The 143,246-nt window shown below is 44.3% G+C and overlaps 4 protein-coding genes across 12 annotated transcripts in view; 3 read left to right on the top strand and 1 right to left on the bottom strand.

The window, feature by feature from the left end:
- Positions 1–2,100: 2,100 nt before the first annotated feature.
- Positions 2,101–22,539, bottom strand: ACAD9 (acyl-CoA dehydrogenase family member 9). Of its 2 annotated transcripts, XM_084769011.1 has the most exons (18): positions 22,318–22,539; positions 18,280–18,373; positions 16,956–17,057; positions 15,968–16,074; positions 15,149–15,249; positions 14,376–14,454; positions 13,333–13,507; positions 12,237–12,310; positions 10,213–10,288; positions 8,645–8,715; positions 8,306–8,425; positions 7,770–7,898; positions 5,715–5,794; positions 4,934–5,060; positions 4,646–4,723; positions 4,092–4,220; positions 3,403–3,475; positions 2,101–2,743 (listed from the first exon to the last, which is right to left on the bottom strand). In XM_084769011.1, the coding sequence occupies exons 1-18, from the start codon at positions 22,462–22,464 to the stop codon at positions 2,643–2,645; spliced, it is 1,863 nt and encodes a 620-aa protein (XP_084625137.1). In that variant the 5' UTR covers positions 22,465–22,539; the 3' UTR covers positions 2,101–2,642. The 2 variants fall into 2 exon arrangements, with proteins under 2 accessions (XP_084625137.1, XP_084625138.1); XM_084769012.1 differs by lacking the exon at positions 18,280–18,373 and having other exon boundaries at positions 22,318–22,461.
- Positions 22,540–38,257: 15,718 nt separating this feature from the next.
- Positions 38,258–66,043, top strand: LOC311590316 (ankyrin repeat domain-containing protein 26-like). 4 transcript variants are annotated; one of them, XM_084769189.1, is made up of 12 exons: positions 38,258–38,346; positions 42,214–42,356; positions 44,727–44,919; positions 49,091–49,274; positions 50,003–50,140; positions 56,142–56,212; positions 56,568–56,661; positions 59,442–59,732; positions 60,539–60,753; positions 62,334–62,559; positions 64,094–64,139; positions 65,850–66,042. In XM_084769189.1, exons 2-12 carry the CDS (start codon positions 42,236–42,238, stop codon positions 65,909–65,911), a joined length of 1,641 nt encoding a protein of 546 aa, XP_084625315.1. In that variant the 5' UTR covers positions 38,258–38,346; positions 42,214–42,235; the 3' UTR covers positions 65,912–66,042. The 4 variants fall into 4 exon arrangements, with proteins under 4 accessions (XP_084625315.1, XP_084625314.1, XP_084625317.1 ...); XM_084769188.1 differs by having other exon boundaries at positions 38,324–38,408; XM_084769190.1 differs by lacking the exon at positions 38,258–38,346 and adding an exon at positions 40,169–40,211.
- A 10,237-nt stretch (positions 66,044–76,280) lies between these two features.
- MCCC1 (methylcrotonyl-CoA carboxylase subunit 1) lies at positions 76,281–115,657 on the top strand. Its single transcript, XM_084769332.1, has 19 exons — positions 76,281–76,468; positions 79,140–79,186; positions 79,953–80,089; positions 83,353–83,448; positions 84,920–85,041; positions 85,560–85,707; positions 85,790–85,911; positions 87,179–87,290; positions 88,475–88,556; positions 96,253–96,380; positions 98,680–98,863; positions 99,517–99,626; positions 101,016–101,232; positions 102,685–102,771; positions 106,073–106,122; positions 110,729–110,866; positions 112,026–112,133; positions 114,495–114,566; positions 115,333–115,657. Exons 1-19 carry the CDS (start codon positions 76,392–76,394, stop codon positions 115,456–115,458), a joined length of 2,163 nt encoding a protein of 720 aa, XP_084625458.1. The 5' UTR covers positions 76,281–76,391; the 3' UTR covers positions 115,459–115,657.
- Positions 115,658–133,591: 17,934 nt separating this feature from the next.
- Positions 133,592–143,246, top strand: part of DCUN1D1 (defective in cullin neddylation 1 domain containing 1) — a 38,034-nt gene continuing 28,379 nt past the window's right edge. Inside the window, exons 1-2 of one of the 5 annotated variants that reach the window (XM_084769333.1) lie at positions 133,662–133,721; positions 133,835–133,902. In XM_084769333.1, the coding sequence (XP_084625459.1) occupies positions 133,858–133,902 (45 nt within the window). In that variant the 5' untranslated portion in view covers positions 133,662–133,721; positions 133,835–133,857. Of the gene's footprint in view, positions 133,722–133,834; positions 133,903–138,258; positions 138,399–138,579; positions 138,990–143,246 lie in introns of those variants that run through there. The other 4 variants (XM_084769336.1, XM_084769334.1, XM_084769335.1 and 1 more) reach the window with 4 other exon arrangements.

The raw sequence follows: 143,246 nt of genomic DNA, 5'->3' as shown, positions 1-143,246 counted from the left end.
ATAATACTAAGCAAGAGAGGAAGAAAATAAAACACTACAAAATCAACAAGATGGCAAGCAATGCTTATTTTAGGTTGAGGGTTTAATATGAGGACCTATGGAGCTCCGGAGGCTAGAAGGAATAAGGACTACTGCATACTCAGTGCTCTCTGACACACACACACACACACACACACAGCTCACAGAGCACTGCTTAAAAGAGGGAGGCAGCCATCTGTGCACAAGAGCAAGCCAACAAATGAACATGCCATGCCGCACTAAGTGGACTGGACGAGGGAGGTGAGCCTGTGAGAGGTGAGCGCGTGGGAGGTGAGCGTGTGGGAGGTGAGCGTGTGGGGGGTGAGCGTGTGGGAGGTGAGCATGTGGGGGGTGAGCATGTGGGAGGTGAGCATGTGGGGGGTGAGTGTGTGGGGGGTGAGCATGTGGGGGGTGAGCATGTGGGAGGTGAGCATGTGGGAGGTGAGCATGTGGGGGGTGAGCATGTGGGAGGTGAGCATGTGGGAGGTGAGCATGTGGGAGGTGAGTGTGTGGGGGGTGAGCATGTGGGAGGTGAGCATGTGGGGGGTGAGTGTGTGGGGGGTGAGCATGTGGGAGGTGAGCATGTGGGAGGTGAGCATGTGGGAGGTGAGTGTGTGGGGGGTGAGCGTGTGGGAGGTGAGCGTGTGGGAGGTGAGCGTGTGGGAGGTGAGCATGTGGGAGGTGAGCGTGTGGGGGGTGAGTGTGTGGGAGGTGAGCATGTGGGAGGTGAACATGTGGGGGGTGAGTGTGTGGGGGGTGAGCATGTGGGAGGTGAGCGTGTGGGAGGTGAGCGTGTGGGGGGTGAGCATGTGGGAGGTGAGCATGTGGGAGGTGAGCGTGTGGGAGGTGAGCGTGTGGGGGGTGAGCATGTGGGAGGTGAGCATGTGGGGGGTGAGCATGTGGGAGGTGAGCATGTGGGAGGTGAGCGTGTGAGAGGTGAGCATGTGGGAGGTGAGCATGTGGGGGGTGAGCATGTGGGAGGTGAGCATGTGGGAGGTGAGCGTGTGGGAGGTGAGCGTGTGGGAGGTGAGCATGTGGGAGGTGAGTGTGTGGGAGGTGAGCATGTGGGAGGTGAGCATGTGGGAGGTGAGCATGTGGGAGGTGAGCATGTGGGAGGTGAGCATGTGGGAGGTGAGCATGTGGGAGGTGAGCATGTGGGAGGTGAGCATGTGGGAGGTGAGCGTGTGGGAGGTGAGCGTGTGAGAGGTGAGCGTGTGGGAGGTGAGCGTGTGGGAGGTGAGCGTGTGGGAGGTGAGCATGTGGGAGGTGAGCGTGTGGGAGGTGAGCGTGTGGGAGGTGAGCATGTGGGAGGTGAGCGTGTGGGAGGTGAGCGTGTGGGGGGTGAGCATGTGGGGGGTGAGCGTGTGGGAGGTGAGCGTGTGGGAGGTGAGCGTGTGGGAGGTGAGCGTGTGGGAGGTGAGCGTGTGGGAGGTGAGCGTGTGGGAGGTGAGCATGTGGGAGGTGAGCGTGTGGGAGGTGAGCGTGTGGGAGGTGAGCGTGTGGGGGGTGAGCGTGTGGGAGGTGAGCGTGTGGGAGGTGAGCGTGTGGGGGGTGAGCATGTGGGGGGTGAGCGTGTGGGGGGTGAGCGTGTGGGAGGTGAGCATGTGGGAGGTGAGCATGTGGGGGGTGAGCATGTGGGGGGTGAGCGTGTGGGAGGTGAGCATGTGGGAGGTGAGCATGTGGGGGGTGAGCATGTGGGGGGTGAGCGTGTGGGAGGTGAGCGTGTGGGAGGTGAGCGTGTGGGAGGTGAGCATGTGGGAGGTGAGCATGTGGGAGGTGAGCGTGTGAGAGGTGAGCATGTGGGAGGTGAGCATGTGGGAGGTGAGCGTGTGGGGGGTGAGCATGTGGGAGGTGAGCGTGTGGGGGGTGAGCATGTAGGAGGTGAGCATGTAGGAGGTGAGCATGTTGGATGGCAGATGGAATAGATGGGAGGAGCTGGAGTAGATATGACCAACATGCACTAGTACATGTATGAACTACCAAAGAATAAACAAATAACATTCTATTAAAAATAAACCAACACCCACCCGACCAAGCCCCTGGAATAATCCTAAAAAAGGAATTGAAAGAGCTCTACAATGCAAGCTTTAAAACACCCAAGAAGGAATTTTATTGCTAAGACCCCTCATGATCGTGGATTAGAAGAACATGAAGTCTAGATGGGACAGCAACTGTGACACTTTATGTTCGTTTTTGTTAGGCAGTTCCTGATATAGATTGTCCACAGTTTCCATCGGTGGTACACTGCCTCCCAGGCTCTTCTTCAGTGCATGGTTTAGTAGGATGGCTGCCCACACCTTAGTTCCCTGTGAGCCTTGTGCCATAGAGTGGGCCCATTTCCACTGAGACACATCATGGTAGTCACACACAGAGCCATCAGCAACTTGGTTCTTTCTTTTTCTTCCTTCAACAGTTTGATCCTTCTATCCTTCCTTGCTGAAGATGTGATCTCTTTAGATGCAGGACCTACAGGTCAAACCTAACTATTGTTCTTTCCCAGAGAAGAAAACCGTTTAGTATATGCGGATGACATGCAGTCCACACAGATGAGCCACAGTGTCTGTCTTCTGAAGAGGCTGCATTCTGTTAACAGGCTAGCTGGGTACAAGGACACGGCTCCAGCCTCAGGATGTCCTGTCTAGAGGGTGGGCACAGATGTAGGCTCGCCTCTCAAGGATCTGCCGAGACACTTTCTTTATCTGCTCATCCAGGTTTTCTGGAGCATCTGTGAGAGGAGAAAAAGGCACAGGCAATCCTTTCACAATAAGGTTGCGCGTTTTCACCTGTCAGCTCCCCACTGGGAAGCAGCATCCAAGGACCCCCAGGTCCTGCATGAGAGGGCTGTACTTGGTAACGAGCTCCTAGAAAGAGCACTTCACTACCTTCCACGGTCTCTCCCAGCCTTGTAGGCCGTGGAGGGCCCTGGCTGGGCCACAGCTGCAGGCTATTACGACATGTGCAGTAAAGGTTTTAATGGCCCTCTACACCATAACTGGAACCAGGGCTAAGGCTCCTCAGACTGCCAAGTCAGAGAACCTGGCTGTATTTCAGAACATGGACAAGCAGTTACGACAGAGGAAACATTTCAGATAGGGAAGCAGGCCGAAAGTCAGCATGTTTTCCGGGGCCAGCGCTCTTGGAGAAGCCGTTTCGTCACCTGTACAGCACACTGCCATTTTGGCTAGTCTGCAGCCAAGGAGACAGGTACAATGACAACTCTGACAGGTCCCCTTCTTTGGGGACCGCACTTGAACAGACACCAGCACCTCCTACATAGGAGGAATGTACCCCATCTGCCAAGCCCTCTCCTGTGAGCCGAACCCTCTTTCCCCGCTGAAGAAGACTGCAGCTGGTGCTCACGCTCCCACACGCCACCTCACTTACACTTGTCCAGCTGAGACAGGCTGAAGAGATTCTGGAAATAGGCTTCTGTACAGAACATGTTGGCCAACAGAACCTGGAGAACCAGAGTCAGAAAGGATGGCAACTGAGAGCTCTGAAGATGACTTCTGAACTCTAAGAAACCCAGCCTACTGCCACAGTGGGCATCACATCTTGGGCAAAAAGCTTTGCTAAGCAGTTACATAGCACTCTGACTGAATGCAGGCTGGCAGGAGCAAGCGACTCAGGAGCAAGCTCTGAGACAGCTCCTTTCTCTGTGAAGTGTGTGCCAAGAGCCCGGTAAGCAGGAGTTGCTACTAACTAACTCTGCTTCCTCCTGCAGGTGAGGAACGTGGAATGCGGGTAATGAAAGGAGGTGCCTGTTACCTCCCCTATCTGTCTCCTATACGAGACTGAGGCAGGAGCTGTATTTAGGAGCAGCACTCACAGGGCCACAACACAGCAAGCTCATCCACCCATCTCTGCACCCACCACTTGGTGCTGGAGACTGTCGCACCATCTCACGTGTACAGGGCTCTCCAACAGGCAACACCACTCACTTTCTCTCTTCCTCTGCTCCAGGCCCCATTAAAGACAGTGGGATGAAGGGCCTGTCCCAGCCGCCACGACCCTGACACCAACTCATTGTGGCTCTGTTCAGTACTTTCTGTGTAGGGCCGTAGAAGGCTTACCTCATGATCATGGTCCCGGAGGCCAATTCGGATGGAGCGGCTAGCCCGTGACAGCACAGCCGTCATGCCGTACAGGTTGATGAGGATGTTGGCTACCCGCTTCAACACCAGCTGTTCTTCTACGATGGTCTGAGGACAGAGGTTCAGGATGGTGACCAATGGCGCCCTCCCTTCTTTATACTTGGCACGTGACAAGCCTAAACAGTCTCAGAAACTTGTTTGATAGCAGAGACTGATGCTCAGTGTGCTGAATGTCCCCTACAGCAAGAGTCTTCTGAGATTAACTCCTGGCATTCAGCCCCAGGTAGGGGCCACTCCAGGTACTGCAGAGAGCCACTCTCTGGTTGGAAGGTGTTGAGAAAACTGGGACTGACCCACCCTGCAGGCCCTCCATGGCTGCGCTGGCTAGCAGTTCCAGCCCCATGCAGATCACGATTTCTGTTCTAGGCCAGGTCTCATAGGTGGGCAATGGGCACTAAGTAGCCCCATGGCTGCTGACCATGTGGGCATGTATGTAGGGGAGGCAGCGTCCCACACTGGCAGGATTCACTTACCTTTCCAAAACGGAGTAGCAGGGTCTCAACAGTCTGGCCAAAGTAATGCACATTCTCCTCAAGCTTGTTGGCACTGTCCTGTGAGAAGACAGACTCAGTGTCTCTTATCTGTGATGTTCCGCTTGACCCACCTAGTCACAGTCTGGAGTTCGATGGAGACAGGGCAGGAATAGAGTGGGGCATCTGAGTGGTCCCAACCTCCTGCAGGAGCCTGCATGCTAGTCACACCCTTCTGGATTGGGAGTACCTTGTGGGGATGTGCATAGTCCAAGCGGTGGGCATACTTACTCCAAGACTGGGGTGTACAGCGCCAGGATTGCCTGATAGTCCCAGGTCCACAGTTCGGCCCAGCGAGTCCCGAAGCTTCCGGCCAATGGTCTCAAGGACTGTGGTCACATTGCCGCTTTTCAGCTCTCTGCAGGAAGTGCAGTTTTATGACTGAAGACCCTACAGCTGGTTCCCACTGGCCAGCAGTACGGCACCATGGAACTCATGCTCGGCTATGGTGAGCATGCGTGCTCCATGCTGGTGGGGTTCTCCTCCTGGCAGGCAGGAGCCAGTTGTCTGGCCAGAGTCTGCACAATCCTGTCAGCAGCCTGCACACGGGCTCCAGCCCAGAGTGAGGTGGCTGCTCTGCCCTGGAGTGAGGGCAGAGGAGAGAAAGAGGGCAAGGAAGAGAAACTAGTCTCAGACTGGCCGCCTGCGGGGGGCACCTCTCTTCCTTAGCTTCTGGATGTCTCAGCAGTCCAGCCAAACTAGTAACATTTCCAAGAAGCAGGTGCCCTCCGGGGTGGGAGATGAGAGTCAGCAGGGGAGGGGGAGGTAGAATAAGTGTGCCCGGAGGACAATGGGACTCTAAAGGCAATGGGGACAACCTGGCAGGTTGCCCTTCCGGCTGCTTCCAGGCGTCAGTACGACATACATGCTACTGTCCTTCCTTGCGGCAGCTTTGCAGTGAGCCTGTGTGCAGACTGCACTCCCCACCCACTGCTCCGAGACTGGGTAGCCTTTTCCTCTGGCCCATCTAGACAGAGAGGGACCAAGGAACAGACGGGAAAATAGCACATACTTGATCCTCGAGGTCAGGATGCGTCCGGCATGCTGCAGGCCTGTCAGGGCAATGAACAACCGAAGAATCTCATTGGTTCCCTGTGGCCAGAAGTGCGAAGGTCAAAAGCAGCCCAACAGTGCAGTCTGCGACTGGTCAGGTACAGCCACTACTCCCTTTCCACCCAGTAGAAGCTGCCACTGACGCAGCCTGGGAGGTAGGCACAGAAGCAGGCTGTGGCCAGGTGTCAGGGAACACACAGAGAAGGGTGGTTAAGACTGCCCAGATGGTTTGGCCTCCCACTGGGGCTTCACCTCTCATAGCCTGTCCTGTATGGCTCATGCCTTTTTCTAGGTCCCAGAATCCTCATTAAAACTGAAACCAGATTTCTCTGGGTGATAAAGGGGTGTGCTGCCCAGGACACAGAAAGTATGGAACAGATAACCCATAGAGCTCTTTTAGACCAGAATCCTCAAGGAAGCTATAGACATCTGAGAAGCTCCTCAGTGGACTTCACACACACACTGCTTCTCCAAGGAAGAACACTACTCAACAGGACTACTAGGCTGCTAATAGCATTGTACTACAGAGCAGGATCTGTAGGCCCCTGAGCCAGGCTTCAGAGCCAGTACCATCCTGCAGCTGGACTGGCATCAAGGGGAGAGAAGCTCCCCTAGGAGGAGAAGCTGGGTATGGAGGCTCTTGTGGTATTGCCTCCAGCTCTGAACAGAGCCTGTTCCATGTAACTTCCCACCCTTCTGAGGACTATGGCCTCAAGAGCAAACCCTGCTTAGCCATGCCACCAAGACAGGAGCTAGAGAAATCCAGGCCTGTCCCTGGAGGAAGAGCCAATAGAGGGTAGCCCAGACAAGATGGCTTAGACATGCCTGGCTCTTGAGGGAGAGAACCCTTCTGCTTTTACATTGTGGGTGACTGATAAGGCGGAGATGTCGGCTGGGACCAAATGACCACAGAGACCTTCCACTGGTTCTGACAAGTCTGCCGACTACACTGCAGCTCGAACTCTCTCCCTGTCTAAGTGTCGGACTCTCATGGCCGCTGTGACATTGTGAAGACCTATCCATCTTGATTGTCCCATCCTCCTGGTGGGAGCATTCCACAACTAATTTAATCCCTGATCAAACTTTCCTATGGCTTCCAAAAATCCCTGTCCTGGTCAAGGTCATCCAAGGCCCAGATCCTTTGCGGTCAACTTCCATGTCCCAACTACTCCCCATCATGTTTCACCACCATATTCACATCGTGAGCAGGTGACTAGTGTGTCCACAAAGACTTCCTTACTCCTCATTTTCCTAGTAGTAACCCTGAAGCCCTGTCTGGGCCCAGTGTATGCCACCTGCCTCCCTGCCACACCCACTGCCCTTCCCCAAGGAGTCCTTCTGCCACGGTCATCAGGTTCATCATCAGCCACCTGCTCCCTTTGGGAGGCAGTCCACCTTTCACGCTGGCCTTGTCTCCGTGTCCTCCAGGCAGTCAGGCCCCACATGTCAACACACCATGGCCTCCCAAGTGTGTCTGGTCCCAGTGCCCTCCTTACGTGGTGCACTTCAACTCAGCTGACCCCCGTAGGTTTATAAATTAATGGAAGGCAACAGCTAGAAAATGAGGAAGGGGTGAGTGAGCCTTCCTTGGACACCATGAAGTGCTTCAGCTTCCTAAGAGTGAAACTCTAACCTGGAGAGTGTGGGATGAAGCAGAGCCGGAGCTGGGACTGGACCTCGTCGGGTTTCCCGTAGGTTTGCCCAATTCTGCCCGGGCAGAAGTAACTTGGCAAAACTTAAGCAGTCACTGGGAAGTCACTGTGGGCTCCTTGAATAGGGCCCTCAGGAGTGTGACTTGAGGGGACTGTCTCCAGCCTAAACGCCCTCTTACAAAGCCAGGGAGGATGGAGGCACTGGTGTATTATTAAGAGGGTCAACCAGAGAACACAGCCGGCTGACATCACTGGAGGCCATTTCTGAACACTTAGCCTCTCTCAGGACTGGGAAGGCTGGGAGGAGCACAGGGCATCACTAAGGAGGTGTACAGGGAAGTAGAATCAGCGGGGACACTCACCTCAAAGATTAGGAGAATGCGGGAATCACGTAGCATACGCTCGTAGGGGTAATCCCTCATGTAGCCTGAGCCCCCAAAGATCTGCAGAGCCTCGCTCACACACTGCCAGGCAGCCTCAGAGCTAAAAACCTGCCACAGACGCAGACAAGGTTAACGTCTGGTGGGAGTGCTTCACAACTGAGTCACTCCCTTGGTTTTCTAAAGGCAAGACCTGAGCTATGGAGAGTGGCTGCCCAGGATGCAGTTGGAGAATGTGGGGGAGACTGTGGAAATGACTGGTTCCAGGAGGAACCTCTGGGTAAGCACAGGGAAGTCCACTTTGCCTTCTAGGACCAGGGACCAACCTGTGTGTTCCATGCCCAACATGACTTGTCATGCCTCTGCACCAGGAAGCAGAGAGCTGTCCTGTGGACACCCACTCAGGTGAGCACCACTCTGGGTCCCTTCCCCCAGCTTCACCCTAGGGTCCTGCTAACCCCGTGGCTCAGATCAGAAAGGCTGATCTCCCTCTAGCTAGCTGCAGTTGCTATGATTACCTTCACCATGGCCGCCTCGATAGAGCAGTCAGGAAATCCTGGTTGGTCTAACATGCCCGCAGTGAGGTAAGCCATACTCTCCATTACATATGCCTTCTGAGCAATCAGCGCAAACTTTTCCTGAAATGTTCAGAAAACCAAAATCAAGAAGTGATCTGCATGTGCATAGACTCAGATCTTCTATCCTGTCTTCTCCTGAGATGCAAATTACATCAGAAGCCTTGCTGTCCCAGAGTCAGTATTGCCTTGTGTGAGTTTCTTCCTATGCCCCTGCCCATAGGCACAGTAGAGACAGCAACTGAAAACCTCTCCCCATCCAGTGAGCAAAGTCTTCAGTACCTGAATCAAACCGAATTCACTGAGATTCCTATTAAATTGTTTCCTCGTACAGGCATATTCAGCAGTCAGCTCTAAAGAAGAACAGAGTTGTCAAAACAAACAAACAAACAAACAAACAACCGGCTTTTGATTACTAGAAAACTCTAAGGCCAACATGTGACCCTTCAACACCCAGAACGAACTATGAAGCTCTGTCTCTGAGGTCTGAGCTCTGAAGCCAGACTTCCCACTTTCTGGCAGGCAGCTGGTTGGAGGTGAATTCTCAGTTCTCACAGGGAGCAGGCAGGAAGGTTAAGAACAGAGAATGCTGAGTCAGTTGTGAGGGTATGGAGGGAAACACTCTACCTCCCTTCTACCGGGCACCCAAGAATGCTGGGGCGATACAAAGAGGTGGAAGGCTGGAGGCATCTGGCACCAAGCCAGGTGCACGGGCATGCATCTAAGAAAGACATGGGAGTGGGCTCAGCACTCAGCCTTGAGGGTGCCTTCATGTCAGAGCTCTGGCTGGGGCCCCAGTGTGCACAGCTCTGGACAGTGCCAGGTTCTAAGAGGCCCAGAGGCACACTCTACCTTCGACCCAGGCACCAGTGCCTCTAACTCTGCCTGAAACTTGTTTTCCAAATAATTCCTCTGCCATGATCCAGTTGCTGCTCGTCTCCAACTGTTTCTACGCCCACACGTTTCCTTGATGAGAGCTATAGAACATGCTGCAAGGAGCCCGAACCTAGCAGGCAGGTTTGCTCTTAGGTCATGGGCCTGTGTAAAGCACCACCCTCCCTGGGCCACGGTTTCTCTACTAGTTACACAGAGGGAAGACCCCAAGCATGTGCCTACAATGTTGTAAACTCCAATGGTCACAAAATACGCAGGGTTGTTTCTGCTTCTGGCACTCCACAGCCAGAGCTGGGCCCAGAGAGCCATGGGCCCTAGTGAGATCGCAGCTAATGTTTCTTAGCTCATGGGCTGGAGTTCAATAAACAGCCATGTTTGCCATGGACAGAGCAGCAGCCCTTTATGCTCGGACAGAATGCCTGACTAGTGTGTAAAGCAGAGGAGCGCTGGCATGTACAGCCTCTGGAGGAGGGGTACCTTTGGTCTAAATCAGTGGCCAGATTCTAAACTTAAGTGTCTGTCCACGTGCCCAGCTGAGACTTGCCCACCAGCAGACACGGTGCAGACATTCCTGCATGCAGCAGGTGCTGCAGAGGGCTCCTCCTGCTCCTGACTCATCTACTGTGGAGATTACTCTCCATGTCAACCTGACTGGCTTTAGCACCTCTGGGCATGTTTATGGGGGAGTTTCCAGACATTTAGTTGAGGAGGGAAGAGCCACCCTGAATAAGGGCAGAATCAGCACATAAGCTGAAAGTCACGGGGGCACCAACATCCACTCTTTCTGCTTCCTGACTTCACACACAATGTGAGCAACTGCCTCACACTCCAGCAGCCAGAGCTAGAGATGCTTTCTAGGCAGCCCCTGCCAGGTGGTCCGTGTATTCAGTGGGAGCCAGAGCACCCTCCCTCCCTCCAGTCCCTTTGTGAGTGGCTGTCACAACACTGACACCTACCAATCAGTTTCTTGAGCATCCCAGCCACAGCACAGCCCATGCTGAATCGCCCACTGTTGAGGATGTTCATGGCGACCTGTGGGGAGAGTGGAAAGTCCAGACGCACTGAAGGAAGCCGAGGGAGCCAGCCATGCCCACTGGTTCTCATGAGTGAAGGCAAACAGCTACAGAATTCCATGCCAACCTCAGGCCAAGTTAACCACCCTGCCTGTCTTCAGGCCAGAGGCAAGCAGGTCTGATCCTCAAACTAGCTGGCTGTTCTACCTTTCCATCAACATCACTGGCTGCGCTCTGACCACACAAAAGTCATTGCTCATAGTCTAAATGAGCCTACACCTGTCAGTACTCCTTTCCATGGGGAGGGGACAGAAACTCAGACTGATCTAAGTATGCGCAAGCAGCAGGAACATTCTAGCTGTGCTTCAGGATCAGCACCCACACTTTACACAGGAGGAGCTGTGCTCCAGGATCAGCACCCACACTTTACACAGGAGGAGCCGTGCTTCAGGATCAGCACCCACACTTTACACAGGAGGAGCCGTGCTCCAGAGCTGTGTCAATACTTCCTCAGGACTACAGGCAGCACACACCAGGCAGACAAGCCTGCATACAGATGACCCTAGTGACTGATGCCAGTGCCTACAATAGTGGCCGATGGCCTTGCCAGCCCTGTGTCTTTCCTTGCCCTTTAGTCTGAGCCAGCACAGTGAGTAGCTGCGAGCCACACAGGTTCACAGCTCTGGTTCCATGCTCTGCTACCCCATCCACAGTCACAGGGGTTTTCTTAACCAACCAGAGAGTTCAAGTGAAGAAACTTAGCGAAGCCACAGGCTTCATTTTTAGAACGCACAGCAAAACCCCTCATGTGGAACCCTCATGCACTATAGCCACTGTGGAAAAGTTCTTCAAATATCCAGCAAATTCTATTACTACATTTACACCCAAAAGGACTGAGAACATGTTATTCAAAGAAAAACTTTAAGACAAAAGATCACGACAGAATTATTGACACTAGCCCCAAAACTGACAACAATTCAACCCATGAACAGATGAGGAAGCCATGGCTTGCCCACAGTAGATGATTACCTACCATTCAAAGGAATGAAACACTGACTCATGCTGTGACATGATTATGGCTTAGAATATTATGTGGAAGCAGCCAGTAACAAAATACACTGCATGTGGTTCCAGTCGTACGAAATGCTTATCATCCACAAACCCAAAGAACAAGAGAAAACAGCAGTCGCCAAAGGCTGGGGTGGGGCTGGAAGCGTAGCATTCCCGCAACCAGAAGCAATGCTGGCACAACAGACTACACATTACAACTGATGGAAATGTGTATAAACTATTTCTTAGTAAAATATAAATCTGGGGTTAGAGAGACGGCTCAGTGCCTAGGACTTGCAGAGGACTGGGGTTCCGCTTCCAGCACCCACACAGTGGCTTACAGGAGCCTGTAATCTAGTTCCATGGCACACATGCAATTTACATACATAAACGCAGACACTCACACATGTACATAGGAAAAGGAATCCAGTTGAACAGGGTGGTACATGCCTCTCATCCCAGAACCAGGGGCAGAGGCAGGTGGGTCTCTGGGCAATGTGGCCTGAGTTCCAGGCCAGTCAGAACTACATAGTGAGACTCTATGTAACTCTTTAATATGTAAACCTGACCACAGGGGAAAGCTTAGGGCAGGGACTTAAGTTGATCGGCTCTTGGAACCCGAGCTTCTCAGCCCACTGACTGGTCTGCCTGTCGCACCTGCTAGAGAGGGGAAGGCCACTCCTCACTCAAGATGGAGTGTGTCTCCAAGGAGATAAAGGCTCCTCATCATCCTCCCCAGACTCCCTCCTCTAGGAGGCCGTTTCTCCAGCCTCTGTGTTGCTGATTTCCTATGCCCAAGAGCTACACGCGGTCACAGGTAAAGCACAGGCTAGCCTGCTAGGAGAAAGGATAGGGCAGGGCATGAGACTCACATGTACAACGGCACAGAACTCACAGGAGGCTGGCCTGCAACTTACCTTAAAGCCACCTCCAACTTCTCCAAGGACATTTTCCACAGGCACTCTGGTATTTTCAAAATGGACTTCACATGCTAAAACACATGGAATGTACAGCTTGTGACTGACAAATGTAAAACACACAGGCCTGTGACTGACTGATTAATCCACGCACTTAGCATGTTAGAGAACAGGGAAGACAGGCAAGCCAAGTTCCTGCCTTCACAGAGCTCATTATTTGGCCAGGAAGAGAAACCACAATGCAAGAGCATGTTAGCACTATCAGCTATGATGAAGCACGCCGCACAGGAGAGAGGCAGAGCTGCAGGGAGGCTAGCAGTCTCTTCTAAGGTAACATTTAACCAAAGCTGAGAGCACTAAAGACAGAAAAGCAAATGAAGAGTAGCAGCATCTCCTCAGACCTTGGCGTCAACAGGATTCTTCTGAGCTAGAGGACCTGACCATTCTTTCAAAAGGCTACTCTGCTGGGTACAAGGAGCACTTGCTTTCCTCTTTGACTTCCTCTTTTATTCCTGGACCATCTTTTGGGGTCCTGCATGCTGCTGTGGCACCAGCTTCTCAGTTGTCAGCAGGTAAATAACACTGCTGAAATGCTCAGCTCCAAAGATATAGGGTACACAGCTGTGGGCCTTGATGTGCCAAGAGTGGAACACAGTCCCTGTAGGATGGCTACTCTAAAACTACACCGAGGCTAGTCTAAGAACTCCATGGCCATACTGGGTGAACTGAAGGCAACAAACAGGACACCAGCTCCACTGCAGCGAGGGTGACCAAGGAATGACAGGTGGGTCTGCACAGTAGGGAGAGGAAGGGGCCTCTAGGAAAGAAAGATGGGGCGCCAGCCACAGGATGTTTACCCAAGACAGCTGTGGCTCTGCAATGTGCATTCCTGCCCCTGCTCAGGCTGGGATTTCAACTGGCCTCACCCACCTGGATTCAACAACACTGAACGTACCCAAGGAACTAGAGTGCTGAACTAAATCCACAAGCAACTAAGTGCCATTTCACCTCCATAGCTGGTCAGAGTGGACAGGGAGCCTGTCTTTCAGTTCTCTCTGTCACACACGTACACACGCATATCTGCCACACTACTTACTGTTGGAGCCTCGGATGCCCAGTTTATCTTCCGGCTTCCCATTGGTGATTCCACCAAAGTCTCTTTCTACTATGAACGCAGTGATTTTGTCTTTTATTGAGCCGTCGGAATCAACCACCTCAGTTTTTGCAAATACAGTAAAAATACTGGCCAGTCCTCCATTGGTGATCCAAACCTGAGGAAAAAAACAAAAGATCCTTGGAGACAGTCCTCAGATTATCCACTTTGAGGCCACCAGACCTGGAGAGTACTCCAGATAAGCCACGCCTGTGTGGAAGAGCACGGGAGCACAGCTTAGTCTCTGCAGTGCAGGGCAGGAATGGAGACAAGCTAATGACACTAGCAAGACCTCCAGGCTGTGTGCACCAGACAGCTCTGCTTGTTAGCAGACCACCGCCGGCAGACTAAAGACGGGACTCAGCATTGCTCCACAAATACAAATGTGCAATTTCATACACTGCATTTTATTTATCATCTAAAAAAGTGAAAATGAGGGGTGAGAGAAGGAAAGAGCACTCAAGGGACTGCAGAGGATGGAAGTTAGCTATTGATTCACGCAAACAAACTAACCAGGGAAAAGTGTAAGCAATAAGCAAGGAAACCTGAATGCTCACTAGGTAAGAAGACATCATGATCCTTTGCCCCACTTGCTAACGGTATTACAGTGTTCTGTCTTTACACAATCCTTGATTTAATCTCAAGGATACCATCCAGAGGTGGGGATGCCGACAGAATAAATACTACCAGCCGTGAGTGTGCAAATGCTCTAGCCGGGTGCCAGGGCCATGGATGTGTACTGCGCTAGACTGCACCTCTTTGGAATTGAAAATAAACCCACAAAAGCAGCTGAAGGAGCAGAATCAAGGAGACTGGAGTTAGACTGCCTTGCTCCAGCCACTCAGCTATGCCTCAGGCTGTTCTGACAAAAGAGTGGCACACACCCTGTGTGATGTGCAGATCCTGCAGCCCCTGGCACACAGAAGGTAGACACAGAGGCAGTGAGCACTGACTAACCCTGGCAGGGCAATGCAGCCATGCTGTACCTTGGAGCCATTGAGGACAAAGTACTTCTTATCTTCACTTAATGTGGCTCTGGTCTGGATGGAGGCAGCATCACTCCCACTGCAACGACAGAAAGATGGATTGAGGAAGAAAAGTACAAGAGTAAGATGAGAATGGTTCTGAGGGCTTGGAAGTAAGACAGCCCTTTAAAATACGGGTCAGACAAAAAACATTGGTTCCACTTCAACTCTGATGCTCAAACAAGGAAAGTGTCCAGAGTCTGGAAGCAGATGGGCACAACCCACTAAAACTTATACTAGTAAGATATGTGTGGGTAACAAGTCAAAAAGTGGTAGTTAAACAGTCGGGCCTGAAGTTTCAACATGAGATGTGAGCTTCACAGGGCTTATCAAGGGCCTGTGTGTGTTCAGGCCATGGCAGGAGGAAGCCTGTTCTAGGATTTCAAACAAAGGGAAGCAAGATTAAACAAGGTGGCATGCCAGCTGGCCTCGCATCAGAACCTGAGTGTTATCCAGGCCTGTCTCGTCCTTGCTGAGCGACCTTGGATTGATTACAACTTCACCAAGCCTCAGCCCCTAATGTGAAAATGGGGACTCAGCGCCCACCCCATGTGCTCTGTAGGACTCAGGGGCATTGGAGTATATCCCTGAGAGCCAAGTGGCTGGTGAACCCAAACACCGACTTAGTAGACACTGCAGGGATAGTTATTGATTTCCTGAAGGCTTCAGAGATGAGGAAACACAGCTCCACATCCAGGGACCTTGGACACAGATGACAGTTTGAGGAGACAGACCTGGCTGGCTCTGTTAGGCAGAAGGCTGCGATGTGTTCCCCGGATGCCAGTCTGGGCAGATACTTGGCCTTCTGTTCCTCATTGCCGACCAAGATAATCCCCTAAATGAAATAGACAGACCACGAGAAGATGAATGAGACGCACTTACGAGGCAGCCCCTCTGTGGCAGTATTTACTTCTCTCAGGAGAAGACAGTCTGACTCAGAGCCAGCGGCCTCAGACATGACATAGGAGGCCAGCCTGCCCAGCTGAGGGAAGGCCCATGACTTATGCACAGGGGCAGACACAAGGGGAGCTTGAGGTCCACATCTAGGACTGCAGGGCACTGGGTGAGTGTGGGAACTTACAAGCTGAGGACCTCTCCCTTATGGACAGGGTGGCCTGGACAACAGAATGTGCACGCATGGGGGTACTGTAGCCAGTATGGGAATGTACATCTTAAAGCTGTGCTCCCCAACCCCAACCCTGTTGAAAATAACTGCAGTCTGAATACTTAATCATGGGCTGCGAAGCGGATGTGGAGCCCACGGAGCTGTCTGTCACTTGTACACAGCTACTGTGAAACCCTGGAGGGCTGTGTGTCTTTGCAGCTGCTCCTTCATGCTCGAAGTTGAGAGGGCAAGTAAGGTATACGTTAGGACAGCACAGCTCAGGAAAGGATTCATGTCCAAAGACAACACTAATCTGTGCCTCAAAGGGCAAGTGCAGCTAGGCTTCTCCTCTGGACCCTGAGCTGTAACAGCCATTTATGTCACAAACAGCCCTCTGTCTGTCTCCTACTGCCTCCAGAAAGCCCAGATACAACCTCGAACAACTGACCTTGAGGCCGATAGCCTGGTGTGCGGCCAGGGTCGTCGTGATGGACGCATCTGTGCCGATGATCTCCCCAAGCCGAGCATACATGGTATTGGAGAGGCCCAGGCCACCTAAGGCAGACAAAAAGGCTGGCAGACTTTTCCAACTGGGGAAAGGGACTCATTTTATTTTTCTAACTTTAAAGTAACATCAGATACTATAAAAAAATTTTTTTAAAAAACACAGAACGACACAATGAAACTATCATGTATAATCTTATCCAGAGCATGTCTGTGTATATCTTCCAGATTTCTTTGGGTCAGGAAATAGATACGAAGCTGAATTGTTAATACGGACATCTATTCAAACAGTAAGTCACGAGTATGCTGCAAATCCCTTCTAGCACAAAGGCATTTCCAGTCCAGAGGCACCAGGGCAAGACTCTACTGCTGTGGCACTGGAACACTTGGGATAGTGTAAGTTTTCTGTGGTGCAAGCCACCCTGTGCACTGCAGTGTGTTTTTCACCTATATCTCAGCTTGAACCAGCTCCACATCTGGTACTGCTATGGATTTATTCTGTGTAGCTGAGAGCCCACCTTCTGATGTCCAAGGGAGGCTAAACTTCAGTATCTGGAGAAGCAAACAGGTGAGGAACTGAAAGACCAAGAAAACCTATATGCTACAGTAATGACATCATTGGTTGTGGTGGGAAAATGCCCCAAATAGCACCTCTGCAAATAAGTAGCTCACAGCCAGTGTTGCCAACTACACTCTCCCTGCATCTCACGGACCTTCAGCTGGTCACACCCAGAGGCTGCCCTGACAATGTCCACAGTCCAGGCAGGTGAAGGCTGTACAAGCACAGCTTTATATGCATCATTTGGCACTTAAGACTACAGAAGACTACCTTTAAAGGCCTCTGGTCCTGAACAAGAAGCCCTTTATGCACACATGGAAAGCGCATGCTAAAGAGATGGACCAGCAAGTGACTGGTCACTGTTGTGACTTACCATATTCTTCTGGGACCTGTATCCCAAAAAGTCCCAGGCTCTTCAATTTCTCTAAGGTGTCAACTGGGATTTTTCCCTCCCGGTCAATTTTTTGAGAGTCCACTGACAAAAACAAATATCTCGATTAGGCAGGGAAAACTAAATAAGATATACTCATATAAGTAAAATTATACAGAATGGTTTTTGTATAGTATACTAATACCAGTGGCAGAAAATGTCTGACACCTGAAGCTGTTTAGTCAGGATCACTCAGCATGTTGTTGGTTTTATGCAACCAGGTGTGTAAGAGCTGTATTTTTTAGTGACTGGTGGCACTAACCTAGGTGCTAGTCAACAGGGTCATGTAGAGAAGCGCTGTATTATGTACGCCTATGACCCAGATTCCTGGAGGCATACTATGATGGTACATCTTACTTAACAATTGAATTTGAAATGATTTAGGAACAAAACCTCTGGGTGTGCCTTTGAGGAGTTCCCAGAGAAGGGAAGAGCCTTCCCAGATTTGGGCAGCACCACTCCATAGGCTGCACTCCTGGGTGACATGAAAAGAGAAGGCAAGCTGAGGACCAGCTCAGAACCATCCATTCTCCTGGTTCTGTCTGGATGTGAGAACCGAGGAGATCTTGTCTCCAAAACCAAATGGCAAAATAATGACATGGAATTTAAGTAAAATCTAATCATAAAAAGACAGCACAGGAATCCTCACAATCTAACTGAATCTGTATCTTCATGACCATACACACCACACGAGACCGCTCACACACCTATGCACCAGTGCACGTGAAGCTTTGTGCAATCGGGGGTGGGGGGGGGTGGGGGGGGGTGGGGGGGTGGGGGGGTGGTCAGCTGGGCAGCTCTGATAGCAATATCCTGTTGTGATGTTAGCTGAGTTATGCAAGAGGCCACCACTGGAAGAAACCAGAAGAGCATACAGTCCCCAGACCACAAGCCATGAATGGTTCCTAAGCAGCCAGCACAAAGACCTAGACCTAACCCTAGCAACACAGGCCACCTTATACAGCCTTTGCCCCAGTGTGCGACCAGTCAGTCTGAACTGCCTGGCCTCAGCTATCTTCATCTTTTCATTTTATCAAGTCTTACACAAGTTTTAGCCTGCTGCAGTGTATACAACAGAGACCTAGAGGGGACCTGCATTAGTGTCTTTTAACTAAGCAGAAATGGGGTGGTCCCTAAAGGCTCCATTATGAGAAACTGTTCGTAACTTAATAAAGACGCTAAGTGCTTCCTCTCTCAGTAGTGCTTCTAATGTAGCAATCAATTCATCTTGGAATGGAAGAGCAATAAAAAAGAAAGCCATACACACCTTCTTCAGTAAAGAATCTTTCCAGCGGTCCCACAAACTGACTGATTTCACTAAGTTCATCTTGACTAACCTCTGGAAACGGGAAAACGCCTTTCTAAAAGTGAAAAACATGCATGACACATTTAATTTTCAGCAACTTTTCAGTGTAATATTTATCAAGAAGGGAAGGGGTAAATAAGTGTGTCCATTCCACATCTGGTCCCAGGAAGGAGGCAGAAAATGGCTTTGGCAGATACTTCAGGATTGGGTCTTATTACGCTGAAGACTCTCTTGTATCTCCTCCCCTCCCCCATGCAGGTGGGCTGAATCCTAATCTTTAACAGTTTCCTTATCAATAACAAGTGGTGGAGAGTGTTCATAAGCAAGGAGCCTGGGGTTACATTTAGATCTGCTGCTTACTAATTTTGAGGCCATCAGATTCCAGCAGTATTCCCGCTTTGTCTCCCACAATGTGCAGGTCACATTCCCTCAAGGTCCCTTTGAACTCGTTGGTATGAGGGCTCAAATGTTCTCTGTAGTCAGAACATATTCTAATCATCATGTGTGTCCCACTTTGGGCAGCTGTTTCTTATGTTGTGAATACTGGCTTCCTGTGCCAAGCATGTGAGGTAGCAGGGTCACAGGACAAGAAGCCAACCTGAGCTCAGCCACTCTTACATATGGGGCTGGATCGAGCAACTTAAATGTCCTCTATTAGTGTGGTTTCCAATCCTGTCCATCAAAGAAAGTAACCTGAGGGTAGGAAAGGACATTCCTAGGTCCTGGAACAGGAAGTAACTATGTGTGAGATTCCAGCTCTTCCCATGTCCACTCTCTTTTCCTGGAGAATGACTTGCCTTCTTATTGCTAGTGGCCAACTAGCCAGGATTCCCTGTTGGCCTCTGATGTCACCCACATGGCTTGCGGATCTGTGACCGTCTGAGCACTGGCTACCACTGTAATCGCTGGAATGAGGCTGAATAGCAGAACCCATCTCTGCTGAACAGGGGCAGATCACACGTTTCCAGGCTCAGCAGTTCCCCTATCTCCTTGGCTCCTCTCATCACAGGGGAGCCCTCAATTTTCCCCATCCTCTGTCCCATTCCTCACTTTCCTGACTCCACATTAGCAAGACTACACAATCTATTTGCTTAGAGACACAAGAGGCTCATGGGTCTCTAAGCAAGAGACAACTGGCTTAAAGGACTACGCTGCTGTCCACTGTGAGGCAGACTGAACAGGAACCATGGCTCCTCTCACCACTGTGAGCCTCTTGAAACACAGCTGCCTGCCCCCTTTGTAGAGAGCAGAGGCTCGAACCACGCCCACCCCATCACCTTCACAGCCTCACTGTTCACCTAGTCTTGGTCAAATGGCCGTGTGAGAGGAAGGTGCTCCTGATCCCAGAGGGCAAACTAGGTAAGAACAGACAACCTGGCAAGTAGCTGGTATTCACACATAATTAAAGGATTAAAAACTTCAGGGAGCCAAGCATGATTATGCACACCTTTAATGCCAGCACTTGGAAGGCAGAGGCAGGTGGACCCTTGTGAGTTCAAGTCCAACTTGGTCTACATAGCAAGTTCCAGGTCAGCTAAGGCTACATACACATCAAGACCCTGTCTCAAAAACAACAACAACAACAACAACAACAACAACAACAAATATAATCTTCTCCAAACAAAACAACACCCCCCAACAAAACCAAAACAGCATAAAACTCCAGGAGGAGATCCTGAGGGCTAGAAGGAAAAACGTCCTCTAGACAACAGAGACAAAAATTGAGTAAGGCACACCATGGGAGAGGAGCTTAACTTCAATTAGTGTCTTTCAAGTTGGTAAAGCAACGGAGCCTGTTATTCAAGAAATCCTACTGCATAAGTCAACTTCAAAAGCCAAGTGGCTGCAACTAACTCTGCTTTGTTACCCAAACCTCATCCAGTCAAGCTCCCACTAGCCCGTGTGGAAGCTTCAGGTCCAACCAAGTGCAGTACGGCAGCCACGGGCATGGACTGCTGGGACACTCTCTCCCTGAGACTCTTAAGCACCACTGCCACTGTCCTAATCAAGGCGCAGGAATGCTTTGAGAGCTGGTGTGTGTCCAATTCTGAAAGTAGTAGTAGCAAAGCTGCTTAAAAGTGGTCAGGTCCTGAATATAACTTGAAGATAGACCAAGATTACTTAGTATAGGATTCAATGTGGCTATGAAAAGAAGAAGAGGAGGAGGAGGAAGAGGAGGAGGAGGAGGAGGAGGAAGAAGAAGAAGAAGAATCAAAAGAGTTACTGCAGAATGTATTGAAAAGGCTAAATCACAGAAGGGTCATCATCTATGGTAAAAAAGCTGCTGGGAGAAGCAGGACTGAATGGGATCCAGAAGGGAAGTTTCATATATGCTTATTAAAATGCTTATTAGCCATCTAAGGGAAGTTTCTGAGCAAAAAGGTGGACATAACTGTGGAGTTAAGGGGAAAACTCTTTAAGTTGGAAAATAAATGTGAGTCATAAAAGAAGAGGTGGCATTTAAAGCTAAGACACTGAGTCAGGTCACCAAGGGGCTGATGGTAATGAAAGTGAAGGTCTGCAGACCTGAGGGAACTTGGGCTTTGCTAGGGGTGGCATACAACTGCAATCTGGCACTCAGGAAGGAAGGCAGAGGTAGAAAGATCCTGAGTTCCAGGGAGACTGGAACTCAAAGCAAACAATCAACACAACCACCACTGCCACATGATGATGATGATGAAGGAGAAGGAGAAGGAGGAGGAGGAGGAGGAGAAGAAGAGGATGAAGAAGAAGAAGAAGAAGAAGAAGAAGAAGAAGAAGAAAACAATACAAACAACAACATCAGCAAAATTCCCTCCAACTTCAACTGGGCTACCAGAGACACTGGCCAATGTCTACAGGTTGGTTGAGAAACCAAGGAACTAACAAAGGAGATGACGAGAGGAGGTTTTTCAGAAGCGCTCAGAAAGTAGTTGTCTGCATTAGACACCAATGATGGGTCTGGTAGGAACAGGAAAGAGAAGGAGTAACTTTGATCTGGCAATGTGGAGAACACTACTGGCTGCTAGACAAAGCCAGGGGGCACAGGTTCAAGATGCAGAACTGTCCTTGAGTAAGTGAGAAAGCTGAGTTCTAATGCCCAGGTCTGCCCCTGCTAGAGGGGGACAGTACACAACAGTAGTAGAACGCAGGTGACATGGGGGGGGGGGAGCGGGGAGACACAGCTGACTGTTAGGACACTAACTACATGAGCAAGCAAAGCTGATGAGTGACGGTGAGGTAGATGTAAAAGTTAAAGGGGGATAAATGCCCACTTCTTTCCTCCTCGTGTCTTTGAAAGGCAGGAGAATCCAAGCTACAGCACCATCATCAGCCCCAGGTTGTGGGAAAACCGGTTCCCATAGTTCAAAGTTCTAGCTTTGAACTTTGCAGCAGGGCAGCCACTCTTAGCCAGAGTCTTGGCTTCGGCTTTAATGAAGTCAGTCAGACAAGATGAGATGACTGTTCTAAACACACCTAAAAAGAATCGAACTCCATTCTACTGAAAAGCTTTTCCATGCCTAACGTGATCGGTGCGTTATGGAGTAGAGGTTGCTCCAGGTTGGGCTGTGGATCTCTGAAAGGGGAAAGGAAACCTGGGGGAAGCCTCGGAGCTGAAGGGAGGCCAGAGAAGGAGCTATTTAGAAATCATATTTCCTTGCTGAAACAGAGAAATGTCATCGTAATCACCTCTTCAAGGATTCCAAGTTTACCTGAGCCTTAAGAAATAGCTGGAAAGGCAGGTGTGATGGCGCACTAGTGTAAACCCATCCTCTGGAGAGTAAGGCAGGAGAATCACGGATTCAAGGCCTGCCTGGTCTACGGAGGGAGTCCAGAGGCAGGTTGGGCTAATAATATCTCATGAGATCCTGTCTCAAAACAAAAACCTCACTGACACTATTTAAGTCACATTCCCCTTGAGCCCAGCCTCTTGGGACTCAGATAAAGTTCCATCCATCTCCGGCCAGGTACCAATGGAAGGTGGAAGCGGAGAACACGGGCAGCCAGGACTTGCCCTACCTGCTCGATGTTGCCCAGGAAGAGCTCCTTGGCGAAAGAGCGGCTCTGCAGACTGGTGTGCAGCGCGCGGCGCCTTGCCGTGAAGACCCTCAGCACTCGGGAAGCCCGCGCCGCAGCGGCCGCCGCCGTCGCCCCACGCGACAACATCCTACAACCAGACGTGCGGCTCAGGGGTCCGGACTTCAAGCCACCGGAAGCCTCGTCGCGCGTACTGATGACGCAATCACCCGGTTCCCAGGCGCCCTCAACCAGCTCCAGTAGCCAAGGTCTTGGCTAACGGAGCTCCGCAACCGGAAGCTAGCCCGCCCCTCCTGGTGATGCACGGTCTTGCGCAGCCTGATGATGCCCAGGCAGCTCTGGAGGGAACCTGGACCGAGGCTGTTGCACAGTTCGTACCTGAATATGTTTAATAAACGCCTCCTACGCAAAGCATTGCTTATGTAATGTAGATGTTGTTAATTTCTTTTAATCATCCGAACAGGCTAGGAATTTTTGTTTGCTTATTATAATTTTGCCAGTAAGAAAACGAAAATACTCCGAAGTCAATTTGCAAAACTACCATCTGGGCTCCCAAAACATGGCCCGTGAGTCTGTGTGCTGTTCTCACTACACCCGTTAAGTAGGAGAATAGATCTCAGCAGAATAAACGTAGAAGCAAACCTTTCTTTGTTCTCATCCCACTTATAAGACTTAGAATATTGTTAAATGAGTATAATAAAACAAGAGCCCCATTTTTACTAACCAACTTCTACCAAATCCTCTGAAATATGTGAGTGAAGTGATACATCATTTTGTAGGCAAGATTACACGAAGCACTGGCGCCGTGCTGTTTTCTTAAAGTCTGCCACTCCCTGTGTTGTGCACCAGCTAATCTGGGCCCTACTGGCCACGATCTTCAGACACCTGCTCTCCCCATCACTCCATGGGCAAGGCACTTCCCTGTGTCAGTGTTCTCCCCTTTGAAACTATAAACACCATGGTTTTCTATGAATGGCGTGTGTTAGAGGAAGATGAAGCAGAGTCTGGTCCAGCTTTGTCCCGCCCTCACATCGGGGTTTATTCCTAGGTCCATATTGTCATTGTTTCGGAACGTCATCACTTCCAGGGAACCAATGTAGCCTCCACTGTTGCAAGATAAACTCCTTCAGAATACACAATGGACTCTTCGCAGTCAGTATAAAGTATTTATTTGCCACCAGGGGGATACATAGGGAACTTGCCCAAATTGTGTAGCACAGAGCCTCACCATTCGTCTCCTTTTATGCACAAAAAGCATGTCATGGTTGACATACCTTGGTTAGCAAGGACAGTTAGCAAGAGTCAAAACTACAGAAGGCAAAAAGCAAGGACAGTGTTTTAAGGGACTTTCCCAGGCCCTGGAGCTATGGACTAAGTCTTTGATGGATTATGTCTTTGTTCCGATTTTGGCAGGGATCCAATGGTGAGTTCTAAGGTCAGAACGGTGCCTCTACCAGGGCGTCAGTTGTGTTAAAGTCTGGGGCCCTGTTACTTCGCCAGGCCACACCCTGTTCATAGGAACCAAGAAGCTACTTGCCTTAACCTAGACAGTAGACTGCCTCCTTAAAAGTGGTGGGCTGGGAGCGCGCATGTGCATGCTAGGCACATGTGTGGATGCCAGAAGACAACTACTTAGGGTTGAACCCTGGTCTCTAAGCTTGGTGGCAAGTGACTTTCCTCACAAGGCCGTCTTGCTAGACTACAGACTGCCTCTTTAAAGGTTGGTATCAGCATGTACCTTCTGCTTCATTGATTCGCTATCTCCTGATGACCCAGGAGTCCCCACCCCAGTGTAATCAGCTAGTGTTGTCCAAACTCATATTCCAGACTAGATTTAACTGGGGGTCCATGGTGGGAGCCATTTGCAAAGTCTCTCTGTGTGCAGGCATTGCTCTTGTGCTCTCTGCTCCAGCGTAAGAATCACATGGATTGCTGAGACTGTGGTAAAACAAGATGTTCTGCCAAGTGTATCTCAAGGTCTCCAGACTTTCACAAAAACACACTATCGCCCCTAGGCTGAGACTTGATTGCTCCAGCACCCAAGACAGCAGAACATGGGCTAGAGAGATGGGTCGAGCGCTCATCCAGCATGCTTGAGGTCATGAGTTCAATTCCAAGGCTGCTGTGGTATTGACTGCTAATCCTCCCAAATCTATCCTTTGTTTCTGACTGTTTCTTCCCTCTATTTCTGTTCTTTTATTATTTCTTAACCCTCTCTCCCTGATCTAGGTGCTGTTTGATATTGCCAGAGCAGGCTTTGGCAAATCCAGCTATGTTTAATACTTAGCTGTGTATTGTGTAGGCAGTTCAAGCTCAGCATGTTTCAGAATACCCAATTAAATCCCAAGTAACCCTTTGCTTTTCAGGCAATGGTATTATTTACTGCCTTGCCTAACTTATTAGGCCTTAAACCTATGTCCTTTTTGATTACTATCTTTCCCTAACACTGTGTATTCAATACTTACGGTTAGAGTAGGCTTGGAGTTAGATGAGGGTTAGAGTTCAGGTGGCCTGTTCTGTAGGAAGTGGGAAGATAATTACTTGCATAGCAAATCCAAGAACACATCAAAAAGATCATCCACCATGATGAAGTAGACCACCCAGAGATGCAAAGATGGTTCAACACATGAAAATCAATGTACCCCACCATATTCGCAAACCCCACAAGATCATTTCATTATATGCTGAAAAGCTTTTGCCAAAATCCAACAGTCCTTCATGACAAAACCCATGGAGAGATACATGTTACATATAATAGGTATATAATTAATACAATAAAAGCAGTTTACAGCAACCCCATAGCCAACATAAAATTAAATGGAAAGAAATTAGAAGCAATTCCATTAAAATCAGGAACAAGACAAAGCTGCCCATTCCATACCTTTTCAACATAGTACTTGAAATTGTAGCTAGAGCAATAAGTCTACTAAAGGAGATCAAGGGGATACAGATTGGAAAGGAAAAAGTCAAAGTATCACTATTTCCAGATGATATGATAGTATACATCAGTGACCCCAAAAATTCCACTATGGAACTCCTATGGCTGATAAACACAGCAAAGTAGCTGGGTACAAAATTAACATAAAAATCAGTAGTCTTCCTATATAAAAACAACGAATGGACATAGGGAAAAAAGTCATAGAAACAACATAATACAAAATTTCTTGGGACAACTCTGCTCAAGCAAGTGAAAGACTTGTATGATAAAACTTCAAATCTTTACCTAATAGGCTGTGGTCATATGGTGGGGGAGGAGGTCCCCTTCTGTCAGAGGTCTATGGGAGGGGAAGGGGGGAGAGAGGGAGGGTAGGAATGGGAATATACAATGGGGGGAATAACAATCAGGATGTAATATGAATACATTATAATAAAATGTAAAAACCTTCAAGTCTTTGAAGAAAAAACTTAAGGAAGATACCAAAAGATGGAAAAATTCCCCATGCTCCTGGATTGGTATGATTAAAATGTCCATCTTACCAAAATCAATCTATACATTCATTGCAATCCCCATCAAAGTTCCAAACACAATTCCACACAGACATTGAAAGGACAATTCTTAGCTTTATGTGGAAAATTAAAAAACTAGGATAGTTAAAACAATCCTAAAGAATAAGAGAACTGCTGGAGGTATCACTATTTTCAATTTTAAGTTGTACTACACAGCTATAGTAATAAAAACAGCATAATATTGGCATAAAAATAGACAAGTTGATTAATGGAATTGAATTGAAGGCCCAGACATAAATGTGCACACCTATGGACACCTGATTTTTTTTATAAGGAAGCCACAAATGCACATTGAGGTGGGGGAGGAAAGGCAGCGTCTTCAACAAATGGTACTGGTCTAACTGGATGGTTGCATGTAAAAGAATGCAAATAGATCCATACTTATCTCACTGTAAAAAACTCAACTCCAAATAGATCAAAAACCTCAACATAACCCCAGATACATCGAATCTAACAGAAGAGGAAAGTGGGAAATAGACTTGAATTCATTGGCACAGGAGACAACTTTCTGGGTAAAACATTATTAGTGCAGGCAGTAGTAAGATCAACAACTTAAACATGGGATCTCATGAAACTGAAAAACTTCTGTAAGGCAAAGGATGCTGTCACTTGGCCAAAGTGGCAGCCTACAGAATGGGAAAAGATTTTTACCAACTACTCATCCAACAGAGGATTAATAGCCAAGGTATATGAAGGGCTCATGAAACTAGATATCAAAAAATCAAATATTTCAATTACAAATGAAACTTAAACAGAAAATTTTCTTTCTTTTGGAGAGATTTGTATCCCAGGCTGTCCTAGAACTCACTCTGTAGCCCAGGCTGGCCTTGAACCATGCTGTCTTGCCTGCAAAATTCGATAGTTTAATGGTCACACAAACTAGTGGGAGCAACAAACCAATGCCTGATTTGACTTATGGCCCACTCTGCAAGATAGAACCTATTCCCAACATGTTCGGTTGACCAAGAATCAAATAGTCCAGAGACTTAGGGTAAAGTCAAATACTACCCATCTTTAAAAAGAGAGAGAGAGAGAGAGAGAGAGAGAGAGAGAGAGAGAGAGAGAGACTAGAGAGATGGCTCAGTGGTTAAGAGTACTGACTGCTTTTCCAGAGGATCTATGTTCAAATAACAGCACCCACATGGCAGCTTGCAACTCCCTGTAACTCCAAGATCTGACACATCCTCAGACAGACATACATACAGGAAAAATATAAATGCTCATAAAATAAAATGTTAAAAATAGTAGAGCTAAAATGACTCCTAATGATGTTCTGCCATACTCATAGATGCCTTATCCAGCTATCATCAAAGAGGCCTCCTCCTGCAGCAAGTGGGAAAAATTACAGAGACCCATAGGCGGATATTATGCAAAGAAAGACAGAGTCATTGGAATACTCAGCTCTAAATGTGATGTCTCCATTAACAGCCCTCCCCAGCATCCCTACTTCAGAGCTCAGGGAACCCTGCAGAAGAGAAAGTGAAAAGAATGTAAGAGCCAGAGGGGACGGAGGACACAGGAAACCAAACCCTCTGAATAAGTTAGACAAAGCTTTATGAACTCAGAGAGACTGAACCAGCAAGCATAGGTCTGCACCAGGTCCTCTGCAGATATATTATGGCTTCCACTTTGGATTTTAGGGGACTCCTGAATGAGTGAATGGGTGGGCCTCTGAATCTTTGCCTTCTCTTGGCTCTTTTCCTTCTGCTGGTTTGCCTTATCCAACTTTGGGGTGACAATTTTTGTTTTCTCTGATACTTTATTTTGTTATGTCTTGTTCATATTGCTTAGAATCTGTTCTTTTCTCATGAAAGACATAAAGGGAGTAGGTTCATGTGGGAGAGGAGGTGGGAAAGAGCTGTGAGTGCAGTGGGGAGAAACTGTGTAGTGCAGTTGACGTAATCAGGCTATTGCAAAGGAGTGTTAATTTAGAACATGGCTGATCTGGCATGCGATCACATCCAAATATCTAGGTGTGTGTGATCTGACTGGAATACAAACACACCTTTAATCCAGGAGACAGAGGCAAACAGATCTGAGTATAGAGCAAGCCTGGTATAGAGCAAGTATCAGGTAAAGAAAAGCCTAGATCTAGGCATGGTGACACATGCCTTTAATCCCAAGCAAAGGTAAAGTTAGTTTGTAGAAGGAAGCTCCCATGTTTGAATGTGATGTCTAATTGAGTGGCAGGAAAGATGACCAATCAGCAAAGATTTGACAGAATAGGACATTCCCAACTCTCACAAGAAGAGTGAAGAGGGAAGCTACTCAAGAGGCAGTTCTTCAGAGAGGAGGCATTTTTTATCAGGAAAGTAATAGAGAGATAGGTTGCAGAGAGAGAACTCAGGTGAAAATGGAGCAGGTCAGAAAATAAGAAACCAGAATATTAGAGCAGATTGCCGAGTTACTTTGAGGCAAAGCAGAGCAATTCTGGACCTGGAGAGAAGCCAGATTAAATAAATCAGCTGGGAGAGGAGTTTGAGCCAGAACAGCAGAGTTGAACCAGCCAGCCCAGAGCTCAGAAAGAACAAGTAAGGGTGAGATTATTAAGCAGTAAGTCTCAGAGGCTGAAACATTCTAGGCTTAGAATGTATGGAGGCTAGAAGCTTCTAGGACTAGGCCTAGGTTAGCAGAAGGAGGCTGTTAACCCCCCAGATAACAACTGAGGCGAGTAAAGTTACTCTCACAGGCTATATTTTATGAGAAAAGAATCTATTTTCTATAAAAGGGAAATATTTTTATTTTCTGTGCATGAGTATATTGTATGTATGTATGTATGTATGTATGTATGTATGTATGTATGTATGTCCACCATGTGTTTCCTGGGCTTGGAGAGGCCAGAAGAGGATGCTGGGTCCCCTGGAACTGATGATACAGATGGTTGTGAGCTTCCATGCATGTTTTGGGAATTGAATCTGGTCCCATACAATAGTGCCGTTTATTTCTCAGTACTGGTGCAACTGAACTTCTGGATGTTCAATAACCGTACTTGGAAGCCTATACCAACATGGTCAGAGGAACTAAAAGAGAGGACCATTGAACTTTTCCATCCAGGATCTTCCAGCTCCCATGGGAATACAGGTTTTTTTTCTCAAAATGTCTTATGTTTCCTATTGTTCGGAGAGCCATCGAGACCCCATTGGGTGGTTTCTAACCAGTCTGCATTTGCAAAGAAAGAGTCAATATAGAGGGAAATGTCCTCAGTGCTTCCAAGTGAAGTCTTAGTCAAGGAAGGCCTTTGGCTCATTCTCATCATATGAACTTAATGATATAAAAATACAAAAGGACTAAAAGATCCAGGGGCTCCTTCCAAGCCCAAGTGACCCGTAAGGACCAGACTGCTAACTGGCCTTAACTGGCCAGGGTTGGGGAGGCTTTCATTTTGGCCACCCGTATGGTCTTAAATAACCCAAATTAAGATGATTGGCATGGGCTAGAGAGATGGCCCAGAGGTTAATAGCCCTGGCTGTTCTTTCAAAAGCCCCGAGTTCAATTCCAAGCTGACAGCTTGGTGGCTCATAACCATCTATCATGAGATCTGATGCCCTCTTCTGGCCTGCAGGCACACATGGAGGCAGAATGCTGTATAAACAATAAAATGGTTGATGTAACACAAAACTAAATAGACTTTAAAGGGGACAAACAAAAATTCAGTCTTAAACATGTCTTTCCATTACTGCCTATGTTTGTGCTACTGACATGCCTGATGAAATGTCAGAGCCACTCCATCTGTAATACAAAAATAAGCCCTACTTGATAGTTTATCTGAATCGATTAGTGACTGTAGCCTTACTTCATGCTCTGGCTTTCTTATAAGATTGTCTTCCTTCTATTATATTTTCCCACCAGATTCCTTTTTTAAATTATTTTTATTAAGCTACGTTATTTTATTTTATGTGTATAAGTGTTTTGTCAGCATATATGTCTGTGTACCTGGTGCCCAGTGAGGTAAAAAACGACCATCAAAGCCTCTGGAACTGGAGTTACAGAGAGTTGTGAGCCACCATGTGGATGCTGGGAATCGAACTTGGGTCCTCAGCAAGAGCAGCCAATTCTCCCAAGTGTTGAGCCATTTCTCCAGCACCCTTAAGGCACCAATATGTGTCACTACCAATATGTTCTTTTAAAAAAGAACACAATCCAAGTGATTGCACCCATAAAGGATGATTCTTCCAAAGTAAGTATAGCCATGACTTTCCTCACTCTCACTGTGGTCACTGGTGGGCACAATAATGCTGCTCTTGTGTTTTAAGCTTATAAGACTTATGTCTTGGAAAGCTAATGGGTTCAAATTCCCAGTGACACAGGAATTCCAGCTAAGTCCTCCGACTGCAAATATGAAGCCTCATCTTTATTCAGTAGGTGAAATTGGGAATTTTGTGCTCCTTCATAAGTGGAGACAATGTCCACCATTGGTATGCAGGTCTTATAGAAGATTAATTGATTGCCATTTTCTTAGTTTAGCTTTCTATTGCTGTGACAAAACATTGGTAAACAGTAACTAAGGGAAGGAAGGGTTTATTTATCATGTGTGTCGAAATCACTGTCCATCACTGAGCAAAGCCAAGGCAGGAACCTAGGCGGGCCATGGTGTCTCCTTCCACAGCGGGCTGGGAATTCTATACTCATCATTAATAAAGTCACCCCCAGACTTGTCTACATGGAGGCATTTTTCTCTACTGATGTGACCTCTTCCCAAATGATCCTGGCTTGTATCAAGTTGACAAGCCAACAAAGATAATTGACTCCTTGTCAACTTGACAGAAGTACATCATTATCAAACCATAACTTCATTTTACTTCCAAGATCTTCTGTTAATATCATCATGCATAGTGCATAATCATAACCCATTAAAGATAACCCAGAGGAGGCTCCAAAACATGTCAGATGTTGTATCAAAGAATACAATGAAGTGACTTCCTCTTGGATTAGTTTGACCAATACTGAGCCCAAATTTAATTTCTCCACTTCTCTCCCTGTGCCTGTCTGCAGTTACTGGCTTGTCTCTAGTCTGTCCGTTGTGTGCTTGTGTGTCTGATCGAATGTATCTCTGTTCTGTGTCTCTGTGTGTGTCTGAATCTGCCTCCCCATCCCCAAAAAGTGCTTTGCTCTGCATTTCTTGAGCAACACATAACACATGGGAAGGGAACGAAGGCTCCTTTACGGGAATCTTCATCAGAGGCTCTGTGTTTGCTTCTAGATAGGTCTTTCTATGTAGCCTTACGTGGCGTGGAACTCACTGTGTAGGCTGAGGTGGGGGGTGGGGTCTCTGACACAGAAATCACCCGCTTTCCTCCTTGCTGGAATCTCTCTGTGATCAGCATGTGACACCGATGAGAATGGAAGAGAAATGTCACTAGTGGGTTGAAGCCAGGCTAGCTCCAAAATGGCTTCATTTCTCAGTCTAGTTTGCATTTTTTTTTAATATACTCTAAAACCACAAGGTGGAGCCTGCAGGCAAGGTAGTTGGATTTTGTAGACAGAGGCATACCTGCCAGTTAGCTTTTTACTTTTTGATTTTTAAAAAAAGATTTATTTATTTCGTGTACATGCCCCGGAGTAGTATAGCTGGGTCTTGAGATAGTACTATTCCCAATTTTCCGAGAAAGCACCAGATTGATTTCCAAAGTGGTTGTACAAGTCTGCACTCCCACCAGCAATGGAGGAGTGTTCCCTTTTCTCCACATCCTCACTAGCATGTGCTGTCATTTGAGTTTTTGATCTTAGCCATTCTGCTAGGTGTAAAATGGAATCTCAAAGTCATTTTGATTTGCATTTCCCTGATGACCTAGGATGTTGAGCATTTCTTTAAGTGCTTCTCAGCCATTTGATACTCCTCTGTTAAGGATTCTCTGGTTTGCTCTATTCTCCATTTTTAATTGGGCTATTTTGATAGGTGATCCATCATACAAGGACATTTGTTCAACTATTTTCATAGCAGCTTTATTTGTAATAGACAGAATCTGGAAACAACCTAGATGTTCCTCAACTGAAGAATGGATAAAGAAATTGTGATACACTTACACAGTGGAATACTACTCAGCTATTAAAAACAAGGAAACTATTAAATTTTCAGGCAAATGGATGGAGCTAGAAAAGATCATCCTGAGTGAGGTAACCCAGACTGAGAAAGACATGCATGGTATATACTTACTTATAAACAGATATTAGCCATATAATAGAAGACAACCATACTACAATCCACACACCTAAAGAAACTAATAACAAGGAGGACCCTAGGGAGGATGCTTAATTCTCATTCAGAAGGGCAGATAGAACAGACACTGGAAGAGGTTGGGGAGGGAATAGGATGGGAGCCTACCATAGAGGTCCTCTGAAAGACTCCACCCAGCAGGGGATTGAAGCAGATGCTGAGACTCACAGCCAAACTTCGGGACAGAGTGCAGGGAGACTTATGGAAAATTTGGGGCATAGAAAGATCCAGAGGGGACAGGAGCTCCAGGAGAAGACCAACAGACTCAACAAATCTGGGCCTGGGGCAGGGTGCTGCAGAGACTGATGCCCCAACTGAGGATCATGCATGGAGAGGACCTAGACCCCCTGCTCAGATGTAATCCATGGGCAGCACAGCCTCCATGTGGGTCCCCTAATATGGGGAGCAGGGACTGTCTCTGACATGGACTCTGTTGCCCACTTGTTGATCACTTCCCCTTGGCAGGGTGGCCTTGCCAGGCTACAGAGGAAGAGGCTGTAGGTAGTCCTGATGAGACTTGGTAGGGTGGGGTCAGATGGTAGGGGAGGAGGGCTCTCCTTTTCTGAAAACTGAGGAAGAGAGGTTAGGGAGGAAGATGGAGGGAGGATGGGACTAGGAAGGGGGCTGCAATTAGGATATAAAGTAGATAAATTTAAAAAATACAGTCAATCTTTAAAATACAAAAAAGTTAGAAAAAACCAGATTTATTTATTTACTTTTATGTGTATGAGTGCTTTATCTGCATGTACACTGGCATGCCAGAATAGGGTATCAGGTCCCAGTGTAAATGATCGTGAGTCACCATTTGGTTGCTGGGAACTGAACTCAGGGCCTTCAGAAGAGCAGCTGGTGTGCTCTTAACCACTGAGCCATCTCTTCAGCTCAGTTTTTACTTTTTAAAGACATAAGTTACATTGACAAGTGTAAGTTTTTGCAGTCAGGCTCGAAAGGTCAGTAACTGCTTTGGGACTGGGACCTTCCTGTTGCCTTGGCCCCTGTCCAAAATAAGGGTTAGTTAGAGGGTTAGGGTTAGGGATCAGGTAGATTAAGGTAAGGGCTAGGTTTAAAGGGTTAGAGGCTTAGTGGGCTACAGTTAGAGGATTAGGGGTTAGGGATCAGGGTTTTAGGGTGTTGTGGTTAGGGTTATATTAGGATTAGGGCTAGGGTTAGGGTTTGGGTTAGACATGGGTTAGGGAGGTCTTAGGGTTAGGGTTAATATAAGGGGTTGAGGGGTTTAGGATCTAGTTTAAGATTTTACTAATGGAAACATCAGCACCCGTATGTATAATGGCTTTCATATGGACCTAGCTGTTGGAAACTGCAATATAAAGTTTATCAATATGCAAATGTAACTTTTATTGCCTGCTTCAGCTGTTGTCTCAGAAGAGTACTGCCTCTGTCTGCTAACCTAGGCCTAGGCCTGGAAGCTTTGAGACTCTGTATAATCTAACCTAGGCCTAGAATTATCTAATCTGGCTTCTCTCTTGGCCCCTGAATTGCTCTGCTTAGCCTCAAACTAACTCCATCTTCTGGCTTTTATCTTCCAGCTTTTTCTTGTTCTCTGGCTCATTCTGCCTTCACCTGTCTCTACCTTGTCCTCTCTCTGCAACCTGTTTCTCTAATAGTGTCCCAGTAAAACTACCTCCCCCCTCTCTCTCAACTGCCTCTTACGTAGCCTCCCTTTCCTCTCCCTTCTCATAAGAATTGGGCATATTCTATTCTGTTAAATCTTTCTCTGATTTGTCACCTTTCCTGCCACTCAATTAGACATCACTTTCAAGCATGGGTGCTTTTATTCTTTGGGATTAAAGGCATGTGCACCATGCCTGGACCTAAGTTTTTCTTTACCTGAAACTTTCTCCGTACCAAGATGGCCTTGAACTCAGATCTATTTGCCTCTGTCTCTTGGATTAGAGATGTATCTGTATTCCAGCTGGAGCACACAGATCTAGAAGGTCTTTGGATGTGATCTCTTTCCAGAACAGCTATGTTCTGAGTTTAAATTTTTCTACATTAACAGACATTGAGTCCATCTCACACCGTGGAATCAAGGGTTTGATTCTAGCAAGCATTACAAAGCTTAAGAAATAATGATCTGGCAGTTGAGTTAGAGCTGGAATTTTGTGCAGTAACATATATTAATACAGAGTAGAAATGGTCTTGTACTGCTTCTTGGGCCTCAAGAATTCTTTTTCATGATGTCAGTGACAAAAACCATTGCACTGCCTGTGTAGTTGTTGCTTTGTGAAGAGGAAAGAGCCACAGCCACTAACATAACAACCAGCAGAGTTGTCTCTTCATAACTATGGAGAAACTCAGATAGCTCCCCCTAGTTCACTGACAAAATCCCCACAGGATAACTCCAAGTCAGAGATGGCTGAGCCGCTGGGGACCCTGGCTTCTGTATTAATGTCTAAGCTCTCTGCAAGCACCTGTGCCCCCTAAAAACACCAAATTTTACTCATCAGGTTTTTACAAATATATGGAACCTTCGGAGGGTGGCAGTGAGAATTTTCTCATTCTACCAGAATATGTTCATGATTTTCTGAATCATATTACGATGAAACCTGACAGTTTTTAAATAGAGATTGAACAGTTTACAGAAACGTTGAATAGGATGGGGTACAACCGATGATGCTTTGCAAGAGCTTCTAGAACTCATTTACCAACAGGCCATGACTACCTCAAATTCCTCTTATATGGGAGCCTGCCTGCATAATTGCCAGTCCAGTCATATTATGGAGAGGCTGCTTCTAATCATAAACAACAAAGAATTCAAGTAGTTTAAAGAAGACACAAACAGGTCAATGAGCTTAAAAAAAGTAGCAATAAATGTCAGAAGAATGGGCACGGGTGGGAGAAGAAACACAAATATCCACCTAAGTTAAGTTTTGAAGGAAATCTTGGATTTGAAAGGTGAATTAAACAGAGAGTAAGAAATATGGGAGAGACCTCAGACTGAAGTGCAGCTGGAATTGAAAAGCACAATTAGGACATTCAGAGGAAAGCTTGATGCATAGAGTGGATCAAGTAGAAGATAGATAGGATATCAGGAGTAAAACATAAAGCACAGAACACATACTACACAAGTGAAGAACATTAAAAAAAAGTTGAAACACGTGAACGGAAGAATGGGAAAATGGTGGCGCTTCATTAAAAGACTAAGTCTTTTAATTTACGTGCATATGTGCATGTACATGCGTACATAAAGGAGAAGGACAATGTCCTAGACCAGATCTGTAACAGACGATTAGAAGAAAACTTCCCTCAAATAAAGGAAAGACAAGACCCACACAGATACAGGAAGCAAATACACTCTCCACATATATCATAGTTAAAACACTAAGCATACTAAACAAAGAATGATTACTGTTTTGTTTTGTTTTGTTTTTCGAGACAGGGTCTCTCTGTGTATCTTTGGCTGTCCTGGACTCGCTTTGTAGACCAGGTTGGCCTCAAAGACAGCAACCCATCTGCCTCTGCCTCCCAAGTGCATGCGCCACTAAAGAATGATTATCGAAAGATGCAACAGAAAAAAAAACCTATGAGACAGATATAAAGGAAAAACCCAGAACAACAGCCAATTTCTCAGTGAAAACTTTAGAAGCCAGCAGAACATGGAGCAACAAACTCCAAACTCAAAAAGACCACAGATGACAAGCTAGGCTACAGTACCCAGCAGACCATATCTCCCACAGTTGAAAAAGAAAGAAAACATTTCCGTGATACAAACAGGATTAAAGAATCCATGTTCACCAAACTAGCACTACAGAGAATACTGGAATATTTAGGACTGAAGAGAGAAATAGTATAGCTAAGATATTGTAGAAGGAATAAAAATGAAACTATAATCACTGAACCATAAACTATGACTAAAAACAAAATAGAAAAAAAAACACCCCACAAATGACTGCAACCAACAAACTCCTTTCAATAACAAGTTAAATATTAGTGGTCTTATCCCTCTAATTAAAAGATACATTCTAGTTGAGTGGGTTAATAAATAAAATTCATTTTCTGTTATCTACAAAAAGCTCATAGGAGAAAACATATAGATGCAACACCCTACATTTAAAAAAAATCAGAAAGAACACGTTGGGTTCGTTCGGAGTGGAAGCGGAGAAAACTCACTTCAGATACAGAAGCTAAAACTGAAAGCTTTATTTTCTGACCTCAGAGACACAGCCAGTTAGGGGTCTGAGCTGCTTCCCAAAGGGGAAGCTGTATTGTGTACTTAAAGGGTGAAAACCGCAAGGCGAGGGGCCATTGGTGAGTGTCTGGGTCATGTAATCAAAGTTTAACACTATGGGTTAAGGAAGGAGGTTTCTGTCGGAGGCTGGGCCTGATGCAGGACATCTGGCCTCAAGGCCTTTAACTGTTTTCCAAGATATTCAGTCTGGAATACAAGGTCCTTAATTATCCTCCTAGACATTTGGTCCTGAGCTCAAGGTGACAAAGTAACAAAGAAATGGGTCATCTATCTGTAGTAAGTGAGGGCTTTGTAGGCAATATATGCTTATATTATTTTTTACAAGTTAACAGACAATTAGGAAAGTGTTTCAAGGGGCTGGATAGGAGATGGCTCTGCAAGCTTGGGAATATGAACCAGTTTGACCTTGCTATCAAAATGGGGGAGTGAAATGTAGGGGTTGCTTTGAGACGGTTTGGCCTCCTTACAAACACAAAAATACTTAATAATGTGACTTAAAAATGTGTGAGAACAGTAACAGACCATCCTCAAGCTAAGGAGACAGAAAGAAATACTAAACCTCCAACCAGAAGTTAATAGAATAGACCAATATTGATGTCAGTTCTTTCTGAGGGTCTGGTAGGATACTGCACTGAATCCACCCAGCCTTGAGCTTATTTTAGTTGGAAGATTTTTAATTACTGCCTTTATCGTTCTTGCTGGTAAGACTACTTAAACTACTTAATACTTGCTTTTAAAAGATTTGTTTGTTTCTTTGTGCATGAGTGTTTTGCCTGAAGGTTTGGATGTGCACTGTGTGTGTGCAGTGCCCCTGAAGGTCAGAAGAGGGCATCAGATCCCCTGGAACTGGAGTTACATGGTTGAGAGAGGTTATGTGGGTCCTGGGAACTGAACCTTGGTCCTCTGTAGGCGTGCACAACTGCTGCCTCAGGCCCCATTTCATCTTGATTTAACTTTGGAAAGTTGTACTTATCTAGAAATGCATCCACTTCTTTTAGATTTTCCAGTTTGGTGGAATACAGATTTTTTTTTACATATATTCTTATGATTCTCTGAATTTCCTTAGTGTAGCCTTAGGAGCAGGAGGAACAGCTGTGGACTGAACCCTACCTGTCTTGCAGAAGCATTTTTATTGATATACAAAAGGTCTTTTAGCAAGTCAATTTCTGCACACCAGAGCTTTTCATTGTTTATTTTGATTTCTGTACTTGTGGATTTCTTTGTGTGTCTGTGTTTCTTGTTTATTTGTTTTAAATAGAAAAAGGAACATAAAGTTGGTTGGGTACGATGAGAATCTGGGAAAAGTTGGTGGAGGAGAAATGATCAAAACATATGAAAAATGTTTTCAATTAAAATTAACTGTAAGAAACAAAATATTTAGGAATTTTGTAAGTTTAGTGAAGGAACGAACTCTGGTGCCCCATATTTGGCCATGTCCCCTTGATGGGGAGGCCTGATGGCACTCAGAGGAAAGATAGCAGACTACCAAGAAGAGACTTGATACCCTAGCATCATATTCAAGGGGAGGAGGGCCCCATCAGTCACAGTCATAGGGAAGGGGAATGGGGTGAAAGCGGGAGGAAGGGAGGAATGGGAGGATGCATGGGATGGGATAGCAATTGAGATGTAATATGAATGATTTTATTTTTCAATAAAAAAAGTTTAGTGAAAGAAAAATTTACTATATAGCACTAATAATTTTTGTATCATAAAAAGATAGGCTTTGGGTTTTTTAAGATGTATTTTTAAAGAGATATTTATCTTTATATGCCTTAAATGCTTCAGGATTTTTTTCTACTGCTGTGATAAAATGCCATGACCAAAAGCAACTTGGGAGAAAAGCGTTTGTTCCAACTTACTCCGCGTAGTCCATCTCCCAGAGAAGTTAGGACAGGAAGTTAAGGCATTGCAGCCTTGGTTGAATCATCTACCAAAGAACCACAGGACACACATTGCCCAAGACTCCCAGAGGCCTCTGCGCCCAGCCGCAGCCCACGGGGCCATCACGGGACGGTTGAACCATCCCGGCAGGAGAACGCAGCTCGAGGCTGCTGTGGGCTCTTGTGTTTTCGGTGAAGAGGTGAGAGATAAGGGTTGCCCTGTGGTTTTGGAAAAACTTACAAAGTGCGCTGAGATGATTTTGTAAGTTACTCTAAAATTCAGTTGTATCAGTTTAACCATTGTTTAGATCCCAGGGAAATGGGGAATTTATTTATGTGTAATAAAAAAGTAAAGTGCAGTCATTCATAAACCCTGAGTTCCAAAGTACCAACGGTGTAGTGACCAACTTGGATTGTATGATGAGAGTTTGTAAGTGACTGAGTAAACAGCCAAATACATACCCATCGAGGAATTTCTTTTGAGAAAAAAAGCGGTGGGGGGGGGGCGGTTTCCACAAATTGCCCATGGTTATTGTTTTTTTTTCTTTTTTCTTTTAAATGTTTTCAAGATTTGGGGGTGAGAACACTACTCGGTCGGTAAAATGCTTGCCTGGCATAAAACCCGAGCTTGGGTCCCCAGCACCCATATAAAACCCTGTGCTCCCGGCACTAGAAAGCATAGGCTGGACCCAGGGATAAGACTAGCCAGACGGTGCACTTCAGGTCAAAAGGAGTTGTTTTAAAAAATAAAGGAGAAGGTGGAGAGAGCTCACAGGCTGGGTGCACTTGGCACTGCTGCTGCAGAGCGCTGGGCTTTGCTTCCTGTACTGTCGCGTCTGCTCACAACTGCCTGTAACTCCAGTTCCAGTGGATTCCGTGCCCTCTTATGATCTCCCGGCCACCGAGCATGCGCGGGGTACACAGACCTACATGCAGGCATTGCATATAGATACATGTAAAATTTTAAAATAATTAAAGGGGCTAGAAGATGGGGTGGTGGTTAACAACACTTGTTTCTCTTCCAGGGCACTCTCATTGGGTTCCAGGCATTGACAAGGTGGGCTAGGCACACATATGATGCCCACATTATATACAGGTGAAACACACACACACACACACACACACACACACACACACACACACACTTTTCAAGATTCAGAAATTACTAATTTTAACAAGATATGGAGTGATCATATGGATTCATCTGTCAATATATAACTAAAAAATGGTTAGACACTATATTCACAGCATATTGTGAAATGCATACTGTGGCGTCAGAGGCCCTGGGCTGGAATTCTCACTTACTCACTTGTCTGATGAATGGCTTGGCTAAGTGATTTGGTCTTTCTCTTTTATTCCTCTCTCTTTTTTAAAAATGACATTGATGGATGGGGACGCATGTGCTTGCTACATGCTTCACGTATGGAGCTCAAAGCATGACATGTGAACTCAGGCCTTCCCTCTCACCCTGCGGGTCCTGGGGGTTAAACTCGGGTCCTCAGGTTTGGTATCAAGTGAGTGAGTGCATTTACCTGCTAAGCTACCTTGCTAGCCCATGGCCCCAGGACGTTTTCTGATTCATTTCTTCATAATGTCAGTAATGTGTAACCTATGTCACAATTCTGAGAGGTGTGGAATGAATTCAAGACATGCCCAGTGCTTAGAATAATACACACTAGTTGTATAGTAGGCGTCTTAGTTTGGGTTTTATTGCTGTGAAGAGACATCATGACCAAAGCAACTCTTAGAAAGGAAAACATTTCATCGGGGCTGGCTTACAGGTCAGAGGATTAGTCCATTATCATCATGTCGGGAAGCATGGTGGTGTGCAGACAGACATGGTGCTAGAGAAGGACAGAGAGTTCTACATCTTGATCCTCAGTCAGCCGAAGAGGATTGTCTGCCATGTTGGGTGTAGCTTGAGCAGATGAGTCCTCAAAGCCCACCCCCACAGTGACGCACTTCCTCCAACAAGGCCACGCCTCCAAATAGTGCCACTCCCTATGAGCTAAGCATGCAAACGCCTGAGGCTATGGGGCCATTCCTATTCAGACCACCACAGGAGGTACTGAGAAAGCTAACTCCTTCCTATCAATTATGAAAGGGTTTCCCCACATAAGGATTTAACCCTTACTTTCCAAATTGATTTTAATTCTCATAAAAGCTTACTTTCTGAAAGAGAACAATAGCCACAAAGTACCTGGTGTGTGTCTATTTCATAGTGGAAGCAACATGTTTTCCTTTTGCTTTCACTGAGAGTTTGATCAGTACTTAATTGTTACAATATTAGTAACACTAGCCTGTGTCCCTTATGCTGCTCTTTCCATTACAGGAATATCACCTCTGCATTGTTTTTCAATAGTTTGTGAGTATTATCAGTGAGACAAATAAAGAAATAACCTTTGACATCCAAGGCTATACAGAGAGACCCTGCCTTGAAACCACCCCTCCCAAAAAAGAAAAAAAAAAAGAAAAAGAAAAAGAAAAAAAAAAGAAATAACTTTTGTATGAAATTACTTTTAAATAGATTTTGAACAACATAAATAACAAATGTAATATTTTATATAAAGTGGTAACAGGTACAGATACTTTTCTGTATTTTACAGATTTAATATTTGTCTTAAAGGGATTTTATGGTTTTGGGGATCCAAAAGGGTAACACTGAAGGCAATGGTGTACGCTGCTATAAAAATAAACAAAATAAGCTGGGCGGTGGTGGCTCATGCCTTTAATCCCAGCACTTAATCACAGAGGTAGGTGGATAGCTGTGAGTTCCAGGCCAGCCTGGTCTACAAAATGAGTTCAGGACAGCCAAGGCTGCACAGAGAAACCCTGTCTCAAAAAACAAAACAAAAACAAAAACAGTAAAAAACAAAATAATATTTCATTAAAATATAAGCTGAGTGTGGTGGCACATGCCTTTAATTCCAGCACTTGGGGGGCAGAGGCAGGGGGATCATTGTGAGTTTGAGGCCTGGTCTACAAACTACAAAGTGAGTCCAGAACAGCCAAGATAACATAGAGAAACCTTGTATCTAAAAAACAAAAACAAAAACAAACAAACAAACAAACAAACAAATATATATAATGATACGTGATGCTTTTTTAAAATAAAGAGAAGCTTCCAGAGATGTGGAAGGGAAAGAGAAAAAGGGAGAGGATAAAAGTATAGAAAGGGAGCTGGAGAGATGTGGCTCTGTGATTAACAGGGCATGACTGCTCTTCCAGAGGTCATGAGTTCAATTTCCAACAACCACATAGTGGCTCACACCATCTGTAATAGGCTTTGATTTCTTCTTTTGTGCATGACAACAGGACACTCATACATAAAATACATGAAAAAATAAATCTTTCTTTAAAAGACTGTAGAAATATGATCTATATCTATCTATATATGCATGTATGAAAATGTCATAATGAACCCCTTCATTCTGTACCACTAATATTACTGTATTAGTATACAGTAATATTAAAAGATACATTATAAAAGATAAGGTTAAAATAGAGAATCTTCTGGGGTTTTGTTTATTCTTTTGTTTGTTTGTGTTTTTTTTTCAAGACAGGGTCTCTCTGTGTTAGCCTTGGCTGTCCTAGACTCGCTTTGTAGACCAGGTTGGCCTCGAACTCACAGTGATCCACCTGCCTCTGCCTCCCAAGTGCTGGGATTAAAGGCGTGCACCGCCACGCCCAGCTCTCAGTTTTGTTTTTTTAAGGCAGGGTTTCTCTGTGTAACTCTGGCTGTCCTGGTCTTGCTCTGTAGACCAGGCTGACCTCGAACCCACAGTGATCCACCTGCCTCTGCCTCCCGAGTGCTAGGATGACAGGAGTGTGCCACCATGCCTGGCCGAGAATCTGTTGCTGTGTGAAGTCATTTAACTTTTAAAATGAGATTGAGAAACATTGGCTCATGGGTAGTTTCCTTCTTATGAAAACATCAGTTCTTTTCAGAAATCCCTGGGCCTCTAATTCTATAAAAGGATAGACATTTATTTATCTCTTCTATATGGATAGCGTGTGGTACAAACAATATTAACATACCCTTTGAATCACTGTGCCTTATTTTAAAGGTCAAAAGAAACCCTGTCAGCTATGGAAGGTTTTGATGACTTAACTGAGTCATCTGAAACAGCCTCGGAGCATGGCAGTTCTCCTTGCCCCAATTATGAAGCTGTGTTGAAGTTAATTGAACATCTTAGCCTGGAATGCAAAGGTAAATCCACTGTGTGTAGAGCAGCAGCTGTAGCCACTGCTTAGGCGCGCACCCTGGGGCCCTGGTGAGTCTTGATGCTGCCATGTCAGAGACACACTCTGCATCCAAGGAGAAAGACAGTCGGACACTCTTAGTTGGAACTTGTATTGTTCCTACTGTATTTTCTTCAGTGTGTGTATTGCAGGGGGGGGGGCACTCTGTCCTTTTTAAAGCCACTGTTTCTGACTTGAGCATTTACTATGATTAAGTCAGGTTCTTTTTGTCTCTGCCTGGAATACCTTGGAATGCCTTAGAGCTGTTTTTTCTGCTAACCTCACGCATCTCTTGAGACCATGGTCTACTTCACAAGCCCAGTCATGTATTGGTAACACTTAAGATACAGTCATGTTAACACCTTGCTTAAGACCTAACTATTGCTCTACTTTCATTTATACTGTGTGTCCGTGTGTCCATCCTCTGCCTTAGAAGTTTGTTCTTGTAATGGAGCCTTATGTTTTCTGTAGCTTTACTGAGGTGTTTTTTATATACAGTAGACTGTACATACACAAAGCGAGCCATTTGAAAAGCTTTGACATACATGTTAAACACATGTTTAGTCAGCCTATCAGGATCGTGACACCTCTACCACTTACCACACTCTTTCCATGCCACCTTTAGAGTCACTTAAGATGTCACAAAACTGGTCCCGTGTTTGTGCCATCCTCCAGTCCCTTTCCTCACGAGCATGGATGTTGTCAGCTGTTTTTAATTTCCCTGTGGACCATAATACATATAGCATACATCAATAACAAAGCTCAACATTTCTCCAAGTGCTTATTTTCATTTGTTTGTTTTGGTTTTTGAGACGAGGTCTCTCTGTGTAGCCTCAGCTGTCATGGACTCACTTTGTAGACCAGGCTGGCCTCAAACTCACAGCGATCCACCTGCCTCTGCCTCCCGAGTGCTGAAGTCACAGGCGTGAGCCACCGTGCCTGACCATCAGCTGTACATTTTGATAGGACTTTCCCCGCTGCACTGTTTGGGTTGTTTGTGCATTTTTTAGAGACTACCTCTTAAAGCACTGTCTTTTGTGCTGGAGTTCAGGCCCACACATTCTAGGCAAGCAATTCTACCCTAAACTACATCCTTCCCTTTAGTGATGTATTTTGAAGAGCAAGAGTTTACGTTTTTATAAAACTCAGTTTCTTTTGTTCAGTTATGGACGGTGATTTGGGATCCTACCTAACAAATATGTGTCCTGCCCAGTCTTCGTCTAGGAGTCTTACAGTTTCAGGTCCATTTGAGTTTATTTTTGTGTGCAGTATAATGTGTGTACTAAGTTCGTCTTGTGGCTGTGGGTCTGATCTCCAGTTGTTCTTGGTGCACATGTTGGAAAGTCTATCCTTTCTTCCCAGTGCTCTTACCGTGCCCTCCAACATAGCTTGGTTTTTTTTTTTTTAATGTTCATTTTGTTCCTGTAGATTCTATTGTTCTTCATTGATTTATTTGGCTCTCTTTATGTTAGTGTCACACTGTTTTAATTATTATGTATTTGTTATATTTAAAGCAACCTCTGTTCTTGCTATTTTTCAGGTTAATTTTTATAGTTTAGATCTTTTGCATTTCCATATGATTGGTCTTGTGTTTGCTTTTGCATTGTGGTAAAGAGTCAAAACATAAGCCTTTGAATATACTTCTTAAATCCCTAGCCAATGAGGTAGATGTGAATTTTAGAATCAGCTTGTTTATTAAAAATAAAGTTTGTGGTCTTGCTAATCATTAGACTGTCAAGCATTAACATCTTAGTGAATCTTCAAACTATTAAGCAATAGGTTGCATTTACTTTCATGAGCAACATTTTATATTTTCAGGGTATTAATATTTCCATGTCTTTGTACATTATATATGTAACAGATATGCATATATATAGTCATGTGCATGAGTCTATAATTCAGAAGTTTTATTTGTATTTTAGATATTTTAATAAAATAATGTCACTTTGTAAAATAAAATTTTATTTAACTAACACATAGGAAAGTATGTTTACTTATATTTCTGGTGCTCAGCATAGCATTTCAGTACATATGCACAATGTATAATTACCAAAACATAATTTTTATATATTTACAATCTCAAGTATTTGTCATTTCTTTCTATCAGAACATTGAAAATTGTCTCTACTAACTATTTTGAAATAGTTAATGTTAAGCATAGGTATCTTACTGTGCTATGTAGTTGTAAAAGTGATTTTCCTCATCCAGCTGCCTCATGCCCCTTTATATACCTTATATTTGTTCAGTATAAGAAAGAAGGAATGTGACAACATGCAGTCATTTATATACAAAGAGCACTCACAAATTTTATTTCCATATTGATTTCCCTCTCATTCAGATTCTAGTAGCCTATTAAAAATCCAAGATACAGTCCATTCATATAAAAGAGTAATAAAGTTTAAAACCAGTCAGTGCAAAGTACTTAGAGAGAAGCTGCGTGCAACTGAAAGTGAAGCCAGCGGACTGCAGAAGGCGCTATCGGAAGCAGGGCGGCAAAGACTGGAACAGGGACAAGAGCTGTGCAATCTAAGGTGCGATGTCTCGATTGAAGATGTCCGACGGTTACGGGATACGGCTTCACGGTAGAGCCCCTGCCTCGCGTATGTAAGGCCCTGGTTTTACCCATGACTACCCGAGGCGGGTGTAGGACTGGGTGTAATCCCAGCCCTCGGGAAGCAGAGGAAAATGAATCTCAGATTCAAGGCTGATGGCAGTCTGAACGACACAGGGAACCGTTGCCAAAGATGGGGAAGAGGGGGAAGGGGCGGCAAGAAGGAGACGAGGAGGGAGAGGAGGCAGCAGCTTTTGTAGTCTTGTTGGATCTGACATTTTGACATTGACACAAAAAGCCAGCAATCACCTCAAAGAGAATAATCGTTTCTTCTGGAGCCAAATATAAGTAGTTATGGCCCCAAAATACCAATGAGATCTCAATTTTGTGACTTTTTACAGGAAAGAAAAGAGAAAGCCATAAACTAAGGTGTTTTAAAACTATGCTGGATGACACTGAGTAGCCAGCTTACGTAAAAACAGAGGCGGATCTGTGATAGGCCACAGCCGCTGTCCGATGACATTCTTAGCCTTTGGGTTGAAGGCTACTGGTTCCCGTTTGAAAAGGATCTTACCCAATATGCACAGGGATGTTGGCTCAAACACACAGATGGGCAACCTGTGGCTGATAAGGAAGCAGAAGATAGAAGAGAGCACATGATTATTGGGTTCTGCAACCTTCCAGCTTTCCACAATCACAGACTTTTTGGAAGCCAGTCAGATGTGGCCTTTGTGGGGGGAGGGGGCTTTGAGTCAGAGGTCATCTTTGGGCAAGAAGCACATTTTGCGCTAAACAGGCAAATATTGTTTTATGTTGCACTGTACTAGGAAGGCTCAACCCTAGGATCTGTTATAGATGAAGGTGAAAGCAGAGGGAGGGAGGGAGGGAAGGTGGGAGAGAGAGAGAGAGAGAGAGAGAGAGAGAGAGAGAGAGAGAGAGAAACCATTAAGGAAGAAATCCCTGGGTTATACCACATCATTTAGCCATGGTGATTCACTTTGTTTTGTTTCCCGAGAGGGGATTTCTCTGTGTAACCTTGGCTGTCCTGGACTCACTTTGTAGACCAGGCTGGCCTCAAATTCACAGGAATTCACCTGCCTCTGCCTCCCTGAGTACTGGGATTACAGGTGTATACCACTGCTCTTGGCTGATTCTGATTATTTTTATAATATTACTCTTCATCTTCTGTATCTAACCTAACATGTATATGTGATATACAAGAAAAGTATCATACTTAAAGTAAAAATAAAGATCATAGTATGTCCCCAAGAAGTAAAGGCAGATGAGAGAAACAGGAATTTAAACTCACCAAAAATTTATATTTTATTTGGATTAATTATGTTTTCTTATATCTGTAGTTATTAATATTCTACGAAATATTTTATTTTATGTTTAGCATATTTGAAATGATTTTTGATCATTTAAATTTTGTTTGAATTTGTATTTATAATTTTATAAGGAGTGGCTACTTTAGAAAAGATTGATCTTTGATATCTACATTATTATAATTTGATCTTCACAGTTCTTTAGTTGTAGTAGATTTCAATTTGGGCAAGTAAGTGGAGATTTTAACCCCTGAAACTGGAACTCACATGGGGAAGAAAAGAACTGAGTAACGTGACTTGTCCTCTGAAGTCCACACTCGGGCTACAGCACATGAGCCCACACATACACAAAAGGAATCAAATTAAAATAAGGACTGGAATCCTGAAGAAGTGGGCTCTGGAGCCAGTGCAGGAATGGACTCACTAGCTAGGCGAGAGCTTCCCTCTTCCGTGCCCTCAGATAGGCTTCCAGCAGCACGTGTGGCCCAGATTAGATCTGGATTAGCGATGTGTCTTTCTACCTCAAAGATACAGATTAGAAGTAGATCCTAAGCAGAAATCCCCCACAAGTGTGCCCTTTATTTTGGGCTTTAGTGGATTCCACATGTAGTCTCTTGTGCCACAGCAGGTTTTGGTGCTCATTTCACGATTGTAGAATATCCTGGGATCTCTACTGAAACCTAAGCCTCTCCCTCACACATTTACAAAGTGGCTCTCTTGCGAGGCCTTCGAGTTGGCCATGGGTTGTGGTCTAATTAACCCAACAATGACTGGCTGTGATCATTCTACAAGGCTGGATGTCTCAGCTGGTCTTCAGCTCATGGTGGAAACCCAAGTAAGTGGGCTCTGATGCCAGGGAAGGGAAGGAGTCGCAAGCAAGGCTAGAGCAAGCAGGCGAAGAGTAGAACTTCCTTCTTCCATATCCTGATATAGGCTAGAACATACACAGAGTAAAGTCAAAATACCATACTAATGGCTCCTGGCCCAGTTTCTGAGGGAGCGCTTATTTAACTCTGAAACTTCAATAGCCAAGACCCCACCATCAGCATTCTTGTCTGGCTCCCATTGAGATGGCCTCAGCTGCTCCTTAGGCTTGATGAAGCCCCCACAATTCTGTCTTTCATGTTTGGAAAAACAGTACCACAGGGATGCTTGCTGCCCCTGCTTGGAGTGTGAGGTTCCTTCCATAGGACCACAGGTTTTGTGTGCTAACTTTTCGAAGCAGTTGTTTTTAAGGATCAGGGAATCTTTTCTGGCTTAGGGATATAGAAAAGCTCATTTGTGAAAATTGATTCTGAATTCTGAAGATGGATACAGAGTTTATTCATCACTTCTAGAACTTTTCTGGTAGAATCTTGGGATGTCTACCATATAGTGTCCTATCATCTGGAAACAGAGATAGTTTGACTTACTCTTCTTTCCCTGTATGGATGCCTTTGACTTCCTTCTCTTGCCACATTGCTCCAGCTAGTGCTTTAAGGACAATGTTGGAAAAGAGTGGGACAGTACCCATCCCTGTCTCTTTCCGGTTGCAGTTGGGCTGCTTCAGCCTTTCCTCCATTCAGGATGATGTTGAGTGTGGGCTTCCCATATGTAGCTGTTATTATGTGGGACTAGGTCAGACCATGGGGTTGGGGACTTTGTGGAAGCCTAGCGGTCACTACTACCAGGCATGGGCTATCAGACGTGACTATGGCACTGGCTGTGGGACCTGGCCTGTATCCGGCAGGATGTGGAAAGCAAGTTGTGGGGGAGGTACTCACCAGGCTAGACCCTGGAGTAGGATGTAGGAAGTTTATAGGATAGGATGGTATAGGTGGCACAAAGGGACCTGTGACTTAATCTCAATAGCCTTTTCCCCTTTCAACTATGCTGTTGGTTTACTTATTAAGCAGTTAAATAAATGTTGTTTCTTACTATATACTTGTATTCATCTGTATCAGTTACTTTTTTGTTGCTATGACAAAATAAAGCATTCCATAATGAATTTCTACTATTTCTAATAGGACATTAGTTTCCACTATAGACATCCATTTGAGGTAATAACAGTCATTTCTGTTGGGAATGTTTGCTTTTTAATTGCTCTTAAGGACACAAGGCCTTTATTCTTGGGCTGTTTTGTTCTTCTCCTTTTCTTTGTCATAGAGTCAGCCTGACCCAGGATAGGGATTTAGGAGAACAGAAGAGACAAACATGCTTGTGTCTGAAGTAAGAAGGCCAAATTTATCTTCAGAGCCAGGTTCTTGGTGAGCTTTAACTCACTGATGGCGATTTATTGGTGTAATGTATATGTAGAAGACATTTGCTTCTGTGTAAGACAAAGCTCAGTGGTTTACATTAGACAGGAAGTTCACTGAGGAGTCCAGTGATGCCGGCTGTGCTCAGCGTGCCCATCCTCCTTATGACCCACATAAAGTTAGTTGTTCAGAGGAGCCCTGTGCATTGGGGAAAGACTGACAAGAAACAGAAAGCATTTCCCCCTTTTAGTGTGCTGTAAGAAACAGAACACTTGGTTTAGGTTCTTCTCTGATGTCTTTAAACTTAATAAGGTTGTGAGGCATGACAGTGTGTACTAAGGTAGGCTCAAGGCGACAGAGGGATCACCTTTGCTTGTTTCTCACTTGATATTGTCCCTGCCTAGTCTTGTGGTGATGTCTGAAAGTGGAAGAGTAACATCCAAAGGGGCAACAGTGAGCAAGACCGCGTCAGAGGATGGTGAGGAAATACTCCAGAACATAGAAACTTTAGAATAGCAACATGATGAACTAGGCAAAACAAACATTTTCTAGCAAAATACGTCCCTAACATAAGCATTTTAAACTGTAGATTTGCTTTAAAACAAGAAGAGGAGAAGAGGAAAAATGCCGACTGGGTTTCTGCAAAAATTAAAGAGCAGTTAAGAGAAAAAGAAGAGCAACATAATAAAGAAGTTAAGATGAAACAAAAACTTGAACTCCGTGTTAGGGAACTGGATGTGGAGTTGAAGACTGTGAGAAATAATCTTGACAAAGTGAGTTAACATACATTTAAATGTATATTTTGCTTTTATTTTGTCAATGTTGCTTGTCTTCTTTGAATATATATTGAACATAGACATTTATAATTGTATGTCACTCACCTATGGGGACATGATCTGAGAAATATGCTTGGCATATTGACCCTGCAATCATCAACAGTGTTCACTCACACTCATCTCAACAGTGTTCACTCACATTCATCTAACGCATCACTCAGGCAACAGGATCTTATTCTTATGGCCTCTTTGAGTGGACTGGAGACTTTCTTGGTTCTCTCCCTAGGCTTACTAAGGAGGCTTGGGTCATGCAAAGTCACTTGTGTCCAAGGCCACCCTGAGCCAGTGGCTTCCAAGTTCACTGTTTCATGTTCACTTGGTCAGTGGTCCTGCAATGAGAGTGGTCCTCTGGTAGCGAGAGCTCCACAGGGATTAGTCTTTTTGTAGACATCATGGGTCCAGCTACTGAGAAGTCTATACAGCCTATGTATGCTGCCATGGCTCTACCAAAGAGCTATTCATCTAATGAGGAGAGAGATCACACACAGTATATGACTCTGTTGATCCACCACATGGGAGGCATGCTATTATGTGGTTGATATACTCTTTGAACATTTTTTTCAGTTTGTCTCTTAATATAATTTTTTAGACTCCTTTTCCCCCACTTATCCTACCACGTGGTATAAGAGTGAAAAAAAAAAAAACCTCTCTAAATGTGTCTGTAGGCTTTCGAGGAACGAAATGGCATTGAGAGGCGACTTTTGCAAGAGAAGAATGCCAGAATCTTACAGGATGAGATTCTGGCAAATCACCTTCACAAACAAAGGGAACTAGAAATGGCACAAGAAAAAATTAGCTCCCAGGTATTTTCTTTAGTCACTTTCAAATCTCTGTATATGTGTTTGTATGTATACATGGTTTTTAAAAATAACAAAGGGCTCATGAAAAGTACAGAGCATTTTCAAAATCCTGTGTGGATATACTTAATATACATACTTGGATGTGGGAATAGCTTTTTTAAAGCGACTTGGATAAAGTAGTGTTAATTCAAGTCCAGTTGTCTAAAGTGTAGTGATGATATTCACAGTGGCCCTGTCCAAGTGGCCTGTTCCTAAGAGAGGTTTTTAGCATTTCCCATAAGAATTCATTTTTCTGTGATCACATAAGCCTTGCTTGTAACCGAGTATTTTCTGCTTTGGGACTGTGTAATGGAGAGATTTGCTCACTTATTCCAACATTTGGTACAGAGGAAAAGCACAGCAAGCAGAGAGCATTTTTTTTTACATGTCACTGCCTTCCTTTCCAGGAGAATAGCAGTTTGTCCCAATTCTTTTTCAGTACAAAGAGCTTTTGACAATGATGAGCTCTGAACTAGACAGAGAGCTGCGCCTCTCCCAGAACCAGGGCTCTCGTTCCTGCACTGTGGTTTCTATAGTGCTGTGGCTGGAGTCCAGGTCTTCACACACGCTGTACAAGTGCTCTCTCGGTGACCTCAGAACCGGACATATTTATTTCATGTACATATTTCAAGATGACTCTGTAGAAAGCCCATTCCATTTTCCTAAAAAAAAAAAAAAGTTAAAGTCTTTGAAAGATGAGGCATTTCCTTTTTGTTTTAGACATATTTTTGTAGAGAGATTTAAATCCAGCAACATGGCATCTCTGGCTGGAACACAGACACACCCTTAATCCCTCTGTCTGGAACACAGACATACCCTTGGCACCCACCTTTAATGCCTCTGGATGGAACAGAGGCACACCCTTAGCACACACCTCTAATCCCAAACAGTGAAGGTAAAGTTATTTTGTAGAAGGAGGCACCCATGTTTGAAAGTGATGTCTGATTGAGAGGCAGACAAAGCAACAAATCAGAGAAAGACGTGACAGGATAAGATGCGCCCAACTCTCAGGAGATGGACAGGAAAGAGAAGCAATTTAAGAGCAGCACAGAGAGAAGGAGAGAGAAGGCACTTTTACCAGGACAGTTTTATAGACACAGGTTGCAGGTGAAGGCAGAATAAGTCAGAAAATGAGAAGGAGCCAGAAGATTAGAACAAATTGCTAGAGTTAGTTTGAGGCTAACCAGAGCAGTTCAGTCAGAAGGTGAGAGAAGCCAGTTTGAATTAGTCATCTTGGAAAGGAGTTTGAGGCAGAACAGGTGAGTTGAACCAGCCAGCTGGAGTTCAGAAAGAACTAGAAAGAGTGAGCTTATTCAGCAGTAAGTCTCAGAAGCTGAAAACATTCTAGACTTAGATTAGATTGTACAAAGGCTAGAAGCTTCCAGGGCTAGGCCTAGGTTAGCAGCAGGAAGCAGGAAGCCTCGGAGACAGCAATCACACCAGGAGAATAAAAGGTACTTTTAAATATTTTAAAGCACAGAAATAGTAGCAACAAGTATAATACTTATATCCAAAGTAAATTAATAAGAAAATTATCTAGATTCCGTCACTTGAGTGTCTCATATTATTAAATAAACCTTAAGTATGTGTGCTTAACAGTTGTTAGGATAATATTAACTCTTCAAATCTAAGTTGGGATCCTACACATATACTTGTACATATTTATTCTGGTATTATTTAACCGTTCAGTGGATAAAGAAAAAATGGTATGTATACACAGTGGAATTTTATTATGCTATAAAGAAGAACAAAATTATACATATTCATGTGGTGTCTATGAATGCTGTGAAAGTGACAGGAAGATTATTTGGGATAGAAAGGGATTTGCCTAGCCTAAAGAGTAAAGAGAAAGACAGAAAAGGACAGTGTTGACTAGGGTTACATATGGTCATCACACATAATGTATGCAGATGAAACATATTTTTGAAACTTACTGCTACATACGGTGAAAATACGCTAATAAAGAAACGAAGCTGGACACGGTGGAACACGCCTGTAATCCCAGCACTGCCCCAGGGAGGCAGAGGCAAGCAGATCTCTGTGAGTTCGAGGCCAGCCTGCTCTGTAAATCAAGTCCAGAACAGCCAGGGCTACAGAGAGAAACCCTGTCATAAAAGAAAAAAGAAAAAAAAGAACAAAATGACATTCTCCACGTTGTAGCAGTACAAGAGTTGCCACACAAACCACTCAAGCACCAGTCTCAGGGAGATGTTATTGATGGTTTATTGAGTAAACACACACCCCAAGGCAAGGCTGATTGCAATCAGTGCCACAGAAAGGACTCAGGAGCCTAACTGTGACACCACCTGTTCCTAGGCAGGCCTTTTATAAGAAAAACCATAACCAGGTAACATAAGCAGGTGGGAAGCAAGGGGAGGCAGCATTACGTCATTTTGACTAGCTAACCACGAGAAGAATTGCTTTTGTTCTGAGTCCATTGTATCCAGGCACCTAGACAAAGCGTTTTAAGGTGACTGGCTAGGATATAGTCCTGGAGACTTTCCAGCTCTACACTGTTCCAGGAGAAAGGGAACATGGCAGGGTATTGTGACTTTGCTTAAGTAGAACATATACCATTAATTCAAGCAGAACATTCAACAAGTACTGAATTGTAAGTAAAAGGCCGTTCAAGCTCCTGGGCAGCCCAAGAACCTGAACTTACCCGCACCTCATGATCAAAATGGAGACTTAAAGGTGATGCTCTGCTACAGATGAAAGCTGGTGTTAAGAGAGGAGCTATAGTTTTAAGCAGGTTACAACATTCATACCATGGCGTTAATTTACTAACATAATACCCTCATTCTAAACATATTAAGAAATTAGAAATAAAATAAATAGCACCCACTTTAGCAGTGAAGAATTGTTTTGCATTCTTCTCACATGCCATCACTCTTTGTTATGCAATTGGACCTGGGATTTATAGCTGCATAGAAATGTACCAACAAAAATGCTCTGGGTGCAGCCTTTTCTGATATGCCATCATCCCATGTAACCGTCAATATTCATCGTAGTGCATGCTAAGGCATCCCGGCATGATCAGGAAATCTTGATTCCACATTACAATCCAATGTTTTCAGGCCATTGGCTGGAACCTGTTTCTGGTGTTCATGCGCCTGCATACCGCCTAACCCAAGAGGAAGCATCGCTGCCCTCCAAGGAGCCCTGAGAACAAATGGGCTATAAATAATGATGAGTGGACAAAAATACTATTGGTTAGTTATCTTCACAGGGAATTAAGAATATATTCTGCCTCGGCAGTGATGGCGCCACGCCTTTAATCGCAGCACTTGGGAGGCAGAGGCAAGTGGATCTCTGTGAGTTCGAGACCAGCTTGGTCTACAAAGTGAGTCTAGGACAGCCAGAGCTACACAGAGAAACCCTGTCTCAGGGGGGAAAAATAATGTGTTGTGGGCCTCGTGGTCACCGTTTGTTGCACTCTCTAGGAGGAAAGAATGCCTCAGGACACTTCACAAAGATTATTTCCTCCATCAGCATGCCACTTACCTAGAAGATCAATTATTATTAATTTATGTATTTACTCACTTCACATCTCAGTCATAGGCCCCTCCCTCTTGTCCCAGTTCCACCCTCCCACCCCATCCCCTATTTCTCGAAAAAAGGGAGTCCCCCACCCCCACCCCAGCTCATCCACTTGCATCAGGACTGAGCACATCCCCCTCCTCTGTGGCCTGGCAAGGCAGCCCTGCCAGGGAGAAGTGATCAAAAAAGCAGACAACAAGAGTCCATGTCAGAAACAGCACCCACTCCCTTACTCGAGGACCCACATGAAGCCTGAGCTGCCCATTGGCTACATCTGTCCAGTACCTAGGTCCAGTCCATGCATGGCTCTTGTGCTTCAGACTCCACAGGTCCCTCTTGGCCCTGGTTAGTTGGCTCCATTGGTCTTCTTATGGAGCTCTTGTCACCTCCACTGTAATGAACCTATTTAAGTTCTTTATGTATACACTATAATTAAACTTTCTAATAATCCAATGAAGCATATAGTATTACTGTCTCCATTTTACAGAAAAGACACAGACACGGAAAAAGTAACTTAACTTGGGACCTTGTAGCGAGTAACTGTTGAGTCTGGATTTCAGATTCAGCGGTTAGACTTGTGTGCAGGTACTGAATGTGTCAATCAAACTACTGTCACTGGGGTAGCAGGAGATCACACTTGAGGTAGTCTTTGGAGTACAATAGTTTAAATTTTCTTGTTTCTCCACGTTGTATCTGTTTTGTTGTTTTTAGTATGATTATAGTCTTGAATGCAAACTGTCCCCACCAGGCTCAGGTGTATGACTACCTGGCCTGCTGTAGAACCCGGAGGAAGCAAGGCCTAGATGAAGGAAGCAGGCTCCTGGGAGGGAGGTCTTGAGGCATATAGACTAGGCTGGCTTCATTTCTTGGCTCTGCCTCTTGATTTTTAGAAACAAAGCAAAGGAGCAGGGCGTGGTGGCACACACCTCTAATCCCAGCACTCAGGGAGGCAGAGGCAGGTGGATTGTTGTGAATGTAAGGCCAGCCTGGTCTACAAAGTGAGTCCAGAATAGTCAGTGAGGGCTACACAGAGAAACCCTGTCTCAAAAAACAAAACACCCAAACAAATAAAAAAAAAAAAAACAAAACAAAACCAGTAACACAGCAAGGGGTACAGCAAATTTTTGCCACCATATATTGAACCCCAGATGCCATTCCTTCTCTACCATAAGACTGAGATAAAATAAACTTTCCTTCTCTGCAGTCACTTCTTGGCAGGTTTTGTATCACGGTAAAGAAGAGAGAAACTAACACTGAAAATTGGTACCAAAATGTGGAGCTATTGCGTAATAAACCCAGTCATGTAGTTCCTGGCCTTTGGTAGTGGTTTTCTTGAAGACTATGGGAGATTTTGTAGCTTGGGGCCACAGATACCTTAGAAGGTTTATGTGGAATTTCTTTTTTTCAGTAGCTGATGGCAGTTAATACCAAAATACACAACCAGTCACTCTGCAGAGTGTAAGGGATTGTGGCATGCTCAGCTCCAAATGGGACATCTGTTTCACACTCCCTTCTATAAAGGTTCAGAATTCATTGCAGAAAGGGGGACAGAAAGATTGTAAGAGCCAAGGTATAGGCACCTACAGCAAAGCAGTATTTGCCAGAAACCACAGGACCATTGCAAGCATGAAGTCACAGAGGTGGTGACTGCAAGCACAAGGCCTGCACAAGGCCAGCCCCACCACCAAGTCCTAGTATTTGCCAGACATGACAGGACCATTGCAAGCATGAAGTCACAGAGGTGGTGACAGCAAGCACAAGGCCAGCCCCTACCAAGTCCTAGTATGGAAAGATGAAGTGTGAGCATTTCCCTCTGCTGCATGGTCTGCAGGGGTGTGAGCCAGCTGCCTCAGCCCCTCCCCAACAGCCCTCACTAACACCCCCCTGCCTTACACATCAAGATGGAACACTCAGCCCCTCCTCAACAGCCCCCTCCCCCCGCCTTACACATCAAGACGGAATGTATCTTTCAAACCGCGGGCAAGCCAAAATGAATCCCCCTCATTATTTGCATAGTGTAGTCAGTTTGAGTGGCACAGAAAGTAATGAATATGAAAATATATAAATTTAAAACCAGTATCCTATAGAAGGAGTTCCAGGGCAGCCCGGACTATACAGAAGATAGAAACTCTTATCTCATAACAATGACAACAAACTTTTTAGAGGACTACTGTGTTATTTAGGCTCTGTGAATCATAAAACCTCTGTTTTGCTGTGAGCCAATACTTTCGGATGTGTCCGTAACAATTCAGTTAATTTTGTGGTTGCAACAACAACAACAACAACAACAACAACAACAGCAAAAAAGGTAGCAATCATAGTCTTTAGGTCAAGAGTGACTGTGTACAATGAAATTTTAGCACAAACCCCAGAATGGCCATATTTATAGCAGATTATTAGTAAAGGATTTTTTTCTTTGTTTTAGTTGCAAGAAGCACTGGACCAGCACATAAAGCCTGCACAGTGTGCTCAGGAGATGCAGGACTGCATACAGAAGTACAAGGCAGCACTCAAAATGACTTGAGTATTTACAAAACAAATAAATAGTGTGGTATGAGAATTATACCAGTCATGATAACTTACGAGATTTATTTTTAATTTACTTGAAAGACACAATTTAGGCTTGGGGTATAGTTTAGTAGTATAATATTTATGATGCTTTTTTATAATTTATAATGATAGTATAATAATTTTTGTACATTTTATAAATGTGCATTATTATCCACAAATTATAGCTATAAAAATGATAGATTAGTTATTTTACTTTTTAAATTTCTAAGAATTCAAATATTATTTAAGATATTTGTTGATAAATTATGTGATATTTTTTTAATTGGTGTGTACGTTATAGACTTAGACTTGAAAATTGCAAGTTAAAAGCTACAGCAAGAAAGCAAGCAGAGAAAATTGAACAGTTAAAGAAAAATCTACTAAATGAAATGTTGGTAAGTTATTCTCTTATTTCTTGAGATAATAAAAAGAAAGTTTTATTTCTTTAATATTAGGAATATTTTAGGTAATAGGACATTTTCATTGTTAAACATGCTCATGTTCATACGAATACATACAATTATATTAGTAACACAAGCAATCCTCTTTGTGGATGTTTACTGACTTCATGAAATTAATGATCTGGGCAGCACCTTCTATATGAAGAGGTAAGAGCCCAAAACCAATTTGTAGGTCCTACGTTTCTACCTACTCCCCTACTGAAGAACACGGAGGTGTCTTCTGTGCTTTGATTACTGTAACTAATGTTGCTCTTACTGGAATATTTTATAAATAACGTGTGAAATTTAGGTACAATGTACAAAAGGAATACATTTTTTCATGAATGTAGCTGTTATTGCAATTACTATTATGATTTTTGTGGCACTGGGATTGAACTCGGCTCCTGACAGGTGCAAAGCAAGCTTCTCAGCACTGAGCCAGTCACAGCTAGTAGCTGTACAGGGGCAGCGAAACCTGACCATAGAAAATCAGTGCCAAGAGTCGGAGTAATTGCTGGATAAAATAACCTAACCATGTGGTTCTTAGGTCCTTGTGAAGAATTTGGAAATGATTTTTAGAAGCGGCTTATATGATGCTTTAAGAGAGCTCTTGTCCGGGAGCTCAGAAGACCGTGGTGTGGAACGCGTAGGCCATGTTCATGAGGTTTCCACTGCGGAATAGACTAGAGGCCATTTGTGCTTTATTCTTGTTTATTTGTGTTTTATTCTTGCAAAGAACGTGTTCTCATTTTGTCCGCGCTCTGCGACTATAGAGAACCAAGGTTAAAGTGAGAAAACAATTCAACTGGCAGAAAAAGAAACGTCTAGGCGGCCTGTCAGTCAGGCTGCTGCGTCACCATTGCTAGGTGGCTCTACGCATCTATTTACTAAGAAGTACAAGCAAAAAGATGACTGGACAATTTTTTTTAAAGTTATAGTTTGTTTAGTTGTGTGTTATAAAAGCCAGCAGAGATAAATGCCATTTCAGAAGAAGCCAAGGAGCAGGGCACAGTGGCCCACATGTTTAATTCTAGCACCCAGGAGGCAGAGGGAGACATATATACACACGTATATGGGTTAAAGCTATAAAAGGGTAAATTCGTTTAGAAGAGACTGGAAAAGTGAGAAAGACTGGACCCTCTTCTCACACAAGACTGTCCAAGAGGTTGTTTTCCCAGCATTCCTTGCATAACATTCAGCTCTTTGGTAAGAGTGTGTTTGCATCTCAGAATCAAGCTACTCAGCAAAGGGCTGTTGGAACTCTGAAAGGTGCACAAAATGCATTTCGCATTGTGACAAGGACATGAACCTTTAGGGGCAAGAGGGAGAATATTATGGTTTAGATAGATGATATAGGGATATAGGGATAGGATGGAGGTGCTAAATTCAACAATAGGGTAATGCATTCATGAATTCATAGCTGAATATGGCATAAGGGTGTGGGATCTACATGGAGGAAATAAATCACTGGGAATGCACTTTTTAAAAATGAATCTGTCCTTGAAAAGAAAACCCACTAAAAATTGTATTGGTTGGTCTATCTTATGGGTGAAAATATTTTTGAGACTTTAGTATAAGTTAGTCAGATCTTCTTACTATATTTTTACTACACATAATTTTACAATTTCTTGATCATGAGTTAGCTGAGATTAAGGGCCATAAGACATCCTCTTACATCAGCACCGTACAGAAATGTACTTACTCATGGAGCAGAAAATGAAAGGCCAGTAATAGTACCCCAAACCTATTACATTTATTAAAAATAATTCAGGTTTTTCTTAAATTTAGGAATATTGACTAAAATCATTAAATATTTTACACTCCTACCTGAAGGTCTAAGGCATTCTAAATGTTCCAGTTGTTGTCAACAACACCTCCCATTCAGTGACATCTCACGTCACACGTATGCGCCACTTTGTATTGTAAATCACCTCAAATTTCAATGTCCCAAAGCTAACATCTTAAAAATAATCTGTTTTAATGATCTATAAGGCTTAGTGTGGCCAGCTCACTTAGCATCAACTTCAGTGACTTGAAACTAGGCACGAAAGTCATGTAAAGGTGTGTTCATGCACATGTTTAGCAGTAGAATGTGAGTTTTGTTTCATTGTATGGATTGAGCTGCCTCACAATTATAATATCATGCTCCTGAATGAAGTCATCCCTGTTCAAAATTATATGGATCATATCTCTCAACCTGCATACTGGGAGATATGACTGATTTCTGAGAGTCATTACATCTTAGAATTCAGTTCAAATATTATCAAATATTTGCAGTTCAGAAGAAGAGTTATTGGCATTAAGAAACCTTAGTTATAAGATCCATTAATTAGGGTATTATTTTATGTCTTATTTTCCTTCTTCGGGAAGCCAATTATTAGTAGGGCCTATGAAACACCACGTGATATGAAATGCCACATGATATCCTTACGTCTTCTCTAAGAGTGAAGAGAGATGCTTAAGAGGCTTTCTTCAAGGGCAACTTCACGCTAAGACAAAACTATAGAAACCTAACTTGTTTGTAACAAAGACAATGAGTGTACAGACTGTGCTCTGTGGCTCTTGGTAAATTTTTCCTTGTTGACTTTCTGAGTAATTAACCACATCATAAGAATCAATTAGACACAATACTTTTTAGCAACTAAAATGGTCAGGTTGTGTCACTTGCGTTCAGTTAGACTCCTCTCAACCCACTTTCCTCGGCACCAAAGTGTACTACTATTTTATGTCCACAGACTGATGATCTTATTGCAAAACTGGAAAGTGCATCTTCCAAGTGTCTACGTCTCCATAAGGAAAACCAGCTGCTGCAGCGGGAGTTACTGTCCATGAAAGCTATAGAGAAGAAATGTGAAAAGCTGAGGAAGCACAAGAAGAAGCTGGAGCTGGAAGTAGTTCATCTCAAGCATCACATGGAGAAGGCCATGATAGAGCGCGGCCAACTAGAGCACTATAAATGGGAAATCCAAGAGACAACAAAGCAGGACTTAGTAGAAAAATTAAAACAAGTCAACCTGTTTCTGGAGGTTAATTATATGCAATATGTCCTAATTCTTTCCACGGCAAATAATATTTTGGGCGTGCACGCTGTATGTGTTCCTTCTGCTTTTCCTGTAGCAATCTGTTTTGTATGTTTTTAAAGAAATTGCGGGAAGGGCCTGAGGTTAGGGAGGACCAAACTGAAACAGTGTCTTCTGGACACACAACCAATAAAAACATGATCTTAGGAATTTTGGAAGGAAGGCAATGCATGTTTTCCCTGAACAGTTCCATCTGTATAAACAAACTGATCACACATGACTTTTTTTTAAATTGCAGAATCATTTAATATTTAAGACTAGCTAGTATAAAGTATAACTTAGGAAGAAAAGGAAAAAAATATAGCATAAAATTGCACCTTTAATTGTACTTAAGATTCCTTGTTTAATTTTTTAAAAATTTGAGTTGATACTATTTTGTGACTTGCCAGATTGTGTGAGTATGAACATGGAGTAATATTGATCTAAGGCCATAGTCCTTGGTAGGGCATGTGCTAAGTGCATGTATGCAACCCTCAGGATCAAGTGCATACACACAGGCACACACGTGCACACACACACACACACACACACACACGTGCACACACACAAATTAGAATAACAAATAAATTAATGATTCCATTTTTAAGTGCAAGTTTAATATAATTCACATTAATGAAATGTTTAGAATTTAGTATCATTTTACATATTTAAAATGCATCTGTGAAATAACTGGTCCAAATTAAGGGAACAGGTACTTAATAACCATTTGAGCTGCAGTTATTTTTAAACCGTTTGCTTTCAATTTGCTGTAGACACAAGCAGCATATGAAGACAAGCTAGAGAAGTTAAGACACAAACAGAACGCTTCCGTGCGATCCCAGATGGAGCTTAAAATAAGGGACCTGGAATCGGAATTCTCTAAAATGAGAAGTCAAGTAGACTGCAACCAAATGGAAATGGAAAACTATAAGCAGCTCTACCTAGAAGAAGTCAAAATTAGAAAGTCACTGTCAAATAAACTACGCAAGTAAGTCAGAACATCACCGAAGATGAAGTAAACCGATTATTTTTGTCCCTGGAACACAGCTTTCAGTAAACCAGGTTATAGCAATTGCTGGGATGTTAACAGTAACTGTAGGATGTAAATTTGGAGGCTGGCGCTGCTGCCCAGGCAGAGGGGTGGTCTAGCATGTGCAGTGCCCCACCTCAAGTTACAAAAAAAAAAATGAGTGTAATTGAAAAAAAATAAAATCAACGAAAAGCTTTTCCAAAGGGGCTGGAGAGGTGGCTCCAATGTCTTAAAAGTACGTACTGTTGCACCCACATTCGGTTCCCAGCACTGTGTAACGAGGCGGCTCACAACACATGTAATTCCTGCCCCAGGGGATCCAACACTTCAGATCCTGCAGTCATGTGTGCACCCTCATAGTCCCCTTTTTAAAAAATTACTTTTAATAGCTCAGTCCATGTTAATTTATACCTCCTCCTCTTCTTTCCATATGGCCTTTTATCCTTCTTCATGCAGTCCTATAGTTAACCTGGCATAATTCTAAAGTTCTGTACTTCATATACTCTTGTTACCAAATTCCCAGTCAGCGTCCTCTTTTTAAAAAGAACATTAACAAGGTTGGAACATTACACTTAGGCTGTAACGGGATGCCACTCCTGCCGCATGGGGCACGGTGTAGCCACTGACAAACTAGCTTTCGTTGATTGCTTTTGTTGTTATTCCCAGTTGAGACTCCCTGGACACAGACCACCATCCTTTCAAGTTTTCTATTGTACCTAAAAGCACAGTTTTGCCACAAGAAAACACCAGCATAAGACTTAAGGAAAGTAAAGCTTAGAAAATGGTAAGACACAATTTCGGATTCAGTGCGGGGCTGAGTCAAAGACAAAGGATGGAGCTCGCCTTTAAAGTCTTGGCAAGTGTGTAATGACTACCACTTCCTGAGGGATGCTTCACGTGTTTGTGACCACTGTCGTCTCAGCCGCCTCGTTCTCGTCTAGAAGTTACTCCTCTGAGTTATTTTTCAGGGCCACATGCTTAATTTCTTCCAGGAAATGGGTGGAATGTGCATATGGTAAAAGAAAAAAAAATGCCTTTAAGGAATTATTCTTTAAATCCTTGCATTGATTTACTAAATACATATATTCCTAACCTTCTCTCTCTTACTTTCCACATTCTCACAAAGTAAAATGGAGATTAAAGCCAGGCAAACTAACGGATACATCATTTCGCAGTTACCTTTTTCAAGTGTTTCTAATGACGTCAGGAATCCTATGCAGAGGGCTTTCCCAGAAGTCTGCAGTGTTGGTGTGGAGCCATACATCATCCACAGCCATGTCTCTCATCTACGTTGTCTGAGTTGCTCACTAGTTAGAAATTCCCCTGTTGCATACACTGCTGTAGAACAGTTTTAATCCTATACTTAGATACACTGTATCTACTCTGACACAATTTGAGTACTGAGATATTGCTCAGTGGAGGAATTTCTTTATTTTTTTAATTCTCAGTGGAGACTTTCATTAACTGATTTGAAATGTAGACTATTTAGGACCCACTCCTAATAAGGTATGAATAATTTGTCATCGTCCTGTTCATAGAACCGATGAAAGGCTAGCAGAGGTGAAGACCAAACTTCTCCTGGAGAGAAAACAGAACAGAGCTTCACAACACAGCACCGTCGGCACGAGATCTATTGTGGAGTCTACGCATCGTAGAGATATTAGTAATAATTTTTTTATTCCAAGAAGTGTCTCTGTAGACAACATGGCTCCAACCTCAAGCTTCTGGAACTCCATCGAGACCATGGAAAGTTGCAAGACCAAGGTCGGTTTTATCTTCCTTTCTTTACCCTTGGGCTCCATTTCTGGTACTGTTCTAATTAATTCCCGGCAATACCAAGTTACTTGGATGATTTATGCATATTGAGTGAACATTACAACAATGTATGCTCGTGAAGAAAGAAAGGAGAAATTCTATAGTTTACAAAAGTTCCAAAATTCTTATTTGCAAGCAACACGCAGTTGCTGACTTGATTTTTCAGATGTAGCTAGCTACTAGACCTTTAGCTTTTTAGAAGCTTACTAGCTTGCTACCTTAGGAAACAATGTGACTGCTGAAAACTAAAGGTTTTGAAATGCTTTGGCTTTCCCTGTGAGTGCTTTTAGTTTGTGATTCTATATCAGTTTTAGAATTTTTTCCTAGTTAAGTTAAAAATGTCATTAGAATTTTAATGTAATTGATTTGACTCGATGTTTGCTTTTCAAAACATGGCCAAACTCACAACATAATTCTGGTGTCCTGGTCACATTGTGACATCTTTCCATCCTTTATTTTCTTTGTTGGTTGCTTCCTTTGCTGGTTTAAGCTTCACTGTAAAGTGCCCACTGTCCTCTTCCTTACTCACTCAGCTCTGTGGAATCCTCCCCTTTAATTCATCAAGTCTGATTTTAGTGCCCATGTGTTCCTGAGTGTGGAATGAGGGGAATCCGTCAGTGGCAACAGCTATCAGCTGCAATGGTTTCTCCGACTGTGGTGGAACTTCATGTCCATGTCCTGTTTCCACATTGGTATTTCTTCTGGCTTGAGCTTGCAGCAGGCTTGCATATGCTGTCACACTCACTGTCATTTCATGTGTGTGGCTGGCTGGTTTGTATGGAAAACTCACTCTCCTCCTCTTGCTTTACGGCATTTATACCCCTTCTGCAGTGATCCCTTAGCCTTTAGGGCCCACTAAATGAAAGGGAATTTGTGCATGGGAGTGGACCTGGCCCACTACCCCATGGTTGGTAAAGCCAAGCATGCTAAAGGACAGCCTGTCCCTGCCACTCTGCTACACCAGTATAATTGCTAACTGCCTTCTCAGCGCTCATCCCTACAGATGAATGTAGCTCTCACCCTCTCATCAAGAAACCTGTCTCAGACAGAGACCATTACAGAACCCCATAACTGTCTTTCTGCCCTCTCTTCTGTGATGTTCCCTAAGGCTTTGGCGGTAGAGACTGTGTTGTAGATCAGCTGTTTTCTACGTTTTACTGGTTGCGTGTCTTAATTAAGGGTAATGTCTTTTGTTTTTATAAACATTTTAAATGTTTATGAATGGATGGGTGGACGCCTACTGTAATTAAAATATTTTAAAGGCAAAGTCTCACTATGTGATCCAGTTGACTTTTGTGTTACAGTATAGCCCAGGATGGCCTGGATTCATGGCTTCCTCTTACATCAGCCTCTTTTAAGCAGGGATTTGAGGCATGTACTACCACAGTGCTTAAAGGCCATATTTTAATGACATACAATGCTCATCCATCATAATATCTGTTATTTAACTTAAATGTTATAAATAATGTTTGGATGATTTCAGGTGCTTCAGGAATGGGAACAAAGTATAACTAGAGAATTAAGAGAAGGTAGGTGTCAAATTTTACTCATTAAATTTGGCTTAATTAACTGATTCCTGAAATGAAATATAGCCTTCTAATTGTATCACCTTCATTGGTGGTTTCTACATTACCATTTATTTGTTCTTATGAAATCAAGTGAAAGGTGTGAAAACACAAGCATCCTTAATGAAAAGAATATTTACACATTCTTCTTTCCTGTCACTGTAAAAACTTCAAAGCCTCTATACTTAAGCACTTAGTAGTGTGTGTGTGTGTGTGTGTGTGTGTGTGTGTGTGTGTGTGTGTGTGTGTGTAACATCAATTAATGAAAAAAAAGAGGCCATGAATTTGAAAACAGGTTAAGGAAGGTATATAGGAGAATTTGGGGAAAAGTACAATTATAATCTAAAAAATAAAAATAATCAAAATACAAAAATGCAATGACATGGTGATCTCAGCTCATGATCAAGAAACACAAGGTTTATTTGCTAAAATTTAACAGCAAAAAGCAAACAAAACAAGAACACACACTTCATGAATTGTCACTTGAAAAGTGCCATTTCAAATCTCGCAGGATTTACTTCCTTATTTGCTTACCATTTATCCTCAGGGAAAGCTTAAACTTCCTTAACATGAACCGAAATTGCCCAAATCAACTTTATTCTTAACAGTAATTCAGGTTTTTCTCTGCACAAGAAGCCTGTTCTGCCTTTGCTCTCACTTCTATCCAAGCTGGACTACCCGCAACTCGATGTACTGATATTTAATCACACTGGCAATTAATTTAGTAACTACTACTAAATGTTATTTTATAGTATATACTGTAATATTTTTAATTTTTTTCTTTATTCTTGAGAATTTCACACAGGCATATAAAAATGTAATATATGCATCCCATTTCTCCCTCCAGCTTCCCTCCGTCTCCTCCAGTGTGCCCCTCCTTCCTTGATGCTTCCTTTCGTAGTTCACTTACTGCAGTTGGTGCTGCCCTATGCACATGGGCCTGGAGCCAACGCCCCCCCCCCATTTCACCACCCCCCCCTCCCCGGAGCATGACAATTCTACTAGTGGCTACATTCCCCAAAACAATGATTCCTTTTCCTTCAGCAGCTCACAACTGTCAATAGTTCCTCAGTAAGCAATTAGCCTATCTATGCCAGAAGTTGATCTTGTGTAGGTCTTTTGCGGTGACCACATTTGCTGCAGTCTTAGTGACTGACCGGGGAGGGCCCAGCCAGTTGTGAGTGGTACCATCCATGGGCAGGTGGTCCTGGGTTCTATTTAAAAAAAAAAAGTAGGCTGAGCAAGCCATGAAGTGCTAGCCGGTAAGCAGCACCCCTCCATGGCCTCTGCGTGAGCTCCTGCCTCCAGGTTCCTGCCCTGTTTGGGTTCCTGTCCTGACTTCCTGCAATGCTGAACAGTGATATAAAAGTCTAATCTAAACAAGCCTTTTCCTCCACAAGCTGCTTTGGTCGTGGTGTTTCATCACAGCAATAGTAATCCTAACTAAATGCATACCACAGGTGTTTGATGAGGATTACAGTACCAGGAACTGGATTCCTTTCTATAGACAGGCCTCCAATCCAAAGAGAAAGCAGTCACACCACTGTTAGACCAATGGGATAAATTCGGCTCATCTTCATTAACATTGATGATTTTTTAAAAACTTTTAAAAACTAACTCACTGTCAATTCACTGTAATGTCTTTGACACAGAGAACTTTTTTTTTTTTTACAGCTACTGCTGAATTTGAATCTGGATGCCATAGAACATCTCCTCCAGAATTTACTCATATGTGAAGATAGAGTTTTCCTAAAGGACCTATCAGAAGAATGTGTAGAGATTTTAATATAAATATATATGCATATATAATATATAATTTGAAATATAACGTTACCTTTATGTTGCTTGGCTGTTCATAAAACATTTTGATTATTTTCCAATATATGTTAAACATTAAAGAATAGTTTTATATCAGATTAGTAGTAAAAATTAACTATTTTGGGGTCTGTAGATTTTCAGTAAATATTGCATATGAACACATGTATCACGGAGTTCTACGCACATGAATTTCTACAATGTTAGCTGTTAAAGTAGCAAAAACATTGTTAATATTTTGGTGGCATTAAAGGTCACCTTAGTGATGGGTTATTTACCAATTATTATCAATCTGTGGATATACTAAAGTATAAATATCATCTTGGTATACTGGCAAAATAGCCATTTCAACACATTTTAATCTAACAAAATTAGCTATTAAAAGGGAGACATTGTAACAGACACTGTGAAAATTCAGACAGTCATAATGACATACCTTTAAAATCTTTATTCCACCAAACCAGAACATCTAAAAGAACTGGATTGATTTTTATATATTGAGTAAAACAAAGCTAAATTAAGATGAAAAAGTAATAATTTAAATAAGCACATACTAGCACCTACTGGGTTACAAATGGTAATTTAAAATCTCCCAGCTGGTGGGAGTGCAAAATTACACAACCACTTTGGAAATCAATCTGAATCTTTCTCAGAAAAATTGGAAATAGATCTACTTCAAGACCCAGCTATACCACTCCTGGGCATATACCCAAAATATGCTCCACCAAACTACAAGGACGTTTGCTCAACTATATTCACAGTGGCTTTATTCGTAATAGCCAGAATCTGGAAACAACCCAGATGTCCCTCAACTGAAGACTGGGTAAAGAAAGTGTGGTACACTTACACAATGGAATACTACTCTGCAGGGAGTCCTTAGCTATAGTTAGGCTGCCTGTACTCTCTTTCCCCAGCCTCCTTTTTTCTAGAAAGAAAGGCAATCCAATACATGAAAGTAAAGTTTGAATGTTTAAGGGGAACACAAACTGAAACACTTCTGGAAATGAAATACTCAATAAACCAATTTCAGACCTCAGTGGGAAACCTTACCAAGAGAATTGCTCACATCAAAAACAGAGTCGGGGATGGAAGACAAAATCAAATTGGCTCATTCCAAAAGTGTAAAGGAGAAACTTGAAAACCATATGAATGGAATGTGGGAGAGTTTGGAGACACCATGAAAACCCTAGACACTATTAGCCCTGCCAGCTGCCTAGGTTACTGGCATAGACAACTGAGAAGAAAACTGTCACGAAGGCATAGAGACTATCTTCAGGAAAATCATGAAAGACAATCTCTCAAACTAGAGACAGAAATGCCCATGCCAGTATAAGAGGCCTGCACAAAACAGAATAGACAAGGCCAGAGAAGAAACTCCCATGGCTTGCAGTAGTTAAAACATTAAAAACACAGGAGAAAGAAAGATAATTGGAGCCTACAAGGTAGACCGGTCAAGTCACTTATAAAGGCTGGGCTATTTAGAATAACACCTGACTATTTGAGAACGACCTTTAAAACTGGGCCTTGGGGTAGAGGTGGTAAGGAAGGATTCATCCCAAGTTGTAAAAGAACACACTGTCAGCTGGGCGGTGGTGGCGCACGCCTGTAATCCCAGCACTCAGGGAGGCAGAGGCAGGTGGATCTCTGTGAGTTCGAGACCAGCCTGGTCTACAAAGTACATCTAGAACATCCAAGGCTACACAGAGAAACTCTGTCTTGAAGAAAAAACAAAACAAAGCCCACTGTCAGCCCAGGCTATTGTACTCAGCTAACTATCTCTGAAAATTAGAGGAGAAATAAAAACTTTCCCATGCAAAGAATGGATAAAAGGAATATGCTCCTACTAAGCCAGCTCTACAGAGGTGGGCAGAGGGATGCTTCAAGCTGAAGAGAAGACACACACACACCCAAGAGGTCACAGAAGTAAAGTAAACAATACCACAGCAGAGAATCAAAAGAGATGTGAGCAAACACCCCAAAAGTAGCAAAAATGACAGGAACTCACCTGTATATTACCTGTAATAATTGCGAATGTTTTTTTTTAAAGATTTATTTATTATTATGTATACAGTGCTCTGCCTACATGTACATCTGCAGGCCAGAGGAGGGCACAGATCACATTATAGATGGCTGTGAGCCACCATGTGGTTGCTGGGAATTGAACTCAAGACCTCTGGAAGAGCAGTCAGTGCTCTTAACCGCTGAGCCATCTCTCCAGCCCATAATTGCGAATGTTAATGGTCTCAATTCCCTAAGAAAAAGTCAGACTAAAAGACTGAGTTAGAAGACAGCATCTATTTTTTTTTTTTTCTGTCTCTAAGAAATACACCTCACATCAAATTGACAACCACCTTAGGGTAAAGATATTTTTAAAAAGTATGCAAGCCAAAAGAAGCAAAACAAACATATTCTAATATCTGAGAAAATAGTTTTCAAACTAAAACTACCCAAAGGAGATAAGAAAAGGGAATCATCACTCTCATTAAAGAAAAAAGATAAAAAATAAAAATAAAAACAAATGAAAACTTTCCAACAGGATACTGCATCCTAAACACACATACACCAAACACAGGGGCACTGCATAAGAAACACTGGTAGATGTAAAACCACAGAGTGATCCCATGGCACGGTTTGTGGGAGGTTTAACAGGGGTCAAGGGTTCCTTGTCTCTCCCGCACTTGTATTCGTATGCAGGATTTTCTCAGGCATACCAATGCAAAAAAGCTTTTAGGATCTATTGGCTTAGCAGATGCACTGGCTCCCACCAACCCCAAAGCTAAGAATGTCATCAGAGCGCATCTTACGCCTAAAACAAAGTCCCTTCTCGCTGCAGCAGATCTTCAATGTACCCACCAAATTCACTTAGAACTTGTCTTGGTTTATGACTTTGTTGTTCTATAAAACTGCAAATTTTCATGAAACTACTTCCGCGTTAGAACATGGAATTTAGGGTAATCTAAATAATGGCTCAAGAATAAACTCTTATTCCCTTCAAGAATAAGAGAGCTGTGTCTTTTTTGTTGACTGTACTCTATAGAGATCATGTCTAGTTTTACTCACATTAGTAAAGTGTAGTCGTCGCGCGCCTCTTGGTAATTATACTGAGCTAAACCCTTTTCCCATATTGATACAAGAGCTGCTATCTAGTTGCCCAAAGTGTGAGCTAAGCTTCACTGCTCTCGGTTGGTGTGAGACTGACTGCTTTTCGTATTTATTTACTGTGAAGTCAGTGAAAAGACAGACAAGGAGTGAGTGGCTGTAACAGCAGGGGTTTAATTTGGGGGCGGGAGACACCTGTGAGGGAACATTTTTATTTTTAAAAAAAAACGGAGCTTGCTGTCAGCTCACAGGCGAGGGCACTTTAGAGGGAAAGTGGACGGGAATGGAAAGGTCTCTTCTTTTATCTCTAGGTTGGACAGTGCTAGAGATAAGAATGTGATGGCCAGTTCAAGAATGTCAGGTGATCCATAAACATTTCTAATCCATATTCTTCAGATTTGACCATTTTCTCCTGCACTATAGATTTTTTTTTCCTTAGTTCATCTGAGGCTCTTTGTAGAGTAAGAAAAGTATATAACTTTATTGGCTGTTTTTCTATTGCTGTGGTAAAGTGCCATGACCAAGGCAGCTTACAGAAGAAGGCGCCGATTTGGGGCTTATGGCTCAAATTCTGGAGCAAGAGCCCATCATGGTAGAGAAAGAACCAGGCAGCAGGTGGCGGATACAGGGACAGCTGAGAGCTGACATCTGAAATCTCAAAGGCCACCCCAGTGACACACCTCCTCCAGCAGGCTCACACCTTCTAAGCCTCCCCAAGTGACACCAGCAACTGGGAACCGAGCACCCGAAAGACAGACTCACGGGCGCTATCTCACTCAAACCATCACAGTAATCATACATTTGTGATAAAACTTTTTAAAAAAATCTATTCAGACTTTGCTTTAAAATTTTCTCTATATATTTTTGGATGCATGAATTTTAAAAGCGTTTGAAACAACATTCTCACTGTTTGTTGCTAAAGCTGATTGATCCCCCTGAACCATTACAGACTTCCTGAATAGCCAAAGAACACAGTACAAGCTCTAAGCCTCTTTATATAGTTAAAGCTAGCTCTCTTTTTTTCTGTTCTGTGTAGACTTTGAACTTTTGCAAACCCATTTTATTAGGAGTTCCCTTATACCCTATACCTCCCTTCCAACCCCTGCCCTAGATAAGACAGAAAAGAGGCTAATGGGCACAGGAGAAGCAGACCTTTATAGACTCAGTTCCCTGGGGCGATCCCACTCTTCATCGTCAGGATTCCAGCAGACCCGTTAAACAGCAAAGCAGTAATTCAGCAAAAGTGACTGCAACCGCAGCAGCCGGAACCTGGATCATCAGCTGGAACCCAGAACCTCGAAGCGTTCTCTGGAGCATTTCTAGGAGTGTCTGGAAGCAGAACAAGGAACAGGCAAACAATGCAACAACCGAAAAGCCACACCTCTGATTTAGGGTTCATATATATATATATATATATATATATATATATATATATATATATATATATATATATATATATATATATATCCTCTCAGAGTCTGAACTAGGATGTTTATCAGTTGACAAAGACAACTGATGCCCCCACAACAGGCAGTTCCTCTTCTAACGGACAAATACCACACACCCTCATGCAAGTCTGTCTCACCTCCCACACTTGGTATCAAACCAAAAACATGTTTATATCCACAACAGTTATGGTGTAATAGTCCACACAAGAAAGATACAGATGACCGTGCTGAATAAGCCAATGGAAAGTACAACTGTCGTCCTTTAGTGCTGAAGCATAAGGGTACAATGGTTTTTGCCTTTTAAGACCATAATTTATGTCAGTGTTAGATGATGGTCAGATGACTTTGGAATGTTCGTTCCCGGCAGAAAATAGTATTTATTTCAGAAATGACATGGAAATTATTTTAGACCAATAACCTCTTTGGTTGTTTTACTTTACATTAATTACTTAACCCAAAACGTGTTACCAAGGCAATCATGATTGTTGGGAGGGAGAGCGTTGAGACGTGAACCCAAAAATGGAGTCAGGACAAGATGGCGTCACCATAGTCAATACTTTGAGTGTTGTGATGTGTTTACAAAATCCTTCCCTGTTCTATTTCCCACAGTAGTATCTTACAGAACTTTTAAAATGTTATACATGGGAGGAACTGAGAGGAATAAAGGGAGGGGAAACTATATCCATTTATATCCATTGTATGTTTAATAAAAGGGGTAAAGTTAAAAAACAAAAGACAAATAAAAAAAGCAAAGGCCTTCTAAGTCAACCTGGTCAAAGCGCATTTGAAGCAGCATGCACAGCTCGCGGGTGTCTGCACCAGTCCTTTGCGTATATAGTATGAATTTGGTGCTTTCATGGGATCCCTGAGTGTGCAAATGAGTGGGTGTCTGTTTCTCCTGCCTTCTCTCAGGCTCTTTTCCTTCGGTTGTTTGTTTTATGCAATACCATCTTGTTAGGTTTTGTTTCCTCTTACTTTATTTTACTACTTTCCCTTAGAAGTCTGTTTACTTTCTGCTGTGAGACAGAAAGAGAGTGGATCTGCATGGGAGGGGAGCGGGGGAGGAGCCGGGAGGAGTAAAATCAGGGAAACAGTAATCAGATATAGTAAGTGTGGGGGAAAAAAACCTATGTTCAATAAAAGGGGGGAAAAGGAGCTTCCAATACTGTGTAGTTTTATTTTGTTGTAAAGACATATATCCAAGGAAAAAGATGAAGGAGAGATAAACCTCTTTTTTAGGATTCCAAGTGCGGGATCAGAACGGTCTCGTGAGAGAACCAGTGAGGTTAATTCACTAGAAGAGCAACCACCTCGTGCAGGAGCTTAATTGTTGCCAGCTGAAAGGATCCCTCCAACTCACTCTGGGAGGAGATAAATGAGCCCAGGACAGGAGGCAGCGGTTTTTTTGGAGACCTGGGATAGATTTGGCTGTTCATCGCTCCTAGAGAAAACCGCTCAAGGGAAGGCTTTGGGGCTCTGGCTCCTGCTGAGGTTTGGGGTTCTGGTTACCCCAGGTTCCAGCAGAAAAAATCCTGCGGCTTATACACAGAGAATTGTTCCTTGGAACTGATATCCTTAAGGTTTTGTTATTGTGTCCATTAATCCTCATTTCCTATTGTTTTGGTTAGTCGGGTTATAAGTGACATATGCTCGGTCACTAAGTTGTTAAATAAAATATATTGGCTAAGAAAATTGAGCCTACAAAAAGAGCTGTAGAAATAATTGAAAGAATTTACATAACAATTTTCCCTTGATTTCTGTAGTGCTCTTGGAATCAAGTACAATTTTTCTAATCTCTCCAGTAGAAATTGGTGTTAAGTCCGTGAGCGTATATGACACTGATCTGTGTCTTCTCAACTGTGGCACACACGTCTCATGCAACCAGAACAATCTCCCTGCAAGGGGGAAAATATAGTAAAAGAGCGCTGCTGTTGTTTTAGAAGTCACCCAAGCTGAGGAAAAAATAGCTTTAGCATATAAGAATCATAAGTAAAAATTTAGACAAGTAATTGTTAACTCCACTACCATAATTTTTGAGCCAAGTTTGAAGCAAGTTTTAATAAACACTAAGAGGATGAAGGACACTGGCCAGGTCATGCCTCAGATTCCCAGAGAATAGCCCCAAATAATGGTAATCAGTGCTTACAAAGAAAGGCAAAAACCCACAAGGCTGCATCACCTTCATCCAATCGGGGGCAAGCACACATCCTGATATACTTCCTACCTATGTACTTCCTGCCTATGTGCACATCCTGTGCAGTTGGGGAAGCCAATCCTGTTTACAGAAGTGAAAACACATGGCTTGTTATCTCACATGAACAAACAGCCCCAGCATTCCAGGAAGTTATCTGTCCTTTGGCTAATGGGGCTTATGGGTTACAGGCATTTTTGTTTTTTAGATCTCTTAAGCACGGTAATTAAGACTTCAAACATAACTTGGGCCCTCACATAGTAACAGAAAAAGAAAATCTATCTCATTTTTTGAGACAGAGTCTCATGTAGCCCAGGCTGGCCACAAACCCCCCTTTGTAGCCTTTGCACTAACCTTTTGGCTTTCATCTGCCTGGGCTTCTCTGCTGTATGTGACCCTCTCTAGCACCATCCTTTTAAGATAAGATCCACTCATTTGCCTTCTGGGATGCATCTGGCTGCCTTTGCATAGCCCAAGTGGTCCCTTCACCCTGGTCTCTGTAATTTTATCTATCAGTGCCAATGTGTTGCTGTTTCTCCAGGGATACTGCTTTTTTGTTTGTTTGTTTGTTTGTTTGTTTTAGAAGAGTGCACAGGGCCAGGCAGTGGTGGCACACGCCTTTGATCCCAGCACTAGGGAGGAAGAGACAGATGGATCGCTGAGTTCAAGGCCAGCCTGGTCTACAGAATGAGTTCTGGGACAGCAAGGCTACACAGAGAAACCTTGTCTAGAAAAACAAACAAAAAATGCACGTTTATCCAAAATATCTAAGAATCTGACACTTTCAACCAAAACTTCAATTTTTTACTGTCAGTTTTATTTGTTGTAATATATTAAATTTTGAGGTAGTTTGAGACTCAAAAGCTAAGATTTATAAGTCAGCATGTGTGCTTTGCATAATAAGCTGCTAATGGTGAGCTAAGTGTTATAAACTAACTAGAATTTCCACATCTGTAAGTCTTCTGTGGGATTAAGGTTACAGACAGTGTAGGGCGCCAAACATGGGCTTGATGTGTATTTTAATTAAATTTATGGCAATTAAAATATTTGGAGGCAAGGGTAAAAAAAATTATGCTTGCACATTTTGTCCACTAAAGCTTATTTGGCATTGAGTGTCAAAGGTGAATAAGGATCCTGCATTTCTTTTCCAGAGAGTCTAACCCCATCTGAATTGTTGAACAGTGGCTGGGTTTTGTCAAACACTGTTCAAGAACGTATGAACATAATAGTTTCTTTTCTTTCAAATATGAACATGATCAACTGTATTAGTGACTTCTTGGTAGTAAATCAACTTTACAGTTCTATAATAAAATGTACCTTTAAAAAAAAGATTTATTATGTATACAGTGTTCTGCCTGCATGTAAACCTGCATACCACAGGAAGGCACCAGATCTCATTATAGATGGTTGTGAGTCACCATGCGGTTGCTGGGAACTGAACTCAGAACCTTTGGAAGAGCAGTCAGTGCTCTTAACCTCTGAGCCATCTCTCCAGCCCCTAAAATGATCTTTTTATAAGTCACTGAATGTTTTAGTTAATATTTGCATAAGATTTTTCCATTAATACCCATAAGTGGCATTGGACTATCAATATGTGTGTGACTTACATGTTATTTTTATTGATTTTGGCACCGGTATTATCTTTACTTCATAAAAAGAACTACAAATTTTTCTATCTTTTTGTGTTCTAGAACAAGTTAATAGCTGTGCAATGATGCATTGTTTACTCTATATATGGAATTTCTTTACAAGAGAAGGTGAGCTTTCTCATTAGCTGGATTAGAGGTAGGGTTTGGCATGGTAGGAAGGATTGATCACACAGTCTAGTTCCCTTATACTTAAGGTTTGTTTGTTTGGTTGGTTTTGTTTTGTTTTGTTTTGTTTTTTTTTTTGTTTTTTTTTTTTTTGGTTTGTTTGGATCTTATCTCTCTTCCAGCATCTATTTATCTATTTTAGTAAACAATATTTTCTTGTAACACCCATTTCAGTTCTGGCTTGTTTAAAGTTGCGCAGAAATAGCTTTTTGGTAATTTATTGTTTTCTTACCTTTTAAATAGTACACAAAATTACACACTCCTCTAACTAGGAGTTAGAGGCAGACAGATCTCTGTGAGTTTGAGGCCAGCCTGTTCTACAGTGTGAGTTCCAGGACAGCCTGAGCTACATAGCGAGGACCCTGTCCACTTTCCCTACTCCCCCAAAAAAGCCAAGTGAGAAATCTTTTTCTCTTTATTTCTTGATTATTTGGGATCCATGTTCACTTTTTTTGTTTGTTTTTTAAATATATCTTACACAAATTTTAAGTACAAGATAGAAACAATTTCTCCAAGCCCCCAGAAAGCAGTGTGTGATTTATTTTAAAAATTATGGGACTCTTCACACCCAAAATAGCACAAAGGTAAACGAGTGAATTAAAACCTGTGGAAACATTAGCCACAAGTAATACTGAGACAATATTAGCCTCAATAAATAGAGTTCTTATAACGCTGTATTTAAAAACAAACAATCAAAAAAAGGTATATAGCCACACAAAGAAGGCCAATGGCACTGTTCTCCCAGTGAGGTTTCGGAGCTATTTGATGACTCTATTGATACAAGTTTAAACTTATGTAACATAAGATATCTTCCACCCATAGTCATCTTTCTGAAGGAAGGAATTCATTATTGGTGGCTTACGATGGGATGGGGTCTCTTGCGCTGGCCTTGAAAACACACAAGCCAGTTTGTGTCCAAAGCTTTTAAAAGTTCAAACCTTTCAGGTTGGGGGTTTAGCTCAGTGGCAGCTGAGTGCCTAGCGCTCTGTTCTCAGCTCTGAAAACAAAACAAAAGTTCAAAACCTTCAAGACAACCTCTTAGGTTTTAAAGAGGTTCTGGCATAGCTCAGGCTGCCCTCAAACTCGCCATGTGGGTGAGGATGATCTTGAATCCCTGATCCTCCTGCCTCCACGGGTCCTCCCCTTATTTCTCATCCTTTTCTTAGGTGTTTTTTTTTTTTTTCAGTTCGTGAATTTATTGGTCCTTTGGTTTTTCTGAATCCACTACTTTTATTTATGTTAGTTTGAGGGAGTACTTTGGAAGAATTGCCCAGGCTCGCTTGGAACGCGCTGTCTAGTCAGAGGTCGGCCCTCTAACCGCCACAATCTCTCTGCACCTGCTTCTTTAGTTCTGGGATTGTAATCCGTGCCACTATGCCCGACTTACATTTGTATGCGTTGTAACCCTTCAATTGGCTGTTCCTCTTGCTACGCTTTTTACCCATAGAACCCTGCCCCAGCTGTATCAAATAAACATCTCCAGATAGTTCTCACTGTGTCTTTATTTTTTAGACATTCTGCCACCCCGTCTCGACTTCCCCCTTTTCCTGGTGTTCAGTAAGAAAGCTTGCTTTTTGAGCGCTGGTGTCTTCCTCTCACACCGGGAGGTAGAAATGCAGACCTGGCTCCGCCCCTCCCGATGGAGCCCAGCCCCTCACAGTCCACGCCCCAAGTCCAACCTGCCAATCCGTGCCTTTGAGACACCCAGGTCTGTGATTGGCTCTTGCGGAGACGCCCACCTGCTCTTTGGGGGCTACGGTGGCCGCCCGGGGACAAGAGGCTTGCGCAGGGAGGGACGCTTTCACCGGTAAACCAAGCAGCTTTCGCCGTCAGACAAGGCGGTACGGAGATGGCGGCGGCGGCGCTTCTGGCGGTGGTGGACAGGAACCAGCTGCGGCGGGTCCCGATCCTTCTGCTGCAGCCGAGGTGACTGCTGGGGGGCAGTGGATCAGTGCACGGGGTGCGGGGCGCTGGGTCACGTGATCGGCCCTTTAAGCGTCTGCGGGTAGTTTAGATTGGACAGTCCTTCGTGGCTCTTCCCACCGTCCCCACGGCTTTGAGGACGGGAAGTTTCTACTGTGAGCTTGTGAGGCTGGGCACCCTGCAAGCTGCTGCATCCAAAGATCGCACAGCTGGAGGCCTGGGCTAGGATCCCTCTTCCCAAAGTCCTTTTCAGCTCAGCTCCCTCATCTTGAGTGCAGTTCAGAGAAGGATTCCTAGAGACCTTTCCTACTGCTGGAATCAAATCAGTGAGAGCTGAGGAGTTTTGTCGAACGCTCTTGTTCACAAGTTTGAGCTGACAGATGACTAACTCCTTTCCGGGATCCTTTGGAAGATGAGGCTCCGCGCTTTGGGGACAGTAATTTCTGCAGTGAAAACACCTCTAGGTAGATTTACCACCACCTCCCGGCATTCTGAAAGACGTGCCCGCCCAAAGGCAAGGAAAGACTGGGTCCCCAGCTTAGCTGCTCACTACACCTGTGACCTTGGTTGAGTTACCTAACATCTGTGCTTCAGTTTCTTCTAGAAGAAGGTGATGTTGCTTGTCCTCTCATTTGTCCAAATCAACACGTGGATAGAGATTTAACCAGATTATGGCCCCTTCAACAAACAATGGCAGATGCCCAGATTTTCAGTGAATACTAAGACTCACCCCTATATTTTAAATAAGAAAGACAGTGAAAGTAGTGTTAATGCTGTTTACTGTGAATTTCCTTAAATTTCCAAGTACTACCACAGACTCATTCTCTTCTCTGTAAAGCTTACTTATAGCTGTCATCTGCAAATGATTTTTAGAATCAAAATCTTACCAGCATGAGATTTTTACTTTTTTTTTTTTTTTTTTTTTTTTGCCAGCCATGATTCCTCTAATATCTTAGAAAAAAAGGATCCTTAGTAGTAAGATCCTAGGTATAAGAAAAGAAGCTGTCAGCTGGGTGCAGATGTAATCCAGCGCTCAGAGAGGCAGAGACAGGCGGATCTCTGTGACTTCGAGGCCAGCCTGGTCTACAGAATGAGTTCCAGGTTAGCCAAGGCTACACAGAGAAACCCTGTCTCCCTAAACAAAAACAAAAACAAAACAAAAGAATAGAAGCTGTCTTAATTGGTGTGGTTATCTCATGGCAGCAACGTACTCGTTTAAATGTTTTAAGGTGTAGCAAAAATAACTGGAAAAAGGGGATAGAGCAATCAGCGTTGTCAGGATAGAGGGTTGCAGCTAAGGGGTGTGTCTGTCTGTCTGTCTGTCTGTCTGTCTGCCTATCTCAGTCTTTACCCTCATTGGTCCCAGGCTAGACACCATGAAGTTGCCCTCTCATAGGCACAGCTCCCTGCGAAGGCCTTAAACCTTAACTTACCTGAAGAAGTCAAAGGAAAGACAGTGCTCCAAGCTGGAGAACTCCTTTAAAAAGATCAGGAAACATAAGCCTTCCTTCTTGAAGAGCAAGAGTGTGAGGTGGGCTGACTTGGAAAGATTTGAGAGGGCACTGGTCAGTCTCCTGGGGAAGCAGGCCGTCTCTGAGCTCTCATGCAAAGATGTATGTCTTCCCTGAAGGCCTCAGGACGACGGCGGCGTCTGATGAAGTGTGCTCCTGGGATACTGAGCAAATGGGACAGTGAATGGGTGGTTCTCACGTGACCTTTGGGAGATGCTGGTCCTGCTGGTTGCATAGTTACATGCACAGGGAGTGTGTAGACTGTTGCGGTGTTCTAATATCGCATGCACACTGTGATCTTTGTACTGTGTGAAGGAACTAGGCTCATCAGTCTATATATAACCATGTTTTTGCTTGGGAAAGTTGTATGCTTTAAAGCCGAGAAGTATCTTCAGAGTTGCCTCTTACAGACTGGGAGCTACAGGTTGAGCACTTGGATAGTATGTTTGTGGCCCCCTAAAACTGAAATTCGTTTATTCCTTACTATATAAGTTTTCGCTTTGGGAGGGTATTAATGAAAAAAAAAAAAAAAGGTTGAGCAACCCCAATGTAGAGTAATCTGACTGTGGGCATACTGAAGAGTAATCGGTGGGAACTGAGCCATAGCCAACATTTCTTATTTCTATTATCCTCTTTAAGTCTTTCTTCCTTTAATTTCTTTGGTTTTAATGTCAAAATGGTCTCATTGTAGGGTTGCATTCTATTGTAATTTCAAACTGTAGTTTAATTAGCGTATTTGCTTTAAAAAATAGAACAGAAAACCATCAAGATGCAGAGTTTGTCATCCTCCATGACAACTCTAATTGTGTGTAGGCTGCGTAGCTTTTACTATTACTTAGAGTCCAACACAGAGTTTTTAAAAAGCTGAGGTAGACGGCTTTAAAGTGCCTCAGCTTTTTAGTTCTCTTTCTCACCAAATGGCAACTTTGAATATTGAACAGGATGGGCGACTCGAAGCCACGAGCCCACAGGGAAACGGGCCAGAACTCGGTCTCCCAGGCTCTGGATAGGGTTTCTTTCCACAGAGTCTTACTCAGTCACGTTGCCAACGGGCTCAAGGTCGGCCTTCCACCACATCTGGACTTGTTTATAAGTCTTGAGAGAGCAGCAGCTGACCTCCAGTAGACTGATGAATTGTAATTCCATTTGGGTTTGTTTTCCAGGGAATGGGCCTGGAAGCAGAGGACCATGAAGTATGCCACGGCCTCAGGTACCCGCAGACTTAAAGCTTTGCTTCAGAGTGTGAGCCAAGAAAAGGAACGTTCAGGCTCTAGTTTGTGCACAATAGAATTAGCTCTCACAAACCTTCATACTTTTGTATTTTCACAATAACTTTTTTTTAAATTGATGCTAAGTTACCCAAGTTTGCTTTTTATGTCAAATCCTTTATGCTGTTGGGTGTGAATTTTGGTGTGCAACGATGGAAAACATCTTAATCTTACATTTTTGGTGTGTTGGTTGGTTGGTTGGTTGGTTGGTTGGTTTTGAGACTCACTATGTCTTGGAACTCACTATGTAGGCCAGGCTGTCCTTGAACACCTGCCTCTGCCTCCCGGGTGCTTGAACCCTTATCCTCTGGAAGCACAGCCAGTGCTCTTAACCACTGAGCCAGATCTAGCCAATGGACAGGACATTCTCCACAGTTGAGTGGAGACTGGGGTCTGACTTTCACACGAACTCTGGTGCCCCATATTTGACCATGTCTCCTTGATGAGGAGGCCTAGTGGCACTCAGAGGAAGGATAGCAGGCTACCAAGAAGAGACTTGATACCTTATGAGCATATACAGGGGGAGGAGGTCCCCCTCTGTCACAGTCATAGGGGAGGAGGAATGGGAGGATACAAGGGATGGGATAACAATTGAGATGTAATATGAATGAATTAATAAAAAGAAAAAAAGGGAAAAAGCTGTTTAATAACATTTTAATTTCTTATTTCCCAGTAACATTCGTGTCTTATCTTCACGGGTTTTAACAGGAAGAAACATTACCAAGGTCCTCATTGCAAACAGAGGAGAAATTGCCTGCAGGGTGATACGAACAGCTAAAAAGATGGGTGTACGGTCTGTGGCAGTTTACAGTGAGGCGGACAGGAGTTCCATGCATGTAGACATGGTATGTCGTTACAGGCTGAAACAAACCTTGGTAGTGACTGCATGTATTTGCTTTTGTGTCCAGGTTAGCTCTTCAAATTGTATTTATTTTTATTTCACGTACGTTGGTGTTTTGCCTGTGTGTACGTCCATATGAGGGTGTCGGATTCTGTAGAGCTGGAGATACAGACAGCTGTGAGCTGCTGTCCGAGTGCGGGGAATTGAACCCCTGTCCTCTGGAAGCGCAGCCCGTGCTCTTAACCACTGAGCCATCTCTCCAGCCATTATAATGATTGAGTTTAGTTGTAATCATTGCATTTTTAGTTTTAAAATTATTTGTGTATTTATTTATTTGGGCTTTTAAAAAAATAATTTATTTAATTTTATTTTATGTGCATTGGTGTGAGGGTGCCAGAGTCATTGGAACTGGATTGCAGACAGTTGTGAGCTTCCAAGTGGGTGCTAGGAATCGAACCCTGGTCCATTTGGAAGAGCAGGCAGTGCACTTAACCACTGCACCATCTCTCCAGCCCCTTATTTATCTGGTTTTTTGAGATAGGGTTTCCCTGTATAGCCCTGGCTGTCCTGGAACAGCCAGGCTGGCCTCAGACTCACAGAGATCCGCCTCCCTCTGTATCCGAGTACTGCCTGGCTCAGTTTTGTTCTTCATGATGACAACAGTTGACTGAACACACCAGTTTCAGTTCTTGGTCCAGCTTCAGCTGGCTTTTTTTTTTTTTTCTTTTTAACTTTGGCAACTACTTCATCTTGGGAGAGATAAATTTTCCTGATGCCTTTCAGGCCTCTGAAGCTTCTCTTTTCTCCTGTGTCTTTTTCTGAACCTCACCCATCTGTATAAATTAATGTCCAAGTTCTGATGTCAAGACTTGATCCTCCAACTTTCTCACTGCATTCTTTCGTTCTGGGTCATCCTACCTGTCCCATTGACTTCATGGAAAACTTTCAAATTTCTGTTTGTAGCCCAGACTTCCTTTTGGACATGGGTGTCCATGGATACCCAGCCGCCCACTTACCAGATACCAAACCACTATGTCCTGACATTGAACTCGAGATATTTTATCTACACTCAACTTGATTTTCATACAAGCTTCCCTTGTTGATGACAACACCACCTTTGCTTATAAAAATAATGATTTAAAAAAGAGAGAAAGATGATTATTTTTTTTAAATGATGCAAAGATCTGGGTATCTTTAAATAAATGCATGAAATTTAAAGTTGGCAGTTTTTCTCTAACCCAGCTAGCCCCCAAATAAACAAGACAGAAAATAAAAGGAGAGCAATGTTTACACAAACCCGAGACAGGAGATTCTTACAATTAGCATCACAATGCCATGTCCAGGTTGCAACCAGATATGGGGGCAGAGAAATCAGCACTTGAATAATACAAGGATAATCTTTACACAGTTCACAATAACATTGTGGCAAAATTAAGTGTCTCCCCTCCTCTTCCCACTTCGTATACTCCATCCCTTCCTCATTTAGAAAGCACTAAGAGCTACTCCTGCTGCTGCCCAGATGCCCCTGCCCTCCTCCTCCTGCCCCTCTTATCATCTGCTTCTTGTATTTCATCCTGAGCTCTGAACCAAAGTTGGTTTATATAGATTAATTGCTTTAAACCTTTTATCTGACCCATTGTTGGTGAAGATGCGTAGAATTGATGTGTTGATGGAGATGCTTGTTAGTGAAACCCAAGTGTTGATGTACCAGGAACTATTAAAATGTATACCTTTTGTGGCCCCAACATGGGCTCACATATAAATGGACATGGCATATAATGACATTTTCAGCCTTGCTTGTGTTTAGCACTATGCCACTACAACCCAGATGCAAGCGAAGAGGCTTCTGATTAAATGAGCCGTGACCACCATTCTGTGTAACTATTCTGCACAGTGTTCTGTACATGTGTGTGCTGGCAAAGAAGCACCCCAAAGCGTAATGCTAACAAAAACAATTCTAGAAGATTGGCAAACAGTATGATTCTATTTGCATAAAACTAAGACTGCATGTGCTTATGTTTATATGAACAAATAAAAAATGTGGATATGAAAAAAAAAGTTTCAAGCTGATTATAGTGGAAAATATGTCTGGAGAGGACTGTAATAAAGAAAGGGTGGTACCCAGCATCAGTTTGTCATTGTATTATTGTCCGTGTTTTTCAGAATGAGAATGGGCCTGTGTTTTGTGGTTAAAAGTCAAAATATATTTTTTGATTTTTTTTTTTTTTTGCCTTTTGTAGTTTTCTCCCAAATTTCATTATAAGTTCAGTTAAGAAAAAAAAAAATCCAAATATTTGTACCTCTTGGGTGCCTCATGAAATCTGTGTTATCACTGTTCCTTGACCCCTTACTTACTCTGACCCAGAAGCTATCCTTGGTCACTTACACAGACCAGGGTCCTTTCTCCCTCTGGACCTTCACATACATGTGTTTTCTGCATGCAAGGTTTCCACTCCCTTTCCTAAGTCACTTTCTCCATCTATCCCCAGGCCAAGTCCCTACCAATCCCGAGGAGGCTGACCTGACGGCCCTGCTAGCTCACCCTGGCCACCTTCAGACCAGAGCCAGTCCCCCTGTGACTATCGTACCCCTGCCTTCATTAGGGCCTTTGCCACAATTTCCATTTGTGTGTGGATGCTTAATGGGTGCCTCAAAGCCCGGCGGCACACAGTAGGCAGTCAGCACATGTATGCAAATGAATAAATGCTTTCTACTTGGTCTACTTCAGGGGATGCTTTGATCTTATGAAAAATTTAAAGGATGGTGTAGAATAATTCACAAATTATGAGAGATTGTATAAGCTTTGTAACAGCTACATATTTCTTTATTTTTTAAAGATTTATTTATTACGTATACAGTATGATCAGATCACATTATAGATGGTTGTGAGCCACCATATGGTTGCTGGGAATTGAACTCAGGACCCCTGGAAGAACAGTCAGTGCTCTTAATCACTGAGCCATCTCTCCAGCCCCTGTTTCTGTTAATGTATTTTATATCTGTTTTCAAATTACAATGTTTGACGTTAAAATACATTTAAGATCATTACAGTGCTATAATTGGACCTAGAGTGTGGTCTCTTTGGGACAGGGGAGCTTTGACTCTCCTTACATACAAGACTGAGTCCCAAACTGGCCGCTTCTGCTTCTTACACTTTTATGTCACTGTCATTGCCCGTTGTTCCTAGCATTGTATGCTTAACAGTGAACGAGGTTGATTTGGTTCTGTAGACAGTAACAAACAAGCTAGCCGTGCTGTCTCTAACAGGCAGATGAAGCGTACTCCATCGGCCCCGCCCCGTCCCAGCAGAGCTACCTCGCCATGGAGAAAATCATCCAAGTGGCCAAGAGCTCTGCAGCGCAGGTAAGAGCCGAAACACTTTAAAATGCGAGGCAAACAGATATCGTATAATTTATGCAGAATTACTTCTTTGAAGACGTGTTCTCTTTTCAGCTAGCCTTCTCCCTGGGTCCTCTGCCCCTGAAATCTTTGGGAAGGTGGTGGAGGGAGAATCTGAACTATACATTAGAATTAAGAGAATGGAGTTCTTCTTGGGACCTCAAATGTTTGAGGTTAGTCCAGTTTTGCACAGAAGCAAAAAAAGAGATCCCTCGCCCCAGGCTGCAGCCTTTTGCTTTCCCTAATAGCGATGCTGTTGTAAGTTAATGTGTGGATTTTTCCTGGGTAAGTGAGATGGCTGCCAAGCCTGTTAACCCGAGTTCAGTTCCTGAACCCGCAAAGTGGAAGAAGGGAACTGACCCCTCCAAATTGTCCTCTGACCTTCACATGCACACCCTACAACACACTTACACACTTACACACTTACACACACACACACACACACACACACACACACACACAGAGTAACCACTGTTTAATGTTAACTGTTATTCTTATTATTTAACCTAAAACATGTCTTAAAATAAAAAAGGAAAGTATGCTTCAATTATGTTTTTAAATGTAATTTATAGTGAACAGTTCAATTATTAAAAAGTTATAAAAATTTGTGTAAAGGTAAAAAAAATTAATGTGTACGTAAAGATAAGTTGTTCTAGAGATAACCATACAATTCATTAATTCCACTTTAAAGTGTGTGTGTGTGTGTGTGTGTGTGTGTGTGTGTGTGTGTGTGTGTGTTTGATGTAGGGGTTGGGAGCTTGTGCATGTGGAGATCAGTTTACAGTCCCACTACTTATAGAAGATTAAAAAACAGAAACAATTCGCACGTCAGTGAACAGATTAGCGGGTGAACAGATGTGGAATGTACATACAGTGAAATATTAGCCTGAAAATGAATGACTTCTGCCACAAACTGCCACATGCATGAACTTTGAAAACATGCTAAGTTAAATAAGCCAGCCATGGACAGACAAATAGTATACAATTCCATCAATAGGGGACATCTAGACTTGGAAATTCGTAGGGATAAAGAGATCGTGGCCGCCTGGTCATGGGAATTGTGTCTGGGATGGTGATGACATTTGACAGGTGGGGATGACAGTAGGAGAGTGACATCAGTGGGAACCATATGCTTAACACTGCTTAAACTGGTACCTTGTAGATTTGCAGACATCGCTACAGTAGGAGATACCAGGCTGAGGGTATAACACCACAGACAACTTGCCTAGCACATGTGAGGGCCTGGGTTGGATGGGAAAAAAGAAACAAAAGAAACAGGTTTTCCTGGGCTTCAAAATTTCAACTTGAATGTTCTAGACATTGCTTTGGGAGCAGGGTATGAGAGAGACTTCTCAGGAGGACAGTAGTGTCAGAGCCAAAGCGTTGCCAGCTGAGAGCTAGCTAGTAAGTCAGTTGTGCTTTCTCTCCGTTGTAGGCCATCCATCCAGGATATGGTTTTCTTTCAGAAAACATGGAATTTGCTGAACTTTGTAAAAAAGAAGGACTTATTTTTATAGGGCCCCCTGCATCTGCAATTAGAGACATGGGTATAAAGAGGTAAGCATTAGAAAGCAAGTTGAAGTAGTTTATTTTATTACAATTAATTATCACTTGTGTGTGTTCGTGTGTGCACACGAGTGCATGCGTACAGCCATTCCACCTTTACACGGATTCTGAGGACCAGACTCAAGTGGTCAGGCTTACAGGGCAAGCGCTCTACCCACTGATCCATCCTGCCTGCTCTACTGAGGTGTTTTAAATTGCATTCTTTTATTGTCATTCTTCTCCCATGCAGGAAAATTCCACTGAATTTTGGGAAATATACAAGTAATTATATTGTAAATTCTAAGATGTATATTAGTTGTCTGGGGTTAAAAGGTGGTAGGATTGGCTAGCATGAAATAAAGGCAAGCATGAAACAAGCAATCTTAGTGTGTGTGTTAATAGTGGTTCCAGGCTGAAGTCCTTTCTTTATCTGTGGGATAGGTTTGTTTTTGTTTTTGTTTTTGTTTTTCTAAGAGATATAATTTATAGACATCATAACATTGGGTCATCTTCGTGTTTCTATTCGAAAGCACTTCCAAGTCCATCATGGCTGCTGCCGGAGTGCCTGTTGTGGAAGGCTACCACGGCGAGGACCAGTCCGATCAGTGCCTGAAAGAGCATGCTGGGAAAATCGGGTATCCTGTTATGGTCAAAGCTGTCCGTGGCGGAGGAGGAAAAGTAAGGCTGTGGGTACATGCCCTTGCCATGTCTGGCTAGAGGTCTGTGTCTGTGTTGTGGTCTCACACTCTTTCTTTCTTAGGGCATGAGGATCATTAGATCAGACAAAGAATTCCAGGAGCAGTTAGAATCGGCCCGGAGGGAGGCAAGGAAGTCTTTCAGCGACGACGCCATGCTGGTCGAGAAGTTCGTGGACACACCAAGGTCGACCACCGGCTTGTTTTGGCTTTGTTGTGGATTTTGTTGTTGTTGTTTTGTTTTGTTTTGTTTTGTTTTAAGCAGTGCATGTACATTCCGTAAACTATGTTATAACACTATACAAGTTCTTGTCTATAGTCATGGGTTACATACATGTAGTCAAGTATGCTTGCTTCTAAATATTTTTCTCCATGTTAATAGAAAAACTCATGCATAAACACATAAGAAACAAAATCTGTCCAAAAGAGCAGTGGGTAGAATAATTTCTAACATTATGATGTTATACAGTGATATACCATAGGCATCTTTCCTGGTAAATAATAACTCTGTCTTAGTACCTTTGTTCAAGACGGAATGACCCTGTGACATTGATGTCCCAGAGTTACGTTTGCTGCTGGTGAAACAGGATTTTGTTCCAGCATAGATGTGTTCTTCTAAGAATCACCTGTACTTATAGAGCTCTAGGCATTAGTTGAGGGACTCTGTAACTCCAGTTACAGAGGCTCCATTAACCTCTTCTGGCTTCTGTAGGCCAGGTACCAGGCACACATCTGGTACATAGACATACACACAGGCAAAACACCAATACACACAAAACAGAAATAAGCATATCTTTTTGAAAAAGAATAGTAGAACTATACCTGAGCATGACACAATAAATGAAATTTCGTTGCAGTTTGATAGTTTTTTTTAAAAAATCAGTTCAAAACAGATCAATAATTAGGAGAGCACAGCATATGCTTCCTGCTAGTGGGAAGTAAGACAGAAATGAAGAAGGTTCTATATGTTTCCTTCTGTGATACCTTTCAAAAGAAAACAGATAGTCATCCAGATCAGTGTCCCCTTACGAGAGAGCTATAGGAACACTTGCTGGATATCCCAGTGAGTATGCGTCAATACAGGAAATGGTGATTATTAGAGATAGGGCCACACTGCACCGTGTAGCCCTGGCCACCATGGTGACCTGGAAGGCTCTATGCAGAGCCCTTGAACTCATGATGATCCTCGTGCCTTTGCCTCCCAGGACCAGCAGGCACTACCATAGCCGACCTCATCAAGTGAGTATTGGTGTTTCTGTCCTGTAGTTTCTAGTGAAAATACTTGAATATGATAATCACCAGTGTGTTTTTATAAGCTGCTGAGTGGTTCCCTACTGGAATAGACTTCCAGAGAATTCATGGTAGTGCTTACAAATCTGATCAGAAGGATTGTTTACCTAAGAGACTAGAGTAGGAAACCATCTCCAAAGTGTATTATTTTCCTTTTGAAATAGGCATGTGGAAGTCCAGGTGTTTGGTGATCACCATGGCAACGCAGTGTACTTGTTTGAGAGAGACTGTAGTGTGCAGAGGCGACATCAGAAGATCATTGAGGAGGCCCCAGCGGTAAGGAAGCCGAAAGGACACTCCTGAGGTTCTCTTCAACATAAACCTTGCTCAGTTGCATTTTTCACATCTGATCCGTAAAGCTAACATCTTCCATCCCGAGCATCTGAATAGTAATGAAATGATAAGACTGACGCAGAGCTGAGCATCAGGAGTGGGGGGGGATGGGAGGGAAGGTCGTGGTTGAGGGGGAGGTTCTGGGGCCAGATACAGGTAAGCCATGTTCCTTTTGGACATAGTCCAGAAAGGTCGGCCTTGGTGCTAGTACCTGACTAAGAGCTACAGCTGGACAGGGAGGCGGCTAGCGCACGCAGTGTAAACTGTAAGTAACTAGAGTTACTTACATGGCTGAGAGGGAACTTTCCGGCTAGTTTTCTGCATAGAGAAGAAGACTCTTAACCACAGTTTCAGCATGCTGCCTGATAGTTACGTCGTGGAGGAAGCATAGTCACTGTTGACAGCTTTCCCATCCCTTAGTTGATTCAGGTTGCAGGGAGGGTCCAAGCCAGGGCTACCTACTTGGGGAGGTTATGTTCCTTTGGGGCTTACAACTGCCATTGGTGAGGTATGTGTTGTCTCTGTTTCTGAAGCATCAGGGGTCTGTGGTTTCTAGGTAACCAGTTTGCTCTTACACTATCCAAAACAGATGTTGTTGTTGTTGAACATATTTGATATTTGAAGTCGATGTCAACAACTTCAGTAAATTGTAATTTTTAAGCAGTGATTTTTTTGTTTGTTTGTTTAATGTCTATGTGTAGAGATTTATAAACAGCGCCTGTAGAAGCAGGCAGAACATCGGCTGCCCTTAGGTTCCCTTACAAGTTGAGCTGCCTGATATGGGTGCTGGGAATCAAACTCTAACCCTTCCCAAGAGCAGTGCGCACTCTTCTGACCCATCTCTCCAGCTCAGTACCTGCCCTCTTTTATGTACTTAGGGCGGTTGCTATGAAAATACAAGGGATAAAGATATGTAATTATACTGAGTAATGTCCATAGTTCATAGCCGTTACTAGCAGAAGCTTTCAACCTTGGTACACTGACAGACAAATTGGGATGTTATCTTTTTAATGCAGTTATTTAGTACACACTATTGTCTGATGTCCATTTTAATTGCTTTTCATTCTGGTGGAAACGTATAGTGAGACCAAGTACTAATGGAAATTATCTTCAATGTCATCTCGTAGCCTGGTATTAATCCTGAAGTAAGGAGAAGGCTGGGCGAGGCTGCGGTCAGAGCTGCACAGGCTGTCAAGTATGTGGGAGCAGGTATGTTAAACGCTGTATTTGTTTCAGGAGGTAAGAGGGAGGTAAGCCAGGCTCCCTAGATGACTTTACCATAGCTACAGTAAGAGATGGACTTTTACGACGCCAGCACTTGCCAAAGCAGTGCTCAGCCTGATATGCGGAAGTTCGATACTCCCTGTTCTCTTTCAGGATAAGATGAATCAATTGTTTTCCTCTTTTAAAATGATTAACCTTTATTTTTGGAGCATACTTTTGTTTTTATTTGTTTACAGAGCTAAGAGTTGAAGTGAGGGCCTCACATATTGCTAGGCGAGAGCTTTACCATGGAGGTACACCCAGCAGTCTGTAAGTGCAGTTTGCAGATCACTTTAGCAAAGCTGAACAGAAAGCCAGGGTTGTACCCAAACATCCCCTGCCCAACCCGAGCCCCTGGCTGTGTTAGCATCCCCGGCCCAGAGTCACACCTTATGTGAGCCTGCACTGTTCACACCCTACCCTAGTCCAGCTGTGTTAGCATCCCTGGCCCAGATTGCACTTTGTGTGAGCCTGCACTGTTCACACCCTACCCTAGTCCAGCTGTGTTAGCATCCCTGGCCCAGATTGCACTTTGTGTGAGCCTGCACTGTTCACACCCTACCCTAGTCCAGCTGTGTTAGCATCCCTGGCCCAGATCGCACTTTGTGTGAGCCTGCACTGTTCACACCCTACCCTAGTCCAGCTGTGTTAGCATCCCTGGCCCAGATCGCACTTTGTGTGAGCCTGTACTGTTCACACCCTACCCTAGTCCGTGTCATCCAATCTAGCCCATAGTTAGGGCTAGCCCTTAGTGTTGACACACGCGTAATGATATGCACCTACTCTTGCACTAACAATATCATACAGAATAGTTTCACGGCATAAATATCTTCTCTGCTCTTCCTGTGTGCTTCTTCCTCGGCATCACACACTGGCAGCCATCGATCTTTATAACTGTCTCTGTTTTCTATACTTGAAGTCATACAATGTGAAGTCTTTTCATATCAGACCCTTTCCCCTTGGCACTACATATTTAATTTTCCTCTATCTACAGTTTGATATTCATTTCTTGTTTGTTTGTTTTGTTGTTTTTTTTTTTTCAAGACAGGGTCTCTCTGTGTAGCCTTGGGTGTCCTAGACTCTCTTTGTAGGCCAGGCTGACCTCGAACTCACAAAGATCCACCAGCCTCTGCCTCCCAAGTGCTGGGATTAAAGGCATGTGCCACCACACCTGGCCCTGATATTAATTTCTTATTGTGCTAAATAATACTCCATGTCTGGATAACTTCCATTGATAGTCTTCATTCCTTCCAGCTTTCAGCAATTATAGATAAAGTTATAAACATATACACAGAAGTTTGTGTGGACATAAATTTTCATTTGATTTCTATAAATACAATGGATTATAATTGTTACATCACATGGTACCATATGTTTATTTTGAGAGAAACTGCCAAACTGTTTTGTTGTTGGTTTGTTTTTGTTTTTTGTTTTGGTTGTTGTTATTGTTTTGTTTTTGCTTGCTTGCTTGCTTGTACTTGCTTTTGAGAAAGAATCTCATGATGTAGCTCAGGCTTAATGTGGTCTTGATCTCTCTTGCTCAGCCTCTCTGATGCTGAAATTACAAGTGAGCACCACTGTGCCTGGTTCCATTATAGCTTTTTAAAAAATTATTTATTTATTTTAGATACTTAGGTGTTTTGTCTACATGTATGTCTATGTACCACATGTATTCCTGGTGCCCTCAGAGGGTATCGGATCCCCTGGGACTGGAATTACAGATAGTTGTGAGTGATGTGAGTGCTGGGTCTTCTGGAACAACAGCCAGTACTCTTACCTCTTACCCCTGAGCCATTTCTCCAGCCCCACGCTGTAGCTTTTTTTTTTCTTCATTTACTGAGCTTTCATTTCCAAGATTCTATTTGGTTCTTTTTAAGAATCTCTGTCTCTCTGTCTCTGTCTCTCTCTGTCTCTCTGTCTCTGTCTCTCTGTCTCTGTCTCTGTCTCTGTCTCTGTCTCTGTCTCTGTCTCTCTCTCTCTCTCTCTCTCTCTCTCTCTGTGTGTGTGTGTGTGTGTGTGTGTGTGTGTGTGTGTGTGTGTGTCTCTATGTCTCTGCCTCTGTCTCTCTCTTAATTATTCTTTCATGGTCCCTAATGTGTTTTTTAATTTTCCCAGCTACTCGTGTGAATTTGGTGATAATTTTAGGATCAATCACTTGAGTTTTTTAGGCGCTCCATCCTCTTCAGCGCCTTGGAGTCCTCATCTAGGGTGGTATTAACTTTGGAGGAGCCCTGTGGGTTTGCCCGCTCCTATCTGATGTTTCTGTGTTGAGATTTTCACATCTGGGAAGGTAGAACTTCTTTACATGTTTACTTGGAGATAGTCCTTGCCTGACAATGTGCCCAGATTGTTTTGTGTAGTGTTGCCTTTAATTACAAGAGGCAGGTGGATCGCTGTGAGTTCGAGGCCAGCCTGGTCTACAAAGTTAGTCCAGGACAGCCAAGGCTACACAGAGAGACCCTGTCTCGAGAAAACAAAAAACAAAATAAACAAACAAAAAACAAAAACAAAACAAAATGCCTTCTTACTGTCATATGGATTCTTTGAGTATTGGCTAGTAGAGTTTGATACAGTGTATTTTGTGATGTCACCCCAGCCATGTGCTTTCTCTGTAGATCCACCAAGAGTGGAAATACTGTGGAGGCTGAGGTGGGTATCCATCCTTCCTTGGTGTGCTGCTGTGGGGTGAGTGGCTAGGACCAGGGCCTCAGCCTTCCCCACTTGTGCTCACTGCGGCTCAGCCATCAGCCGGAGGCTTGGGGTATGATCAGTCCCTCATTAAGTTAAAGAAGTATTGTCAAGCATGATGGGTGGCTGACATGGTTGTCAACTTGGCAGGATCTAGAATCCCCAAAGAGACTAGCCGATGGCCCGTGAAGGCATCTAGGGTGGGTTAGTTGAGACTAAGTTAGTCAAGGCGGGAGGTCCCACCTCAGCGCCCCAGCGTCCATTACTCTCTTGATAGTCTTGCCCTCATATCTTATTACCAAGGCCGACTATCCCCCTGAACTCTGACCCCAAATAAACCTTCTTTCCTTACATTGCTTTGATTGTCACAGCAACAAGGAAAGGAGTGAGTGCATGAGGATTCAGGGAGGAGCGTGTCATGCTTGGATTGAGGCACAGTTTCTTAAATCTGGGCTGGAGAAGCTCTGTGCCGTAACACCCATTCGGCATGACTAAGGCACCAGGCACTAGCTCTATCACCACCGAGAAAGAAGACAACAGCAGTGACGCAACAACATATTAGCAACCAGGTAGGGGAATGCTGCAACAAGTAATTAAGAGCTTTTTCTAGCATAATACAAGTAATAGAAGAGGAGAGAGGCACAGAGATAATATGAAAGGAACTAAAGGAATATCAGTCAATAAAGATAGGAATAATCAAACAAACATATTAAAAAGGGAGTGAAAATGTAGGGGAAAAATTTGTTTTTGAGACAGGGTCTCAGTACGTAAGCCAGGCTGGGTTGGAACTTTATATGTAGACCAGGCTAACCACCACCCCCAACTCACAGAGATCTACCTGCCTCCGCCTCCCACGTGCTGGGGTTAAAGGTGTACAAGGCTAGAAAATAAAAATTTTAGAGGTGCTAAATAAAAACAGAGAGAAAAAGAAGATAAAGAAATTAAATATAAAAATGGGGCTGCAGAGGTGTGTTGGCCTTGGCCTGATCCTTAGCATCTTAGCCTCCCAGGGATGAGGATGGAGAAGGCAAGGCAAGCAATTTCAAAAGGGAGATCAGGAGAAAAGACCCAATTAAAAGATGTTAGAGGGAAAAATCTCATGTTAAAAAGAGAAAAAAGTAAGCAGAATTTAGACCTGTGCAGACTGCATCCTGTCTGTGGCTTGAGGTTGCTGTTGGCGTAAAAGAAGCACTAGAGTTTTTGTCACCCGGAAGACAGTCATCTTCCTGAAAGGTTTTCCTCTCCCGCAGTGGTGGCCTTGGCATTTCCCAGGAATAGCAGTGCAGGGCTAGAGGCCTCCTGAGCTGGAGTTTCAGTGGGGGCAGGGCTATGACAGTAGCTGATGAGAAAATCCAGAACTGGATTTCACCAGTTACAGAGTTTGGTTCCTTAATAGTGATACAAAATAATAACTCCAGCAAAGGATTTTTAAAAATGTGAGTTCATATATATAAGCCTGTATTTGTTTATATTTAATGTAATTTATATGTTATAATAAATGCTATAAAGTAGGTACCCATGGGCACCTTCTTTTGTGGTGTGGTGGTTTCAGTGAGACTGTCCCCGTTGGCTCAGATGTCCTATTACTAGGTCCCCAGTCCCCAGTTATTGGTACTGTTTGGCTAGGTTTAGGCCTTGCTGGAGGAAGTACGTCAGAGAGGGCAGGCTCCCAGGTTTCAAAGCGTCAGGCCATTCCAAGTGTTCTGTTTTGCACTTGTGGTTCCAGATGTGAGCAGCCTTCAGCCTCCTGCTCCAGATGCCACATTTTCCACCCGACACCCTGCAGAAGTGTAAGCTCAGATAAGATCTTTTCTCTGTAAGTCACTTTGGTTGTAGTGTTCTCTCATAGCAACCGAAAAGTCATCAGTACAGAGCGGGGGCAGGGCATGCCATGGGTCAGTCGCCCACCCCTGATGGAGATTCAGGGCTGTGCTGGATTTCACTAGAGCTCTAGCCTCTCTCTGGTATTTCAAAATGTATCTCCCAAATTTTATCATGCAACCATGTGCCCTCTTTCCTTTACAGTCCTGGACCTTAGCAGAACTCTTAACAGTTTTGCTTCAGAATCCCCTGTTCTCAAAGTAGCTCTGAAGGCCAATGCCCAGTGCACGTGTGTAACCTTTGCTGTGAGCTCATAATACAAAAAAACACGTTAGAACCTCTGGCTCACAAATCAGTAAGCTCAGACAAGATTGTCTCAAGACAGCCCTAGAGACGCTGCACCACAGAACTGCCCTGTCCTGTGAGATGCAGCATTCTAGGTCTTAAGTGTCTGCAGACTGCCCTTTCTTCCCAGGGCTGCGGCCTGTGCTAACTGTGCTTTCTTGGTCTGTCCTTCAGTTTTCACATTTATGCTACCCTCAGATGCACTGTGGCGTGTTTGCCTAAAGCTCTTTTCTCATCCTTTGCTCTCCAAAGCATCTGGTTTTTTTTGTCAAGTATCCGTTGGCCACTAAATTAATCATTATTCAGTAGTCACATCTTCAAGAATATCTGCTTCCTGGTTGTTTTGATTCTATCTCCTAAGGTGGCTGATTATATATTTCTTTCTTTCTTTCTTTCTTTCTTTCTTTTTTTTTTTTTTTTTTGTTTTTTTGAGACAGGGTTTCTCTATGTAGCCTTAGCTGTCCTGTACTCCTTTTGTAGACCAGGTTGGCCTCAAACTCACAGCGATCCACCTGCCTCTGCCTCCCGAATGCTGGGATTAAAGGCATGCGCCACCACACCTGGCTATATTTCTTATCTCATTTCTGTTTCTTACTGTTAAGGAGTCATCTATAACCCAGAATACAATCATTCTAGGTGATCTAGATCATTCTAGGTGACTAGTCATTGAAAGTTTGAGAATATACTCCACTGTTATAGTCCATAGGTAAAAATTTATCTAGTGGATTGATGGTGCAGTTGAGTTGAAATATATCGTTGCTAATTATGTGCCTGCAGGATCTGCCTAATCTGATAGAACATTATGTTTGTTCAGTTACTGTGATGAATTCACCTGTTTCTCCTTGCTCTCAGTTTTTGCCACGTGTAATTTGATACTGTTAGGTATTTTTGCAGTATTGATCCTTTCCCATCTTATATTACCATCTTTATACTGTTGTTCATCCATGACAACATCCCTTGCTCGGGAATGTGATCTGTCTGAAATAGCTACTCCTACTTGCTTGTTGTTTGTAGGAAGTATCTTTTTTCTGCACTCTTATTTTAAATCCGTTAATTTTTTTTTTTTTAAATTAAAGATGAGTTTCTTGCAGACAATATACTGTTGGGTCCTTTTTAAACTCTCTTACGCAGTTTCTGTCTCTTATTTGGTATGGAACTATTGAAATTTAAAGTGATGGCTGCTATAGTTCAAATAATGTCCACCATGATTGTAGCTGTTTTCCATTTGTTCCCTTCATTCTTCATTCTTATTTTTGTCTTTTACTCATTTTCTTCCTTTCATGTTATCCCCCTGCCCAGCTCTGTGACTTTCAAGGTTTTTAGTTGAGAGTTTTATATGATTCCCCCTTTTCCTCTCAACATAATCAGTTAGTAGCCCAAGGCTCACAGTGTGCATTCAAATTAATCCTAGTCCACTTTCAAGTGACAGTGAGATGCATTTGTCATTCAAGCCTGACCATCAGAGGTGAAGCCCCAGAATCCACAGCAGAAGAAAAGAACCGACTCCCAAAATTGCCCTCTGACCTCTACTTGTGTGCCATGTCCTATATGTGTCTCCACTCATAGACACACAATAAATAAATAAATAAATAAATAAATAAATATTTTTTTAAAAACTAAAATTCTTGTCCTATGTCATTCAGACAGGTACTTTATAATAATAATTAGGTATCACTAATATCTCCTCATGTCCCTTCTGTTATTACTGTCATGCCCTTTATTTCTACATAGCATATATACAGAGACAGACCTAATCATATTAACTGTTTCTGTTATTTTAAACTCTTAAATCAACCAGCAATTAAACCAAATGAAGTAAGAGTTCATTCTGCATTCACCTGTTCTTTTTCTGGTGCTCTTCCTTTGTATAGGCACACATTTCTTAAACAGACTGGTATAATGATTATAGTCATTTGACAAAATCAGCTCACCTATACTTCAAATAATTAAAGTATTGTGTAAAATTAAGTCTAATAAAACTAAAGGCCATTTGCCTACACTAGGGTCTGGGATTCTCCCCACCCCCACCCCTGGCACTATTAGAAAAGTATTGCCCCCTCTTCCCAGACCACTGCTAGACCTGGTGTCAGCTTGGCTTAGACACTGAACAGCTCAAGTCTTTTAGTGTGTTCCTAACCAAAGGACTTTTCTTGTTGGGGTGGGGAGCAATACTGAAGTCCTCAAAAGGATTTCAAGAAGGAATTTACGGGGCCCACAGTGATCAGGGGAAGGAAATTATATCTTTGTCCAGAGTCCCAGGGAGATGCAGCACCATGGCATGAGGCTTCTGGGGAAGGTAGACTGGGACAGTAGTTCACAAATCAGTGCAGCAGATACCACTGCTGTATAATTTGGGTTTAGCATTTGCTCAAGATTCCAAAGATATTTTCCATTGCTACATTTCATACAGTTCTCTTTTCTAAACTGAGACTCATTTGCTGCGAGAAATATGGCATTTCTTCATGAAATGCAAATTATATACCATATATGAAGTCCTCAGCAGTAAAACTCAATGGGCTGCATCATAGAATGTATTTTTAAACAAAAATGTTAAATCATACTTTTATTTTTCTATGTGCATGGGGGTTTTGCCTGCATGTGTACCAATGTGCCATTCCTGTGGCGGCCAGAAGAGGGCACCAGAAGTCAGTTAGTCATCATGTAGGTGCTGGGACCTGAACCGCTCTTTCTAGCTTCTGACCTCTTCCCAGCTCCCATCATAGAAAATCTTGACTTGTCGCTGGTTATATAAGCCACCAACGTGTGACCGCTCTGTTTTGTCTTCTAGGAACTGTGGAGTTCATTATGGACTCAGAGCACAATTTTTATTTCATGGAGATGAACACCCGGCTACAAGTGGAGCATCCTGTCACTGAGATGGTCACTGGAACTGACCTGGTGGAGTGGCAGTTCAGGGTGAGAGGACGCCTTCCTAGAAAACAGCAGTCGTGGGCTGCGGATGGAGCTCAGTGTTAGAGAGCTTGCCCGCCTGAGTGGTACCCAGAGTCAGCCCCCAGCATTACCAGAAACAAGATCAGGGTTGAGAGTCCATTACATCCCGGACGCCTTTTATGCTGCTTCTGGTGTGACTCACTTCTGGGTTGTGCTGAGGACAGGAAAATGGAAGGTTAAAATAAAAAAATAGAAGAACAACAACAAACGCATCTGAGGCTGCCACATTCCTGGCACTTTAGGAACACAGATGCCAATTACCGCCGCTTTCCCCTTGGCCCCGGGCTGCAGGCAGGTGAGCTGAATCACTGATCTTGTCCTCATCTCACTGCTGCCGTGGACCAGGCTGGCCTCGAACTCACAGCGAGCTGCCTGCCTCTGCCTCCCGGGTGCTGGGATTAAAGGGGTGCCACACCATGTCTTGGCTGCTCAAAGACTTCTTTAAAATGAGGTTCTGTGCTTCAAAGAGCTGAGCTCAGGCTGCAGTACAGGCGGCAGTTCAGGGGCACCAGGGAAACAAACCTCAAGGCTTTCCGATACTTAGTGTCTCTCTGAGAATGAGAGTGGCACGGAATTCCTAACCTGCAGCTGCAGTTAGCACTGGTCTCCTCTCTTAGACTTGGATGGAAGCCACTCTCGGGGTGGGGGTGGGGACGGGATGCCAGTAAAGATAAGCCAGTTTGAAAACCGTCTGTGCAATAAAAAATAAGCTTGTGCCCTAGAACATGGGATGGATGGCCAACACTTTTTTTCTTTTGCATAAGAAGGCAATAAGAATTCTGTTGGTTTATCAAAAAGTTTCATTCTGAAACATAGGAATGAAAAGGACACGAGGGGACACTTCCACGGTGCTAGTGTAGCCGCACCCTGACTGCAAACGCTTGAGAAATGTCCCTCCCTGCTCAGGGTGAGTGCAGAGAGGAACTGAGCCCAGTCAGTATGGGTACAGAGACTGTTGTTGTTAATTTACCAGTAGGGGCTAATAGTTGTTTATTATCAGGCCTATAATTATTATTATTGTAATATAACCCACTATCAATCAATCAAGACACAGACACCTATTATATTTTAAAATAGCCTTAGTTAACCTGGGGCAGGGAAAATATTAATCCTGTAAACTACTTTCCATAGTGAAGCAGGTGTCCCAAACCTGCCCCAATCCCATGGCGTCTAGTTCTTAATAATTTCTATCAAGACACCTCCCATGCTCTTCATCTGGGCCAAGTCCTCCATCCATGTCGGCCATGTGCTTCTCCTCCACCTAACCCATGATGGCACGACCTCCTTCTCCTCCTCTCTTCCTCAGGTCTTTCTCCCTCCCAAGATTCTCCCTGTCCAAGCCCAGGAACCTTAGCCACACCTATCTCATTCGCCCTGCCCAGGCAATGGCCTTTTATTAGTTAGCATTAAAATACATCAGACCAAGCCCCAATAAGAGACTGTGGGTTGAAACCACAAACACTTAATTTACTTATTTCTACTCTGGGTTTGTTCTATGGTTCCTGATCCTTCCCTTTCAGTTTATAGTCATATTAAATTATCTATAGTCTTTCCTCCTGTCTCTAGATTTCTTTCTTGTCTCCTCCTTCTCCTCCTCCTCCTTCTTCCTCATCTTGGGGGAGAAAGTTAAAGAGAAGGAGGAAGTGGCCACAAATTCTTCATTAGCCTTTTCCAAGTCATATTAATTGAAGAGTGAAATATTGAATTGGCATATAAGAGCCAAAATGACAAGTATTTAGTAACAATAAACAATCATGGCTTATGATCTGGGGGTCACACAAATATCTGGTTCTCCTTTCGACCTTACTGTCACTCACTTGGTGGTAAAAAATAACAGTATAGCTAGGCTGGTCACAGCCCCCTTTTGTGGGTGTAAATGTAATTTTCAACACAGAAGTGAGCATATGAAGATGATTGGGGAACTGAGTATTGTATTGTAAATGAAAACAGTATCTTACCAGTAAGAAAGTTTGGCTTTCATGGTAGTAAACACCAAGTTTTTGAAATGAGCTGTCAGATCGTCTTTCTGGACTTAAAACTCTATAGCCCCTGATAATTAATAGATTATCCAAGCTGACCCTGCTTTTTGGTCTGTGTCAACTTTACCTACATTCAAGGGGATGGACAATCACCATTTTTATTTCACTGCTTTACAGAATCCAGATGTCCATCTTCCACAGGGCATAAGCAAGACCGTCGACCCATAGGTCTGTTAGCAGCTGTTAGCATGCATTTTTCACAACAAGCACTATTTTGTTACCAGATTGCAGCCGGAGAGAAGATTCCTTTGAGGCAGGAGGAAATCCCTCTGCAGGGCCATGCCTTTGAGGCTAGAATCTATGCGGAAGATCCCGACAATAACTTCATGCCAGGGGCCGGACCACTGGTCCATCTCTCTACCCCTCAGGCAGACACATCTACGAGGATTGAAACTGGAGTCCGGCAAGGTAACATGAAACAAGGTCAAAGCTATCGCTCCGACTAAACTCTTCACTGGTTTCTTTTCTCTAAGATGAGGCCAGGCTGGACTTAAACTCCAGGGCTCGAGTGAGTCTCCTGCTGTCACCTGCCAGTGACCTAGGACTGTGGCTCTCAGCACCATACCCGGTTTTAACTGCATTATCACTGTGCGTGGTCTTGTTTTACAGTTTACGTTTTCAGTCACTTTGTGGGGCTGGGTGGGTCGGGGTGTGTGTGCACGGTGTGCTTGGGTGGACCCCACAGGAATGGTTTCTCTCCGATTTGGTGGGCCCAAGGGATCGAAGGCTTGGAAGCTCCGAGTGTAACTAAGGTTGCTGTGAGAGGGTAGGACTTTGCCTTGACCTCCAAAGAGAGAAAAAGAAAGAAGACAGGATGGAGAAAGCCAGCCTGTGTGTCCCTGAATCGCTCGGTAAAGCCCGGGTCTCTCAATCCTTGTTAGATCTTGAACAAGTTTTCAAATGCCTCGGAGCCTTGTTTTCCTTGAAAATGAGCTGTGCCAAGTGCACCTGCCGCGCAGGAGTCCGTGAGGGGCAAGCATGGGTGACAGGACGAATGTCTTGCGCGGCCCTGCTTCAGCCCGCAGAGTCCTGGCGTTAAAGCAGTTGTTTCCTCACTCCAGGAGATGAGGTCTCGGTGCATTACGACCCCATGATAGCAAAGCTCGTCGTGTGGGCCTCGGATCGCCAGTCAGCCCTGTCGAAACTGAGGTACAGCCTCCATCAGTACAACGTGAGTGAGCTGAGGCCAGAGGCCTGCTGTGAGCCCCTCGTGCCTACATTCCTGTTTGTCAGACATGAGACAGGTCTTCACAGAGCAAGTCCCCCAAGCATCAGCAAATGCAGGCTTTGAGCACTTCTTTCTTTCAGTTGGAAAACAAAGGACTGCAGAAATACAACCATTTCAGTGCATTTCAGTGAAATCTAGTCTTCTATAAATAAAGCCAACTCTTGGAGTGAGTCTAATCAGTTTTCTTCAACAACAACAACAACAAAAATATAACAATCTTCATTTTCATGCATTTGACAGAATTTGTTTTTCTGTATCATATTAATTTTCTTGGTGCAAAAGTTCCAACCACCTTAATTTCACTTCACAGAAGGATTTATAAGAGGACTTTAAATTATTGTGCTATTAATCTGTGTAAAATCTATGATTTCTATGGCTCTCAACACCATTGTTCAGTGCACCAGCACAGAGACGGGCCCTTGTCCCCCTTAGGGGAGGTTCCCTGGGGTCCATGCCCACTTGTTCCCTTTAGAGCAGGATACTTCGATGCTCTCCGTCACCTTGGCCAGCCTCAGTCTCTTTCAGGGCCTGTTGAAGGCAGGCGCTGTATCTGTTCTGTCTCTCACTGTCCCCAGAGCCTGTGTCGGAGCCTGCCGCCTAAAACTGCTCAGTAAATGAAATAATGAATGGACAAGTGAGAATGAATGCATGAGCCCAAGCCACAGTTACCTTTATCTTTAACCTTTTTTTTAAAAAGGGGAGGTGAATTAGGGATAGTGTTATTCCCTTTTTAATTTTTATATCCATGAATCAACTGGAGTTTAGAGTTGGAAGGCAGTTCCTTCAGGCGCTTTACTCTCGCGCCCTCTCCAGTAGCAGAGTCCTGCCTGCTTTGGCAGTCATCTTATTTTGTGCAATGTTCTAACAAACAATCATTGGTTTCCGGCAAATAGACTTCATGTCTTTTTTTTTTTTAATTTTTAAATTTTATTTTATTAATTTATTCTTATTACATCTCAATGGTTATCCCCTCCCTTGTATCCTCCCATTCCTCCCTCCCTCCCATTTTCCCCTTACTCCCCTCCCCTATGTCTGTGACTGGGGGGACCTCCTCCCCCTTGTACATGCTCATAGGGTACCAAGTCTCTTCTTGGCCATGTCTTTTTTTTTTTTTTAAACATCCATCATTTTCCTAACGTGAGCCAATTAAACCCCGCTGCTGTAGCACCTCCTACATCCGGTTTCTCTTGTTAAGCTTCATTTTGAAGTTCAGATATGCGGTGATAAGTCCAGTGACAGGGAGTGTGACCTTCTGGCACGTGACACCTTACTCGGTCATCAAGCAGTCGCTTTCCCGTATCCGCAGGACCCTGGGTTTGCTTCCTTTCCTAGGTTGTCGGCCTGCGCACCAACGTGGACTTCCTGCTCCGGCTCGCTGGCCACCCGGAGTTTGAAGCTGGGAATGTGCACACTGACTTCATCCCTCAACACCACAAGGCACTGCTGCCCACTGACAGCGTCATAGACAACGAGTGTGTGTGCCAGGCAGCTCTGGGGCTCATCCTCAAAGAGAGAGACGTGACCAGCGCTTTCAGACTGCACACACAAGGTACAGAGTGCTCCTCACTTCCCTTGCTGGGCTGTCCGAACCAGCAAGAACCGTACTTCTCTTTCTGTGTGTTGTTCTTGCCTTAGCGCTCCTAGTGGCCGATCCTATCTTCTGCAGATGGTTTTGTGTGGATGAGGACTCTTCATATATCATAAGTGCTTAAGCACACATGCGTATATCACAAGCGCACACTTTTATAAGCGCAAATATCATAAGTGTGCACGCAGGCACTGTTGAACTCATTCAATGTAGCTCGACTAATGCCCTAACATAGAGAGGTGTCTCTTCCTAAGCAAATGCTGTTCCTTCTGTATGCTGTCCTAGCTTTGTGCGTCCACCACTCCTCTGGGCTGGCTTCACTGTTCCCACTGCGCCGACAGCAGTGCCCTTGGCCTCCCAGAATCTCCCTCTCCTTTTCTGTCCTGTGATTAAATTTCTGTCTGCAGAGGTTTAGACCCTGCAGGGATGTCAGAGGGTGCACTGTGGAGGGACCTGCTGTGGTTGTCACGTGTATGCTGTTCCTCTAGCATGCTCTGGATGGTTGCCCAACCTCCTTTACATCATAGGATGGCTTACAGCTTCAGTCAGCCCTACATTGAAAGCTCTCACCATCTAACTAATACAAGATCTTTCAAACTTGCCCCACAGTATTTACTCAGGATAATGCTGAACATTGGAATAAAAATAATTTTTATATCTATTTATATTTTATTACTAGAATTATTATGTTTTTTGTTTTGGTTTTATTTTATGTGTATGGGTGTTCTGCCTGCATCTGGGTCTGTGCTTCATATGCATGCAGTGCCCTTGGAGGCCAGAAGAGGGCATCAGATACCCTGGGACTGGACCTATGGATGGTTGTAAGCCTCCATCTACCTGGGAATTGAACCTGGCCCTTTGGAACAGCGGCTACGGCTGTTGTCTACTATGCTGTCTCTTTAGCCTCCTGTGGGATTCTGCTGTCAGCATCTTTGACTTTGAGATTTGTTCAAGATCATTCTACTGAAGCTTAAAGGATGCAACTGTGTCTGTATGTTTGTCTGCTCTCTTCTCACTTTGTTCCTTTACTCTGTAAATATATAAGTACCACAGTTATAGGCTGCATGCTAGATGGCTTCAGTTTAGTTATACCACAGCCTGCGGGCCGGATCCGGCAGAGTGTGTGCACCTCAGCACATAGAGCTAGGCCAGTGACACAGAGACGCAGTGGACGGTAGAGCCTGGGGCTCATGGGGACCTCTGTGCCACCAGAGGACAAGAGCTGACTTACAGATACTCAGATTCTTCCAGAGAAGCTTCCAGATATAAGCAAGAGTATCCACCTTAAAGCTAAAGCAGCAATTGCAGGGGACACACACTGAGGACCGTGGTTTATGCTCACGTTTGTAGCATATACATTTCTGGAGGGCTTGATACTTGTAATTTTGTTGTTGTGTTCTAAATTTTTTCTAGATCAATTCTCTCCATTTTCATTCAGCAGCGGGAGGAGACTAAATATCTCCTATACTAGAAACATGACTCTGAGGAGCGGGGAAAAAGGTGAGTGACGGTTCATTACGAGAGACGTATGGAGTGTAGGAATATACACACTAAACCGAAACACTTCCAGCCTGGCCATGCCCAGGCAGCTATGAGTTTTCAAATGGCCAAGGTGGAGTTGATGGGCTCAGGGTCATGGGGTTAATGGGCCACATTTTCTCCCTACTTCTGAAAATAGGCCATAAGATGTAGCTTGCAAACAACAAAGGAAATATGGCAAAGAATTAGCGAGTGGCCAGGGTATAGTTTTCGGCAAGGTCTCTCCTCGGTTGTTTGTACTTTTTATTGCTTGCCGCTTTCCGGCTCAGAGACTATTGCTTTTAGGTAAGAAAATGGTGTTCAGAACTGTCAGGCAGAGGGTCGGCCACTGTTCAGTCAGGCTTTGAGATCCGGGTGGAATGGGTCACGGAAGAGCTGCCATTTAGTGTTCGTCACGTGAGTGTCTATCTTCACAACAACTTACTAAGGGGAACAAGGGAGTCACTGCTCATGTGCAGATGCTGAAGCACAGAAAGAGGGTGACCCCCTGAAGGCCACTCAGCACAGAGCATTCTGGATCCCCAAGCCTTTTGATACTGGCTCCATGCTTGCTCTAACACTTCCAGCTGGGTGGTTCTGGTTTTGGCTTTGGTTTTCAACTGTACCAGTTTGAGAAGCTTCAACGTAAAGTTAGAAGACACTGACACCTAAGCCAGAAGATGGCTAAGGAGTCCTGACCAGGCAGGATACAGAGGGTCAGAGTGCCATGGGAGCTAGTGACTGTTCCTTCTGACAGAGGACAGTCTGCATGAGAAGCCAGTGTAGGCTAAGTGTTCTGGGGACGACGGTGTGACATATCCTTGAGCTATGGTAGCTTCCTGCCAGCAGCTCTGTCACCCCCTTCTCTGGGGAGAGCAGGAGCTCCTTGTCTCTAGAGACCATAGATTCCACGTAGCAAATACGTCCTTCGCAAGCTGATTGCACTGTGACTGTTACGTCATCATTACTAGAGGACATTACTAGATTTACACTGGGTGGTCTCCTAGGAAGTTTGCAGATCCCACCTCCACTCCAAAGCATAGTGGTCACCCCCTGCATCTTGGGCTGGAGCATTTATTGCTATCATCCTGCAAAGCAACCTCCAGAGTCTGAGAATGTCTTGTTAGCAGCTCTGCTAACTCTGCTGAGTGCATGTATCAGAGTCAGGGAAACTGCAGTGGCCTTTGCAGCCTACACAGAAAAGCCACACCTTCTGCAGTCATTCTGATGAACCAACCGTGCTGTTTGGCATGGGTCTTCATTGAGCCACTGAGTACTATTTTGAATTATACTGAATTAAGAAGTTTCAATTTAAAAACAAATAAACCAACATGACTAGTGTGCACTATACATTTTTTAAAGGTCTATTCCACAAAGGTAATTGATTCTGAGTACAACTCACTGCAAATATTCAGGGAGTCTTTGAAAACTGCTCAAGAGCAGAGACGAGGAGAGCATCCCAGGCTGGAAGCCCATGGCATTTATGAGTTTTTTTTTTTTTAATGAAAATGACCAAATGTTCCAGTGCTATTTTTATAATTTGAATATTTTATATTATTTTGTTACTGGTAGCTTTGTTTCAGAGAACCCTTATTGGCCCTCAATAATAATAATAATAGCTCAAATTTACTGAATGTTTTCAGATACGATGTTGAACATTTTCCAGAGGTAATCTCATTTGCACTTTTCAGAGAAGGCCAATAAAATTCATGCTATTATTAGTACCACCTTTACTGTGAACAGCTAACCCTTCTTAGCCAGGAACAAAGCTGAGATATTAGTAATTTTCCAAAGGTCATACAAAAATAATTCAAGCCCGGGTTCCACACTGTGCTCCAACTGATGCATGCTTACATAACACTACACCACTAAATGTCCATGCCTTATTAAATGTGTAGCGAGCTGTTCAAGATTCTTTGGTGGGAAACAAAAATATCTGGGGGAAGGAATAACAATTTCACTCTGAAATTATAATCAAATCTTTGCTATAATTCTGTTTGCATTATTGTCACTTAAACACTTTCACTATTTTATAGTTGAAAAAATATGATCTGGTATAATTGAAGGCATTTTCTGCTAAAAATTTTAAAGCAAATTTATAATACATATGGTGGAGAATTTTACCCAACCGGTGTCAGACTTTTTAAAACAGCTATGCTAATACATTTTGAGAAGAATTAAATCAATTTTTGTGCCTGTGTGTGTGTGTGTGTGTGTGTGTGTGTGTGTGTGTGTGTGTGTGTGTACATGCTGTGGGCCCTTATTACCAGGAAAGTAATTTGACTGTGAACTGCAAGGGTTGAAATGGGAAGGAGAGAGGACGCAGAAGATGTCTTCAGAGCATGGGGAAGGGAAGGAAGAGACTCATAAGACAGGTTTTGGAAGGAAAGGGCTTGGCAGCTGGGTGCTGCCCGCTGGATGTAGAAAGCATAAGGCCAGGGTAAAAGGCTGCAGACTGGATAGCAGGAGAATAGCCATGCCAGCGTGGCGCTTGTGAGGCAGGAGGGGACAATACTGGGCCTGAAAGGTTCATCCCAAGGTGTCAGCATCATGCAGCACATAACTAATCAGCTTCCGGAGAAGTTCAAGATTAAACACATTCAAGTCAGAAGCACCCAGATGATGCCGAGACTTTAGGAGTTCAAATGGCGTTAACTTGCATTACTCCAGTCACAAAAATGTTTGTTGCTGGGGATTGAACCCAGGGCCTTGGAGACACTACGTGGAAACATCTATACAAAACATCTGATTTTCAACTTGGAGAATAGTCTTCACCCAATTCCATATTCGTGTGCAGCAGGAATAATTTCTTCTATTCTTATGATCTATTACAGTTTTAGGCGTGTTCACATTTACTTAGTTAGCACATTCCCACACCCATGTAATGGCTGGCCAGCGGAGGCACACGGGAAGGATGAGTTAGCCAAGACCACCGACGTAACCGGATGCCAGACCTGGGTCTCAAGTCAGACTTTCTCTTTGCTGTTTGATTGTATTTTCTGCACTATCAACTGTAGCTTTTGTGTGCCGGTGAAAAGATGTGAAATATTAAAAGTCCGTCTTCAAAACAGAAAGCTTTGCCAATCTAGCTACTGAACCTAGTCAGGGACTTTGCCAAGAAAAGCATTGTATCCCTGGGAGTTAAGATGCTGCCTTTTCTTTGAATAGCTGACTAACTTCAAGTTGAGAGGCACAACTTTGCCATCTCCTTACATAATGTTTTCTCTCTCTCTCTCTCTCTCTCTCTCTTTTTTCTTCTTCAATTTTTTCTTTGTCCATAAAGATGTGGTCATAGCTGTGACGTACAACCGTGACGGGTCATATGACATGCAGGTAAGCCTTGTTGGTTCTGGTCTGTAGCTCAGAGCCAAAGCCTGTCTCCCTCACACTGTGTAGGGTCAATTTTCCTTCTTAGGTTTCCCTTGAGCCTTTGCCTATTGTAACTGTAATGAGAAAGCCATGTGCTTTTTTATTTCAGAACAGTTTGAGGGAATCGCCCCTATATTGTTTCTGACTTGTTTACTCAGTTTGGCTGTGATTATTTTAAAGCATAAAAACTTAGCTAAAAGAGTAGCCTTGAATTAAACAGGCAATAAGCCTCTCTGGTATGTGCGCACACTCACCAAAAGAGCAGCCCTTGAAATTTCAGGCTTAGGAACCCTATAAAAGTTATAGAGAGGTCAGAAGTGCAAAGAGCTAGTAGAAAATTTGGAAAATTAGGTATATAGCTTAGTGGCACAATTACATTCACATTGTTGTGTCACCAGCACCAGCACTGTTCAACAGAGCTGTTTAAAAATAAGAACAGATACTTTACTTTTTTCTCTATTTTTCTCGTTATAAATACAATGTATTGTGAACACATTCTCTCTTCCGTTGCCCTCTTATCCTTACCCTGCCCCCCAGCCCACACTTTTTCCCCCCAACTAGTCCTCTCCAACTCTCATGACTTTGTTTTTGTCCACGGAGCTAGTTAGGGTTGCTTCTGTACCCATGGGTAGGGAGCTATTTGCTGGAGCATTGGCAACTCACTGCTGGTTACACCACTTAAAAAAATAATGTCCCTTCTCCAGCAACCATTGGCTTCCAAGGCCCCTCCTCCTCCTTGCCTTCCCCCTTTCCCTCCTCCCTACTCCTCCACCCACCCCCTTCAGGCAGGAGGCCTTATGGGCCCCGCTGCATCCATAATAGAATATTGCAGAGCCCAGTCTCCAGCAGGCCTTGTGTAGGTACATATAGTTCCTGTGTGTCCATGGTTACAGACTTCTTTGTCTGGGTGTTCAGTGTTTTATAGTTCATCTCCTCATTCTCTGGCTTTTGTTTTTTTGGGTATTATTATCATCATCATCATCATCATCATCGTCACTATTATTATTATTATTATTATTATTATTATTATTATTATTATTATCATTTCCACTCCTCTTCCATGGTGCTGGGCTCTGCAGAGGGGCTATAGATGCCCATCTGTGTGTGATCAGTCAGTACTCCCTTGTTCTCAGCACACTGGCCACACGTAAGTTTCTACGTCAGCCATTAGCCTTGCAAAAAGGAGCACCTCTGCCAAAGGTTTAGGGTAGCAGGGATCCACTGGCCTACACACAAATATGTAGAATGTAGTTAGTGTGAGAACATAAGGTATTTTTGTCATCTCTTGAAACTAAAATTCTGTCACCTGTTAAGCAGCTACAGTAGTGGTTCTAGGCCAGGGAAATCAGAGGACTCCTAAGACCACCTGAAAACACAGATACTTACATTACGATTTGTAACAGTAGCAAAAATACTGTTAAGAAGTAGCAACCAAACATGGTGGCGCACACATTTATTTCCTCCTAGCACTCAGGGAGGCAGAGGCAAGTGGATCACTGTGAGTTCCAGGCCAGCGTGCTCTACAAAGTGAGTCCAGGACAGCCAAGGCTACACAAAGAAACACTGTCTTGAAAAACAGAAAGAAAAAAAATGTAGTAAAAATATAATTCTATGGCTGGGGGGAATCTCCACAACAGAAGGAACAGTATTAAAGGGTCTCAGTGTTAGGCAGGCTGAGAGAGAGCCGCTGAGCTAGAGTCTCGCCCTCTCTGTTCCTGAGAACCACTGTTCTGTTCCCTTACTCGGTGAGCTCGCTGCTGTAGGGACCTGATATAAATGGGGTAATTGAATATTTGTCCTTTGTGCCGGGCAGGTTTCACTTAGTGCAATGTCTTCAGGTGTCGCATCTTCCTTTTGGAGGGAGATGATTTGCATCAGCTGCCTTTCCTTATCCCTCCATCTCCGGATGCAAAGGGGTCATTTCTAACTGTTGCCTATTGTAGAAATGCTCTAGCCATGGCTGTGTGCAGACAGTTCTTCTAAAGTGCTTTTGACTTTTTGTGTGTATATCTAAAAGTAGAATTGCTGCATCGTGCAATAATTCTGTTTTTCATGTTGGAGGAACTACCATAGTTTCCTGTAGCAGCTGCAGCATTTTGCATTCTCACCATGAGTGCACAGGACTTTGTTGCACCCTGGCTGTGGTACTTGTGATGCCCCTCCCCTCTTTCCCCTCTTTCTTGTTATTTAATAACAGACGTCTTAAATGGGTACAAAGTGGTAAGGCGTTGATGCTTTGATTTATGAAATTTATTACTGTTGACTTAAGGGTGATGGCTTTTTCTTTTCTTTTGGTGTGTCTTCTTGGGGGATTTTTCTCTCTGTTACATTTGCCTATCTATATTTTAATCCAGCTACTTGTTTCTGTTGAGTTGTGGGAACACTAGAGAAAACAAAAATCCAAGCTTACACAAATACCCATTGTAGTAGTCATTGTTAAGGGCAACATTCTCAGAGGGCCAGTGGCTTCTAGAGACTTCTGCTCCATACTCATCAGGGGGAATATGTTTAAAGAGCCATACAGCATCTCAGTCCTATGTAAAAAACAGTTTGGTTTTATAGTCTTTCTAAATGGCTGTTGGAAAACCCAAGGAATTAAGTCATTGTCTTAGCGTATGCCAAATCCTTAATTGAAAGAAGTCTGTTGGCAAGAGGAATACTAAGAGGGCTCTTATTATGTATTCATTTGGGGGAGGGGGGCATGCATGTGTCATAAAGCCCAAGTGGACGTCAGAGCACCAGTCATGGGACTTGGTTCTGTTTCTACCATATGGGTCCTGGGAATCAAACATGAAACTCAGGTCCCAAGGCTTGGTGGCAGGCACCATTCACTGGGCCAGCTTGCCTGGCTCTTTAAAAAGGTGTTGAAATGTGATTCAGTTACAAGTTCAGTAAACATATCATTTTTAATATGAACCGAAAGATTTCAAATTTTACAGAATGGATTATCAGCAATATCCAGTGCTTTCAGACACAACGGTTTTCTCTCAGCTTCAGAAGAGCCATGGGAAGTCTGCCCACTTTAGATAAGTGTGCTGTGCTTCATCTTGGTGCCTCTGGTGTGGGCACCCTTCCTTGTTCTGCGCTGACTAGTAAATTAGCAATTTGTCCTGGTTGGCTCATGACAGCAAATGTGCTTTTGGGAATTTTTAGACAAAACTTTTGTTTTTCAAGACATGGTTGTTCTGTGTAGCCCTGTCTGTCCTGAAACTTGCCCTGTAGACCAGGCTGGCGTTGTTGAATTCACAGCCTCTGCCTCCCAAGTGTTGGGATTAAAGGCATGAACTACCACCACCTGGCTAGACAAAACTTTTATACCCTAAGATTTCACAGATATTCAAATAGTTGTTTTGGTATCTTACAAGGTAGAGTAAATGTCATGCTTAACTTTGGGGAGATGAAAATCAATATACAAATACTGCCATGTAACCTATTTAAATTTAGCCCAAACAGCATGTTTACAAAGAACAGACACAGACTTTTAAAATAGTATGTTGGGAATTGAAAAGAAAAACAAAGATTTAAATAGATTTTCTGTGTGTGAGGGAAAGTTTCTCTTGTATGTATACTGGAGAAAATACTTTTTTTTTTCTGTAGTGTTTCAAGACAGGGTTTTTCTGTGTAGCCCTGGCTGTCCTGGACTCACTTTGTAGACCAGGCTGGCCTCGAACTCACAGCACTCTGCCTGCCTCTGCCTCCTAGTGCTGGGATTAAAGGCATGTGCCACCATGCCCAGCTCTAGAAAACACTCTTTAAAACAGTAAACCATGTCCTTTTTCCAACTCCCTTGAGACTTATGTTGTCCTCTGGCCCAGCCTCTGAGAGCAGGACAAGTGTGATCAGTCCCCAGCTCCTCGGTCTCTACAAATCATAACCACAGATGTGGGTCAGACCTGCGTGTTGGTGAGATGGAAGACGTGCTCTCCAGCTCTGGTGTCCTAGCTTTGCTCTGCGTCATAGCTGACCCTGGCACAGGAAAGCTGCATTTAGCTTAAGAACTCAGAAACGAGTACCAGCATGCAATATAGCCGGCTGAACTGAATACATTTGTTTGGTTTCTGTTTATTTATTTATTTGTGTTGAATGTATGTGTGTGTAAAGGGTAGGTATGTACCACTGAAGGGCATTGTGTGAAGAGGATGGAAGGGGCCATCAGATTCCCTGGAGCCAGAGCTGACGGCGATTAGGAGCTATTATTAGTCACGGGTACAGGAACCCAAACTCAGGTCCTGCCAGACGCCCATCGCTGCTGAGCCATCTCTCCAGCCCTTTGATTTGTACATTTATTTGACAGTTTTTACTGCTACTCTTCCCATTCTCAAGTGACCTTTCATCTGTGGCATTATACTGATATGGATAACATATTAGAGTTTTTTCTTTTAATTATCTTACTGTCATTTGTATCTAAATTGTTCTGATTAGGAACCTTTGGGGAGGGGGAGTTCTGACTGGTTCCTTAAAAAACATCACTTTTAAAGTGCTAATGATAAAGATGTTCTGATTTTATTAACTCTACATTCATTTTAAAGACTTTCTCCCCCCCCATCCCCTGCCACAACCCCCTCCATAGATTGAAAATCAAACCTTCCGAGTCCTTGGCGATCTTTCCAGCGAGGGAGGCTGTACCTACCTGAAGTCCTCTGTTGATGGAGTAACCAGGAAGTCCAAGTTCGTCATCCTGGACAACACTATCTACCTGTTTTCCACGGTGATGTCTCCCATTCTCGCCTTGTTTCAATGAGGTCTCAGTCTATAGCCCAAGCTGGGCTAGAACTCATGGCCATGCCCCTGCCTTAGTTTCCCGAGTGCTAGGATTGGGTGTAGGCTGCCATGTCTGGGTTTGATGATATCGCTCTTGGGGTTGGGATGGAATTGCCTGACCAGAAGCATTTCACTGAAAAGCCCCACCGCCTCACCTCCTGCCGCCACTGACGTCACGCCTCCCTGTTTCCCTTGCCATATATATATATTTGCCACATACCTACCTTCTCTAGTTCTGTTTATCTGTTTTGTTCCCACTGACTCTCAGTGTTAGACATGACAGTTTTCTTCTCTGCATGCAGAAATGAAGCTTACACTGTCTGTGTCAGAGGCTTTGCTCTCAGTGCTAGTGTCCTCTCATACTTTACCCAGGCTTGGAACCCTGGGGCTAGGGGAGGAGGTGACCACTGGGAAAGCAGTCCGGACTGGGGACTCCTGGCAACAGGAAAGTGAATGGGCCACACGCGTGGCTTTGCTTAGATTTAAAACCTGATGACCAGTGAGTCCTCAGTCAAAGGAGGGTAGACTGTCCATCAGAAAGATGGGACCCTGTGAAGGCCATGGTGTTGCTGGTGAAATGGCTTTAGTGACTGAAGTGGGCTGCTCCTTTCTGTAGCCACCAACACTGTATGAGTGCCAGGCTGGGAGGCAGGGCAGAGAGCTCTGAAAGGTAAGGTTGTCCTGGACCAAATCCTAGCCCGGCCACTCAGCAGCTGTGTGACCTTGTACAGTTAGAGTCCCCAGGCTTTGGGTCTGCCATCTATAACCTTGACTTGTAAGCATACCAACCTTATCAAATCGTGACAGTCAATGGCATAGTGTGTATGTAAGTGTAAAGTTCTCACTGTAGATTGTATTCTCCATGCTGCTAAAAATCTATCCAGAAAGGGACCACTAAGTCACCCACAGTCCTGTCCTTTGCTTCTTCATCCCTGGTGAGGCATCTATACTTCTACCTCCATGTCATGGGAGATGAGGCTGAGAAAGGCTTGGTAACCTGTCATCGATGACAGCGGATAGTTAGTGATAACTTGAAAACTACCAGTGCCTCGGGTGGAGCAGTGAAGCAGACGAGATCTTGACTCTGTGTTCACTGTTTGGTGTAGGAAGGCAGCATTGAAATCAGCATTCCTGTACCGAAGTACTTGGCTCCGGTGGGTCCGGAAGGAACTCAGGGAGGTGCCATTGCACCTATGACCGGAACCATTGAAAAGGTAATCAGGGGACAACTGTGAAATGACGCCAGCAGTGGCTCGGGGACGTCTTTGTGGAGTCTGGTGCATCCTTTCTTTGTATATTCCTTCCCCCTCCTATCTTTTATTCGTTGGAAAGCACTCCAAGAAAACAGTAAGATTATAGTATAGTGGCTCAATTGTCAATGTAAATAACTACTTACCTATTTTTGATAAAGATTACTGGATTTGAGATGTGCGTGCGTGCACATCTGAATTCAAACCCAGAGCCTCAGACATACATACAAACTCCACATCTGAACTCCACCCGAAAACTTCTGAGGGAATTGTTTTGCTTTTGATGTGTGTGGGGTGTTTTGCCTTCATGGATGTCTCCGTGCCATGTGTACAGTGCCCACAGAGGCCAGAACCCCCTGAGACTGGAGTTAGAGATGCTGAGCTTCCACAAGGATGCGGGGAAGCAAACTGAGTCCTCTAGAAGAGCGGCCAGTGCTCTTACCCCTGAGCCACCTCTGCAGCCCTGAGACTGCTAGTCTGAAGGGAAGAGTTTACATCACAATACAGTGTGTCCTGCCCGGTGCCTTGAGCCTGTGATCTCGGCAACTTGGCACACTGAGCCCAGGAGGGTCACCTGAGTTTGAGGCTGGTCTTGAATCCCTCCCTCGGCTTTTCAGGTGCATGCCACCACACCCAGTCAGGATGTATTTTTAAGAATGACCATAGAACACTCACCAACCATCATGTAAAAATTCAGCATTTTAATGTGAAATTTGATGACAAACAATTTTGTCATGAAATAGTGACATAATGACATACGCATTAAAATTAGTTTAGAAGGCTGATACTGGGGAGACCCATATGGCTCAGGGTGGGTGGGGGTAGGAGAGGAAGTTGTTTGTTTTTGTGGGTTTGAGACAGAGTTTCAGTATGTAGCCCAGGCTGACCTCAGACTTAGAACACTTGTTTTGGCCTGCCCTCCAAGGGCTAACATTACATGCACATACCTCCACAGCCAGCCAGCCACATGCTCTGATGTCGTCTAAGGGCACAATCAGGTGACAGCCTTCTTCTCTTAGTCCCACATGGACTTGAAACTACATAAGTTTATTCTTCATGGTTCTGGACATCTCCTGACAGAGTATATGGCTGTTGAGAAGTCGCCTTCTTGGTCTCACAGCGGGCAGGCCGTCTCTTCCCACGTGACCAAAGGGCACAAGACCTCTCTTGGTCTTTCTGTTTGACGGAGCAGATCCCTGGTGACCTAGTCACCTCCGAGAAACCTTAGCTCCACACTGTCACCTTGGCTTTAATCTTTCAACATGAACTGCAGCAGGATGCAGACATTCATATGGGAGAGTGAGCTGATCTAACTTCTGGGGAGCTAGCTATCTGGTCTCCCCAGTACAGTAAGTCATAACAGTTCCGTCATGACTAGCGATGTGGCTCTGCAATAGGAAACCTGCCTCACATAGAGTGAAGGCCTTGGTTCATGCACTAGCACTGCAACAACAACAACAACAACAACAACAACAACAAAACACATTGAATCCAGCTGTATATTCTTTGATCCCACACTCACAGAAGATGAAAATAATCATTTGATCTCCCACTGTTTTCCACTGTGTGAGCTGACCAACTCAGATCTGCCTTTCGGTTGCTCACTCTCACTCAGTTCACAGCAGCCTCCCAAGGCAAGGGCTGCGGGCACAGAACATACATCTTACATCTAAGGGCGGGCACACACCGGCCTCAGGAGGCTGTACTGAAGAAGCATCATTGAGGATCGGGGGGTCTTTGGAGCATCTAAAGATGCTTGTTGCTCATGACTAAGATCCAATTCTCCCGATGATGTCATTATGGACTGTTTCGCAACAGGCCAAAAGACATGTGGCCTGTATCGGCTCATTAGGACTTGTAGAACTGAAGAGAGGAGTGTTCTTTTGGTGGCGGTGTTCAGTTCTCACGTGAGAACTATTTACACACTTATAACACAGGCGCTACAGATTTGAAAGGCTGTCGTAAGCAACTCCTAACTAGAAAACTAGTCAGGACCTTCATCCTCCACCCTGTATGAGACATTTACAGGTATCTGTCCTTCTGTGTCATTTATATGTCCCAGATGTCCATGTCTGTCCTAATTACACACTCATTGAAAAAAAAACCAAGTTACGTAAATCCATTCATCTGAATCAAGCTAAGAATACACACACCCAACGGTGGCAGCAATTCTGGGTGGACCTAGCAGCTTCCAGTTACCTGGTACATCTGCCTGTCCTTGGCCAATAGCACGGACATGTAGGCGTGCGCTTCTGTTCTCCTTGTTCATGTACCAGCTCTGGAGAGCGAGAAGGACCACGTTTTAACGCATCCCTCGATCTGTAGGTGTTCGTGAAAGCTGGAGACAGAGTGAAAGCTGGAGACTCTCTGATGGTCATGATCGCCATGAAAATGGAGGTACGTGAAGTCCAGGTCAGGTGCCGAGTCGCCTTGGGAACGGCCCGGCCTAGCTGTAGTCTATGGTGTTGATGGGTTAAGTGACACTTTAAATACTAAAGGTCATGAAGCGGCTAGGTTTTAGTTGAAAGAAGTTAAGCAGCCATCCTTTTGGTAAATACATATTCATTCTGTCATTCTGAGCAGAGTGAAATCAGCAGCAGCAGTATGCCGGCCCAACACCCCCTGCCGCTGTTTCCTGAAGCTGAATTCAGGATGACAAGCAGCAGACTGTAGGCCAGTGGCTCCTAGCCCCAGGCAAACACTCCATCCATTTCACTCTGGAAGCTTTGTAGACCTGCTTTCACAGACCAGTTGAAGGGAGCGTCCCCAGTAAAGCTCTGGGGTCAGGACTGTGGTATAATTCTGGGATTGATCCCAGGGTCTTGTGCAACTAAGTAGATGCACTGAGCTGCACCCCGAGTCCTAGTACTTCCTGTAAGCATTCCACATGAGAGGCTGATGTAAAACCAGGTTGCAACTACTCGTTAGACCAGAGCTCCCCAGTCATGTCCTTTAATGTGTTACTGCTCAGTAGTGACTCTTCTCAACTGTAAAAGTGTTCCCATTTTCTCGGTGGATGGAGATGTGTGTAAACAAATGGACTACAGAAAAACTACAAAGCGTCGGAGGTGTTAGCTGTTTTTCATGTGCGTCTGCCTCTCCTGGCTTGGTGTGTGCCTCGCCCTCACTGGCAGGACTGCCATTGTTGTCTCTGTCCCTGCAGCATACCATAAAAGCTCCCAAGAACGGCAGGATTAAAAAGGTGTTCTTCAAAGAAGGCGCCCAGGCCAACAGACATGCGCCGTTGGTGGAGTTTGAAGAGGAGGACGCTGACAAGTGCAAATCATAATGAACTGCATCCGTGCAGCAATGGCCGACTGCGCAGCATCTTACCTGTCTGTGAACAGCAAGTGCCTCTTGCCCCTCTAGGTCTCAGAAAGAGGAGCTTTATTAAGTAAATGATGATGTGATTGTACTGAAAAGCCTTTATACTTACAAATTATCTCACAAGATTTCATAGAAATAAAGCTGAGCTCTTTTTTTTTTAAGTTGGAAACTAATGTCTTCTTTGGATCCTGTGTGTTGTACTCTTCCAGGAATAAGGTGGGGGGCAGCTGGATCAAAGGAGAAGCTAAGAGGAAAGTTGAAGGAGTGGATGGCTTTCCAGTCGCCCCTGATGGAAATACGGATCATGCTTCAGAGGCAGGTGTCACCGGGCTAAACGCATCCAAGAGGAACTTCACGGAGTAGCTTGGGACATGAGTGCTATTTGTTTTCAGCCCTTGTGTTTGGAAAGTTTCACCCCTAGACACTTCTGCCTTTATTGTACGTGTGGGGAGCCCAGGATCCCCGAGTGAGTGGGGTTAACTGAGTGTGTGCTGTAGATGTGGGCCCAGCCATATCAAGGACTTTAGACCTAGACCCAAGGAAAATGTCAAGCCCTACCCCACCCCAACCCCACCCCCCTGCAGGGGAAATGAACCTCAGAGGATTTTTTTTGGGCAAAGCTTTCCTCTGTTTCATGTGTAGATAGTGATGTGGTATACAAAAATATGTAGGCTTTTCACCCCAGCCAGGGATGTTTCCAACCTGCTCTCCTGCAGAGACGGCTCCTGTGGAGATTCGCTGACCCTGTGGCCTTGGCTCAGCTGTTTACCGCGACCCCTGCCTCCTTGTTGAGCGGTGTGCAGTAGTCCTGCCTTGTTCTAGTCTGTGTAATAAACACTCCAGGCATCCAGGGTGCTGCGCTTTCTCCACTGGAGAGCCCACCTCATCCAGGCCAATCTTCTGCTGCGTATACTAGTCCTTGCCATCTCTTCATTCCCTTCCTGCTGCAGTCAGGAGTATGTCTGGCCCTGGGATGGCCAGGGCAGTATTGTGCTGAGTGTGTATTTGAAAAAGCGTTATCATAGTAGGCCATCAATTATCTTTAGTTTGGATACATTTAAAAATAACAGTTTTACACAAGAGTGGATAAAAAGGCTGAGGAGACAGCTGAGTGATTAATGTGCCTACACAAAAGCAAGGACTTGAGTTTTGATTCCTAGAGCCTACGAAAATGCCAGGTAAGCAGGCCAACATGCCGATAACCTCACCCCCAGAAGGTGGAGGCTCTGTCCTAGCTAGCAAGACGGGCTGTGTCAGTGAGCTCTGGCTTTGGTTGAGGGACCCTGCCTCACAGTAAGGTGGGGTGCAACAGAGGAGCGCCCCTGGCGCCAACCCCAGGCTTCTACACACATGGCTGCCACAAAGGAATGGAATTGGGCTTGAAAGGAGGGTCCACAGGAGGAGGAAAGCTGGGAGCGCAGCAAGCTTCTGCGGCCGTGCATTGTAGAGCAGACAGTCCTCGCCCTCCTGCCCGCAGCACCATCTCCAGACCAGCGTCCAGCCCTACAGCAGCCTGCTCACAGGCGCGTCTTCTCCCAGCCTACTTCCCCAGGGACTCCACAGACCCCTGCCGTCAAGGAAGCCACTCCAAAAGCAGTAGTGATGCCCGTGCCAGCGAGAGTCAGGAGTGTGGGCCTCCCACAGTCTAATCAGCTGCCCGAGTTGGCATGTCCATGTGTTCAGCCAGGTAGCTCGAAGCAGTCTCTCCACGATGTCAGGGAAGGGGCAGGCTGCGCTCTCTGCTGTGGGAATGGCTGTTTCGGTGAAAGTTTGGTGGGCAGATGTGATCAGGGTTAAGATTCATGAAGGAGAGCCTGGGGCACGAGGTGATGTGGGAGATTTCGATTAAAATGAGGCGACAGCAGAGCCCAGCTGGATGATGGGCCAGTGTTGTCCTGTGCAGAACTGGAGAGACATGCCAAGCTGGCCCAGCTATGTGAAAAAGATGCAGAGGAGGTAAGAAAAAAAAATCATGCCATGAAGTAAAAATGGGGAGGACCAAGAAGTGATTATATAGAATGACTGCCTAGCATTTAGAGCCCCTTTGAGAAACATGGGCAGTGTTTACATGATTACATATTTTCATGCCCTAATGCTGTAATCTAACATTCCACTTCTAGAAAGTTCCAGATACACTTGTGCACTAGGCATGTTCATAGCAATCTGAAATTTACTGATTGAACATTTGTTTAGCATGAGCAAGGCCAAGCCACACATGCATACACACACACACACACACACACACACACACACACACACACACACACACACAGCCTCATCAGAAATAGTTGGCAAGAAAAGGAAGAATGTGTTTAGGCACACACTGGAAATAAGCACCTGGAGTCAGTTCTTAATGAAATTAAGCCTGTCCTTGGTAACTACAGCGCAGTGCTCATTCAGACCTCCAAGGTGACTGACCTGACAGCAGTGTTCAGCTTGGCTAGAGAAGTAATAAAGTTGCATTCTTTCAGACAGAATAGGAATGCTGCACAGGTCACAGCTGCAGACAGTGGTCAGCACAGCCTGGGCTGGCTGAAGGTCATACAGATAGTAAATGGTCCATTTTGGCTGGGTGGTCCTTTTGTTATTTTTGTTACAAAATTATGCTTTGTAAGGAGTCACAGTTAAACCTTTTATAACTCAAATGTTACATTAAGATATACTTCAAGAAAATGTGTTTTACAGCAGCATCCAAGCTGGGAGGAAAGACTGAGTAGAGGCTAGGGAACCAGTTCAAAAGTTAGTCTTACAGATCACAAGTACGCAGTGATAACCTCCCAGACCGTCTAAACTATGAAACCTCATATCTCATCACAGATACTTTCCCACTCCAAACAAAACTTTAATCCCAGCACTTGGGAGGCTGAGGCAGGTGGATTGATGTTAGTTCAAGGCCAGCCTGGTCTACAAAGTGAGTCCAGGACATCCAAGGCTACACAGAGAAACCTTGTCTTAAAAAAAAAATCAAAAATCAAAAACAAAAACAAAACAAAAAACCAACGTTCTTATTGATGTGTTTCTTTTTAGTGCTGGTGAGCAGACCAGGGACCTCGCTCCTCAGGCAGCTGCTCTGACACTGGGCTGCGCCTCCAGCCCCCAAACTTTCCTTCTCTGGAAGAAGGAACTGTAAGGTTCCTCTGATGGAAATTTCTAGGTGCTACTTGCCCCCTTTCAAATAGATCTTCCAGTGGAGTAAAGCGAGCTCTCTAAGTGACTGTACTTGGCATATGAGGATATGTGCCTAGAGATAACGTGAAGCCAGAAGTCCCGGTACCAGCTGTTGGGCTGTGGATAAGAACGGCACCTATAGGCTCATGTATTTAAGTGCTTGGTCATCAGGGAGTGGCACTACTTGAGAGGGATGAGGAGGTGTGGCCTCGTTGGGGTACCTGTGGCCTTGTTAGAGGAAGTGTGTCAGTGGGGGTGAGTTTTGAGGTTTCAAAAACGCAAGCCAGTCCCTGTGTCTCTCTCTTCCTGATGACTTGTGGATCCAGATGTAGAACTCTCAGCTCCTTCTCCAGCACCATGCCTGCCTGTGTGCCACAATAGACTAAACCTCTGAAACTGCAAGCAAGTTCTAATGACATGCTTTCATTTTATTTTTATCACCACAAGTTTTCCAACCAGCAAAAGGGACATGAAGCAGATCACTTCTCAAGATATATATACATATATGTATATATATATATATATGTGTGTGTGTGTGTGTGTGTGTGTATGTATGTATGTTATGTATGAGGACTTGCATAGGTGTGGTGCTTCATGCCTGTAATCCCAGTACTTGAACAGGAGGATGGTTAGTTGCAGGCCCACCTGGGCTACAGAGGGTTTCTCTGTATAGCCTTGGCTGTCCTGGAACTCACTCTGTAGACTAGGTTTGCCTTGAACTCACAGAGATTCACTTGCCCCTGCCTCCTGAGTGCTGGGATTAAGGGTGAGTGCCACACTGCCTGACTGAGACTCTTTTTTTTTTTTTTTTAAGCAAAAAGCCCAAGGATATAATGTTTGTTAGGCAATTAAGATCAGGTATCCATCACCTGAGCTGCTATAAGACAATGTGGAAACACCCTCTGGCCATCTAAACCCTTTCCAAATCAGCCTTCCAGCAAGATATGCTTGTGACAAGAGTCACCTGTCCTCTCCTTAAGCCAACTTAATAATGTTGCCTTTCTTGTTCTGTGTCAGTTGAATGGCCCTGTGTACAGTGAGAAGCCAGACTTGATCTGCTAGCTTTCCTTTATGCACACATGCCTGTCTGTTCTACAGACATTTGATATTTGCTTTTGTCCCTGGGAACAAAGATGGGAGGAATGGCTTCCCTGGCTTTATCTAATGGGAAGTGATGCATCTATATAAGAAAAGGCAATAAACCGGTAGTAAGAAGTACCTGGGTACCAAGTGCTAAGGGGACCACGCGAGTAGAAAGCATACTGGAGATCAAGATAGAGAGGGGGAGGGACATTTTAGCTGAGCTAGAGGACAGCCGTTTGCTATGTGGAGAAGAGAGAAGGTAATATTGGGACACTTAAGGCATCGGGACTAGCAAAGGCTAATGGGGAGGCAGGAAAGCCACCGTGTACTGGGGCAGAGTGCTCCAGCATGGACTGGACAGCAGACTCAGCAGACACAGGAAGCAGCTGGCCACAAGGGCAGGGACTTTTTGTGTTTAGTTTGTACTGGAGCCTGGGAGCTGCTGAAGACTTTCTAATAATTTACGTTTTGCAAGTTGTATAAAATGCACAATTGTGAGTGTACTTTAGAGAATGTGGGGTTGGAGACAGTTCAGAGACCATCAAATGTGGGTCTCTTCTCTTCTTCTTCTTCTTCTTCTTCTTGTTCTTCTTCTTCTTGTTCTTCTTCTTCTTCTTCTTCTTCTTCTTCTTCTTCTTCTTCTTCTTCTTCTTCTTCTTCTTCTTCTTCTTTTCTCTCTCTCTCTCTCTCTCTGAGACAGGACCTTGCTGTGTAGCACTAGCTGGCTTGGAACTCACTGTGTAAACTGTTGTGTGACATGACATTTCCTGGGGGATGCAACACACACATCTACTCACTCTAGAGAGGATCCCATAACAGACCAAAGTAGAAACCACCAAAGTCCAACTTGGTCAACCAATGAGCTTTACTGGAGTTACTTACAGGAGTATGGGTGAGAAGTTACTTAAAGGAGCAGAAATAACTCAAAGACAGCTGTATCCCCAAGGCCCATCCCAGCATGGGTGACAGCTCACAAAAGCTGGGAACCTGGAGTCCACTGCACAGCCTGCAGGTAGCTCAGCAGGTTGGAGGGTGTCCTTCCCAGTGACTCTGCCCCAAACCTCTTCCAGGGAGCTCAGCTGGTTTCTGTTTTTTTCCAGGAAGCTGGTCTGGTCTCAGAGTATTCTTTGCAGCTTGGCTTGTATGAGGGCCATCTTTGCATTTCAGATTAGAATATTTAGCCTGAGAGTAACTCTGGCTTGTGTTGCTTACTCTGGTGGGGAGGGGCCTAGTGAATTTGGTCAGTTTTGGGAACTTCCGGAAGCATTTTGAGTTATTTAACCTTCCTATTGAGAAAGCTGCCCTTCAGCTGGAATGTTTCAATCTGGAAGGAAACCATTAACTCAACACAGACCAAGTGGTCTTGAAATCGTAGCAGCCCTGCTGCCTCTGCCACACAAGTCCTGGTATTACAGGCATACCGTACTCGTGTTTGTTTTGTGACAGGGTTTCTGTAGCCCAGGCTGGCCTTGACATCATAGCAGTTCTCCTGTCCATTTCCCAAATGCTAGGATTGTAGGCTTGAGATACTATACCAGCTGCATGCCCTTAAGTTAAAAGCAGTTCTTCCAGGCTAGAGGTGTTGTTCAAGGGTAGAGTGCTTGCCGGGCACGCACAAGACGCTGGATCCCATGTGGAGAGAAGGAGTGTGGAAGGTAGAAAGTGGGGCTAAGTTCCTCCTCACTGCTTATGCCTGCAAACCCAGGGCCTTGGATGATGATGATGAGCTTGGCTAGACATGCATTGGGCAGCTCTTCCTCTTCGCTCCTTTGTCGCTGGTCTATTCCAGTGACACCATGACACCTCTCAATCACAAGCAGATCGTATGACTCTCTAAGAAAGCCTCCAGTGTTTGCCAGGCTGTCATGCCACTGGAGTCTGAGCTGAAGGGGTACCTGCACGCCTAAGAGGGCAACTCACCTCTGGCACGAAGGCTGGGAAGTGGGTGGATATGATCAAAATACATTGCATACATGTACGAATTCTCAAAGAATGAAAATATCATTTAAAATGAACTAAATGCGGAGAATAATCTACGTCCTCCAGCAGCTAAGCACCGTCGCTTCCTATGCGTCCTGGCACTTCATTACACTCACGAAACAAGTGGCGATGGGGTGTTACTCCCCCCATTGACAGTAAAAGTAACCCTTTATGCAGCTCTTCTGGTGAGTATGCAACGGAGTCTTACTGGAATTCTACCCTGCATTTCCCTAGTGATGGGCACTTTTTCATATGCCTATTAAGCATTCAGACCCCTTTCATGGTGAAATGTCTATCCAACCCTTGACCATTTTAAAGCGGAGCCTCTTGTCTTTCTCAGGCAAGAATTCTTTCCATTCTGGGCACCGTTTATCTGACAGGATTCACAGGTACTTCCTGTGGTCTGTGACTCATCTTTTCATTGTATTACTACTGACTTTGGAAGTGTAAATTTGTTTTTAATTTTGGTAAGTCGCTTTCTTTGATAAATTTGTGCTTTGGGGTCATTTCTAAGAATGCACCAAACCATGAGCATGTTCTTCTGCTTTCTCCCAGTGTTTTATAGATGTAGCTCTGACCTTCAGTATGTGAGCCATATTAGGTTACTTAACTATTTAGCAGAGTACAAAGAAAAACCAAATCCATTCTTTGAGTTTCCAGTTGTCCCAGCAGCATTTGTTGAAGTATCATTTTCCCCACCAAGTTGCCTGGATCCTTTTGTTGAAGATCAATTAAACATGAATGTCAGTGTTCACCTGGGACTTCTCAGTTATGGGCAACTGACTCATGTCTCTCTTTTTGCTATTGCTATAATGTTTGGCTACTACAATTCTATCAGTAAGATCCACAGTGAGGAAGCACAAGGCATCGAACTTTGCTATAGCTTTACCAAGTTGTGTTGAGAGTCTAAGCACTTTGAATTTTCATATAAATCTTTCATAGACTCAGCTTACCTACTAGGATCATGGTAGGGACTGCACTGAGTCAGAAAATTAATTTGGGGAGGAAGTGCTCTGCCAAGCAACACTGCATGTTCATGAACATGGGATAACATTGGCTTATATCACCCCTAAGTTCTCCTAGCAATGTTTTATACTTGTCATATTTATAAATCTTGCACTTTATTTTTTAAATTTATTCCTAAGGGCTTTAAGGGGTTGTTCGATCAGGTCTTTTTCTTTAGAGAACCCTAATACACTAGCCTTAATTACATTGGTACAATACTGGGAAAGAGACTAATACAAACGGTGACACTAGACATACCTGTCTTTCTGTTTTAGGGAGAAATATTCAGGGTTTTCATTTTGTTTTCTATTATTCTCCAATAAGTATGATGGTGGTGCTAGGGTCTTTCCTCAGGCCTTTTGTGAGGTATGGAATTTCCTTTTATTACTATTTTATTGAGAGAAGGAACTGGGGTGGCTAATCTTGCTTACCAACCTAAATAAATTTGGAGTCAATCAAAACAGAAGCACCTGTGCACACTGTGAAGGACTTTTTTTTAAATCGAATTATTTGAGATGAGAAGACCCACATCACTTCTGGTTACCGCAATCAACATTAGCCAGGGTTCTCTGGAGGAACAGAACTAATTGGAGGTGGGGAGGAAAAGAGAGAGACAGTCAGACAAAGACAGACAGACAGACACAGAGAGAGAGGGAGAGCATTTATGAGAATGGCTTACAGGCTGTAGTTCAGCTAGTCCAACAATAGCTGGCTCCCAAAGGGAAGGCTAATAAATCCGGTAGGTGTTCAGTTTATGGGGCTGGATGTCTCAGCTGGTCTTCAGTCTATGTTGAAATCCCAAGTAGGTTCTAATGTCCCCACGTAACACCTCAGCAGAAAGACAAATAAACTTGCTAATGAGAGAGAGAGGACAAGCAGACAAAAAGCAAAGGCTCTCTTCTTCCATGTCCTCCCATTGCCACTAGCAGGTGTGGCCCAGAGTTAGGGTGGTTCTTCTTACTTCAAATGATCCAATAAAGAAAATGCCTTCAAATGGATGCCCAACCATTTGTGTTTCAGTTTATTTTAGATGAAGTCAAGTTGACAACCAAGATTAGTCATCCCACATCACAGCAGTTCCAGAGCCATCTCAGCTCTACTGAGTGGAGGTTCAACATCGGCACTTGAACAGTTTCTTTTTTTTCCCCTTTTGTTTTGTTTTGGTTTTTGGTTTTTGTTTGTTTGTTTGTTTTTTGGTTTGGTTTTTTCAAGACAGGGTTTCTCCGCCTTAGCTGTCCTGGACTTGCTTTGTAGACCAGCTGGCCTCGAACTCACAGAGATCCCCACCTGCGCCTGCCTCCTCAAGTGCTAGAATTTACAAGTGTACGGTTTCTTTTTAAGGTGTCAAAAGTTCGTTTTATTGGTTGGCTGAAGCATTTGTCAATAGATGGCCCGCTGAGAAGGAGCTGGTATCCCGTGGTTCAGTGTTGACGAAGGGGTTTCAAGGCTCAGGGAAACTACAGTGCTAGAGTGGGTGTGCTGTGGAAACCTAGTGTCCCATGACGGGCAGGCCCGGAAGACAGAGCCTTCACCAATCCTAAAAGACCCAAAATGGGGAGGGGCACTAGTGTATTTGAACAGCTTTGTGGTGGCCGTTTTCCTTCTGCCATCACAAGGTGTAGAGATGCAATGCAGAGTTATACAAATTAAATATGATGGGTTGACTGGGCCCCAGAGTACCAGGGACCAGGAGGCCTCACTGAATTGTCAGAGACGAGATAACTGCAGTTACTGTGATAGGCAGCACAGGCAAAGTTGTATTTATGGTGGCATACCTCGTACAGGCCTGGGCTGTTGGCTAATCAGTCATGGTGTTTTCAGGAATGCAACAGATCTGTCATCTACATTTTTATTGAATTTGTATAAGCAGAACAATGCTGGAACAAATGAAGAAAGCTACAGTGGATCATAGTAAGAGGGAACTTGGCCTATAAATCAATTTCCAGACGAGCCAGTCTGCAGGCCCCAAACCCAGTAAGTGAAGGGATAGCCTGGTCTACCTGAGGAAGACTTGCTAAAATGCCTGAGAGTTTTACTGCTAGGCTTTCACCCATCCTCACTGCATATGTGGGGAAAGGGAACAGACACTCTCCAACGTCTATTGGATACTGGTTTAAAATTGACACTGATTCTGGGAAACCCCAAGAAACACTGTGGTCCTCTGGCTGAAGTGGGGCTTCCAGCGGTCAGGTGCCTAATGGGGTTTGATTGAGTCCAACTAACAGTGGGTCCAGCGGGTCTCCCAACAAATCCTGTGTTATTTCCCAGTTCCAGAATGTATAATTGGGATGGATATAATTAGAATTTGGCAGAATTCCCAATTTGGTTCCCTGGCCTGTAGAGTGCAGTGAGGGCTATTACGGTTGGAAAGGCCAATGGAAACCACTTAAGTTGTCTCTACCAGAGAAAATAGTGAACCAGAGATTATATTGAACCTGGAGGAATTGTAGAAATTAGTGGCACTTGAAAGATTTAGGGATGGTGGCTCTCACATCTCCCTTTAACTCTTACCTGTCCTGTGCAGGGTGCAGATGGACCATGGAGAACGACAGGAGATTATCACACACTCACTCATGTAGTGACTCTAACTGTAGCTGTTGTGGCAGATGTGGTGTCCTTACCTGAGTAGATTGGCATACCTCCAGGTACATGACACGAACTATCGGATCTAGCAAATGCCTTTTTCTCAATACCTGTTTATAAGAATCGCCAGAAACAATTTGCTTTATAGCTTTCTAGTGTTTACCTCAAAGGATATACCTCTCCAGCCTTGTATCATGACAAAACTTGAAGGGATATTCCAAAAAATATCATCGTCCATTATGCTGATTGGACCAATTGAGCGGGAAGGAGGTAGCAACCACTTTGGGCTTGTTGGTAACACATATGTGAGTCAGAGGATGGATAATAAATGCAACCAAAATTCACCTTCAATCTCAGTGATGTTCTTCGGAGTCTAGTGGTGTGGGGCATGCAGAGATACTCTTTCTGAGGGGACGGATAAGTTATTGCACTTGCCCTCTCCCACTATCAAGAAAGGCACACAACATTTAGGACTATTTGGATTTCGGAGACAGCACATTCCTCACTTGGGTGTGTTACTCGGGCCCATAAACCAAGCTTCTTGGAAACCATTAGCTTTGAGTAAAGCCTGGAACAGGAGAAGGCTCTTCAACAGGTTGAGGTTGATGTGCAGAACCATCTACCACTTGGACTATGTGACTTAGCAGATCCAATGGTACGAGAGGTGTCGGTGACACATAGGGATGCTGTTTAGAGCCTTTCGAAGGCTCCTATAGAGGATCATAGAGGAGACCTTTGGGATTTGGGAATAAAGCTTTACCATCATCTGAAGACAACTATTCTCCCTTTGAGAGAGAGTTCTTGGTTTGCTATTGGGCCTTAGTGGAAACTGAATGCTTGCCAGTGGCCATGACATTATTATGAAACCTGAGCTGCGTATTATCTGACCCAGCAAGCCATTAAGTAGGATATACACAGCAGCAATCCATTATTAAATTGAAGTGGTATATATGTGATCCTGAGGACATAAGAATGTTACACGGCTCTATTGCTCAAATGCCTATTGTTTACCACTGCAGAGGTGGTGGGCCCTGGGAGAATATGAGGCAGACTAAAGTTTTATGCAATAGCCATCTCATTCAGAACATAAGACAATGTATACTCTGAGGATTCAAAGGAGGCACCGGAGTAAAATGTACAGTCACAAAGGCAAGCCACACATGCTGGACAAGCTCACAAAGGCAAGCCACACATGCTGGACAAGCTTTATGCAGCAAAACGTTTTTCCATAGAGGCATCATATAAACAGGTAAGAATAGCCAGCTGGAGTGAATAATTTGAAGTAAACTCACTCCTACCCACTACACCTGGGAGGAGCCCAAAAGCCTGATCCAAGAACAATTCCATGGGTTTGAAGAAACTGAGGTCACAAGACTCCGTCTTGTCTGTCGTCTTGGAGTTTTCTCACAAGCACACAGAAATGCCACATGATTCCATTCTTGGACTGGGTTCTGACACCTACGGGTTCTACTCCTGTTAAAATGCCTTCCGCTCCTCGGTCTGCAGCTAGAGCTTCAGGGTGTGTGCCCTATGATCAGCTGCCTGAGGAACAAAAGGCTAGGGGCCACTTCCCTGGCGGTTCTGCTTGCTATGCAGGCACCTTTCAGAAGTGGGCAGCTGCAGTATTACAACGCACTTCTGGGACAACCCTGAAAGACACCAGTGAGGGGAAAGCTTCACACTGGGCAGAACTGCAGGCAGTACACATGCCATGTATTTTTCTCAGAAGGAGAAATGGCCAGATGTGTGATTGTTCCCTGATTCATGGGCTGTAGTGAATGGACCGGCTGGCTGGCCACACCCTGGGAGTAAGCATGACTGGGAAATTGGGGGGAAAGACGTCTACGGAAGAAGTATGTGTCCCATGTGAAGGATCATCGAGAGGTGACTTTGGTGGCAGAGGAGTTCAATAATGAAATAGACAGCATGCCCCATTCTGTGGACAGCCTGCCTTGGACATCCCGATCATTGCCCAATTGGCCCATGGATAGAGTGGCCACGGTGGCAGAGATGAAGGTTGTGCATGGACTCAACAACATGGATTGTCACTGAGCAAGGCTGACCTGGACAGACTGCGACTGAGTGCCTGAGCCAGCTGCAGAGACCAACACTGAGACCACAACATGGCACCACTTCGCAGTGACCAGCCAGCGCCCTGGTGGCAGGTTGACTACAATTGACCACTTCCTTTGAGGAAATGCAAACACTTTGTCCTTATTAGAGTAGGGAGTTACTTTAGCTAAGGGTTTGCCTTTCCTGCATGTAATGCTTCTGTCAAAACCACCATCTTTGGACTTACTGAATGCCATATCCACCGTCATGATATTCCACACAGTATTGCTTCTAACCAAGAAACTCACGTCACAGCTAGAGAAGAGTGACAGTGGGCCCACAATCATGTACTCTCCACTGGCCTTACTGTGTTCCCCCCACCCATCCATAAGCAGCTGGCTTTATACAAGAGTGGAATGGCCTTTTGAAGGCACACTTACAGTACCAATGAGGTGGCATTAGCTGGGAGGGCTGTGGCAGGGTTCTCAAGAAGGCAGGAGATGCTTTGGATCAACACACAATATGCGGTACAGTTTCCCTTCTAGTCAGGATTCACAGGGTATAGGAATCTGGGGGTGGAAATGATTATCATCCCACTCACTGGAATGTCACCTCTAGAGACCTATTAGGAAATTTTCCGCTTCCTTATTCCCATGACTGTGAGTTGTGTCGGCCTAGAAGTTTTGGTTCCAGGTGGGTGAGCACACCTGCCGGGAGCCACAGAAAACATTCCATTGGACTGGAAGCTCAGGCTTCCCCTGGCCACTTTGGGCTTCTGATGCCCTCAAGCTAGCAAGCTAAGAAAGGAATACTGGTGTTAGGAGGGGTGACTGATCTGGATTCCCCAGGGGAAATCCGGTTGTTTCTCCTCAAAGGAGGTAAGGAAGATTATGTCCAGAGTGAAGGATGCCCACGAGGGAGTCTCTCCTGGTGTTACAATATCCTGTGATTACAGTTAATGGGAAACTACACCACCACAATCCAAGCTGGATGACAAAGAACTCAGACCCTAATGGAATGAAGGTATGGGTCACTCCTCTAAGATCCAAAACCTGCTAAGGTAGTACACACCAACTGGGTGTGTGTAATACTCACACCCACACACACTAAGAAAATATTTGTGTTTTCTTTCCTCTATCATGTAATGTACTATCAATTGATATAATATCAATGGTTGTCATATTGAAGTTATGAGACACTTAAAGAATGTCCCTCAAGGGACATTCTAAAATGTGTCATTCATTTGCAAGTATACTTGGGATACTTTGTGGGCTCTTCCTGGGAGAGTTACATCATGTTGACAGTAATTATAACATGGTTATTGTTTCCATTTGTAAATTAAGCATGGCATAAGCAGATGCAGTTGTGTGTCAAGTTGATAAGGGGTAACTTGTGATGGCTAATTTTGGTCGTCAACTTGACTTCATCTGATTCAACAAAAGCACAAGCAGAAGGGCATGCTTCTGAAGACATTTTGTTTGGCTCATTTGAGGTGAGAAGACCCATGCTGAATCTGGGCCACACCTTCTGGCGGCAGCCTAGACAGGACATGGGAGAAGGGAGCTCTTGCTTTTTGCCTGCTTGTCCTCACTCTCACTGTTCACCTTTGTTGCTGTGAATCCATTATTTTGCTTCCATTAGAACCCACTTGGTCAGCATTTCAGCATAGACTGAGCCAAGACATCCAACCTCATGAGCTGACCAACCACTGGGTTCTTGGCCTTTCTGACAAGAGACAGCCAGACTAGCTGGAGCACACCCCGCAAGTCCCTCTAATGAACCCCTTTTAAATATGTTCACATATATTTATAAATATTCTTCTCATCGGTTCTAGCCCACTAGAGAACTCTGACAAATGCATACACCATGAACAGGTATTGGATTTTATTAAACACTATTTCTGCATGATTATGAGATATATCTTTGATTCTGTTAAAAATCGTGAGACTTTAGTTGATCTCCAATGATAAGTCAACTTAGAATCTCTGGGACTTGGGTATACTATGATATGTATTTTTGCATAGTATTTGATTTAATATGCCAAGTTTTTGTGTGTGCTAGGCATTTAGTCCAGGGCCTCAATAAAGACTGATGTGTACTACCAAAGCTACTTCAAGCGGCTTGCTAATATTTTAAAGACAGGCTCTTACTATATAGCTTGGCTGTTCTGGAACTTGTGATCTTTCTGTCTCAGTCTTCTAAGAGCTATGATTTCAAGAATGTTTCAAAATGCCCAGCCTTCTAATGTCTTTCAATTATTTTTGTGTCTATATTGAAGGCAGACATTAGTCTTTAGTTTTCTTTCCTGATTTGTCATTCTTTTGTGTTTTCCTGATTTGTCATTCTCTTGACTCATAGAATGGCAGCATGCTTCTACTGACCTGTAAGTAGAATTTCCTTTGTTATAACCACTTGGCGCTTAGCTTGAACCTAGTATGCTAGTGTGTCCTCTGTGACTGAACGAGTCTCAGCCAACCTAAATTAAGGACTAAGTCAGACCTCACTCAGCAGTTTGACCACCATCTCATTGGTGACTCATGTGAGAACACGCCCAGAGTCTTGTACTGTGTCCTGCTGCAGACAAGAACAGGTGATATGCCAGGACCTAGGTACCTCAGCATCAGCGCCACTGACTAGGAAGGAGAGGAGTACGCTGCCCCCTTCTACTTTTTTTTTTTCTGCATCACTGGCCACCACCATTCCATCTTCTTCTCACATTCTTTTGAGATCTGGGGGAGATGTGTGACGTTGATACACAGACACTTACAAGCAAATAGACTCTGCTGTTTAGTGTCTCCAGATGCCAACAGCCAATCGGCTGTCAGAAGAAGCAGTGAGCCATCAGCCTGGTGTTTCAAGAGATCAGCCTGTCTAGTCAATGCAGCCTTCATCATGCACCCACAATACCAGTTAAGCTCATGGCTGATCTGGATTATTGCTTAGTTTGTGAAGTGCAGTGAGGTACAGGTAGGGAAGGAACAACTTCTTTCCAAGTTGACTGGTCTTGGTACTTAACTCACTAAGTGACTTTCAGTTTTCCAAAACAAAACAAAAGCCGCTGATGTTCACTGCTGTTCATTTTTCCAACCTCCTCAGTTCACACGTCACCTCTTCTGGAGTGAGCAGCCGCTACCTCCAGTGAGTGTGCACTGTGTGCATTGCCTTCTTTACCCCCCCCCCCCCACAAGGTTGTGAGGCAGGCTTTTTACAGATGAAGACCCCAGGGCCCAGAGGGCGCAGGAAGCAGGCCATTATCACCTCCACCTGAAATGATGCATTTGGTTCGAGCACTAATTTAGGTAAGGAAAGTTGGCCTCTCCTGCTGACAAGCTAGCACTCCGCTTTGTGCACCCCCACCCCCATCCCTGCCCCCAGCGCTTGCAGTTTTCTCAGAGGCCTCACCTCACACAGACTCCACATGGCGTGACATGGTTGGGTATCTTGGGTAGGCCTGCCAGAACTGTGTGGTTCTAGTTTGTAGTTCTAGCATTCTAGAGTGTAGTGACATAGTGACACACGGGTGTATGTTCAAACAGGTGACTTACTGAAAACAACTGTTCTTCCAGAAACTTCAGCATAGGGCGGAAACTAAGTATTTATTTAACACCTTTTGCTACCAGGCAGGGGACTAAGCCTCAAATAAAGCAGGCTTTTTTTTCCCCCAGTCATACAGTGAAAAATAAAAATAGGACAGATTTTCCTTCCGTGGCTAGTTCATATAATCCTTAGGCTTAGTCCAGAAGTTGCAAAACTGATGTCACACTCCAATTTGTAAGTTGTGAAAAAAAAAAGTTCCAAAAACCATAAGGAATCTGAAGTTCAAATGTCAGAGGTGCTACAGAACATTCCGACCGCAGTGACTTCGTACCTGTCAAAGCAGTTTATTTGTTTTTCTGAAGAGCACCCCCCCATCCCCAATACGAAATAAGCCAAAGCCTCTCTCAGGCCCAAGTCAGCCAACTTAACCCCTGGCTCAGTGCTAGTAAGCTAAGAGCCTGAGATGTGAGCCACAGAACTCACCCAAGGTACACGGCACATTCGCACAGACAAGCATGCTGTACGCGGACTTCTCAGCTATGCTCTGACTCTGCATGGCCAGGTCTTAAGGATGAAGGATAAATATTCTCTCTCTCTCTCTCAACCCCTCCCAATGGCTGCTTCTTCCAGCCAGGCCTGAGCTGCTGGTTGTGCTGTCATCCGCTCACACCCAGAGCTCACCAGGCCTAGGCCCCAGGCTTCCTTCCTCCCCATCAACACCACCCCTTCCTGTCCCATCTGTAGTCAGGGTTATGAGGAAATCCATGGGACCTCTTCTACCCCAGTGCAGAAAACAAAAGCAAAGACAACATTCCCACATCAGATTCCCTACAACTCCTCGTTTGGGTCCATCCTAGGAAGCTGTGGCCACACCTTTACTCACCGACATCCACCTGCCGCTGCCTCCTGAATGCTGGGATTAAAGGAGAATACCACCACCTGGCTGCATTTAGTTATGTTATTCTCCTCATTTGTTAGGCTAGCCTGACTCTGATATTTCTATTTTATCCGTTTTCTATTATTTGCAACAATTTTTTTTCTTGAAACTCTTCTCATTGTTTCTTTGAAACAATTTCCACTTGAATATATTACCCACTGTAGGGTAGAGAGCTACAAGTTCAGGGCCAATTAAAGGTGAGTTCAAGGTCAGGCTTGGCAGCTTACGGAGGTTCTGTCTCAAAATTGTAAAGTAAAAAGAGGGCTCATTTGTCTGGTATATATAAGACCTTCAGTTAAATTCCCAGTACCTCAAAATAAGTTTTGTATACGTGGCTTTTCTAGTTTGCTATACACATTTAAAAACATGTATTCAAAAGGCCAACATGCACAAATACATATTTGAGACCGAATCTCACATAGTGTAGGCTGCCTTCAACTTAGTATATGATAAATCTTCGCTTCTGCTGCCTCCACCTGAGTTTATTTCCTAAGATTATTTTTTCTCTTGTCCAGTGTTTTGTTCCAACTGAACTATCTTAGCTTCACAAGTTATAAGTTTCCATGCTTTCTATTGGCTATACGTAAATATCCCAGATTCACTTTGCTTCTTTATTTTCTGAAAGTGAGGATGCTAACTTTGGGGCTGGAGGGATGGCTCAGTGGTTAAGCATCCTGGATGCGCTTCCTGAGGACCCAGGTTCAATTCCCAGCACCCAAACCATCTGTAACTCCAGTCCCAGGAAAGTCAACACCCATTTCTGACCTCCAAGGGCCACAGATATACCCGCAGGCAGGTATACAATAAAATAATAATCTCAACAATAATTTAAAAAAGAATACTAATGTCCCGTGATTGCTGAGTATCTGCTTCAGGGCCAATCATTGCCTGGACCTGTGCTGGCCAGGTAGGGGCTGTTCCTATAAACAGCACCAGGCGGAAAAGGCAGCTCTGTGAGTGAGGATGCACTGCAGGTGTGAGTACTCACCCAGAAGAAACCCTACCTGGAGAGCAAAAGGAAACATCTCAGTGATATGTTCTTCACACTGCATATATACGTGGATTGAATGAAGTGTTAAACAACAGATGAGGCCTTGAAAAAAAATTCTTAACTGTCGCTATGAGGACATTTAAAATGGCTTCCCATTTGCCCACACATGTCAATCAGTGGTGGCCTGTGCATGTCACACACTCAGACGGCTGAGACTGATGTTTTCTTCCTTCCTGCTTTTGTGAGGTGGGGTCTCAACTGTGTGCCTCTTGCTGGCCTGGAACTCAAGACCCTTCTGCCTTAGTCTCCCCACGCTGGGCTCACAGCGGGAATGATACTCAGCTATTTACCTGACTTGGGGGCATAGCTCACCGGCAATGAGTCAAGCAAACAGGATTTTTGTTGAGGTTTATTAAACTTAACACAATATTTTCATTTGTACTTGAGAATACTGAGTCCTAGAAAGACAGTTTTAAACCTTGTGTACTATCTGTTCCCTGAAGACCGGAAGCTGTAGAAGTTCAACAGCTGTACTCTTCTGCCATGCCTGTAGAAGATGCCTGAAGGGGGAGGGGCCACCAGCCTTGCTCTGCGGGTTCTTGTCAGCAGTTGTGGTCTCACCATTGAATTCCTCATGAAACTGAGCTGTTCAAGCGGAAAGGGGGGGTCTCATCTAGGAAGGACTGAGCCTACATGGGCAGGGAGGTAGATTCACTCTGGGACAGTAGGACATTGTGACATCAGCGGTGATGGTCTCTGAGTTTCCTATTGCTGACCCCCCCCCCCAAGTGCAAGCTGTCACTTGCTCCAAGCCCATCCTTCTACCATGAGTGTGAAACAGCTAAAGTCAGCAGATCCGCATGGACCTTGAGGTGACAGGCTGGCTCTGGTGAATATTGGTATTTTCTATTTAGAAGGGGACACACCCCAGGCTTACTTGTTTATTGAGAAGTGGATACTGATGCCCAATTCCCTGAGGTTTTTCCCTTTGTCCTGATCAAGGCTTCCTCTTCGAATGGTTCTGAATGTGGAGGAAAGAGTCCCAGGCAGTCATTGCTTCAGCTTCACTGGTAACGTTTACTGGGGCAGGGGAGAGCAAAGGCTTTTATTTCTAAACCCACTCTCACAGTTTTGGTGTGAACTGAGGCCTGTGGCCACCACAGACTCCCTGTGGGTCATAAGGCCTAATCCTTATTTTGGAGGCCGAGAGTAAAGTACAGAGGCACAGGTGTGTTTAGCATATATAAGACCCTGAGTTCATTTTCTAGCACACAAAATGTTACAAAAATGCTATACTTCGGCATCAGTAAGTTCTGCATGTTATTGTATTCAGGCTAAAATATGTTGCAACATTCAAAGCCACTCAGCTGCATTGATCTTTATCAGTGAATATTAGCTTTAATATGACAATTTTAAGCCTTTGCAGCAACATTTTCCAAATTGGTTTACCTCGGAATGTCACCTATCTACGAATACTATGCATTATAGCCAAGTGTGTACAAAGAATGTGTATATGCATGTGTGCAATACTGAATTTCAGATAGATGTTCTCAATTTATTTTTACTGAACCAGAATTAACTGCTATAAAAGTCGTTCTTAAAATTATGTATTTGAGGTGCTACAGAGAGAGCTCAGTAGGTAAGAGAACCTGTTGTTTAAACTTAAGGAGCTGAGCTCAGATCCCAGCGCCTGCATACAAAGCCAGGCATGCCAGTCTATAACCCAGTGCTATCGGGGTGGGATGCGGCTGAGATAACAGCATCCCTGGAGGCTGCTAGCTGCTACCCTATCCAGATTCAATAAGAGACCCTGTCTCAAAAGAGTGAGGCCTACAGTGATAAAACACTATATCCGATCTCTTCACTGGCCTCCATGTGTGTGCAAAGGTATGTGCACACCTGCAGACAGACAGATAGACACACACACACACACACACACATTCTGTATTTGAAGAAAATTAAAGTATTTAAAACATGTTAGTGAGTACCTTTCTGTTAATCAAATATTGTAATTTATACCTTATCTTCATTTTTTATTAATTTATTATTTTTAAATGGAACCTTCCATTAAAAATAACAGGGACAATTTTCACAAATGTGCTTATCTCACATAATAGCAATGATTAATATTCTCCATTTCACATTCAATCCTATAACCTGAAGATGTAAGATGGGTACTATTGTTATTGCATTTACCATATGACCATGTATATAATTTGCATTAGCCAAGGAGCATGAATACCCTACTATAATAACCAACAGTATGGATGTTTTTATTATTGTTGTTGCTCTAACTTGTTTGGAGATAGCTTCTCATTGTGGAGCCCTGCCTGAGCTGGGACCTGCTATGCAGACTAGGCTGGCCTGCATTTGCATCAGCCTATCAAGTACTGGAATTAAAACCACGTGCCACCACACCTGCTCCAATTATCACTGTGGGTTTTGTTTTTGTTGTTATTTGTTTGTTTTTAAGTGCAGGGTAAACATTCTACCACTGAGCTGTATACCCACAGCCCTATGTGGTCTTAAGACCAATGGGGAACCATCAGATTCTTTTAACTTATACAACTGCTACTCTGTGTGTGTGTGTGTGTGTGTGTGTGTGTGAGAGAGAGAGAGGGGGGGGGGAGGGAGAGGGAGGGAGGGGGAGAGAGAGAGAGAGATGTGTTAGCTTCTCACCTAACACTAAAAACTCAAAGAGAAGCTGGCTTGGTTCACATTCCCAGAAAGGGCGACAGTAGGACACACAGTTCATGTGTCTGCAGCCCCAGGTCCAGCAGGGAGACGGAAGGTAGACACCGGAGAATCCCCAGGAGTTCAAGGGTCAGCCAGTCTGCCATACCAGGTCAAAAAACAGGGGCCCAGCTTCAAACAATGCAGAAGGCATGGGCTGACACCCCAAGTTGTTCTTTGACCTCCATGGCATCCCTGACCCCACGTACAAAGAAAATTACCCCAAAGATGGGTGTGATGGCGTCTTTTGCCCTGGCCATGGAGGCAAACGATTATCAGATGAAGTTTTAAATCTAACAGTATACCCTAGGGGTCACAGAAATGCAAAGGGAGATGCCCCCAAAGGCAGGAACTCAGAGTAAGAAACCAACTGTACCAGTTAAGAGAACACACTGTATAAGCAGATTGTCTGAGTTTAGATCCCAGCTCTATTACTTGCTGTGCAACCATACACACACACACACACACACACACACACACACACACACACATATTACTTACCCACTCTGTGCTTCAGTGCTCCCTAATGGACACAGTTCAAACCTGAAGTTTGCATGAATGTTATGGGCTTAGGCCGTCCAATACACTGCGTGTCGCTCCGGAGCGGTGTCAGAGGCAAAGGCAGACCAAGCCAGGAAACATAGACATGTTAGTCTTCATGCTTAGCAGAAGACTGAAACATGAGCTGCATTTGTGTGGAGAGGGTCATGACAAAGGGAGCGGAAAGATGAGGGAAGAGAACCTCCTGTGACTCCACAGAGGCTCATGGGAGGATAGTTCTCGAAGGCCGCCGAGGAAGAGATTCTGGTCTGCACTGCAGACAGACAACTCTGCCGCAGAAGGAGAAGAACAGAGAAGGGATGAGGGGGGACACACATGCCTGTAACCCAGCAGCTAAGGCAGGGCTGGTATATGATGAAACCCCCATCTCAAAAGGGGACGGAGACAAGAGGCTATTGATGAGAGGCGAGCTGTTGCCAGGGACAGGGGGAGTGCAGGTGTGCTGAGCAGCTGCAGGTGGGCCAGACTAAGGGCAATGAGGCAGATCACTGGGAAAGGGTCCTGTTATATTTATATAAGTATAAGATAACGATAGATACAAAGTACCCGATATTATGTTATACAGAGTTTATTAAATGAGCATGGGGGGGAGAAGGATTGGGGGAAGGGGTACCCCGAGAGAGAGGGAGAGGGAGAGGGAGAGGGAGAGAAAGTAGAGAGGGGGAGGGGGTAGAGGAGGTAGAGAGAAAAGACTACGTGGAGGGTCTGTCCTTTTATATGGCCCTGGGCAGGGTCACACCCCTTGGCAGGTAAGCGATGACATCACAAGTAGGCGGACTCAGGCAGAATCCTAACAGTTCCTACATTTAGCTGTGTGATGAAAAAGCAGAATGGGCGGGGGGGGGGGGGGAGGGAGCAGGTTTCGGGTTAAGATTTTTGGCTTTGTAGAGCTTTGGGAGGTGTCAGTGGCACGAGCAGAACTGGTGTTTAGGACACTCCACTGAAGAGCTTTAGTCAAGGTTTTGGACTCAGTGGGATATGTACGGGGTCTAGGGAGTGGTACAATATATGAAGAGATTCAGAGATGGTTCTGAAAAGCCTAGCACTGAAAACTCCAAGAGTTTAGCTAGCAACGAAGAACGGTTAGGGGAGGGGAGCCTTGAAGGGAATCAAGTCTTGGAAAATGATGGAAACTCCAGGAGGCAGTGTGTTCAATGAGGAGAGAAAGAGGTCCAGTGGGACTAAGGATGTCCCTTGCAGTTGGCACTTAGGAAAGGGGGCTTTAAGAAAAACCTACAAGCTACTGTTGCAATAAAGTCTAACGGAGTGTGGCAAGAGACCGAGTCCTCTTCGTTAATATTTTAGGTTTCTAGGTTGAGTTCCCAGAGAATATCCACAGGTGTGATCCAGTTTCACGCTCACTACGTGTCGTTTTCTTAGAGCCTAGCAAGAAGCTAGCCACATCAGCACACACACACACTGCCGGTGGAAAGAATGAATGGACGACAGTCTGTAGTGCCAAAGATCCGCCTCTGCAGGGCTCTGGGGGTCCCAACACGTGGCTAGTTCTAAGCAGTAGCAGGAGGCCTCGAGGAGTTACAAAACACTTGTTTTTTTAATAGAAACTTGGAAAACTGTTAACCTCCGGGGCTGCTCTGGCGGTATTTGCCTGTGTTGAAGGGAGACCCACGCTGGTGATGAAAATGCGGATGGTGCTGCTTTACACAAACCTGGGCCATCGTGGGCAGCTTTTTTCTAAGTGTCATACTTGCTGTTTTGTTTCCTTCCTCTGCAGGGAGCCCTGTATTTCCTTCTCCCCGCAGCACACACGCGTCCTCTGGACCGCAGTTCGGAAGCCAGGCTAGGTCAAGCTTGGACAGTCCACCAGGCACGACAGTGACTCTCGGCGCAATAGTCTCCCGGATTCTTCCCAAAACTTACCCGGGAACTCTGACGTGGAGCTATTTAGGAGCGCACGGCGGACAGGACGCGGCCGTGACGAGGGCGCCTTGAGTGAGTGGGGGCGCAGGCAGGGGCCCCCGCCGCCTGGTCCTCACCGTGCCCGCGGCCGCCCGCCGCGCGGGTCTCAGTGCGTGTCCGCAGCCCGGGCTGCCGGGGTCGCCCGGCCGCTCGCGCCACGGATGCCCGCTGGCCAGGCCGCCCACCCCGGGGCCCGCGCCCTCCGCCTCCCGCGGCCGGGCCGCTCCGCGGGCCGCCGCACTGCGCATGAGCGGGAGCCCGGCGAGCCCGTGAGAGGCGCCGCCGCCGCCGCCGCCGTCCATTCGCTGCGGAGCCGGAGGAGGAGGGGAGAGGTCCGGAGGACACCAACATGGTGAGGCACCGCGGCGCCGTGCCGCCCGGCCCGGGCCCCCGGCCCCGCCGCGCTCCGCTACCACTGCTCAAGCCGGCGCCCGGCTCGGTCCGTCCCTTCCCGGCGCCGCCGCTACGCGAGGGCCGGGCAGCGGAGCGCGGCGGGGCCTAGTCGCCCGAGCGGGGCCGGGCGCGGAGGCGTTGGGGGACGGCCCGCGCCCCATTGTGCGGCCGGGCGGCGCCTGGGCAGCGGGCCCGGGGCTGCCTGGTCCCGGCCGGGCCCCTCGGTGCTGGCGGCCCGGGCGAGCCGGCGTCGGCCTTCCCTGTCCGCGCTGGTCCCCCGGCGCCCGGGAGTTGGGGCGTCTCGGCAGAGGCTCGGTCCCCGCGAGAGGGCTGGGAGGCTCCGGGCTGCGGACGGAAGTGCAGCCGGGGGACCCGAGACCTGCTGCCTTCCGAGCGAGCGCCTGCTCTATTTGCTTGGGTTGGGAGGAGTAATTGCTTTATGATAGCAGTTAGGGACCATTTGTGATTCTTAAAAAACAGTTTGTCAAGTTGCTCCTCTCCTGGTTTTTGTTTGGGTGAGAAAAAGTCACGGAAGCTGGAAGACGCTGTGGTGAGCTGAGTCCTTTGTCATTAAGTACCTGGCGCTGCTGGTCACTATTTTTCAGTTTGGAAGTACACAGTCACACCTTGGTGGAGTTCCCGGCAGGCTGCTGGGAGAAGAGTACAAGTGATACGGTCTTTTCGCTCCTGAGAGCAGAAAGGCCTCTTTGGGGAGGGTGTGTGCCCCAGATTTCAGTTGTGTGTGTGTGTGTGTGTGGGGGGGGTGCTGTTTTGGCTCTGTGACACTTATGTGGCCCCAGCCTCCAGCTGCCTTGGTGTCATGTGTGGATTATGTAGTAGATTTCTCTTCTGTGCTATGTTCGTGAAACTTTATATTTGTAAGAAAGCTTTCTTGTAAAGTTCAGGTTAGTGTTGGATGGAGGTACAATGTAAGTTCAAAGGCCCGCAGTTTTCTCCTTTAGTTATCTGCAGGCCTTGGCTGTTAACTCCTGAACCCCCCAGGTGTTTCCACCCTCTTACTGGGGTGTTTGGATGGTGCGGGAGCGAGCGGTGTATGTATGCAGCTTCCCACAGACAGCCTACGTCAGACACCTGTCCTCGAATCCAGAGCCCTCCAGTGCTCATTAGGAATACAGGACTCATGCTGTTTTGATGCGAGGTCACTTTGGGTTTGAACTTGTAGCCTCCTGTCCCTTTGGTTAATATTAAATTAGCTCATTTTGGAACTTAGGCGTAAGTCATGCAATCGTACCAGTAGGTTGTGGATAACTGGTTGTTAAGATGCCCTTAACTTAAGGCACTTTCTATGCCTTAACTAATTTTATGTCACACGTTCTGCCTCGGTGTGATCTTGTTAGTTCAGAAAGTCAATATGGGTCCAGAAGAATCTTACAGTAAAAGTATTTCGTTATACATTTACAATTGTTTCTTAAATGATTATTGTTAAAGTTTTGTTTTCTGGTATGTGCACCACAACTCATTTCTACAACATGAATTATTGCCAGTTTTAGGAAAGGCATAAAATGATGGACTCTCTGAAATATTTCTATAAGGAAAAAATTAGATTACCTACCTCTTACACTTACACAGAGACCAAAAATAACGCAGGGCTGGGATCAACCCTAGGCAGGGCTTCATGCATGAAAGGCAAGTGTGTTTAAGGAAGTGATCAAAACATCCGAGTTTCCTCTTCACTTGTAAAGTTCTACCGAGTTTCATAATTTTATGATTCTAATGATTTTTTTAAATGTGTAAGATATATGTAGCTTGTGTAATCTGTTAGGTGTTTATAAGTTACAGAAGTCCTTAGACCTGTAGTGTCTCAGATCATTTGACACATCTCTTCCCTTTACAGAAGGAGAAACTGAGGCTCCAGAAGGTTTTTCAGGTTCAAGTTTGTCAGATGGTTACAAAAATAAGACTATTTTCTCCCAGACTATGATTTCCTGGTATTTGTGGAACATGTAAATAAGTCTTTAAAATCTCATGAAATCTAGAAAAATGGTTGAAAATTGCATTTGTTTAAATTATATTAAATGGAGAAAATAAGTATTACAATAAATATGTTAAGTAGCAAAATTAAAGTTAATGGGTAGTTAATGTTGTTAAGTACTGTTTTTAGTGGATTTAAAATGTTTGGACTTGGAAATGTATAATTATATTTTCTGCAGATAGGAGGCCCTAAAAATGCCATGTGTAAATCTGTTCTGGGTTGTTTTTTAGATTTTGCTGTGCATCTTTTGTGTATCTACAAGTAAAGTAAAGGAAGGCCTGATTGCTTTTGGCGTTCACTTAAGTGTCTGCTGTGCAGGCTTGAGCTGTTCTAAGCATTGAGGAAGATGTATCTGTCTCTGTCAGACGGCAATCTAGGGAAAGTCAAAAAATAAACACTGTATATATTTCCTTTCCTGCGGTTTAGCAGGTGCCGAGTGTCCCGGGAAAGGCGGCTTTGAGGTAGGGGATGAGTCTAGGAGTGCTGGGCCTGCTGCAAGTGGGGATACAAAATAGCAAAGCAGGGTCTGCACCACAGATGAGGTAAACCAAGCAAAGTGGGGGTTGAGAGAACAAGCCTTGCAGAATAAACAGGGTGGAGAGCCAGTTTGAGAGACCAGTGTGTGAAGTGTGTGGAAGAGGTCACTGGAGCAGAGGAGGGAGGGGAGGGAGGGGATGGGCTTTGCCCAGCGAACATTGTAAAGTTACCAGATTGTCACTTCCCAGAGACGGGAAGCACTGCTTAGCTCTGAATGACATGGCAGGGTTACTTTTGTCTCCAGTATCCTGTTACAATGTGACAGTCATTTTAAGACAGTCCTTTACATACAAGACTCTCATAAAGTTTTCTCTTACGTAGCATATGTGTACAGAGTGTTGAATTCTGGTTCACTATATAATGTTTAATACATTTTCCTCTAGCTGTTCTAGCATTAATTAAAAAAAACCATTTTCTTAAAAGTGTTGGCTATTTTGGTGATTTGTATGTACATCAATGACTGTATGTAGAACACTTGGTCTTTGAGGAGAGAAGAAATTGAGGTTTTTTTTACATATGTTTTTAAAACATAACTCATGCTAATCTGACCGCTTTAACTCTGTTCCTACTGCAATTTGTGGAGTAGGAAGCATTACTACCTGCCGGCAGCAGGGCTGGCACATGCCTTGGTGGATCTTAGTGACTGAGCCAGGTGAAGAGCTAGCATAGGAAAGAGTGGGGATTGCAAACAGGGTCCCTGGTTCCATACTGGATTCCTCTGCCAGCGCCCATACTTCGCCTTAAAAAAAGAACCAAGCAACGTTTCACTGCTGATAAGGGAACTCTGGCTAGTTTGAATCTACTTTCTTATGTTGAAATCAACCAAGTTGCAATCAAATATTCTGATATAAATTTTAGAAAAGGAAAACTCTTGGTATCTGTGAAAACTGAGTGTGGGTTTTCTTTTTCTTAAGTTGTGAAGAGCTGGATACATTTGAGTCTAGTGCCATTTTATTCTGGTCTCTACAGACCAGATTTGGATTGGGACGTACATAATAAAGAAAATCTGAGGAAGCCCTTTTTCTCACAGCACCTTCTGAGGTGCAGAGGCCCCACTCGCACTTGGGCATGGTAGACAGGCACTCTATCGTTGCCTACATCCCAGCCCAAGAAAACCTCTTTATAAAGCACAGGATGTGCAGATCTGGGTGTGGTGGTGGCTGCCTGTAATCCAGCATGCTGGGAGCTAGGCAGGAGGATAACAGTGGAGTTCAAGGCCAGCCTGGGCAACATATTGAGTTCAGAGACAACCAGGCCTGTGTAGTAAGGCTCTACCTTAAAGCAAACAAGCAAGCAAGCAACAACAAAACAATAAAAACATAAATAGTACGATGCTGTTCAGGTCATTGTGGTATCAGCCGTGACAGTCGATGAAGACAATCAGTTCCAAGTGGGATTCAGTTGCTGTGGACAGAAACAGCTCACTGAGTAGCTAAGTGATTGAGTTGCCCAACCACTTTAGGTTGGTTGTACCCCTCAGCAAGAAAAAGCACCTCCAACACCATTTTATTTTTTTTTTTAATTTTGTGAAAAGTTTTTAAACTGTGGGTCTGGTTTATAAAATTTAAAGAGATTTACTGTTGAATAGTAATTTCTAAAAAATTTTTTGATCAGTTGCTGAAGTATATACTACTACTCACCTTGTTAGGGTAGTATATTTTAATTTAAACAAATACTTTGGGGGCCTGGAATGTTCACGAGGTGCTTCAGTGAAGCCCCGAGTTTCACTGTCACTGTACTGCCATGCTGTATATACCTTTAATCCCAGCATGCCATAGGGCTAGACAAGAAGGTCAGACATTCAAGGTCATCCTTAGCTATGTATGGGACACATGAGCAGACCCCATCGTACATTTAAAGTGTTTATTATATTATTAGAGTAGATACAGAATCTTAAAATTAGATTCCAAATATTTTATCAGTTGTTGAATGCTAACCATTGTAGTTACCTAGGGAAACTTAAATATTCAGTTCTTCCTTCCTTCCTTTCTCTTTCCTCCTCCTCCTTCTCCTTCTTTTTCTTCTTCTTTTTCTTTAGAAAGATGTTTATGCAAGGAGAAAAGCATTTTTAAAATTTTTATTTATTATTTATTTTTGAGATGAGATTACCAAGGCTAGTTTACTCTTGGGCTCAAATGATCTTTCTATATCAGCTTCCCAAGTAGATGATGCAAAATACATCACTACACCCAGGCTGGAGAGCAAGTTAGCTATTATGGCTGCTTTTTAGATGGTCAAGCAGTAAGTTAGGGAAGCTCAATTGAAAAATGACCAAGA

The sequence above is a fragment of the Acomys minous genome, assembly GCF_964271855.1.
Source record: "Acomys minous genome assembly, chromosome: 19".
Taxonomy (NCBI): Eukaryota; Metazoa; Chordata; class Mammalia; order Rodentia; family Muridae; genus Acomys; species Acomys minous.
This window is presented reverse-complemented; position numbering and strand designations above follow the sequence as displayed.

Bases quoted from the DNA above. Each gene is read 5' to 3' on its own strand.
- MCCC1 (XM_084769332.1), top strand. From the start codon at position 76,392: ATGGCGGCGGCGGCGCTTCTGGCGGTGGTGGACAGGAACCAGCTGCGG. The intron at 83,449-84,919 runs GTAAGAGCCGAA...TCTCCGTTGTAG, and splicing joins CCAAGAGCTCTGCAGCGCAG to GCCATCCATCCAGGATATGG. The intron at 101,233-102,684 runs GTACAGAGTGCT...AATTTTTTCTAG, and splicing joins TTTCAGACTGCACACACAAG to ATCAATTCTCTCCATTTTCA.
- LOC311590316 (XM_084769188.1), top strand. The intron at 42,357-44,726 runs GTAAATCCACTG...CCTCTCATTCAG, and splicing joins TCTTAGCCTGGAATGCAAAG to ATTCTAGTAGCCTATTAAAA. The intron at 64,140-65,849 runs GTAGGTGTCAAA...TTTTTTTTACAG, and splicing joins AACTAGAGAATTAAGAGAAG to CTACTGCTGAATTTGAATCT.
- ACAD9 (XM_084769011.1), bottom strand. From the start codon at position 22,464: ATGTTGTCGCGTGGGGCGACGGCGGCGGCCGCTGCGGCGCGGGCTTCC. The intron at 13,508-14,375 runs GTACAGCATGGC...TTTTTTCCTCAG, and splicing joins TTGTCCTCAATGGCTCCAAG to GTTTGGATCACCAATGGAGG. The intron at 8,426-8,644 runs GTACTGAAGACT...TGAACATTTCAG, and splicing joins GTGAATTCGGTTTGATTCAG to GAAAAGTTTGCGCTGATTGC.